Source organism: Lutjanus erythropterus, chromosome 16 (genome assembly GCF_056507025.1).
Source record: "Lutjanus erythropterus isolate fLutEry1 chromosome 16, fLutEry1.hap2, whole genome shotgun sequence".
Lineage (NCBI taxonomy): Eukaryota > Metazoa > Chordata > Actinopteri > Lutjaniformes > Lutjanidae > Lutjanus > Lutjanus erythropterus.
In genome coordinates this window covers 1,006,873-1,151,051 of record NC_139332.1, presented here as the reverse complement: position 1 = coordinate 1,151,051, position 144,179 = coordinate 1,006,873, and the positions used below count along the sequence as shown (strand labels likewise).

The 144,179-nt window shown below is 40.5% G+C and overlaps 5 protein-coding genes and 2 pseudogenes across 7 annotated transcripts in view; 4 read left to right on the top strand and 3 right to left on the bottom strand.

Moving 5' to 3' along the window:
- LOC146312559 (uncharacterized) overlaps positions 1 to 2,372 on the bottom strand; it is a 4,956-nt gene extending 2,584 nt beyond the window's left edge. Inside the window, exons 1-4 of the mRNA XM_084739437.1 lie at positions 1,995 to 2,372; positions 482 to 630; positions 241 to 337; positions 1 to 13 (exon numbers count right to left, since the gene is read on the bottom strand). The exon at positions 1 to 13 is cut by the window's left edge and continues 317 nt beyond it. Coding sequence (XP_084595563.1) covers positions 1 to 13; positions 241 to 337; positions 482 to 630; positions 1,995 to 2,327 — 592 coding nt within the window. The 5' untranslated portion in view covers positions 2,328 to 2,372. The remainder of the gene's footprint in view (positions 14 to 240; positions 338 to 481; positions 631 to 1,994) is intronic.
- A 23,236-nt stretch (positions 2,373 to 25,608) lies between these two features.
- Positions 25,609 to 31,513, bottom strand: LOC146312558 (uncharacterized). The gene is made up of 4 exons (XM_084739410.1): positions 31,508 to 31,513; positions 30,881 to 31,462; positions 30,632 to 30,762; positions 25,609 to 25,660 (listed from the first exon to the last, which is right to left on the bottom strand). The coding sequence occupies exons 1-4, from the start codon at positions 31,511 to 31,513 to the stop codon at positions 25,609 to 25,611; spliced, it is 771 nt and encodes a 256-aa protein (XP_084595536.1).
- Positions 31,514 to 31,831: 318 nt separating this feature from the next.
- Positions 31,832 to 33,382, top strand: LOC146312557 (uncharacterized). Of its 3 annotated transcripts, XM_084739099.1 has the most exons (5): positions 31,834 to 32,103; positions 32,519 to 32,556; positions 32,639 to 32,767; positions 32,857 to 32,964; positions 33,116 to 33,382. In XM_084739099.1, the coding sequence occupies exons 2-5, from the start codon at positions 32,527 to 32,529 to the stop codon at positions 33,194 to 33,196; spliced, it is 348 nt and encodes a 115-aa protein (XP_084595225.1). In that variant the 5' UTR covers positions 31,834 to 32,103; positions 32,519 to 32,526; the 3' UTR covers positions 33,197 to 33,382. The 3 variants fall into 3 exon arrangements, 1 of the variants encoding a protein (XP_084595225.1); XR_014772046.1 differs by lacking the exon at positions 32,519 to 32,556 and having other exon boundaries at positions 31,832 to 32,103; positions 32,639 to 32,964; XR_014772047.1 differs by lacking the exons at positions 32,519 to 32,556; positions 32,639 to 32,767 and having other exon boundaries at positions 31,836 to 32,103.
- Positions 33,383 to 42,838: 9,456 nt separating this feature from the next.
- On the top strand, positions 42,839 to 48,618 carry LOC146312556 (uncharacterized; annotated as a pseudogene).
- On the top strand, positions 47,882 to 105,188 carry LOC146312555 (syntaxin-12-like). Its single transcript, XM_084738875.1, has 10 exons — positions 47,882 to 48,009; positions 48,598 to 48,741; positions 59,140 to 59,209; positions 79,267 to 79,366; positions 92,232 to 92,369; positions 92,544 to 92,587; positions 93,620 to 93,725; positions 93,882 to 93,954; positions 104,135 to 104,217; positions 104,309 to 105,188. The coding sequence occupies exons 2-10, from the start codon at positions 48,642 to 48,644 to the stop codon at positions 104,399 to 104,401; spliced, it is 807 nt and encodes a 268-aa protein (XP_084595001.1). The 5' UTR covers positions 47,882 to 48,009; positions 48,598 to 48,641; the 3' UTR covers positions 104,402 to 105,188.
- A 539-nt stretch (positions 105,189 to 105,727) lies between these two features.
- LOC146312554 (uncharacterized) lies at positions 105,728 to 108,844 on the bottom strand (annotated as a pseudogene).
- Positions 108,845 to 113,509: 4,665 nt separating this feature from the next.
- On the top strand, positions 113,510 to 128,355 carry LOC146312553 (uncharacterized). The gene is made up of 5 exons (XM_084739408.1): positions 113,510 to 113,658; positions 114,813 to 114,840; positions 117,877 to 118,458; positions 118,577 to 118,707; positions 128,295 to 128,355. The coding sequence occupies exons 1-5, from the start codon at positions 113,510 to 113,512 to the stop codon at positions 128,353 to 128,355; spliced, it is 951 nt and encodes a 316-aa protein (XP_084595534.1).
- Positions 128,356 to 144,179: the final 15,824 nt, after the last annotated feature.

Here is a 144,179-nt window from a genome sequence, read left to right as displayed (position 1 = left end):
CATAGAAATGTTCCTACAAACAACATTTAAACATGAATGAGTACTTAGGGCTATCTACTTGTCGAATAGACTATTATTCCCTTGCGCACTGTATATATCACATTTCAACCAAACAAGAAATTCAAAATATTTGCAGAACAGTAAAAATGACTAACTACAAAGCAGAAAACCGACAGGACTGGTTGAATTAAGCTATGTGCCATCACAGCTCTTAGTGAAACAAAACAAGAAAACACTTACGAATCCATCACCCTCCCCAGAGACCATCACTTTCAGGGATGGAAAGAGTGTGGTTAACGATTTAGCCAAATGCAGTTTCTCTGCTGCAGGGGGATAACTGTAGAGCAAAACAAAATATAAAATGAAAATCCCTTGACCAGTTGACAATACATAACATATTTCAACTCTCACCTGAATCACTGAACAAAAACAGGAAACTAATCTGGAATTTAGATCAAAAGAATGAATATCTACAATTTACAATCCATGTTTCTCTACAAGGTCACTGACACTCAGTTTGACAAGTTTCTTTCTGCTGCTGGTGGACAGTGTGCCTGTCTGCTGATATTCAGTCAAGATGTCTGGAGCCTTCTTTTCCAGAAGAGATCTCAGCTGTTCACCTAGGTTCTTCTACAAAACACAAGAACAAATAAATCCCTTTATAACTTGCTGGCAAAACATCAATAGAATTTCATGACAGCCATTTTGACATGAAGTAGTTGGGTAAACACAGGTGTTACCAACAATACTAATACAGCTTTACAGCTGCAACTAACGACTATTTTCATCATCTATTAATCTGTTGATTATTTTCTTGATTAACTGATTTTTAGTTGGTCAATAAAATGTCAGAAAATGGTGAAATAAATCTGTATCAGTGTTTCCCAAACCTCAAGATGACACCCTCAATGTTTTGTTGACAACCTAAAAATAGTCAGTTTACAACCATAGAGTAGAGAAAACAGAAAAGATGCACATTTACTGAAATGGAAAGAATTTAGACTCTTTTCTTAAAAATAAATCAATTAATTAAAACCTGATAAGTTTTCAAGTCAAAATAGTTGACATTTAATAATCAATTAATTGTTACAGCTATATTAAGATTCCATTCTATTCAGGTCAAACAAACAATCACCTGTATTTACCCTATTTCATATCAACCTGGCCATAATAAGGGTCCATTCCTTTACAAAAGTAATGTCAGATGAATGGTGCCATAATAACTATTATTATTCTAAGTCATGATGAAGTGTCCAGACCGTCTCTCCCTCTTCATCTCTTCGGTGTGTGCATTTGCTGTCTGCTGTCTGACCACAGCAGACAGCAAATGCACACAATCTGACATTGATGTAAACGATTTTGTTGCCTTAATTCAAAAACATGAATATCATGCATCATTTCGTCATTATATAGACTGAGCTAAATAAAGGTGAAGATTTTTCTCCTCAGAGGATAATATTTTATTAAAGAAATAAACTATTAACAGAAATAAAGAAACAGATACATATAAATAGCAACCTTTTCCTAAAGTACTGCTGGTTCTGTGGTGTTGGAATTTTAAATCTAAAGCCTGCAGTGCGCCATAGAAACTTCAATTAACTTTTCTGTTGTAGCTTTTAGTGTGTTTTGGCCTTAATGTTAAATTGAGCAGGTCAATATGTTCATCTGTGCCTGGTGGGCTTGGGTTTGTCATGTTATTATTTGAGTATAATTTTTATGCCAAATGCAGTGCCTTTGAGGGTTTCTGGACAATATTTGTCATTGTTTTTGGTCAATGTATTTGATTTAATAGTTACATTTGCATAAAGAAAGCTTTTTTATTATTATTATTAATTGTTAAGCACTTACAAAATATCCCTTTAAGATATATTTTTAACAAATAAAAACTGATTAATCATGATTAAATATAGATGCTCATGATTAACTTAAATATTTTAATCGATCAACAGCCCTACATAGTTTTGTTGAGTTTTGAAATCATTCAAAGTGGTCACCTTTTCACTCGCAACACATGGAGCTTCAAACTCCACACACTCCAAATGGATCACTGTGGAGACCCTAACTTGGAACCTGTCATTGTCATTAACATCTATGCTTGTGTCACAGTCTATGTACTCTTTGAAGTCACTATTAAAGTGAAGAAACCTTTCTAACTCCACTGGATGTGAAAACTCTGAGTGACAGGCCTGCAAAATCTGTGAGGCACTGTTAACTCTAAAACGTTTCTTGCATGTTTCAGTGCCATCTTTATAGATGGATACTTGCACTGTCTTGACAGGTGGTCCAGGGTCCGGTGGTGGACGAGAGTTATTTTCAGAGAGCTCCATTTCGGGTACTGCAGAAGAAAAAGCAAAATGTGTCAATACAAAATTTAAGGACAAACTTGAGAGAAATCAATTTTCTATATATGATAAATGATATTTAGAAAATAATTGTATTTGTAACGTACAGGACATTTTGTGGTGCCCATTCTCACACTCTGTCACCGCAGAATAATTAGCAATATTATCAATTATGGTCCTGTTCTATTCAGGTGTGACACACCCATTCCAGTGAGACAACCATGCCTAACACCTGTGTCTTGGTCCTGGCACACCTAAATGTAATGACCATTATTAGTGTTATTATACCTACTGCCGATATGAATTAAATTGGTTACTGTTAAAAGGACCCATTAAAATGACCAACTTGTGGTGCTTTGGATTTAGTTTGCTAGAATGGAGTATTTCCTTGAATAAGATATTCTATTCAAGTCTGTAGTTCTGCAAAACTCAAAAGACATATTGGTAGATTTCTGAAAGATCTAACATTAGGGCTTACAGTAGGTCTCTCACTTTTCATTGCAGCTCAATCAGTTAAAAACTCCATGCAGCAGAATTATGTTAAGGATCTGAATACTTCTAATTTTGCTATTATTAATGACTAAACTTGCAGGTGTTTATATTCTATACATAATCATCACTGTTAAAATAATAATGACACATGGTCAAAGCAATAAATATTAATCAGTCCCATTTTACTTCAGGTAATTACTTCTTTAACTCATTTACTATATAGCACACAGCAATAATCTTGTCCGGTGAGTTTTTTTAATATTGCCTTATTAGAGTACGCCACAAAATGGCGACAATGTGCGCCTTAGCAAAACCAGACCAAACAGGCTGAAACCAGAACAGCGCCGCACTTGCTATTTCACTATTAACACTAGCAAAAGCCAAAAAGAGCTTCTTACACACGCACACACACGCTATAAAGTTTGAACGAAACATATGGTTTAGCCAGCAAGCTAGCTGAAGTACTGCGCCACCATTAAAACATCGTTTTGGCTTTTTGACGTGACTTGGCGTTAGCTACACACCTACATTAAGCTAGCTAACTCCCCGCCGCCATGCTCACCGCACTCAAGTCTGAGTGAAAGCAACAAGCGGGGTAAAGTCACCTGTCAAATAACAGTCAGAAATGTGGAGGCAAAATAGCAGTCACGCCAAGTCTAAATTTCGGTTGACTGTGCATTTTACTTACTTCCTAATGTCAAACGGCTGTACATGATTCATATTAAAGGCATAAAAACATCAATTTTACCTGTCCTTTCGCTCCGCTGGTCCTCTGGTTTCGCATCTGTGCTCCAAAAGAAGTGCGCGTTCGGTGGGGGCGGGGACATAATCCAACAGACCGCGGTTGATTGGCCAAGGTTGTTAACACAATTGTGTGTGTTGAAAACGATGAAGCAGGCAACACATTAAGTGCAGACACTGACACAAAACGTGTTATTTTGCAGTCTACACATTAATTGTGTCAGGAAACAACACATCTTTTTTAAGAGTGTATGTTCTTGAGAGTTGTCATCGGTGATCTTTGATAGACACTTTTGTAAGATTGTACCAATTTAACAAGTTTACATGTTAATGCTCATAAGACAATTTTACTGCAACATACTGACCTACTCACCTGGTGCTCGTATTTACCTGTTGTGTAATGTTAAATTTACAAGTTAATGGTAGATTTATACTTACCTGTGTTGTCATAGCTTTCTGTTGAGTATGTTTTGTATTTTCTTTTCTAGTTTCACTCCAAGTCAATGTGTCATCCTGACTTAACCTGCTGTGAAAGAAGTCATTAAAGAAGCAAGCCCGCTCATTTCCTGGCTCTTGAAAAGGAGTTTGGCTGGCTGTTTATTTATGTTAACACTTTGTAAGTAAAACACATAAAGAGAACAGTACAGTGAAAAGCCAGTGAATTAGAAGGATTCATCCACCACAGTTATGGAAGCACAGGTAACAGAAAAAGAGGAGAAAGCAGCATCGGTGGGCAGCTGCAAATCTTGCTCCGAGTCTTCAGTAGCTAGTGCTGCTGCATGCACCAGGGTCACATTTGCATAAAAGGAGCTAGAGCTGAAAAACACAGAGAGCCAAATTAGATTTGGAAAAAGCTACATTAGAAGCAGATTTGGAAGCACTAGAACTGGAAATGGCAGCTGCTGCTGCTGCCAATGCATAGGCTGAAGTTTTGGAAGCTGCAGCAGAAACAGAATATGAGTAGTGGCGTCTCACCCAAGATAATAAGACAACGTACAAAGGCATATTTGGAACATCAGGCTGAGATCAGTGATGGACCTGCCACACCCCCTCCAGATACAGCTTCTCCCCTTCCTACTGAGGCAACGCCACCAACAAGGCAGGAAGCCCCTGAGTTAACCCCTGCATACCCCTGTGAGGCCACACCCACAAGACATACACAGCAGAGTGAGTACTTACCAGCACCTGAGCATCAGATATATCCATCTAAGCACCCCAGCTTACACTCTCAACCACCCAGCTCACACCCCCAGAACCCCCAGTCTTCCTTTAATGCCTATCAGGAGCAGAGCGCTCCTTCATTCAAACATACAAGCTATCCAAACCCCTTTACAAGGAACAACCCATGGAATTCTTCTTCCTCTCCAGTTGCTCACATGATAGACTTTGCTAAGTACCTCACCCGCAGGGAGCTGGTAACCACAGGGCTCACTGAATTCAATGACCAGCCTGAGAACTACTGAGCATGGGAATCTTCTTTTATTAATGCCACTCAAGACTTAGAAGTAATAGCCAGTGAGGAGTTGGATCTACTTGTAAAATGGCTTGGAAGAGAGTCATGTGAGCATGTGAAAAGAATACGTGCTGTCCATATAACCAACCCTCAAGCTGCACTCAAGTTATCCTGGACAAGACTCCAAGAATGCTATGCTACCCCAGAAGTGATAGAGAGTGCTTTATTCAGGTGGTTGGACAGCTTTCCTCGTCTCACTTCGAAAGACAACATCAAGCTAAGAGAACTTAGCGACCTGCTTTTGTAGCTACTCTCAGCCAAAGAGGATGGCTACCTACCAGGACTGAGCTACCTTGTCACCCCTCGAGGAATTAATCCCATTGTTGAAAAGCTGCCATCAAGCTTACAAGAAAGTTGGTTGTCTGCTGGTTCACACTACAAGAACAATACGCAGTGTGCTTCCCTCCTTTTTGCTTTTTCACTGACTTTGTCAAAAGTCAGGCAAAAGCTAGAAATGACCCCAGTTCATCCTGACAAGCAGCAACCGCAGTCATTACCGCAGTGACTGGCCCACAACTAAGTATGATGGTGTGAAGACAGCTGTAACGGTGCATAAGACAGATGTGTCAGCGACAACAGACTCAAGCTCACTGCACAGAACATCAACAAACAAGAAAAATAATACCGAACCATCCCCTGGAGAAATGTAGAGCCTTCAAAATGAAGCCGCTGACAGAATGCAAGAAACTACTAAAAGAACACAGATGTTGTTTCAAGTGCTGTTCTGCTACTCATGTAGCTAGAGAATGTCCAGTGGAGCTGAAATGCTATGAGTGTGAGAGTAACACTGCACAGCCATGCACCCAGACACTACCATCTCATCTGCACTATCTCCTGTAATAGAGTCAGACTCAGAACAGCAAGACAGCTCTCCTCCAGAAGTAACTTCCAGGTGCACTGAGGTCTGCAGAGAAGGTCTCCCAACAAGATCTTGTGCAAAGATATGTTTGCTATGAGTTTTCCCACAAGGGCAGTGAGAACGCTCAGTGAAGATGTATGCCATCCTCGATGACCAGAGCAATCGCTTACTGGCCACATCAGAGTTTTTCAAGCTTTTTGACATCCATGGCAGCCTTGTACCTTATCTGATGAGGACCTGTGCTGGAACCACTGAAATGACTGGAAGAAAGGCAGTCGGTTTTCAGATCAAAGCAATGAATTGTGAGGTGTGTTTGGACTTAGGGTCCACTAATTGAATGGAATGAGATCATGAGCAACAGATCAGAAATCTCTTCACCAGAGATGGCTTGCTCCCATGCTCACTTGAGATTCGTGGTGCCTTACATCCCAGAGATTGACCCTGAAGCCCAGATCTTAATTCTACTGGGGAGAGACCTCATATGTGTTCACAAGGTGAGACAACAAATTAACGGGCCCCACAATGCCCCCTTTGCACAGCGTTTGGACTTAGGGTGGGTGATAGTAGGGGAGGTTTGTATCAACAGTGCCCACAAGCCCCCTGTATCTGTTTTCAAGACCAATGTCCTACAAAACAGACGTCCATCTTTTCTGATGCCCTGTCAGAATCACATCTATGTAAGACAGAGAGTAGGCTACAGTGGGGAGCACAGACACTGTACCTCCACACTTCTGTCCCATTATCCTGCTTCTGGTGCCCCTGTTGAAGACAAGCTTGGACGAGACGTGTTTGTGAGAATGGAGAATGATAACAAACCTGCCTTGTCTTTCGAGGATGAGACCTTTCTAAAGATCATGCAGGCAGAGTTCCAGAGAGACGAGCAAAACAGTTGGGTCACTCCTCAACCATTCAGGTCACCAAGACCACGCCTTCCAAATAACTGTGCTCAAGCCCTCTCCCGTCTCCAGTCCTTGCATTGCTCATTGAACAAAACTTCTACAATGAAAGACCAGTTAGTTGCCTTCATGGAGAAACTCTTTAACAACAAACACGCAGAGGAAGCACCCCCTCTCCTTGAAAATGAAGAGTGTTGGTACCTGCCCATTTTTGGGGTGTAACATCCCCAAAAACCGGGTGCAATACAAGTAGTGTTTGACTTAAGTGCTCAAGACGATGGCATCTCCCTCAACAGCATCCTGCTTTCAAGCCCTGACCTGAACAACTCCCTACTGGGAGTACTGCTTAGGTTCAGAAAGGAAGTTTCTGCACCAACAGCTGACATTCAACAAATGTTCTATGGTTTCCTGGTGAGAGAGGACCACGGAAACTTCTTAAGGTTCCTCTGGCACAAGAATAATGACTTGATTAAGGAGGTAGCAGAGTACCGAATGCAAGTGCATGAGTTTGGGAACAGCCCCTCCCCTGCAGTGGCTACATATGGCCTTCGAAGAGCAGCCCAAGCAGGTGAGCAGAAGTATGGATCTGACTCACGCCACTTCATCGTCAGGCACTTTTAAGTGGATGATGGGTTCATTGCCCTCCCGACAGAGGCTGAGGCAATTGATCGCTCAAGCGCAGTCAAGCTTCACTGGCAGAATCAAACCTTAAACTGCATAAGATCACCTCAAACAGCATCACAGTGATGCAAGCCTTCGCACCCAGTGATCTGGCTGCAGGCCTTAAAGACTTAGGCTTCAACGAAGAAGCTCTCCCTGTGCAAAAAAGCCTTGGCTTGTGCTGGAACATAGACTGTGACACCTTTACATTCCGAGTAGCAGTCAGTGACAAGCCGTTTACCCGGCCTGGGGTGTTATCCACAGTTAATACCCTTTTTGACCCTTTGGGCTTATTTGCACCAGTGACCATCTGGGGACAAGCTCTACTCAGAGAGCTTTCTGCTGACATTCATGACTGGGACACAGAACTTCCTGCAGACAAGTTTATCAAGTGGGAGGCATGGAAAAAAATCACTACACGATTTGAGCAGCCTCCACCTCCCTTGCTCATACATACACCAGTCCCCCTCCAGCGCCATATACACTGAGCTTGTCACGGTGTTAGATTTTGTTGGTTATTTCCTGTTTTATTTTGGTAGTTTCTGTTCCTCCCTCATGTGTTTTGGGTTTACTTCCTGTCTTTGTCTGTTTTCCCGCCCTTTGTGATCAGTAATTATTTTCACCTGTCTTTGACTGCCCTCACCTGTGTCTTGTTTTCCTCCCCCTCCCTAATGTATTTAATCCTGTGTCTTGTCCTCTTTACTTTGTTGGTTCATTCACTCGTCTGGTCCCGTCTTTGTCAGTGTTTCCTGGAGTTCAGTTTGCTTGTGCCTCTGATTCCTCCTGTGAATGGATTTTTGTTTTTTTCTCCCTGCCTGGATTTTGGATTCCCCTGCATCATTCATGTAAGCTTTTGTTGGTCTTTAGTTAATTAAATATCTTTTGAACTCTTCCCTCTGCCTCCTGTTGTCTGCATTTGGGTCCTCCTAGTTGAACTTGTAACAGAATGAACCAACCACAAATGGACCCAGCAGACAACTTCCAAGAGCAGAACTGTGGCAATGGAATGGAAAATATTCTCCAGCAGCATGCCACTTTAATGTCCACCCAGAAGCAGACACTTTCAGCGCTAACTGCCCGGATTCAGCAGCTAAGCATGGTCTTGGCCCAGGCTTTGTCTCAGACTTTTGGCCCCCTGCCAGCTCCAAATAAGGCTAGCCTTTGGCCTGCTAGCCCCCTGTCAGCTCCATCTCCGAAACTGCTAGCTGTCTGCCTGCTAGTCTCCTGCCAGCGCCAGATAGGGCTAGCCTTCGGCCTGCTAGCCCCCTGTCAGCTCCATCTCCAGGAACGGCTAGCTGTCTGCCTGCTACTTTCCTGCTAGCTCCTGAAAGAGCTAGCCTACAGCCTGCTATCCTCCTGTCAGCTGCCTCTCCGGTCCGGGTGGGCCAGCCATTTGCACTTCCTGTCCCGGTGAGGTCACCGCAGCCATCTCCTGTTCCGGCTGGCTTGCCGCCTCCATCCCCTCCTGTCCCGGTGGGGCCTCCGCAGCCATCTCCTGTTCCGGCTGGGTCGCCGCCATCGTCACTTCCTATCCCGGCTGGGTCGCAGCCATCACCTGTTCTGGCTGGGCCGCTGCCACTTCCTGTCCTGGTGAGACCTCCGCAGCCATCTCCTGTTCCGACTGGGTCGCTGTCACCATCACCTCCTGTCCCAGTGGGGCCACCGCAGCCATCTCCTGGTCTGACTGAGTCGTCGCCACTTCCTGTCCTGGCTTGGTTGCAGCCATCACCTGTTCCAGCTGGGCCTCATCCACTTCCTGTCCCAGTGAGGCCACCACAGCTAACTCCTGTTCCGGCTGGGTCGCCATCACCATCTCCTGTCCCGGTTGGGTTGCAGCCGTCTCCTGTTCTGGCTGGGCCGCAGCCACTTCCTGTCCTGGTGGGGCCACCGCTGCCGCTGCCACTGCAGCTATCTCCTGTTCCGGCTGGGTCACCGTCACCATCTCCTGTCCTGGTGGGGCCACCATTGCCGCCGCCACCACTTCCTGTCCCGGTGGGGCCACCGCAGCTTTCTCTTGTTCCGACTGGGTCGCCATCACCATCATCTCCTGTCCTGCTGGGGCAGCCAGCTTGAACGAACTTGTGGGAGCCAGCTCTGAACTGGGCATGGGACAAGATGATCCAAGTCAAGCCCCAATTCTGAAGTTCCTTCACAAGAATGGTTGGACATGTTGCTGCAAACCAGACATACTCACCTGACTCATGAAGTGCTTTGTACTTTAATGGCAGAGGTGTCTGCTGTCATCACTGCAAGACCTTTGGTCCCTGTCCCTATGCTCCTAACCCAAAAACCAGGTGTGTCTGCTCCAGCTGGCAGCTTCAATGAAAAGGACCTCTTCAAGTGTCAGTGGAAACAAGTGCAAGCACTAGCAAATGAGTTCTGGTCTCAATGGAGAAATGAGTATCTCCACATTCAGCCAAGGCACAAATGGCGCACAGCATGTCGGAACCTGCAAGTTGCAGATATAGTGCTGCTTAAACAGAGCCAAGCACATCGCAGTGAGTGGCCAATGGGTCTTATCACTTCCACTTTTCCCAAGCATTGATGGACAGGTCCGCAAAATTGAGATCAGGGTGACGTCACTCACCGTCTCTGATGTTTGTCTTGCATCTGCCAAATGAAAGTCATAGTTCGAGTACAGTCAGTCGAGTGGCATCAGTAAATGCCAGACAAGCAGTGTTCTGCCCCCTGAGTGTGTTTAATATGTTAAAAAAGACCAAGTTCACTGTTAAAAATGTGTTTGTATTGGTATTTTTTAGGAAAAGATTGTGGGGCTTTTATTTTGAAGGCTGTAAAATAGGGGAAACAGGTGACAGGAAGTAGGAAGTATTGAGATGCCCTGTATACAGAGGAAGAGCATGTCAGCAGTTGTATGGTTTCCCATGTTGAATCCAGCATAATCTTTGGTGTGAATCCCTCAGAAAGCAATGGCTGTGAGTATTATATGTTCTTTACATGCTTGAGAGTTGTCATCGGTGATCTTTGATAGACACTTTTGTAAGATTGTACCAATTTAACAAGTTTACATGTTAATGCTCATAAGACAATTTTACTGCAACATACTGACCTTCTACTCACCTGGTGCTCATATTTACCTGTTGTATAATGTTAAATTTACAAGTTAATGGTAGATTGTTTATACTTACCTGTGTTGTCATAGCTTTCCGTTGAGTATGTTTTGTATTTTCTTTTCTAGTTTCACTCCAATTCAATGTGTCATCCTGACTTAACCTGCTGTGAAAGAAGTCATTAAAGGAGCAAGCCCGCTCATTTCCTGGCTCTTGAAAAGGAGTTTGGCTGGCTTTTTATTTATGTTAACACTTTGTAAGTAAAACACATAAAGAGAACAGTACACCCTTTTATGGCGACTTTTCCTGCTGTAGTTTCCATCATTGATTCAGGGTCTCACCAAAGGAATGTGCATCTGCACCAGTAGGAGTAATCCCCCAGGTCCTAAAAGACCTGTGATTGGTTTAAGTCTACTGTCACAGGGCAGATTATCTAAATGCTGATAACAGACCCATCGAGGAGGTGCAGAAGTGTAGTTCTCTGTCAGAACTATCTCAGAGAAATTATTTCTCAATTATACCAAAACAATTTTGCCTACTGGATCTTTAAGTTCAACAGGATACAAGCAGGCATGGGTAGACAGGTTGGGTAGATCAGGTCTGGGATGAATGTTTGAATAGTGTACATGATTGTTTGGTTAATGCCAAGCAATTAATGCCTTATTCAGTTTGAAACTACATGGACTCAGTCATTCCAGAGAAAAAAACTTTTTTTCTGATGTTTCTCCTGTTTTTAACCAATGTAAACATAATGTATGGTTAGTAATCTAACACATTCACTCTGGTCATGAAGTAAACTTTACATATACTGGAAAGGTATCTCTCACTGTTTCTCTGAGGCCTTTGGGAAGCATTGGAAATCTGATTCACTTGTAGCCATTCTCAGAGCAACTAGCTCACTTGTTTCTTCCAGTAAGTACAAGAAAAAAGCTGTCTTGTTTGGGACTGTGGTTGTGAAGATGTTATTCTTGCAAATGTGGAGGGTGGTTATGGTGATGTGTTTGCTGATGTGTTTTTTTTCTAAGATCTGGGACCCTGTGCTGCAATTCCTGTGAGGAAAGGACTAATGTGTTATGTGAAAAATATAATACTTTGCTGTGTATTTGTTTTTTGTTTTTTTGTTTGTTTGTTTTTTGGTGCTGCTGCACTATTTAATTTTATGACTGTGGCTATTGTTATTTTGCCAGATGTGCTTTTTATTAGGGTGGGGTGGGGGGTCATTTCTTTAAATGTGCAGTGCGTTGACATTTATAGATGGCACTATGTGGCCCTGAGAGTTGACTGCACTGTGTATATTATAGATATGGAAAAAAAAAACTATAAGAAAGGAATCCAGTGAGGTCTAGAGCATTTTGTGCTCGTGTGTTGTGTGTCAAATGCTTGCTGCATGAAAGAGATCAAAACACACAGACACAGACACACACACACACACAGAATAGATAGAATGTTAGGTGGCTTTGACTGGAAATTGCCATGCTGAAGTGGCTGCAGTGTTTGGATCCGGACATTTGTAATGTTGTGAAATGGAACAGATTTTTCTTTGACAAGGATCAAATCTGTCTTAACTTTGAACACCTTGATCAAAGCCTGCGTGATTACTTACATGACTGAGATTACCAGGAACTTTCCATGACAAAGCTGAGACCAACTGATCATCAGCTAGCATCAAACCAAACAGTGTTATGGTTCTGAACTGTGAACAGCAGCCATTGAGAATCAAGTTGATTGACTTTGGCCTGGTGCTTCCAGTGTCAGTCTGCCAGCTGGTATTGGTGTGGGAACCACCTGGTACAATGCACCAGGAATATTGCTACCAGGCTACCATGGAACGAAAACAAGATACTTCAGACTCAGGTGTCTTGATGACCTTGAGCAACTGATAGTGATGGACACAAAGAACCAGAGTGATCAGAGTCTGTTGGTGTAACTGATTAAAAGGATATTGAACCTGAACCCTGACAAATGCGTTGAACCCCTAGAGGTTTTGCAGCATCCTTTCTTTGGTCAAAGCCTCCCACAGAGCTCCAGTGCTGACAACTTGGATGCAATAGACGTGGCGAAGATGAAACACCTGCACTCAGCCAGAAGTGTTCTGGGTATCAGGCAGCAGAACCAGAAAACAATCACTGCAGGGGTTAGAGCTCCCGTATAGATGTATGCCAGTCAAAAGTCATCCTCATATCAAACAGTTGGAATGAAGAATGTTCACTGCAGGTTTAAGAGCTCTCCTGCTGACACCCGTACTGAACACAGTCAGCGGTGTTTGAGAGTACCCAAGTTGATATGTGCATACATCAAAAAGAAAGACCACAACTCAGGCAGCGTTGTTCTGGCTGTATGACAACAGGGCCATAAAACAGTGACTGCAGGGTCGAGAACCCCCATGTACAGCCACTGGTCCTACTGCATCAGATATTAGGACCAGAGAACATTCACTGCATGGTCAAGAGCCCCCATCCTGATGTCTGCATAGAGATACTGGAAAGTGAAACACCAGAGCTCAGTCAGCCATACAACAGGACGAGACAACAGTAATTGCAGGGACGAGAAACCCCCGTGCACAGCCACTGGTCCTACCATATCAGATGGTAGGACCAGAGAATGTTCACTGTAGGATTGAGAGCCCACGTCCCAACATCTGCATAAAGATACTGGAAAGTAAAGAAACACCAGAGCTCAATGCAGCGCAGTGTTCTGGCTGTATGACAGCAGGACCAGAGAACAGTAACCACAGGGTCGAAAGACCCCATCCCGACATCTGAACCTGACACTGAGGAAATACTGGAACTCAGTGAACAGTCTCTGGTCCAGCCTGAGACCAACGCTAGGAATGACAGCTGCTTAAGGCATGTAGCACCCAATAATGTAATAATTTACTGAAAATGTAATAATGCCTGAAAATGTAATAAAAATTGCACTTAACTCAATCGAAATTGTAATAAAACCCAATAATGTAATAACTTGACCAATAATGTAATAAAATATTCTGACTGATATTGTAATAACATTTTTACCAATAATGTAATTCCTTATTACATTATTGGAGATTTATTACATTTTTTAGGTGGGTCTTTTTAAAAAAAAATATGATAATGTGAAACTTGACAGATAATGTAATATAGAGGTCTATATTTTGTGTTTTGAGAATCCAAGACTGTTATATAGCCTACACTGGATTTGAAACAACAGAATGACTGAATTGCAGTGATATACCATACAGCTATATGCACATGCAGATACTCAGGGACATCCTGGTCCTGCTGAGTGTGTGATGGACTTACCTCCTTTGGTGACCAGAATTTCTGGTATAGTTTTTGAGCAGCACTGGAGACCCCAGGTAACTTCCCTAAACGTACCTCTTCACTTCACAGTTTTCCAACATATCATTACCTCATGAAAACAAGTCAGTGACACTTCATTTGTAAAGATATAACATAAGCATTCCTAACACCCACATACACATTACGTGACACCTGACATAAATATAGGCCTCACTCATTAATGGTCTCATGAATGGTCTCACTTTTAATCAGTAAGATGTCAAGTGACAAGGTGGTCAGTCATAAAGTATATTATGAGATTTACCTGTAGGCTTTAAATAAAGATTAAATTATCTTGAAAACTGAGCGGGCACTGCTATATTAAGTGTAAAGTCAACAGGTGATTGCACAGGACAAACAATTCTAGAAATAGTCTAGTAACATACTAAGGTGAACAGATTTCTTAAGTGCCCTGCTCACAGACCCATAGTATAAAATTCCAAAAATCGAACCAAGATATCTTTTTTCAGGCAAACTCCATTTATTAACAAACACGTTAATGATGTAAACAACAGTGAATATAATAGTCTATAACATATAACATATAACCAATCCTGAAACAGTCATTTAACAGGGTGTTTCCATCAAAGGACCCAAGAAAAGATTAAAGTGCAGCTTCACAAAAAAAAAAAAAAAAAAAAACTGACCAGAGACAGAGAAAGAGATGGACGAAACATCACAACAGTCAAACAATGGGTTGCCATTGTCCTGACCACAGAGAGTATCTGACACAACAAGCCACAGGACAAATGATAGACTGGAGCAAGACCCATATTAATAGTCCTTTTGTGAACATTTAGTGTCCTTCTGTGTTTATTTTGTGTCCCTCTCTGGTCATATAGTTTTAATAATGTTATATAACAATATAATAATGTAATAATATGTGTATATATATATATATATATATATATATATATATATATATATATATATATATATATGACTTTTGGGTTTTAAGCAGGAGGTGTCAGAAAGGTTTCCACAGGGATAATTGGCTTGTGGCTGCCAAGCGTTCATATATGTATATATGTATATATACATATATATATATATATATATATGTGTATATATATGTATATATATATATGTGTGTGTATATACATATATACATACATATATACATATCGTGAGATATACACATATATGTATGTAAACCTCAAAAATATATATAAACCCCAAAAGTTAAAAAATAACCAAGTCAGTTGTCATTATGTTTTGTCATTTTTATGCTGACATTTTTATTAAACCTGTACTTATAGAGGTAAATCTCACGATATGTCAGCTGTCACACACTGATGACAGAAGAGCTGCCATGCAAGACGTTAATCACGACCCATCAGGAGCGGTTAGGGGTTCGGTGTCTTGCTCAGGGACACCTCAACATGAGCTCTGCAGGCCAGGATCGAACCAGCAACGGTTACAAGACGGCCACTCTACCCACTGAGCCATGCCGCCCCGTCATTCAAAGTGATATAATAACCATTTATGAGAGGATATATTTATGTCAAATTTTAAATAATGTGTTGGTGTTATGAATAATTATGCATACCCTCGTCAAATGAAGTGTTACTTAAATTTGTTTTGTTGGTTTGTGGTTGTTTTCACGAGGTAGTGATTCGTTGGAAAACTGTGGAGAGCGAAGTATGTTTAGGGAAGCAATAGTTATTCTCTTGTTTCAAAGTCAGTGTATTTAACAGTCTTAGATTCTCAAAACACAAAATATAGACCTCTTTATTACATTATCTGTCAAGTTTTACATTATCATTTTTTTTTAAAAAAGACCCACCTGAAAATGTAATAAATCTCCAATAATGTAATAAGGTATTATATTATCGGTAAAAATGCTATTACAATATCAGTCAGAATATTTTATTACATTATTGGTCAAGTTATTACATTATTGGGTTTTATTACATTTTCGATTGAGTTAAGTGCAAATTTTATTACATTTTCAGGCGTTATTACATTTTCAGTAAATTATTACATTATTGGGTGCTACATGGCCCTAGCCCCCCCATAAACATACTCAAAATTTAACCTCCTAGCTCAAAGCGTTTGAGCAGTATTAAAAAAAACCTGTTTAATGACGTCTCCTTTAATGTTTGGCTGAGGCAAAGGAAGCCATTTCTCACCCTTGCTGTCATTTCCTAAAGTACACAATATGTAACTGTAAATTTCAATTATATTACAATGAATTTCAACGGTACGATTCAGGTTACTGTAATCCCCAGAGCAGGCTACACAATATGTTACTGTGAATTTTTACAATACTATACTGGTTGCTGTCATTTCCTAAAAGTACATGTTATTGTACATTTTAATATATTACTGTGAATTTCTACAATACCATGCTGGTTGCTGTGATTTCCCAGAGTACACGATATTACTCTGAAATTTTTATTGATTGCTGTAATTTTCCACAGTACGTTACTGTGAATTTTTACAGTACTATACTGGTTGAGGTTTCTATAGCACACAATATGTAACTGTGAATTTCTACAGTACTGCAATGGTTACTGTGAACTTTTACAGTACTCTACAGATTACTGCCATTTCCTACCGTACACAATATATTACTGCAAATTTCAATTAATTATTGTGAATTTCTACAGTACTGTTATGGTTGCTGTGATTTCCTACAGTACACATGATGTTATTGTGAAATTTCACGCTACTGTAATGCTTGCTTTGTTTTTTACGGTATGATATTACTGTGACTTACTACAGTAGAACTTGGTCTGCTGTGAATTTATACAGTATTGTGTTTATTACTGTGATTTATACAATATTTTACCATTTACTGCTTATTATACAGTATTTTACTTTAAAAACATTCACAATAACTAACTTTACAGAAACACAGTAAATTACTGTGTATTTCACAGTCATTTTTTACCGTGCAGGTACATATCTGCATGACATTTGCAGTTCATTTATTGTATTGTTTTTTGCAGGCATTAATGTAAAATAAATTACTTACACATGAAGCTGTTTTAGAGACGTCCTGCTGTCTCCATATTTCGCATTTTCACTTCTCAAACCAGGAGATCTGTCTCCTCACTTTGTAAATCTTTTCTCTTTGTTTCCTCCTGGTAAATCCGCCGCCATGCTGCCTCCGCTTGCGCTGCTGGCGCACCTTCCTCTTAAAGGTGATGAGAGCTGACTTTCTGATTGGTTTATTGCATGTTCGGCCTAAACTCGCCTGTGAATTAATGAGGGCACTTGGGCACACTGATAGGTGCATCCCACTTTGCGCTGGTGGCGCAAAGGGCGGGGCAGGGCAAAATATCACTCCCGCCCCTGGCACAGGACGGCAAAGGTGGATTTGGACACGCCTTGAATAAATTAAATCCATTGCGCCTCACACTTGCCACTTGCGCTTTCGATCAGCGTAAGATAGGGCCCAGAGGATCTGATCTTATTCCTCAACTGCAGGCACAAATCCAATGCTTCATAAGCATCAGCCGGCAGATGCAACTGTGACTCCAGCATCAGAATGTTGCAGAGGTTGTAGATGTCTGTGTCGCATGGCACTGATGGTCGAAATGTGCAGTTACTCCAACACAGCTGCACATCAGCTCTGTCCACCTGAGAAATACAGTCTTCAGTTGTGAGTTCTGGGAAATGTACATGACTCTGGGCCGGCCACTGGGTACCCTGTCATTCTTTGATGGTCTGATGACATGTGAATCTCACACACGGATGGTCTCGTCTAGTTCATCCTGGAAAAACAGTGTATTTAATGTATAGATTAGTTCATGTTGTATGTCATCATTATTATTGCATTGCATTACAGTGCTATGGCAATACTGTATCTCATTATAGTCACGCTAATAAAGCCATTTGAATTTAATATTAGAAAGTAAGAAAACACATTAACTGATATTCTCAAGTGAGTCTTAGATGAGTTATCAGAGGGCTCAACTGAAACGTTAATTTATGATATAAGCAAAAAGGCCAACAATGTCAACAATGTTAACTGTATGGTGGGAGTAGAAGAAGAATTACTTTTTTCATTCAATTTATTACACACTACAAACATGCACACACACAGAGGTTTATAGACACGGTAATGTGAAGAGGAATGATGGAGTGATGGCTGCCAAGCAGGGCCATCAGGCCTGTCTTATATTTTCTACCATGATATAATGTAGTCTATATTCAACTTCATATGTTGGGATTGAGTGATAGATATACGTCTCAGTGTTCCACACACTGTATATGCTTCAGTATATGACTTGTAATGCTGCCAATGCCACGCAGACTGTCATTGACAACTTATTCTGTTGCATACCATTGTCATGACGACTGTTCTGTTTTTAGGCTACAGTAGTCGCCTGTCGATGACGTCACCGAGTGGTGACGGACATAAAAACATATCATGGTTGTGTTACTATCCTCCTCTACTATCCTCTAAATAAACACTGAGTTAAGATTAAATACCAGTGTATGGATTGATAGCATGACAACTACTGTATAAGTAATGTAAGTACTCATGTAAGTACGAGTTTATAAACATAGTAGAAATACTGTGAGTGTATTGGTTCAGTATAACATGCTTACATGTGTCAGGTGTTACCGGCCAGCCATGTCCCTTTAAGATGCTGGCTCGGCTTGTGGGTGTGACATGCCGTTCAGGGAAGTGTAAACAATGTGTATGTGTAAGAGAGAGACGCGCATGGAGTCAGTCGGACTGTGAGAGTAGGCCACGTTAATGCCAAGTACAGCTAGTTTTGCAGATGTGCCCAGAGTTAACCAGGCCCAGTGTTGTGTTCTGCCCCAGACAAAAGAAAAAGGGAACGGAATAAAAATGTGCGGTTGTGCACGAGTGACCCAGCTTCATGCTCCTTCCTTTGAACACTTTGGCCCGGACTCCTAGACGCCAGTTACCAGCAACGAGCCACGAGTACATGAAACCAGCTCCCAACTACGGTTCGGAGAGAGAAAAGGTTTAGGAGGTAACACTGGGGGCTCGTCCGGGATACAAAGTTTTGCTCGAGAAAAAAAAAAAAAAAAGAGAACGGCGGACGTGAGAAAAGAAGAAATGGCGGCACCTGCTAATGCTAAAGGTACTGTTGAAAGACACGGGAGGCTAACTAACCCAAACGTTAGCACTAACCCGTTCTTAACGGACATGAGAGAGACTGTTCGAGCCGAGAAGGATTCGGTCGGTCCTACGGGGGGCAGATACGTCGGAGACGGAGAGAGCACCAACCCATTCCTGGTTAGCATGGAGCTAACCGCCGGGGCGGCGGAGCTAGCCGCAGGCGGAGCAGCGGCCCGCTCAGGAACGGCGCAGCTCGGCGGGGCATGGCCAGCGACCTCACCACCTTCAGTACCGACGAATCCCTTCCTGGTGGCGACAAAGCAAGAGGGCACAGCGGGCAGTGAGTCTATGTTTTCCCCTCAATACTGTTATGATGGCCCCAGAAATATGGCTTCTACCCCAGCTTCAGCCTGGTGCTATAGTGTGAATAATGACATTAAACAGACTTTTGATAGCCGGCCAGGCAACCCCTTTTTCCCATGTGAATGATGTGTATTTCACCATAAATGCCCCATCCGCCCTGGCCCATACACCAGCCCCTCAGCCTGCTGTGTCCCCCTTCGCACCCTGCATGTCCCAGACTGAGAGGCGCAGTTATGCAGAACCAGCCCGTGATCATTACTCTGCCCCTCACCATGATACCCAAATCCCCTTGGGCAGAGAGTCTGATACAGGCGGTTATGGGCAGCCTAGCTGGAGAAGGGCTAAGCCTGCACCCCCACGTCCCTCCTCCCGCTGGGGGCATGGTGGTGATTGTGTGGAAAGCAGCGATGATGAACAGTATGAGCAGAGAGAGAGAATCTCCACTTTACAGCCAGGTCGTTTTGATGGCTCGGGCTCATGGAGAGACTTTCTTCACCTGTTTGAAAGCTGTGCCCAGGCTAATCACTGGTCAGAGAAAACCATGGCTGTGCAGCTCAGGTTCAGCCTGACTGGTGCCGCTGGTGCCATTGTCCATAAAAACCCCAGATCTACACGATGGAGTTACCAGCAGATTGTGGATGAAGTGGATGCTGCCTACGGGCCATGTTCAGAGCATGCAGCAGCCATTGGCACTGAACTGAGACAGGGAGTGAGAGGGCCGAGTGAAGCCCTGCACAGTTTGAGAGATGATATCTACGAGAAGGTTTCCATCGTGTATGCAGATCGTACAGAGCGGGAACAGGACGCCATCAGCGTGGAGATCTTCACTAATGCCTTGGCTGATGCTGAGGTGGTTCAGAGACTGCTGGAGGAGCAACCTCACACCCTGGCCAAAGCATACGAAGTAGCTCACAGGTACGAAACCACCCGCAGGGCTGCCAGAGCAGTCACCCAGCTGATGCAGCCAGGGCAACGGAGTTCTGCAGAGCGGAGAACCAGGGCAGCGACCATGCGTGAAAATACAGGTGCGATGCTGCATGATGAGCCAGTAGGGGTACCGTCAGGGTCCACCAAACCACCAGACGGAAAACCAAGATTTTACCAGTGGTGGCCACCAAACAGAAACAGAAATGTCGAAATTACCTTGGCAGAGACCATCTGTCACAACTGCTCTGGTGTGGGGCACCTATAGAGGAATTGCCCCTCTCCTCGCCAGCCCAAACAGCGCACGCCAAGTGTCAACCTGACCCCAGGTCCCTATCCAGGCACAGTGGTTACCTGTACCAGCAGTATCGAAGGTGAGATGAGTGTTAAAATACTGATACATGGACTGGAAATGTGTGCCCTACTAGCTGCTCAGAGAAATGTGCTGCCTCTCCACCACTTTGACTATATTCCTGTCGAGTCCAGACCTCAGATCCAGCCCTCCACCGCGCAGGTCTTACAAGGCATTGGACCTAAAGGCCTGACAGTCATGGGGGAAGTCACTCTGCCAGTGCATGCTGGGGGCAGGATCACCAGTGTGAACTTCATCATAGCTGACACAGCTGAGGGCACAGAGGTTATCCTGGGGCACCCTTTCCTGCGGCAGGCGCGTGCCCACCTGGACTATGGCCGCAGAGAGGTAACCCTTTTTGGTGACAGGGTTCCCCGTTTCAACCCGAACCACCAGCCCGAGGTGCACATTGTGAGAGTGGCCCGCACAACTGTTTTGGCGTCGGGTTGCGAATACGTCATGCCCGGCACCGCCCGCCTCCGTCATGCTGCTGATGGAGACCTGATGTTGAGCCCCACCAAAGGCTTCGTCGAGAGGCACCATGTGTTAGTGGCCCGCATTGTTGTGCAGATGCAGCAATCCACCAACATCCCCCTCAGGGTCTTCAACCCTGGCACCGCGCCCGTCACTCTAAAGAAAGGGGCTGTGGCTGGACTCCTTCAGCCAGCGAAAGTTATGGGAGAGGTGGAGCTTCAGCCGGGGGAGGCCTCAACAGTGTCTGGGCCTGTTAACTCTGACTTTGTTTCTGTTCCCAGTCACCTGCAAACCCTGTACGCTGAGAGCTGTGCCAGCCTGTCAGAGGATGACCGCTGCAGAGTGGCCCGCCTGCTCCAATCATACAGCAACGTCTTCTCCACGGGGCCCACCGACCTCGGCCGCACGAACCTCGTGCAGCACGACATCCTGACCACCCCGGGGCCACCTGTGAAGCAGCCCCCCCGCAGGATGGCCAGCGACAAACAGCGTGCAGTAAACCAATAGGTGCAGCAGAGCCTGGAGAGCGGTGTAGCACAACCCAGCAACAGCTGGTAAGTAATGGTAAGAAAGAAGGATGAGAGCCCAAGGTTTTGTGTGGATTATCGACCTTTAAATGAATGAACTATCAAAGACGCCTATCCCCTGCCACGCATCCAGGACACTCTAGATACACTCTCCACTGCCAAGTATTTCAGCACATTAGACTTAACATCAGGCTATTGGCAGGTGGAGATGACGCCAAGGGCCCGCAAAGCTGCCGCCTTCTGCACCCAGAAAGGACTTTTTGAATGGAACGTGATGCCATTCGGGCTTTGCAACGCACCGGCCACGTTCCAGCGACTAATGGATCGTGTCCTGGCCGGGCTGCAGTGGGAGACGTGCTTAGTGTATCTGGATGATATTATAGTTCTTGGGCAGGATGTTACTGAGTTGTTGGAGCGCCTGAGCCAGGTGTTCACCAGACTACGTGAGGCTAACCTCAAGCTGAAACCTTCAAAGTGCTGCCTGTTCCGGGAGCAAGTGGCCTATCTGGGGCACATAGTCTCCGCCAGAGGTGTCGCCACAGACCCCCAAAAGATCAAGAAAGTGGTCGAGTGGCCAACGCCCTGAAACATCTCAGAGGTATGCCAGTTTGTTGGCTTGGCTTCCTATTACAGACGCTTCGTGCAGGATTTCGCCACCCTGGCCAAGCCGCTTCATGAGCTCACAAGAAAATATGCACGCTTCAACTGGACAGATGAATGCCAGAGGGCATTTGAGGCGTTGAAAAGCCAGCTGACATCTGCGCCCGTGCTAGGCTACCCCCTCGACAGCGGCAGGTTGTTTCTCAATACTGACGCCAGTGATTGGGGAATCGGAGCAGTCCTCTCCCAGATACAAGAGGGGAAGGAGAGGGTTCTAGCTTATGGGAGCAGGCGGCTATCAGCTACAGAACAGAACTACTGCACCACCAGACGCGAGCTCCTGGCAGCGGTGGAGTTCACTTCCCACTTCAGACAATATCTGCTAGGAAGGCCGTTTACCCTCCGCACTGACCACAGCAGCCTGTGCTGGTTGACTAGACTGTGAGAGCCAGAGGGCCAGCTCGCCCGCTGGTTAGAAAAACTGGCAGAGTACGACTTCCAAGTGGTTCATCGCCCTGGGAGGCTCCACCAAAATGTAGACGCACTTTCCAGAAGGCCTTGCCGTGAGTCATGCCCATGTACGGTGCCAGAACCTAATCTGAATGATCAGTGTCAGCATAAGGCAGTGCAGTGCAGCCTAGGTGGCGACCCAGCTGGAGAAGCTGCCATGGAAACTTCCACAGAGCAACCTCTAGTGGGGGTAGAGAACACTCCCCAGCGATGACGGCTGTGGCCACATCACCACCCATCCAAACATCCACAGGGTGAGTGAGCCGCCTCACACCGACCTGTTCTGTGGCTGGACCCAGGGACAGTTGAACGATGCCCAACTAACCGACCCCGATATATCGCTGGTGAGAGAGTGGATGGATGTTGGAGTCTGACCATCGTGGACTGAGGTAGCGCCCTGCAGCCCAGCAACCAAAGCCTACTGGGCGCAATGGAAATGACTCTATCAAAAGGATGGAGTCTTACTGAGGAAATTCTACTGCGCAGAAGGCCAAGTGTTCTACCCCCAGATCCTGCTGCCTCACCTGTACCGTGCCTCTGTCATGCAACAAATGCATGATGGCCCCGTGGGTGGTCACTTTGGGGTGGAGAGGACTCTGGCACGTCTCAAGACCAGGTACTTCTGGTATAATATGAAGGATGATGTCACGCTCTGGTGCCGCACCTGCACCAGCTGTGCTGCAAAGGCCCGCCCAAAGAAAACCCCTCAGGCTGCTATGGGCACAGTGCGGGTTGGCGCTCCCATGGAGAGGATCGCGGTTGATTTGATGGGACCCCTAAATGAAACAGAGAGGCATAACCACTACATACTGGTAGTACAAGACTACTTCAGCAAATGGGTGGAGGCCTACCCTGTCCCCAACGAGCAAGCAGTGACAGTGGCTGAAAAGGTTGCCGCCGAGTGGGTGTGTAGATATGGAGCCCCACAGTGCCTGCACAGTGACCAGGGCACCAATTTCGAATCAGCCGTGTTCCAGGAGATGTGTGCTCTGTTGGGGATCGACAAAACACGAACAACTCCATTTCATCCCCAATCCGAAGGCCAAGTGGAGCGCTTTAATGCCACTTTGCAGAAAATACTGGCCACCACTGCTGAGCGTTGCCACTGGGACTGGGATATCATGGTTCCGTATACAGTGATGGCTTATTGGGCAACCCAACACAGCTCCACAGGCATGACACCTAACATGATGCTCTTCGGAAGAGAGATCACAGAACCGATTGACCTGGTTGCTGGTCTGCCCCCGGATACTGACAACTCAAGCACACCTCCTCTGTATGTGCAGCAGCTCAGGGAACGGCTGGAGCTCTCACACCAGCTGGCGCGGGAGGTGCTGGGGAAGTCTGTTGAACGGGCCAAACGACAGTACGATAAGAACATCTGTCAGGTTCAGTACAAAGTTGGTGATGCAGTTTGGTACCTAATAAAAGGCACCAAGAGGGTGAAGAACAGGGTATGGAAGTTCTTACCTGCCTATGAGGGCCCCTACTTCGTTGTGGACTGCTGGATGACCTAGTCTACCGGGTCAAAAAGAGCCCGAGAGCTAAGACTAAAGTAGTCCACCACGACAGGCTCAAGCCCTACAACTCTAGGGCCCCGTTGGACACCAGCTGGGTCTTCCAAGATGCTGGCACTTGGGCGCCAGTAGAAGCATCACCGCCTTCGCCTGATTCCTGCTTCCTCATCCCTGATGTCGACAGCCGTAGCCAGGTCAACACTTCATCGGACACCGAGGATGCAGCTCTGGAGGCCCTTCCGGGTCTCTACTCCTCACCTCCAGACCAGCCCAACGACAGCTGCCTTCCTGCTCTTCCTGCTCAGTCCCAACTGGATGGGGCTGAGGTCCATTCTCCTGCCAGAGGACAGCGTCATCGTCCCCTGTTGAACTTCATGCCTCTGCAGAGACCTCAGAGGAGTCGCAGACCTTCAGATGTGTTTGGTGACTGGGTTGGTCACTGAACCAAGTTTAAAGGAACTAGAAGAACTTGTTTGACCTGAGGTTCGGTGTAGGCAGATCACTGCCCTCCTCAGAGTAAAAAAAAAAAAAAAAAGAAAGAAAAAAAAAGTAAAAAAGTAAATGTTCTGTAAAGTTTGTACCTTTTTACATATTTTATGGGCCTATAGTTAGTTAGCTGACTAAGTTGAATGATTCTGACACTGTTTAGCTGCATTATTTTGGTTTTAATACCCTGTGCCTTTAAGTCGACCTGAGAATGTAGCAGAGATTTGCGCATACTAAAGAGAATTTAATCTGTTTGCACTTAAGGGGTCACCCCGATTTACTTCCCTTGTAATGTGAAGAGTAATGTCACGGAAGATTCTATCCAAGAAGTTTAATAGACAGTATTACTTTCTTTGAGCATTTGTGAGCTGTGAATGTTATTTTTGCTGTTTGGTTACATGAGGAAGGTATGCTGTGTGCCTCTGTGAACATTATATTAACATTGTCCTTCACCTGAAATTGTTCTGCCACAGGAGGAAGCCTCATTCAAAAACTGTGGGAAACAAGGGTTGTTATGGGAAATGTTTAGATTTATAATGTCTCATGTTTGCTTTCTATAGATGTAACATGCTGGAGTGATGTTAAGGTTTTAATCATCATCCAGAGTGGGGGTAGTGTTACCGGCCAGCCCTGTCCCTTTAAGATGCTGGCTCGGCTTGTGGGTGTGACATGCCGTTCAGGGAAGTGTAAACAATGTGTATGTGTAAGAGAGAGACGCGCATGGAGTCGGTCGGACTGTGAGAGTAGGCCACGTTAATGCCAAGTACAGCTAGTTTTGCAGATGTGCCCAGAGTTAACCAGGCCCAGTGTTGTGTTCTGCCCCAGATAAAAGAAAAAGGGAACGGAATAAAAATGTGCGGTTGTGCACAAGTGACCCAGCTTCATGCTCCTTCCTTTGAACACTTTGGCCCGGACTCCTAGACGCCAGTTACCAGCAACGAGCCACGAGTACATGAAACCAGCTCCCAACTACGGTTCAGAGAGAGAAAAGGTTTAGGAGGTAACACAGGGTTCGTAATGTCTGTTTTGTAAGATTATGGTAAACATGGCACGTACACTGCCCTTGTGGTTTAATTAGATGTTATATATGCTAGAAAAACATCTGAAGAATGTAACCTGAACACCATGTGATTTGTGATGCTGTGCTACACTTTAAGGTAGTAGAATTAAGGTCAAGGTCAAGGTTTTATTGTTATTTTCAAAGTGCATTTACATACACAAGAGAACGAAATTTCGTTTCTTGATCAATGACTGCAGTGCAATAGAAATATCAATAAAATAGTAAACATAATAAAATATACCATCATAATAGGAAAAATAAATAGGAAATAAATAGGAAAAATAACACTACAATATGATGCATTTAATAGTTTACCTGGATGATCCCCATGAAGCAGAAATGAATCAGACAAACAAACCACGGTCCTACAGATCAACAAACAGAGCAATCTGTTAGTCCATTGTTTCCTTCCGGAGGAATCCCCACCAACTTTCTATCCTCTGGTTTGTTGTGCTTGCCCCTTTAATGTAGCTGTCAACAGAAGAGCCATCATGTATATTGTGGTGGAGAAAACGCTGAAAGTCTCTGACTTTAACATTTTCTTTGCCCCAGTCGCCTCAAGCAATCCCTGGACAACCATCAAGTTTCTCTACTGCCTCCATGTAGTAGCCTCCAAAGATTTATGGGTCAATGCTTGTAGTAAATGCATTCATCCAGATGATTTTCTGAGAAAACCCATCAATGCAGCCACTGATCCAGATACCAAATGGCTTGAGTTTGTCATAGGAGTCCAAGCCCCAAATGTAATTAGGCCCTTTTGCAAAATAGGTTCAGCGCTGCAGACGCCTGGATGCTCTGAGTTGAACACCTTGTGGGTCTAGTTCTTGTAGAATTAAACGCATGTCTTCTTTCCAGACATGTAATCCATTTTTCTCACATTTTGCGTACATCCACCTATACCGATGTAGTCAGATGTTTGTAATTGTTCATAAGTGAAAGTAATTATCCGATCATAACTGGCATAACTCTTCCACCGAAACAGGCCACACAACTTCAATATTTGTTTTAAATGTTGTTCAGAGACAATACAACGGTGGCGACTTGGACTGTATATATATATATATATGTATATATATATATATATATATATATGCATATATATATATATATACACATACATATCTCTCTCTCTCTATATATATATATGTATATATTTAAGTGCCCAACATATGAACATGCATTGTGAGTTACGGAAATGTTACCGGAAAGAGTTACAAGCAGGTTGATGTACTTTTTCAGTAATAAAATGTCCAAATAATGGCATGATGTACTTTATCAGTGTTGGGAAAGTTCACTTTCTACATGAACTAGTTCAAAGTTCAGTTCACAAATTTTAAAATGAACTTGTTCAGTTCATAGTTCATAATTCAAAATTTTTGAACTAAATTCGCAGTTCCAAAAATGAACTAGTTCATAGTTCTTTTTTTTTTTCAATATGTTGCTGCGAGCTATTATTTTTCAAAATTATTGCCACAGCCCAAATAGAACCACAGACAGCAATTATTTTATCAGTTTTAACGTTGGAGTATCTTTTGATTACCTTGAAAGGCTACCCGGGTGCTTGAGTTCAATGTGCCGTTTCAGGTTTGTTGTTGATGTAACTCGGGTGTCAAACTCAATCACAGAAGGGGCCAAAATTTAACACACAGTCTAAGTTGCGGGCCAAACATGATTAACATTCATTAAACTGTCTAAAACTGACTATGTTTTATTCAGAAATATGAATTTGAACAGCCAGACTGCAACAACTTTGTCCTCAATAAAATAAATAAGATTTAATTTTTTTTTTCTTCAACAATAACAAAGGAAAACAAGAATATTTCAGCTCATAATATTTAAGCTCACGTATCCAGGTGGGGGTTACATTTGAAAATGTTTGCTTTTTGTCTGCACACAAGATATCACACACTTTAATCATGCAAACCCTCAATAGCACTGCATTATAAATATGATCATATAATAATATTACAAACCCATTAGCCCATCAGGTACAGATGAACACATTGACCTGCTCAATTTAACATTTAACACACCAAAACGCACTGAAAGCTTCAATAGAAAAGTCAACTGTAGCTTCTATGGTGCACTGCAGGCTTCAGATTTAAAATGTAACACCACAGAACCAGCAGTATTTTAGGAAAAGTAAACTGCACACTGACACACACTGAGGAGATGAAGAGGAGAGACGGAGTCTGGACTCTTCATCATGACTTACAATAATGCAGTAATTAATCATTTAAAAGTACACAAATCAGACTTGGAGTAAAAAAATCGCGCACCACATAAGTGTACATTAATATTATGATTCATGATCATAAAAAGTTTTTTCAGGGTTTCTGCAGGTATCAGCAAATCTCATTTAATGCTTTTTCATGCCACTTTAAACTAATTTCATGCCCATGTCCAACTGCAGATACTTTCACACACATAAATTGTAAGCGTTAAACAATGCTTATTTTTAATATTTGAAAATCCAAATGTAACTTAAACGCAACAAAGTGCTTCACAAAATAAGTAACCAAAGGAAATTTGGTCATTTGGTCAGGACATTTAACAAACTTTTCACAGAGCAGCTCGTGTCTCTGCCCTGCGGATCACAAAACAACATGCATCTATAATTCAAAGTAATGAACATACTGCATAAATGGCAGTTGGCAAATTCGCCAAAACGTTGAACTATCCCTTTAAATATATTCAATATACAGTAGTTCACATATATTCATGTCAACCAGACAAACTTCAAGTAAGCACCACCATCTAAACTGAATGATGCTTAGATCTGGTATTGAAACAGGGTGTAGCCAGACTTTGGTTTCTAAGGGTGAATACCCTCTGTCCTCCCCACAACACCCACCCACACCCACACACTCATACACAACACATGCATCTTGATGCAACTTCTGTGATCACCCAGTGAGAACACAAGGCTCAGGAAGGCCATGCACGCATGGAGGAGAGCCAGGAGAGGAACACTAGCAGCCTTGTGGGTATTGACCTCTGGCCTACAATGAGTGACAAGAGTAGCTACAAAAGAGGGATTCCTGGGCTTTAGATAACATAACTCTCCTCTGAGAAGCAAAACTGAGAAGCATAAACACCCACACTCTCACACAAACTCATCCAGATCACAGGAATGAAAAATGAGGGTATAATCATAAAAAAAACTACACGTCTTCATTATTTCTAAATGTCAAAACCCTCCTCCTCCTCCTCACACACACACACACACGATCCAGGTGAGGAAAATCCACCCAAGGGGAGACTTAGTGCATATGCCTTAGTTCCTCTCCTTTTTGCTCCAACTCTGTCTCAACGCTTTTCAGTTCGAGGCATTTGTCCTTGTGTCTCCTCCTTAGAGTATTTGACTTGGTGATCATTTGAGCCATGAGTGACCCTGCTTTGCTTTCGGCTTTCTCAGCAAGGTCATCAGCATCCCTCTGAAGTCTGGCGCACACCTCGGTCAACACAGCCTTTTTCTTTTTCAGTGCTTCCAGCTCGTCCTCCAGTGCTTTTCTTTTAAGTCCACGCTATTGCACCCTCTCGCTCCCTCCTTTCTTCATCGAGGTACATCCTGTATTTTGTTCTGGCCGTGGCTACAGAAGCCAGTAGTTCTTTTGTGAGGGACACTTTGAGAACACCCCCACAAGCTCTAACGTGGTCACAGACTAGTCTCTGGGCCTCAACATTTTTTTCAGTTGTGTTGCAGGTCTCCACCTCCCTGTTAACAGAGAAACCTCTCTCCACTGTAGATTGCCCATGTGATAAGAGCAGCAGGCGTTGAAAAAAACTCTGCAGCTCAGGGTAATCCTGGTTGAGAGTTTGATGAAGGAAAACATCAAGTCGCTGATCCATGGGTTTGAAGGAGTGAACCTCCTGACTTTTGCCATGCTGAGAAAGAAAGCTGTCAAACTGTTGCACAAGAGCATCACCTGCGATGGATAAACAAAAATAATTAATTAAATCACAATATAAAAAAAATATATTGTTCACCTCACAGCATGTTTGCTTGTAAAAAAAAAAGAACGTGAAAATAAAATCTACTAGCTCTTCATTTCAGACAACATTACATCTTTTTGACTCAGAGGGTCCGTATTCCCTCCTTATTTGGCTATAACTAGAACTGTGTAAGCTGCTTTTTTTGAAACAAGCCTTACTTTTACAAAAATTGTTAATTATGGGATATCATATTATGAGATTTACCCATGTAGTAGTTTTGATCAGAACTGAGATTGATCAGACAGCCTAAACAATTTGGAAAATAATATTGATATGTGTTTTTACTGCAGTTTAATTTAAAGTTAAACTATTGTACCTATATTAAGATCAAGTGTAGTGAGAGTACAATTTATGCACACAAACACAAAACATAGCTAAACCTTGATTTTGGAGCTATCCTTAACATTCCTACCAGCTAAGACACCGCCTGACAGCTGCCTGTCCTGCAGGAATCTTTGCACGAGTGACTTCATCTTTCTCTTGCACCATTCTGGGTCTCTTGTCATGTTGGAGGGGTCCGAGAATGCAATCTCCCTAACAGAAGGATATTTCAAAGGGCTCTTTTCTTGGATTTTCTTCATGATTCTGGAGAGGACTGTTATGCAGTCCCTTCTGAACTCCAGGGCTGAGAGTTCTCCTACACTGTTACTTGGCCTGCTCTGCAGAGCCTATGAAAGGGGGACAGCAATCAGCATTTGCAATATGGGGAATAAATACAGTTAGTTAGTTAAATTTTTTGTGTAATGAATAAAATCCTTATTGTTACTGTTAATATTGTTGCCAACATTCAACTGAGAAAATCTAATTTGCAGCTCTCTACATGGCAACAAAAGACACAAAAATAAATTAAACAACACATTAAAATAAGTAACTTAAGGACAGACTCAGTCCCCAAGCCAATGTCAGCATGGCATGCACTGACACGGTTCTTCTGGTCATCAGGATCAAGTTTTGTCAGTTTAAAGGGAGTAATGTCCTGGAGTAACTCCCTTTTGATGAAACGTCTCGCCAGACTCTGTAAAATGATAAACAGATTTGTCTAATTATTCAACATTCTCTTAATCAGTTTTGAAAAATGTGGTGGACACAGTTAAAAATAACCATGTAAATGAAAGAATAATTAAGACTATTACCTTCATCAGTTCGGTCAAGTCTTTGCACAAGAATGGCAGGACAGGCTCATCAGTTTGATACTTAGTCAGGAATGGGCAGAAAATTCTGGAGATTGCCATGAAAAAATGAAGTTTGGCTAAGATCAGGGGATCTTTGCTTGCTGCTTCGATGGTATCAAACGATGAGGTTCCAGGGTTTGGGAGTTCTTTTCTTTTGACTGCTGCTACATACTCTTTGAGCTTTGGCCATACCTCAATGGCTTTCTCTGCAACAGGCAGATTTTCCACCCATCTGTGTCCACAGAATGGGAGTGGAAACAGAGACGAACTGGTGAGTTTAATGTAGTCCTCTCTTCTTGCAGGGACATTATGAAAAACAAAGTGCAGTGCTCTCAACAGTTTGTCGACATTCCATGTGGAGAAGCCAGTCTTGAGTGAGTTGTGTAAAGTGTGTAGCCCACAGCTCCCAACAGAAATTAGCTGCCGTCCTCCATGTAGTTCAGCATGTTCTTGCTGGAAGTCATTCAGAAACTTCAAGTTTACATTTGGTCCATCCATGCCAATGGAAAGAAGATTTTTAAGGTCTAATCGGCGCACACTTTCCTATGAAAAGAATAAATATTTTATTCAAATGATTTGACACCATGCAGACATGTTGATATGGAGTTAGATTAGTCTCAATATTAATAAATGCACACAGAAGGATTCACAAATACATGTTAAGATTTATATATAAATGACTCTCTCCACACAATATTTTCAATGCACACACATATATTTGGCATTTTATATAAATGTAAAAAAAAAATCCACAAATAACCAAAAAGTTTCACAAATATATTTCTGATGCACACACAAATATTTATTGTTTTAAATATATGCAATAAAAATCCACGAATATATTTATTTTTATTTATTTATATATTGTATTTAAAAAGTATTTGCAATTTTCATCAAAACATAAGTGTTTTTAAGAAAGTGACTATCTTTTGTATTTGTGAAAATGCTTTCACATGCACTGTACAAGGATAACAGTTGGATAGTGTATGTGTTTAATTTCAAACATAAAATGTTAACGTCTTTTATGCCGTTAGATTGTTATACCCAGATGCTGCGTCTCTGGAATGGGTGCAGTGCCAAATGTGCAAGGTCTGGCTGCACAAAGATTGTGCCGGAAAGTGCCATAAACATCTCAATGATGACTCATTCAACTGTGGATGCACAGATATGAATGACAGACCAAGGTACTACTACTTAAATATCTGTATGTAGTGTCACACAAAAATAAAGATGAACACTGACATACTAAGCCTGCACTTTTCAAAGAAAGGCTTAATGAACCTTTATTTAAACCCTATGAGAAAATGCCAGCTTGGGGAGAATTATTAACCCCAAATATTAGCTGTTTTCACAGGTAGTGTTTAAAAAAGTCTGCTCTCTAAAACCATGTCCTGTAAAGACAACATAATGTTCCCAAAAGAATTTAAAGTTTTCTAAAGAAGATAACAGTTTTGACCCACAAGCATTACAATATTTTTATCACAAAATGTCAGGTGAACTTCAGGTGGAGGTATCTTCCTGTCTACAATCTGGAGATGCTTACTGATAAATGATTTTGCAGTAGCTGCTGGCAGTCCTCGTTTTTTTTCATCTTTGCAGGATAATGGATGCTGTTGAGCAAGGAGGGGGAGATCAAGGTAACTTTCAAATAGATTGTGTTCTTGGTAATTACATTCTCTATCAGTGATTACATGTTCACCCTTTACCCTTTGGTTTCAGAGCTTACACGATCATCTGATGAATGGAATGATCCGTTCCAATAGGATGTTCCTATGGCAGAACCCATCCACCTCAATTAATCTGAAACAGCACTTAAAACTGAGGACCCTGAACTTTAGTGACCAGCGGGTAAATGAAAATGTCATCAGTTGTGTGTTTTCTCATACATGTAACATATAAAAGATGAATTTATTGATTTGTACTTTTCTTTTCAATAGATCCTTGAGCTACTGAGGGTCATTGAGGAGGTCACAGGTGTAGGAGCGCAAATAAAGAGAGGGGAGATAAGACTCCTGGATTTTGTCTTCGATGTTATGCTCCCAGAGGTAAGATGGTCAATCTAGCTTGCTTGGGAAATGAAAGGGAAGTTTTGGGTTAATGTGGTCAATATTTTATTCCTTTGGAAAATACATAAACAAAACAGTGCACTCTCTAGAGCAACACAAGGTATGATTGGATCATTTAACTGTTTTTCAGAAGCTGATCAAAATCTTAGAAGAAGAAGGCATGACCCGACTGCAGGCAGAAATCATGATGGCCAGTGGGAGCTTGATTTAATTTTTGTTTTATTGTTCATTGTTTTGTCTTGTTTTTTCATTGTTTCATGTTCTGTTTCATTTGCTCATCTCCATTGTTGTTCGTACTTTTCCCCTGTTTTTGATTTTATTTCTTTGTATGTTTGTTTTTCTATTTTGGAAGATTTGGAGATGGAATGCAATAAAACTTTTATCACAAAAAAGAGAAGTCCAAGTCAAGTTCTTAATGTTGTCAGCATGATAATGTTATGTGTTTAACTGTATTTCAGAAATTAATTATAAATTATTAATAGAATTAATAGAATACTGACAATCTGACAATAGGAAAATCTAATTATTGCATTCATTTAATAGTTAAACCTGGAAATGAACACATCTCCAGACCCAGGAACTCCCTGTTCTGTTGCAGTCACACTTGTTTGGGGCCACTGTGTTGCTCATGATGCCCCTCTCTCATCCTGGAAGATCCCTAGTGGGTGAGGAAACGACCAGCAGGATTGAAATCGTTTAGCTAAGCTTTTCTCCTATGCTTTTGAGCAAAGAATGTGTGGGGAGTGTGTCCTGTGTTTAATGAAGGAATCTTCTGGTGGGCAGGCTGGGCCATATACAGGAAAGGTAGGGAGTGCATGCCAGCTTCCTGCAAACAAGATCCTGCATAATATCTGGGGAATACAGTCTTTACACTGTATTACCACTAATGATTTACAGTGCTGGCCTCCTTTTTAACACTCAGCATAAATAACAATTACATTAACTATGCTAATGTGAAGGTGATTATTGTTCAGCTCTAGTGTGAATGATGTGAGAACCCCCCCCCCCCCCCCCACACACACACACACACATTGTATTCACGTTGTTTAATAACGTCTTAATATTAATTGTAAATCAATGAAACATTAATATTATCACTTAGTTATTATTTTAAGCTTCTACTTGCTAACATCTCAGTTTTACATACTGTATAAAGACTGTAATATTTCCACCACTGACGCTTGATTTTTAAGTTAAATTGTTGTGTGAACAATCCTTGTCTTGTTTTATATACGTAATTTTTTTTTTTTTTTTTTTTTTAAAGACCGACTTCCTGTATGGAGTAGAGCTTTTACGTTGAATTGTTGTGTGAACAATCCCTTATCTCGTTTTATATATGTTAAATAACTTTTCTTTTTAAAAGGGGTTCCGGCAAGATGGCGGACTGTGTGGACGCGCTGTGAACAGCTCAGAGTAGCAAAACCTCAAAAAATGTAATTATGGACTCAACGCTCATGTAATATAGATTCATACTTCGCAAAACAGCTCCCGATTGATGTAATTATTGAAGCTAAAGACATTCAGCCTCAGTAAGTAACGCTAACCCCCGAATTCTTAGCAACTCGTCAAGCCAAAAACTACATGGCTAACGCAAAAGCTAAAGCTAGTCCTAACGCCTGTGCTCTCCTACAACACGACTACTGCGACTCAGCAAGCATGGAGACAAACGCCAAAGGCACCAAAAACTCTCTGACATCATCTGCTAAACCACCAGCCTCGCAGAAAAGACAGAAAGTGGAAGAGAACACGCCCGCTGGTCCACATACTGGAGCTGCCTCAAATGATGCCATCTTGAGTGCAATCGGGTCACTTAAAAACATGATGGAGGAATTTAAAGAGGATCTGAAACAAAATACAATCACTATAAACAGCATCACAAAGTTGGTTGAATACAACTCAGCTGAAATAAAGGAATGCAAGGAAAAAAACAAAGAAGTGGGGAAAGAAATGAAACAACTCAAGGAGAAGAACACTGAGCTGGAAAAGAGAGCTGCAGAGTTGGAAAGATACAAAAAAAAGATGGAACTTGAGACTCAACAGCCTGAAGGAGAAGAAAGAAGAAAACACATGCCAGATCGTCAGGAAAATTGTGCCACACTGGAAGGAGAATATGGATTTCATCATAGACTCTGTGCATCGTCTTGGCCCATACAACGCCGTCCGTCCACGTCAGATCATCATGCAGTTCACTGCAAGGCACTTCAGGGATGAACTCTGGCATACCACCAAGAATCATTCCATCTGCAAGGAGCTCAACATCTGCTTCGCTGAAGATCTCACCAAAGAAGACAGAGAGGCACGAAAAGCTGTTTGGCCTAAGATCGAGCAAGCAAGGAAAGCAGGACTCAAGACTATGTTCCGAGGCCCACATGCCTTCATTAATGGACAAAGAGTCTTACCTTAATTCAGGTAACACATGAGTCTTGTAATCCCAAAAATATATGAGTTTTGAGAAAAAAAAAAGTTTCACACTCAGGTTTTGCTACCTAATGGTTCGTATGCTTAGATAAAACCTATTCCTGTTTTGTTAAAAAAGAGAGTGAAAGTTCAGTTAATTCATCTCTTTTTTGTTCTGTATTAAATGTTACAGTTTAAAAATGACATTTCTCTATTATCTGTTAATGCAAGGGGTCTAAGAGACATAACTAAAAGAAAGAGCTTTTTTTTATTTTGCAAAGGGAAAAGCGTTAATATAGTTTTTCTTCAAGAAACACACTCAAAGATAGATGATATTACTTTCTGGTCTAAGCAATGGGGAGATGACATTTACTTCAGCCATGGCACTTCAAGATCAGCGGGGGTCACTATTTTACTTAAAAACTTTAGAGGTCAAGTTATCTCTCAGGTGGCAGATGCCAATGGTCACTGGTTGTTTCTTATAGTAACCCTTGATGATCTCAAACTCATTCTAGTCAACATATATGGATACAACGGGAACACTGAAAATAAAAACCTACTGGAACAAATTTCTCTACAATTAGATAATATCAAATTAACTCACTCTACGGATAATGTTATTATAGGTGGTGATCTCAATCTTGTCCATGATGAATTCTATTATAAGTTCCCTACCAGATTCTCGGCCAGTCACCTAAACAACGTATTTACCAATTTCTGCAATGAGCAAAACCTAACTGATGTTTGGAGACACCTTAATCCAGGAATATTTAAATTCTCATGGTTCAATTCCAATTATAAATCCAGAATGGATCACTGGTTAATTGCAAATCACTTACTCTGTTATGATCTCAGCTCTGATATTTCTGCTGCTCCACTAACTGATCACAGTGTTATCTACTTGTATGTAAAACCAAACAACAGAAGAACCTGTTCAAATAAATACTGGAAGTTTAATTCCAGTCTAATTAAAAATGATGATTACTGTCAAATGATTAAAATACTAATTAAAGAAATTATAAATTCAGAGGATATAACAACTCCTGTTAAAAAATGGGAATTTATGAAATATAAAATTCGTCAAATTACCATTTCATTCAGTAAACAAATTAAAAAAGACCTTGAGAAAAAGGAACTAGACATGATCAAACAATTAAATTTATACAGCAACAAATTCAACCCTACTGAAGACGATAAACAGAAAATACTTGATCTTCAACCTAAATTAGACAAAATTTATATTCAAAGAGCACGAGGGGCCTTTGTCAGATCCCGTGCTAGGTGGGTAGAGGAAGGGGAAAAAAACTCATCTTATTTCTGTGGGCTAGAAAAAAGAAGACAAGGGAAAAATGACATCAAATCCTTGATAATAAATGATGTAGAAATTACTGATCCCCAACTAATTTTCTCAGAAATGCTTAAATTCTATAAGCAGCTATACAGCTCTAAATTCTCTAATGAGGACTGTCATGCCTTTTTGAATGATATAAGAAAATATACTCCCCAGGTTGAGGAAAATTTTAGACAAATATGTGACGGCCAAATAACAATGACTGAACTGGACAAAGTAATTGGTCGCCTCTGTCTTAACAAGGCACCTGGATCAGACGGCCTCACAGGAGACTTCTATAGGCATTTCTGGGAAGATATTAAGAAAATGTTACTTCAAGTCTTCCAAGAAATATTCGAAACTTGCACACTTCCACCTACATTGAGGCATGGACTTATCATTTCCATTCCTAAGCCTGGCAAAGATCCCAGACTCATTGAAAACAGAAGGCCGATTACTCTCAGAAACTCCGACTATAAACTACTTACCTACATCTTTACCACCCGTCTTCAGCTAGGAATCTCAGATCTTATAGTAGATAGATCAATTCACAATAACATAAGGTTGGTTATGGACATTATTGAATATGGAAATCATATTGAACAAGATGGATTTCTCCTCTTTTTAGATTTCTACAAAGCGTTTGACTCTGTAGAGCACGAATTTATATTCCGAGTGCTTGAACACTTAGGGTTTGGTGCCAAATTCAGGAATTTAGTTGGTGGATTATATCAAAATGTCAATAGCAGTATCATCCTACCCAGTGGAACCACCCGCAGTTTTAATATTAATGTAGGGATTCCACAAGGTTGTCCCATTTCACCATATTTATTCATATTAGTAACAGAAATGTTATCGATTTACATAAGAAATTGTAATGATATTAAAAAACTTAACGTCTTAGGCACCGAGGTTGTCATCAGCCAACTAGCTGATGACACAACATTGTTTTTGCAAGATAAAGACCAAATTTCAATAGCAATTGAAAAAAATCAAAATATTCTCCAAAGCTTCAGGTCTAAATCTAAATTTAAATAAATGTGAATTATTCTCAATCCATGAGACATCTCAAAAAGAAATCTATAATATCCTCATTAAATCAGAAATTAAGTATCTTGGAGTCTATATCACAAAGGACCAAAAACAAAACCAACTCTTGAATATAGAAAAAAAATAAAAGCGAGTAAAGCCAAATTAAATTCATGGCTCCAGAGAGACCTCTCAATACTAGGCCGAATCTTTTTAACTAAGTAGTAGGCTGGGAATTCCATCTTTTTAACTAAGATGGAATTCCTATCAAGATGCATTTACCCAGCCTACTCAAATGCTATTCCAAGTAAATTGATCAAATCCATTAACCAAATAAACTTAAATTTTATATGGAGAAACAGGCCACACTATATGAAAAAAAGTAATATGGTGAAAGAATTCAAAGACGGTGGGTTAAAAGTTATTGACTTTGACTGTCTCAATGGAACTTTAAAAATAAATTGGTTAAAATCTTGGATCAGAAATAGCAATTCATTTTGGTACTGTGTTCCCAATACTCTATTTAATAAAATCGGTGGTTTGAAATGTCTTCTCATAGCAGACTTCAGTATAGATAAATTACCCATCTCATTATCAGAGTTCCACAAACAAATACTCTTATATTGGAAAATGTTATTTGTTAATAATTTTTCACCCCACACTACCATGCTATGGAACAATAGATACATTCTACACCAAAATAAATCACTATACTATCAGGATTGGAATGAGAGAAATATATGGTCTGTTGTTGACTTAATGGATATCGATGGCAATCTTTTGGACTATCAACAATTTTGCCTTACACATAATTTCAATCCCTCTAAATCAGACTTTACTAAACTCCATAAAGCACTTCCTAAGGAATTTGTATTTTTAACAAAAAATATATTGGTCCACCAACTGATAACACCACAACTAGGGTCATTAGTAATAAAAGGAATGCTAATCATGGATAAGAAATGCAATAATCATTTCATAAGAAGTTGCCTCACGGAAAATTTATTCCCTGGCAGACAAAACAGAAATGATATATTACTTAAATTTGATCAAAAATCAACTAACAAATTATGAACAATGTTTCTAAAATTCAATGCTACAATGTATTTCTCTACACTGTAACCAATTTCTGTAATTTCTACAGTAAAAAACTACAGTATCTACTTGTTTTATCATTTTACAAGGTATAACTGTATATTGCAATGCATTATGGGTCAAAAATAATTACAGTAACTTAAAGCAGAAGTTTACAATAGCACATTGTACAATTACAGGATGGTTTTGTTTTCACTTGGTTCTGACTGTAAAGGATACATATTACAGTTAAATACTGTTAGTATTAAGGCGGTTTGAAAGAGGACATGTTATGGCGGTCGCAGGAGAGACAACCTCCACATCTACTCAATAAACTGTAAGTAAGACGTTTTTGCCCTGCAAAATTAAAATGTGACTCAAGTACCAAGCCTAACTTCATACAGTTTAGTTACTCAGTAACGCATGTCCTGTCGCGTCATGTTGCTGACAGGAACGAAGAAAGTAACGTGAGAGGAGGGGGGGAGAAAACTGCAAAACCAGCATTTCGGTAAGAATGATGTTTATTTCTTTGGGTGAGTGACTGTATTTGACATTATTTTGTTCATCTTGCTCGTGTTTTATACGGAATATACGGGCTGTGGGACTCAGACTGCACATGTGTAGCGAAAAATACTTTAAGTTAAGCTAGCGCGAACTTCGTGCATTAGCCTCGTCACCAGCATGCGAGGAAATTAGTGGGTGGTCGGGTGGAGGGCTCCAACTGTTTTGGGATAGTCAGACCAACAGAGGGAGAGAGAGAGAGTGAGAGAGAGAGAGAGAGAGAGAGAGAGAGAGTGTGTGTGTGTGTGAGAGAGAGAGAGAGAGAGAGAGAGAGGGAGAGAGAGACGAGGGGGAGCACCACCCGTCACAGAGATGAGGAGAAATGTAGCCTAATAAATGTAATGAAACGATAGCGGGGGGGGGCATGTATGTTTTACTGTTGAACTGATGAATCCTCTCGCTACAGGTGCAGAGGAAAACCACAGGCAGTGAGCTCTACTGGGCACAGTGATTGTCACGATTTTCAGGTAAAAAAAATGTCAGTAACATTTAGATTGCTGGCCGTGTTATCCTTTCCTGTGAGATTTTAAAATTTCACATAGTGGAGATTCAGCACAACCTTTGTGCTACCTAAGCAGTTTTGCTTCCTCATGTAAGCTAAGGTTTTCTATTCTTGCTGCATTAAGTGGATAGCGAAATACTGGTCTTTACATTATGACACCAATGATGGCACAGTCAAATATGGTTAGTTGAAGCTGTGGTTACTTAAAGCTGTGCCTGTTGTATTTGTGTTGTTGTTTTTGGACAAACTTTTTTTCTGTTTTCTCTTTTTTGTTCTTCCTATTCCAGAGATGTACCAGTGCAAACAGTGTGCCCATGAGAGTAAAACTACAGTAGGATTTACTCGTCATATGAAACTTCACAGTAATGCTCCAAACTGCTCTTTTGCCTGTGGTGTCCCTGAATGTTCTCGTTCATTTAAAAAATTTGCAGCCTTCAAGTCTCATCTATACAGAGATCACAAGGGATATAAGTCTCACAGGAGTGAAGAAATTGACACAACACTGATTTGTCAGTTTGAATTTTGTCAGGCTACATTCATAACTCTGAAGGATTTACTTAGTCATTTAAAAACCCATATACAAGAGGGCAGGAAAATAGCATGTCCTTTTCGGGGTTGTGACAAAACATTCAGTGTTGAATCCACTTTTGCATCTCATATTTCGAGAGTACACAAAAACTGGTCTGCTGCACATTTACATGGGGTGGTGCCTAAACAACCAACCCGAGAAGTGCAGATTGAAAACCCTTCCCAACCTACAAGTCAGCCTTCTACCTCTGTCATTGAGAATGATGAACAGCTGGAGACAGGTGAAAGTTACGAGAGCGTGAAGGAAGAACTCTTTTTGAAGAACTTATCTATGTTTTATTTGAAGCTTCAGGCTAAGTTGCTTTTACCAGCCTCAGTCATTCAGACCATCATTGAAGAGGTCCAAGAAGTTCATGATGTCGCTCAATCACATCTATTTTTAAAACTCAAAGAGAAGTTGTCCACACTTGGAGTGCCTGACACGACTGTAACAAAAGTAATCGAGGAACTCACAAAAGACGATATATTGAAAAAGGGTAACCACATTTTACGAACAGATCAGCGACGCAAGTCAGTTTTTAAAAACAACTTCAATTATGTTGAACCTCTGCCTTTGTATCTGGGCACAAATTACTCAGGAAAACAGTGCTTTGCACAGTATGTGCCAATAAAGGAAACTCTTACCTCTCTCTTTGAATCCGAGGCTTTCAAAAAACAATATGAAAAGGCCCATTCTCGCATCCCCAAGCATGATGTGTTTGAGGATATATGGGATGGACAGAATACCACTGACAATGTCCTACTGAAAAGTGAAACGTCATCAGTAGCCTTGATTCTTTATCAAGATGCTTTTGAAGTGGTGAATCCGCTAGGATCAGGCCGGAAAAAACATAAGATACTGGCAGTGTATCTGACACTTGGTGACATACTGCCCCACAACAGGTCAAACATCGACCACATGCAGCTTGTTCTTCTATGCAGAGAGCAAGACTTCAAGTTTTTTGGACAGGAAACTGTTTTCAGTCCACTGATACGAGATCTAAAGGATCTAGAGGACAGTGGTATTGTTTTGAGAGATGGAAAAGTTATTCGAGGTTCTGTCTGTGCTATAGCTGGAGATAATCTTGGTTCTCATAGTAACGGTGGCTTTGTGGAAAACTTCAGCAGGAGTGCTTTTTTTTGTAGGTATTGTAATATAGACAGACAGACATTTGAGTCGAGTCCGTTGTCCACCGGTTCAAAGAGAACAAAACAGTCATATCAGCAGAATGTACAAGAAAAAGAAGCAGGACATGCAGACACAGTGTGTGGCATAAAATTTGACTCCATATTCAATCAGCTTCATTACTTTCATGTTTGCCTGCCTGGCCTCCCACCATGTCTCGGACACGACCTTTTTGAAGGCATAGTTTCTGTTGACATAGCTTTGTGCATCAACTACTTGGTAAACCAGGACAAACAGTTCACTTTCCTAGATTTGAACAGATGTTTAAGTCAGTTTACCTATCTTGGAAACGAAGCACATGACAAACCTCCTGAGTTCACACCAGGCAGTGAGAAGTTAAATGGTCATGTCGTCCAGAATTGGTGCCTGTTGAGAGTTCTGCCTCTGATCATCGGGAACAAGATCAAGAATCCTTGTGAAAATGGTGTTTGGAAGTTAATTTTGCTCATGAGGGAGATACTTGCTTACATATGTGCACCAACAATTACTGCCGATCAGATTGCCTACTTGAATGTCCTGATTGAGGAATACATCCAGTCTAGGGTCGAGCTGTTTCCACAAAATCCCCTTAAACCAAAACACCATTATCTTTGTCATTATCCTGAGCTCATTCTACGATTTGGACCTATGATCCGTCTTTGGACGCTCAGATTCGAAAGCAAGCATACTTTCTTTAAACAGTGTTCCCGAAAACTCCACAACTTCAAGAACCTGTGTGCTACTTTAGCAGAGCGTCACCAGCTCCTTCAAGCATACTTAGGTGCTGGTAGTCTTTTCCCTCCTGATGTCCACATTGAAAAGGGAACTGAATTTTATGCAAGTGACTATAATGAGAGCATCAAGGTGGCAACTGCTTCACTTAACTTCACTCATGACACTACTGTTGCCACTAATGCTGTCACTGTCAAAGGAACAAAGTACAAAGTTCTAGGACGAAATGATGAGGGCCTTCAAATGGGTGAGATTAAGTTGATTTTGATCCATCAGAGCGATTTTGTCTACTTTGTTGTGGAGAAGCAGCTGGCTGTGGAGCTTGTTGATTTGGGTATTCACAGTCTAACAGATGAAGTCCATGAGTCAAACTACTCATGTATTAAGCAAGAAGACCTCCTTGATTACTATCCATTAATGAGGTATGAGCTGAATGGCACACCAGTTTTAATATTTCATCACACTCTTCCAGACATATACTGAAATGTCATCGCTGATGGAGGGCATAAGAGAAGCTGTGTTGGTGGTATTACCCAGCCTACCAGAGGATAAAGTCCAGTCGCTCCTGAACAAGTTGGCAAGCATTGGTGTAGAGTCCAAATCCGACCTGCAATTCATTAAAGAGGAGGATCTCCCTGACAACATCACACCTATTCAGTGCCGGAGGCTTCTCAGTGCCTGGCAAACACAAGGTATGTGTTAGATAATGTTTGTAAAGCACATAAAAATTAAAAGATCATTTCATAGCATTGATGTGTATTGAGTGTGATATACTGAACATGTTCTCATGTATAATTCATGCTTGAATTTTGTAGATATTGAACAGCACTATAACAATATTGTGTTGTTGTTGTTTTTTTCTAATAGACCAAACGGCATATGTGACACTGACTCCCATGGACCACTCTGACATAGTCCTCAGTCCCACTACAGAGTATCCTCCGTCTACTGAATCCGACAGCACTTCAATGTCAAGCAGTACTACGTCCAGCATGACTGTTAATTTAAGTGTCTGGCATGAAAACTTCAGGGTTCCTTGGAACAGAATGCCTCCTGGTATCACAACTGCAATTGCACTGGAGAAACGTCCATCTGCTAAACACCGCAGGGAAATGGTACGAATCATAGTTGATGAAATGAGGCTGAATGAACTAAATCCATCAAGGTCTCAGTGCCTGACAATAGCCAAGATGATTGTAAAGCAACATCCTCAGAGCTTTGCTGATATTATGAGAGATGGCACTGTGATCGGCACTGGCTATGGATCTCTTTTGACTCAACTAAAAACACGGGTAGAACATGTGAATCGTGGAAATACTCTCTCCAGACGAAGGAAGCAGACAAGGGTCTCAAATGCATCTGAAGCCACAGCCAGAGGACCAGCTGACCAATATGGCTGCGTGAGATGGCAACCCGACTGTCCACCAGGTGAGACTGTAGAGGGTCTCAAAGAGAAAAAGAATGAAATGAAAGACCTACATGACACTGAGGGACCAGCTGGTGCAGAGAGAGGATTTGTGATTCAGTCAATGAAAACAACCTACTACCTACAAAGAAAAAACATTCATGCCAGCCCACCGCCTTCAATTGCTGAGCTGAAGACTGAGTGGCCATATCTTTTCATTCCGAGAGAGATGTACAGCCATTTCAATTTACTCACAGACATTAACATTCTGGAAAAAATGGAGTCGGCTATGGAAGAAAAGGGGAAGCTGATCCTTAGGTTCTTCCAGCACAAAACAGGAGGGACCCAATGCAGATGAAGTTGAGCGCATCCTGGTCAAGTACAACGAAGAAGAAAAGTGTGATCCATGCCCATGTGTGATTCTGCTGCTGATGGCCCATTTCAAGGAGAAATCTGAGGGGCTCATTTTACAGGTCGATGTAAGTGTAAAATTATTATACTGTATGTTGAAGCTTCTGAAAATTATATCAGTTTGATCATGTTACCCTCAACAGTTGAGCTGAGGGTGATGATAATGCCTTCAGTTCAAAATGGTGATAAAGTTTTTTGTTTATTTTTTCTTTGTCTTACAGGTGTTCTCAACAGCAGCTGACATTGAGAGAACAATGCTGCTTCCTAATTCTCCAAGACTCATCATCTCAGGTAGTGTATTATTTTAGTCTGTTGCAATAGACCGCTCGTATATAAATGACACATTAATTTAAAGGTTGAGGAGGGGAGAGGAGAGGAGAGGAGGGGAAGGGTGGGGTGGGAAAGGAGAGGATGGGATGGGAGAGGAGAGGAGAGGAGAGGAGGGGAGGGGAGAGGATGGGAGAGGAGGGGAAGGGAGAGGATGGGAGGGGAGAGGATGGGAGAGGAGAGGAGAGGGCTCCATGTAACCAGATATACATGTTATCTGTCATAAACAAGAGATTACAGGTTACGGGGTGTGTTTGTGTCATGGACTTGCGGTGCCACCAAGATGAGAGCTTTTATTTATTTTTTTTTTTTTGATGAGAGCTGTGACACCGGGACAGAGGCTCTGATCATGCAGGTTTGGTTTTCAGCAGTGGTGTGGAAGGAGAGGAGCCTCCACTCTCCCTGTAGCAAGCTACAAGGCAAAACTCACAATTAGTCCAAAGTTGTTTAATGATTCTTCTCTGGGCTACTCTGATCAGAACAGCATCCCTAGCAACGGTGTGTTGCACTTAGCAACTGCCTGGCAACCAACTGCAGGAATTATTTTTCTGTTGTTGTTGTTGCCTATCTTGATCAATAGATGGTGGTATTCTGGTAATTCTCCATGTTCAACCTTTTACCTGTGGGTATGTTCCTGTGGAAGGCAACAGAAAGAACATGCATCTAAAAATGTCAGAAGAACAATAATAAACCATATGTGTACAAAAAAGTGCTGTGTACCAAAAGACACAAAGCAGACTCAGGTCCTTCAACATATGTAATATAATGGTGCACATGTTGCCATCAAAATGCACTGTGCCATTTGTGGTTAAGTGGAGGATGGGGTGTAAGCTGAAGGCATTTATATCATATCATATCATTATACTTGACATTTATATAATTTTAGGTTATGTAAGCTACTGGATGATTTGAATTAACCTCCAGGGATGAATAAAGTATTTTTCTTCCTTTCCTTCTTTCTTAGGTGATGTTCTCACGGCAACAAGTTGGATGCTGAGCATTGAGGGGCAAGTGGTTGTGGGTCCACACCTGAATGTTGTGGCTGGATTGGCAGCACTTTTCGCATGCTACTACATTTTCAACCTGGTGTACCAAACAGAGGCTGCAAGCACGCTGGAATTCATCCAAAGGTATGTGCTTGAAGTGCTCGAGTGTTATTTTGTTACATTTTCCATTATGAATAACATATGGTCGGTGTTCTTTTTATTCAACTCCCTGCATTTCCATTGTATTGCATTGCAAAGCCACTTTCTGCTTCAGTTTCATCAGCCCCTACTAACATTTCTATGTTTCCATATTCTGTCTTATAAATTGTTTTGTCTGTATACAACATTTATTGCACTTCTGCCCGTCCTGGGTGAGGGATCCCTCCTTTTTTCCCTGGTAAAAAGGTTTCCGGGAGTTTTTCCTCAGTCAATGTGAGGGTCTAAGGGCAGAGGATGATGTTATGATGCTATGTAAAGCCCTTTGAGAAAACTGTTTGTAAAAATGGGCTGTACTAATAAATTGCCTTGCCTTGCACATCTGCAATCAAAGCAAATGTTGGTTTTGCAGTTTTACATATTTGGAAAAATGATGAGCTTGTCTCCACAACTTGATGGGTTCTACTGTCTCTTGTAAACAATGTATTTCATTAAGTGTCCTTTTCTCTGATTTTGTGACTTCAGATGCTTCATTGGGATCAACCCAACCTCTGGCACCAAGACAATCAAGTGGATCGATCCGAGAAGCAGGAAGGTAAACGAGAAGAGGAACAACGGGGTCAGCCCTCATGTTTCTGCACTTCTCAAAAGATTAATGGACTTTGAATGGCTTTGAGCCTGTCACAAAAGAAAGGGCAATTGCACACTGTATTTCATTACCAAAAGTAGTTCCAAAATATGGTTAGTTTTTACATGTTACACATGTTTGACTGTGTTACATTACAGTAGTATAAGTTACTGTACAACGAGTGGCTGCAATAGTCTTGTGCAGTCTGTCTCATCTTTATGCCTTCTATGCCTATTTAAGGTTGTTTAAAATATAGATGTGTTGAGGTCACCTCTTTACTTTAATACATTTCATACACATCTACTGTATAAAAATTTAATAAAAGGTTTTGTTTTTGTTTTATTTAACAGCAGAAGATAATCTAATGTAGTGTTGATACATTTTGGATTATCAGCAATCACAGTGCTTAATTTGCTAAACAAAGATCAACTGTAAAAACATTCTACAATAAAATATTGTATTATGAAAACACAGCTATTTACTGGCAAATTTAATTGCCAGGTAACACATGTAATTTGAATGGAATACAAGATAATGTTGTAAACTAAAAATACAATTAATGGTTGTTTCTAATATAAAATAACAATACATTACTGTAATTTATATACGGCAAAAACCTGTAAACAGTATCCAATAATATACTGTAATTATTTTTTACAGTAATTGACAACAATTTTACAGCACTTTATTGGCAACTTTTTTGCCTGTTATTTACTGTAAATTCTACAGGAAATTCGTTACAGTGTAGATAATGTTACTTTTGGAATGATACTACCAGATAAAAACGATGAACTCTGTTGCAATGTTATTTTATGTCTTGCCAAATTTTTCATCCATAAGAATAAAGTTATAAGATCATCCCCTAGATTTGTTGTTTTCATAAACGAATTTAAATTGTATTTAACATCTCTTAAAACATTAACTGGTTTGAAGGAACAAAAGTTATATGATAACTTAAAGAATTTTCCCACTGATATTACTGTTTAAAATTCTTTTTTCTTTTTTTTTCTTTTTAAAAAAAAAACCCTTGTAAATTTTTGCATTGCATAATTTATTTAATTATTGAGTTATTTTATGTCTCTGTTTGTTGTTGTTCTTCCCTGTTTTATTTTATTACCTTGATTTCAAATATTGAATTTTGTATTGAACTGTTTTTACGATGTTTGGTATTGTAATTTTGCCAACTATAAATAAAGCAAAAAAAAAAAAAAAAAAGTTTTCTTTTTAAAAAAAAGACCAACTTCCGGTTTGGACTTCCGGTATGGAGTAGAGCTATGGCGGCGCCCTTGTCCGCCATCTTCCCTGCAGGCGGTACTCTTGGGGCTTTTTTTTACTCAATTAGGAATGCTTCGGAATTGAAGTTAATCCTTAAAACGTTGCTGATTATAGGTGTGTCCCAAAAAGAGAGCGCCAGGGAAATAATGCACTGTCTTGAAACCACACGTTTATATCAGTGGATATGGATCTCAGAGGTTACATGCCGTAGTGACGTACTGACATCAGTGTGGGGCTGCAATGCATATAATAGTGCCTAGTCTGCAGAAGAAGAAGAAGAAGAAGGAGAAGAAGAAGAAGGAGGAGGAGGAGGAGGAGGAGGAAGAAGCAGCAGCAAGAAGCAGCAGCAGCAGCAGCAGCAGCTCCTCCTCTTACCGCGTGCGTCACGTTGCGTGGTAACGTCACAGATACGGAAGGGCAACATTTTGACGGAAGAACTAACACGCCTATGTGTTAATTGTAAACAGCCAAATACGCAAGTATGTCTTAATATGAAACACTTCTATTGTTGGCAATATGTCGTTATCCCAATTTCTTTATTGGCGACGAATGCGCTTAGCTATCTCACAATAGCCCATTTACGCTAAACAACTGAAATCTGAGAGGTTAGCTTCAGTTAGCTGGAAAGCTAACAACTGAGCATAATTGATTTAATATGTAGATTACTGCTGTGTATACAAACCATGTTATCAATAAATTCAGTTTATGATTTACTAAATAACTTTTGTCTTATATGATCTTGTATATAGATTAGCTTGACTGATTCGATATTAGCTTGCTAGCTTGTTAGCTAGCTAACAGTTGTTATTTGGACCAAGTTAGGTAAGATAACGTTACGCTTAATCCCGCCTGTCAATAAAACAATGAAATCCTCATTCTTCCGGACCTGAAAGCGGACTGTGACATGTAGCAAGAGTGATTAAACTAGTTTGCCACACTGTACGGGCGGATATTCCGTTTCACTTTTTTGTGGAAAACAAAATTCTCAAGAACAGTTAGTCTACGCCGCTCTGAGTACTACTTTAATCTACTTTTAATCTACTTTTTTTCTGTTTTCTGTTTATCAGCGGCTAAAGCTCAACGCCTAAGGCACAAGTACACTCTGGCAGACATGTCTTACGGCAAAACGGAGAACTACCGCCCTGTCCCACGGGACTTCAACACCCTCATACAGACATGCAGCTCCAATATCCAGAAGATCACACAGAACAGTAAGTGATTCACTGTTGTATCAGTAGTTCTTTTTGGCTTCAGTGTAAGCAAGACCTTGGTCATAAGCTAATGATCGTTACTGACTCATGGTGACTGACTGATTCATGACCTGATTCAGTCTAATAGCAGCTGCTCATGCCTTCTTAACTCTGATGGCACTGGCATTGACTACCAGCTATCTTGCCTCACATACTACAGAACCACAAGGCCCAGGCCTCTATCACATCACATCTTCTGATTTGTACCTTCTCCCTGCCCACTCCTCCGTTCCTTTCCTTTTTTTTTTAGCATTTATAAAAATTATGCAGTGGGTGGGTGGGGGTGGCTCAGACCTGTGTGTGAATTTATGCCATAATTCAATTTGACAACAAAATAAAAATTCACCAAAATGTCTTAGGCTCATCGCCTCTAATTAGGTCGAAATAAACCCATTATTCTTGGAGCTGGGTGTGAAAATATCAGGAAATTGGCAGAGGGAGGTCAGACATTAGATGTGTGCAAGCATGCAGACCACTGGTTTACATACATTAATCAGCTATAATTGAGCAAATGATCAAATGTTAGACTAGCATGATGAATAGTTTCATCATATTGAAAATATATCAAGGCAGTCAGTTCACATGAGTGCTGTCTTCCTCTTTCTGTCTGCTGCGACTATAAGGCACTTTCCCTAACCTGGGGAAGTGACACATTCTTAGCACAGACCCGCAGCATAGCCAGGGTACCCGTATTAGCCCCCCTATGAAAATGTCATTTTTTAAAAAAAGTATTTCCCAAGTGCACAGCGGGATACACCTATCAGGCGTGCCCAAGTACCCTGATTAATTCACCGGCGAGTTTAGGCTGAACATGCAATCAGCCAACCAGAAAGTCAGCTCTCATCACCTTTAGGAAGCAGGTACCCCAGAAGTACAAACGATGGCAAATTTACCAGGAGGAAACAAAGAGAAAAGATTTTCAAAGCGAGGAGACAGATCTCCTGGTTGGAGGAGTGAAAGCGCGAGAGCATGCAATATATGGAGACAGTAGGATGTCTCCAAAACAGCTTCATGTGGAAATAGTTTATTTTACATGAACGCTTGCAAAAAGTAGTACAATAATTGAACCACAAATGTCATACAGATATGTAACTGGTTACATATGTTTTCAAGTTTTACACTGAAGCACCTTGAAAATGTATTTTACCTTACAATTCATTATCATTGTCATTATTATGCATCTCCGCTGGCTGAGGAGTCTGGGAGAGAGATGGTATGGTGGAGAGGAGAGGTGAACTGATCCAGCCATCTCAAGGAAGCAGAGTTACATGGCTGACGGTGCTGGGGGGTGCCTGGGCTGGAATGAGTGTGGTCCATCTTTGGGGTCCTTGCAGAACCCTCTCGTCAAAGGACCCCATTACCATGATTACGGAGCATTTGGACCTGAATAAACAGTTAACACTGATTTGTGATTACATTTTTTTATTTTAGCAGTGGAACACTGTTTTTATTTATTTATTCATTCATTTACTTATTTATGCATCTATCCATCCATCCATCAGGCGCAGCATTATGGGTGGGCCTAACGGGCCTGGGCCCACCCACTTATACAACTGGCCCATGTTAAATTACTGGGAGAACATATATTTTCTTAACTTTTATTTTTAACTATTAAAATCAGGGCTTTAATACACCCTTAAGACAAAAAAGTTTCCATTTGACAAAAAGACAACATTTTTTCGGCTATTATTACATATGAGGTCTGGACCAATCACAGTGGGCCGTAATTGATTGCACCAGATATGTTACGCTTGCGCACGCACGTCACACTATGGCAGTTGTTCATCAGAAGTGATGACCGGTGTACTAGGGCTGGGACGATCACCGATTAAATCATATATTGGCGATTGGAAGGTTGCCAGGCGATTTGCTGTTTATCAAGGCGATTTTGAAAAAAAAAAAAAAACGGCGCTCTACTGTGCATTAAGAGATGTTTCTGGAGGAAATACATGACTGTTAGAGAAGCCCCGTTTACAAACAGACGTACAATCCACATTCTCTCTTCTCTCCTCTCCTCTCCTCTCCTCTCCTCTCAGCGCAGGGTACACTGTCAGCCCTGTGACAGTGACAGGGCGCATCTCTTTGATTCGACCCGACACAGCCCGTTTGCTCATGCTTCGGGGTCGTTCAACAGAGTAGGCTAATTGCAAATAAATATTGTTTTAATGTGTAACTACTGAAATGTTCACACAAGGGCTTTCATAAATTCCTACAGTGTTGCGGCATTGCCGCCTTTGCAGGTTAAAAGTTAATGACAGCGACTTGAAGTGAGGAGGAGCAACACGTCTCCGGCTTGTCAGCGCAGCGGTGTCGCTCACTTTTGCATGTGATGCAAAACATTAAAAATAACGTCATTATAACAAAAAGTATACACCTGCAGTGCTTGAAGTGCTAGTTTGGGGGATCGGGAGTTTTGTGGCTTCAGCAGGATGATGAAGACGAAGGTGCGCAAATAAATTGGTTTTCTGAACATTTTTCACGGACACACATTTGTTGCATATTTTGCAGATAGGCTTTGTTGTGTCTGTCAGCTCACCTCTGGCATCTGGGATAAACCCAAAAAACTCCCAAATTGGAGATGTGGCGTTTTTCTTTGCCACCAAAGTGGCCAAAGTGTCAGTGTTGGCAGTGTTGCTGACCAGTGATGGGAATAACGGCGTTAAAATAAAACACCGTTACCAACACGCCATTACTGCGCGTTACTGAAGCTACTCACTGAAGCTGTCATCCGACTTGGCTCACACAGACACAGGAGCTGCAAATGTGTGTTTATTTTCCCCTTTGGTGAGGGGGGAGGGGAGGGGCAAGATAACCGCCTAAGTAATGATGATTGGCTAAGGTAGAGTAAGATTTCATGTTAAGCCAACCAGAGACATCAGGTGGGCGGGTGTTTACACACAAACCCAGCACATAGCAGCACGCACACACAAACTATCAGAGATAGCGAGTCCGGAGTCGCAGGGAAAGACGGCGTTTTCGAGGTGGAAATACAGGCACTACTTTGATCTCATCGAGGTAAAAGGTAAAAATGTACATGTTGAGTGTACATTATGTCCCAGAGCAAAGAGTTTGTCCACGTCCGGTGTAAGCAACTCCAATTTAATGAAGCACCTCTCGACGGCACACGCTTCTACTAAGCTAGTGGCCAAAAACACTGTTGACACCGGTAATGATGATAGCAGGCCAGGTGCTGTTAATGTGAGCTCCGCTAACAAAAAAGGACACAGAGCCATGCCGTCCAAGCAGCAAAAGCTGGATTTAAAAAAAAAAAAAAAAAAAAAGTAATGCAATAGTTACTTTCCCTGGTAACTAATTACTTTTATAGTGGAGTAACTCAGTTACTAAGTCAGTTACTTTTTGGGAGAAGTAACTAGTAACTATAACTAATTACTTTTTCAAAGTAACGTGCCCAACACTGTTGCTGACTGGTAGCGATCAACATAAGACACGTGCCAAGGACACGTGTTGCCCCTGCCCCCTTGCCAATTTAATCGTGTATTGGCAATCTAGAGCAATGACAATCTACAATTTGAAATTTAGAGGCAATCGCACAGCCCTACGGTGTACTGAGGAAAGCTTATCATTGTCTTATTTTATACCTGCAAATGCATTTTTCATCAAAACTAAAACGTCTATAAAATGTAGACAATACAGGAGGTAGAGCTGAATATTGCTGCCTGACGTGATTGTCTTCAGATTACCTTCACAGCATAGATAGTTACGTTTATGAATGAACAGCGCATTGCAGCGCGCTCTCTCTCCTGTTAAAAGTCATTGTAGCTCACCCATTATTCTGATTGCTTCATTTCTCCCTCTCCTTACAATCAATTTAAAGAGTAATCCAGCCAGATAAAATGAAAATGCATTAAAAGGAATAAAATGACAGTTTTCTTAATGAATTCATCCATCCATCTTCATTAATCAATTCACTCACCAGGTTCGCTCTTGTACAGCCATGCGGAGTATCTACAGCTGGATCAAAGCCAGACTGACGGTGATGACTCTGCAGCTTTTTACTGCGTGCTTCGGTGGGGGGGCTGAACAGGTGTGTTTGGGTCTAGTTGTGGCGACATTAACAGGGGCAGGAGATCGGCAAGCGCTGTGGTCAGGGCTGGGAGAGATGCTCTCATTTTGGCTAACACTGGCTGCAGAGCTACCTGTGCTTCCCACCTTGCTACGTACGGTTTGTTTAAAAAACGCCAATATTTTTGCTTGGCAGGGTGAACAGTTGGGGAACCATTTACAATTTTTGTTTGTTTGTTGTTTTTTACCGTCATGGTTGGAAACTCTCTCCTCCGCTCTCTGAGTGTGGGTGGGTGTGTCTGTACCGGTGTATGGGTGTGTGCTGTGAGAGAGGAGCGAGGGGGGAGACCCGCCCGTCACAGAGGAGAGGAGAAATGCATTGTAATGAATGTAATGAAACGATAGCAACGCATTTGACTCAGAAATTGCACAAATTAGAGTTAGCTTTTTTATTTGATAAAAAGAACACCTGTTATAGGCCCTTTGATTAAAATAAAAATTAAATAATGGAATTAAAAAAAAAAATCCACAACTTGAATTTCTGGGTGGGGGTCCTGTTGGCAGGGCGGGGGGCGCCCTCCCAGATAAACTATAAGAGAAACACTGCTGTTAATCCTCTCTTGCTCCAACCATCTACACATAGGGTAGTTTCCTCGCCTCCTTTACGATGTCTTTGAATTTCTGCTTTGACTTATCCATCTTAGCCCCAATAAGGTTATTGACTCTTGCAGCTATAGGTGTTTTGAATTTTGGTTTGAATGAAGTGCTGAACTTTTTGAAGGCAATTGGGTCACACAGTTGTGTAGACAACCCAGTCTGAATAAACATATTTACCAGTGCTTCTTCCCGCTTGTGGTGTTCCTGTGTATTTCCTAACCAGCAACTATTTGTTTGCTGGTGGAAGCAGTCCATTATGGATACGATTGTCTTGAGTTCCTTCCCCATGAGCAGGGCAAAGAGGCTATCTTGTCTAGATACCCTAGTTTAAGCCTTCTTGTGTGAGCTTTTCAAATGGACCAGATTCGTAGGGTTTTCCCCTTTGAGAAGTATTCGACATATTTTATCACCTGCTTCCACTACAAGACACTTGCTTCTATCACAGTCATATTCAAAGAAATCCCAAACAGGACTGCCGCTTTCTTTGAACTTTCACCACAGCCATTATGCTAGCCAGCGTGTGCAGGTTGTCAGCACGTGATGTCACAGACCATGAGGTGCCATATGGTGCATACAGCTGGCGTAAAACTGGGAGAACTAAATAAAAAGATTTCATATCGACCCTTACGTATTAAATTAATTGAGAAAGATGAAAATCAAGTATATTTTCACTATAATTTTAGTTAAAGTTGATTTTGTAAACACACAATACAGTTTTAGTTAGTTATCTTTTTTTAATTATCATATTTATTTTTATTTCAGGTAACAAAAATATTTTTTCAATCTTAGTTTTTGTTATTTTGTTCGTTTTCGTTAACTATGTTAATCTTGCTTTGTAGTATAGAAACCCAGAGTAATCCTGAAAGTTACCTTGATAACCTTGGTTACCTTTTCTAACTGAGACTCCTGACACTCAATCAAATCATTGATCAAACTGTCAACCTAAGCAGTGTTGCGGAGAAAGGGAGCGTGATGTCATTCTCTGCTCAGGAAGGCATTACTGGATGAATGCTGTATTGAATACCTTTAAATGTTCAATTTGTATTTTAGATTTAGATCATTTGGTCTGTTTGGCATTCATCCCACTGGACATTTTTGTCGTTTATTTGTTCATCTGCCAGGCAAGTACACGTGAGACCATAAAAAATCAAACAACAAACATATGCTGGCTAATGTAAATGCTCATTAATGAATAGGCACACACATTAGAGGAACACTGCACACTGTACAGAACATTTTGGCTGCTGATGTTTTAAAATGGGAGTGTAATGCTGTTCACCAGTTCAGCTGTGATAAGTCCATACTGCTGAAATTGTATGCTAGCTCCAACTGAACTTTATAATGTATTTTGCGTAGAATGGACTGTTGATTTTGTCCCCCATCACTTACATTGGAATCACTTTAGTAAAAGATGTCTTTGCAACTAATATGGAAAGAGGGAAAAATTACAGTTATTAGTAACTTTTTCAGTCTACCCTTGGACATGTTGGTATTGTATTAAGATGGACTTGTTGAAAATGTTGATATAACCTTTAAAATTATGGCCTAGTTATTGGGGGGTTCTAAGCCATGTCACATGCTCCACTACTATGAGCCATCCCATTATAGTATACTATAAAGTTTACTCACTCCTTTTTCAAAACTATAGTACACCTGAAGACCATTCTAACTACCTTATTTAATGTGATCTTCAGTCTACTCATATCTCTCTGAGCTACATTGCCCCACTCTACACAACAACCAACATCTTTTCCACAACCATATGATAAATCTTCCACCGTGATTGTTTAAGAAATGAGAAGCTACTCACTGCATTAGTTACAGTTAAATAATTTGTTGCAAGCTGAAACATATTAGTCACTGCAGTAATTATCCAGTGGAAGGCTCTTACCTTTTTTTGGCGAGGCAGTCTATTTTGAGCCATGTAACACCCAATAATGTAATAATTTACTGAAAATGTAATAACGCCTGAAAATGTAATAAAATTTGCACTTAACTCAATCGAAAATGTAATAAAACCCAATAATGTAATAACTTGACCAATAATGTAATAAAATATTCTGACTGATATTGTAATAACATTTTTACCGATAATGTAATACCTTATTACATTATTGGAGATTTATTACATTTTCAGGTGGGTCTTTTTTAAAAAAAAAATGATAATGTAACTTGACAGATAATGTAATATAGAGGTCTATATTTTGTGTTTTGAGACTCTAAGACTGTTAAATACACTGACTTTGAAACAAGAGAATAACTATTGCTTCCCTACACATACTTCGCTCTCCACAGTTTTCCAACGAATCACTACCTCGTGAAAACAACCACAAACCAACAAAACAAATTTAAGTAACACTTCATTTGACGAGGGTATGCATAATTATTCATAACACCAACACATTATTTAAAATTTGACATAAATATATCCTCTCATAAATGGTTATTATATCACTTTGAATGACGGGGCGGCATGGCTCAGTGGGTAGAGTGGCCGTCTTGTAACCGTTGCTGGTTCGATCCTGGCCTGCAGAGCTCATGTTGAGGTGTCCCTGAGCAAGACACCGAATCCCTAACCGCTCCTGATGGGTCGTGATTAACGTCTTGCATGGCAGCTCTTCCGCCATCAGTGTGTGACAGCTGACATATCGTGAGATTTACCTCTATAAGTACAGGTTTAATAAAAATGTCAGCATAAAAATGACAAAACATAATGACAACTGACTTGGTCATTTTTTAACCTTTGGGGTTTATATATATACAGTTGCACTCAAAATTATTCAACCCCCATTGCAAATCAGGTTTATTGGCAAAATGTACAAACCTTCAGCTGTTTTTGATAAACAACTCAAACAAGAACAACTTAAATAGCTCAACACAATCAGTATTACAGGTGGTTTCTCCAAATTCAACACAATATGGCACTTTTAATTACTACTGCTGTCTCAAAATTATTCAACCCCTTCTTAACAAGCATCTTTAGTACTTGGTAGAGCACCCTTTTGCTGCTATGACCTGCTGCAAACGTGATGCATAGCCAGACACCAGGTTCTGACAGCATTCCTGAGGAATCTTAGCCTATTCCTCATGGGCAATAGCCTCCAGCTCTTTAATAGTCTTGGGTCTGCATGCTGCAACTGCCTTCTTCAATTCCCACCAAAGATTTTCTATGGGATTCAAGTCAGGTGACTCTGATGGCCACTCTAGTATCTTCCAGGACTTTTTCTGAAGCCAAGCCTTGGTGGACTTTGAGGTATGCTTGGGATCATTGTCCTGTTGGAAAGTCCAATGATGCCCAAGCTTCAGCTTCCTCACAGATGGCATGACATTTTCTCCTAGGATTTGCTGATACTGGAATGAATCCATCTTGCCTTCCAAACGCTGCAGGTTTCCAGTGCCAGAAGATGCAAAGCAGCCCCAAAGCATCACCGAACCACCACCGTGCTTCACTGTAAGCAGGGTGTTCTTTTCAGCGTATGCCTTATTCTTCCTCCTCCAGACATACCGCTGATCCATAGGCCCAAAAAGTTCCAGTTTTGTTTCATCACTCCACAGAACAGAATCCCAAAACTTCTGTGACTTATATATATGGTTTCGGCCGTATTGGAGGCGACTTTTCTTGTGCTTTTGGGTCAGTAGTGGTGTACGTCTTGGAGTTCGGGCATGGAGACCTTCAGCGTTTAGTGTGTGCCTTACTGTAGACACTGAAACCTCAGTGCCTGCTGCCACCAAGTCTTGCTGCAGGTCTTTTGCAGTCACTCGAGGGTTTTTGGCCACCTGCCTCCTCAGACATCTGGAGGCAGCTGTTGACAGCTTCCTCTTTCTGCCACATGCAGGTAGTGTAGCCACTGTTCCTTTAACTTTGAACTTGCGAATTATGCTTCCAACAGTATCTCCAGGAACATTCAGTGCCTTTGCTATCTTTTTGTATCCTTTTCCTTGTTTGTGCAAGGCAATGATCTCCTCTTTAAACTTTTGGGACAATTCTCTTGACTTAACCATATTTCTAACATGCAATCAAACGTCACTATGAACAAACCCCAAGCCAGTCCAGATATTTGTGTTCTATCTCAAGCACATCTAATGCCACTGATGAAGCCCTTTATTATTGATGTCAGGTGTGCTTGAGACAACTCCTGATTTGCAAATGAGTGCTCCTACGTGGGATTCTATATAGGGGTTGAATAATTTTGAGACAGCAGTAGTCATTAAAAGTGACATTTTGTTTTGAATTTGGGGAAACCACATACATAATTAGTTGTGTAGAGCTATTTAAATTGTTATTGTTTGAGTTGTTTATGAAAAACAGCTGAAGGTTTGTACATTTTGCCAAACCTGATTTGCAATGGGGGTTGAATAATTTTGAGTGCAACTGTATATATGTATATGTATGTATGTATATATATATATATATATATATATATATATATATATATATATATATATATATGTGTGTATATATATATATGTGTGTATATATATATATATATATATATATATATATATATATATATATATATATATATACACACACATACATACATATGGTTATTATACATTATTATATAACATTATTAAAACTATATGACCAGAGAGGGACACAAAATAAACACAGAAGGACACTAAATGTTAATGATTATTAATATGGGTCTTGCTCCAGTCTATCATTTGTCCTGTGGCTTGTTGTGTCAGATACTCTCTGTGGTCAGGACAATGGCAACCCATTGTTTGACTGTTGTGATGTTTCGTCCGTCTCTTTCTCTGTCTCTGGTCAGTTTTTTGTTTTTTTTTTTTTTTTTTTGTGAAGCTGCACTTTAATCTTTTCTTGGGTCCTTTGATGGAAACACCCTGTTAAATGACTGTTTCAGGATTGGTTATATGTTATAGGCTATTATATTCACTGTTGTTTACATCATTAACGTGTTTAAATTAAAAATTGTAAATTAAAATTAAATGGAGATTGCCTGAAAAAAGATATCTTGGTTCGATTTTTGGAATTTTATACTATGGGTCTGTGAGCAGGGCACTTAAGAAATCTGTTCACCTTAGTATGTTACGAGACTATTTCTAGAATTGTTTGTCCTGTGCAATCACCTGTTGACTTTACACTTAATATAGCAGTGCCCGCTCAGTTTTCAAGATAATTTAATCTTTATTTAAAGCCTACAGGTAAATCTCATAATATACTTTATGACTGACCACTTTGTCACTTGACATCTTACTGATTAAAAGTGAGACCATTCATGAGACCATTAATGAGTGAGGCCTATATTTATGTCAGGTGTCACGTAATGTGTATGTGGGTGTTAGGAATGCTTATGTTATATCTTTACAAATGAAGTGTCACTGACTTGTTTTCATGAGGTAATGATATGTTGGAAAACTGTGAAGTGAAGAGGTACGTTTAGGGAAGTTACCTGGGGTCTCCAGTGCTGCTCAAAAACTATACCAGAATTCCAGCTCAGATATATCTGAGCTGGAATTTTATTACATTTTCAGGCGTTATTACATTTTCAGTAAATTATTACATTATTGGGTGCTACAAGCCATATTCAAATGGACAGCTGCGCTGTTGGCCAAGATGGGTGCTGCTCATTCTTCTATGGTGTGTTATGACATTGGTATATGCAGACAAGTTCTTCCATTGATTGAAACATTTTTATTTTGTTCCCATGACAGCTGCTCAGATCAAGAGCATGGTGAACCAACTGGGGACCAGACACGACACCAGTGAATTTCAGGATCGTCTGTATGTACCAACCTTATCTCCTTATTGCTTTTCTCTCTGTCAAAACTTGATATGTTATGGACAGTGTGTCTGGTCAAGAGCTGTTACACTTAATAGAATTTTTTTGACAGCCAATATGCCATTAATATTCCAGAATTCAGGCTATATAGAATAACTACCAAACATATATTGTAACAGCACTATAAGTAGAGGTGAAATGCTCTTTGTTTAAGTACCAAAGCACAGAATACAATGCATGTATGCAAGCCACACTACAGCTACTCGAAAATCAGAATCATGATTATTTTGATTGATATTGAAATTGCGATTGTAACACGATTGATTTGAGAATATCACATGCCTTTTTCCCCCAATATTTATATTGGCTTTTGTTTGTTATTACATCACAAAAAAAAAAAAAATGAACAATTGGACCACATCAACATAGGTCACAAATCAAGAAATGACCATTCACTCACACACACACACACACACACACACACACACACAGACACACACGCACGCATGAACACGGACACACACACAATAGACACACACAAATTATATACCAATGAAATGCAATATCTTAAAATGAAATACATAAATAAATGTGAATGTAAACATAATCCACGTTTTTACAGATGAGGCCTACTTTCCAGCTTCTATAATGTTCATATATGGTTCTCAGAGGTATAAAAATTCCTTTTGTTTTCCTTGTAATGTATGTTAGTCTTTCCAGACCAATACATTCTGAAAGTTCCTTTATCCACTGTTTCATAGAGGGAGCATCCATACTTTTCCAACGTAGTGCAATAACTCTCCTGGCTTGTAGAAGTCCAGTAGTTTGGTCTGTTTCTCTGTTGGTGTGAAACCCACTGGGTAAATTCCAAGCACACAAAGTTTAACAGAGGAATGTTGATATTAACCACCTCTGACAGACATTTAATGACATCTTTCCAGAATTTCTGAATCTTTGGACATTTTCATAGACAGTGAAGAATGGTTCCTTTTTCATTTAGACATTTAGTACATGCGTCTGGAATATTATCAGACATATGATGAAGTTTTTCACATCCTCATCAGCCACTTAGTTGTCTAAACCGTGTATTTATTGTTTGTTTTTGTGCCTTTAAACAAGCCTCATTCCTGGCTATTTCATCTATGTCTTCTTGGATGTTGCCTCTCCAGGCATTTAGTTTGTACATTGCTGAATCTTTAGAAGGAGACATTAGTAAATTATAATATGTGGAGAGTAAACCTTTCCCTTCCAAATGAGAGACTTCTTCTATTTTTGATAATGATGGGACTAGGGCTGAACGATTTGGGAAAATAATCTAATTGCAATTTTTTTCTCCAATATTGCGATTTCAATTTAACATGCAATTTTTATTATTATTATTTTATCCTCTTTTTTCCCCCAACAAAACGTCATGAATTATTTTAATATGGCCAACACAATATTAGATACATTTGGTATAAAATGTTCTTTCCCATAGGCTGGGTGTGTTTGTTAGAATTAAAAGATGTCACAATAAGATGCAAGAGTTAAAATAAATAACATTTTTATTTAATTGCTCATTACAGAAACATAAGAGCAACAAATCTTTGGCTTTGCCTCAATGTATGTATTAAAAAAAAACTCAGTTCTGATTGTATCACGGTTTTGAGTCACGGATCGGATCATTTTTTGGATCAGCAAAAAAAAAAGTGGTGGGATTAGGGTTAAATTATTTTAAAAATGCACTTGTCTTGATCTTTGTCTTTCTGTAATTATCACCATAGTTATGTAATGTAATAATAATGATAACAGTAATGATAATGATAATAATTTTAAATACTTAAAACTTACACAGTGCTGTATGTACATATATTAGATCATTATACACTGTACAGTATAATACACAACTACACTCTGATTGGTTAGAAGTCATGATCAATCAGCAGACACACTGTGTCACAGACGGGGTGAGACAGAGCTGCACCGGTGAGCAGAGAGGAGCTGTGTAGAAGTTAAGACAGCTGATATCACCAAAGTTTCAATGAACATCACAGTTTTATGATCTGTTTCTTTGGTGATAGCATAGTTATATCAGTGAAAAAAGTTATGGTCTGGATTTCACTCAAGGCGATGTGATGGTTTTTAAATCAGAGATTCGCTGCACACAGCAGCATCTGTCTTTTCACTGCAACTCTGCATTGAAATTTCAGGTATTATAACTTATACAAAAATAACAGTGACAGTAAAACTATGATATATGTGGTCCGCGGATCACATGCGTGCCGCGGATCACATGCGTGCTGAACTGTAGAGGGAGATCCGTACGGGACACGGATCAACTGCGATCCGTGGCACCCCTATTTGTAGTGTTGCCCCGTGAAGTAGCAACAGTAGCATGGCATGTTCTGCACAACACCTGACGCTGCGCAGCATCTTCCTTTTTAAAGCCAAAATAATTCCACACCGCTGATGTGCTGTTCCTCTTCGAGACTAAAGTCTCAGTTGGGTCAGTTTCTGTCTGTTCCATCGAGCCAGAAGCCATTGCACAACAGGTTAAGGTGCAGCATAGAAAGTTGATGCAGTTGAGTGGTCTCTCTCTCTTGCTCGCGTCATGTGACCACTTTTTTTTTTTTTTTACATGGCCACATTGTAATCGCACAGGTTTTATCATATCGCGATATAATCACAAATGCAATTAATCATTCAGCCCTAGATGGGACACATATAATCTGTCCGGATCTGGATGACATTTAACTTTTTAGCTGTAAATTTTTAAAGAAGTGTTTTGGGGGAATTTGATATTTTTCACATAATTGATCGAAGGTAAGCAACTCCCCATCCATGTACAGATCTTTAACCTTCTGGATGCCCTTCACATTCCATAATCTAAACCCTCCATCTTTTTACTTGGTGTAAACTGTTCATTATCCCAAATAGGGGTGAACTGAGAGAATGTTGGAGGGTCCCCTACATGTTTGTGTGCAGTGTGCCACACTGGAATTGTATTTTAGTACGCTTTTTTAGTGTTTTTACATCTGAAGACTACAGATAACTATGTAAAGGCAACTCTGGAATGGATTCTTGTTCAATGTTTACCCAGGCTTTGGTTGTACAGAAATAATGTGTAGCTCATGTTAGCTGGGCAGCTATATGATACCATCTGAGATTGGGGTACTGAAGTCCTCCCCTCTCATAAGGCATATATAGTAACTTTAAATGAAGTCTTGCTCTCCTGTTATTCCAAATGAATTGACTGAACTACTTGTTTAATTTGTTATAAAACATAATAGCAGTTGAAGTGTTAAAAAATAGTACAAAAATGTAGGTAAAATTTTTATATTTATTCGTCCCATCATTGATACAGGCAAATTAGACCATTGGTTTAATGCTTCCATGACTTTGTCTACTAGGGGGTCTTAATTTGCTGTAATTATTTTGTTGAGTTCTGGAGTAATTTTGACACCTAAGTATTTAAAACCTTCAGTAGTTGTCGTAAATGGAATGTTTATAGTGGGATTTTTCCTCTCTTCCTCATTAAGAAACATTAATCCTGGTTAAGAATTATTAATTTTCTATCCAGAAAACTCACCAGTCTTCTATTAATCTTATCAGATTGGGAATACTATTTCTTAAATCTGTCAGGAAAAATATGATATGATCTGCAAATAAAGAAATGAGATTATCTCCAATTCTGATACCTGATATTCCTGTATGTGCTCTCACTGCTATGGCCAAAGGTTCTAAGTAGTGGCGACAGAGGACAACCCTGTCCAGTTGATCGCTGTAGACTGAAGGATTTTGAAATGTTGGTATTAGAGTTTGTGCAGGGGGATTTGTATACAATAATCGAATCCACTGGAGGAACATTTTACCTAATCCATATCTTGGAGGTAATTCCAAGAGGTAATTCCACTGTGTTCTGTCAAATGCTTTCATGCATCTAGTGCTAGCATTGTGGTGTCTTTTGTATTTTGTTAATATGTTTAGGACACATCTAATATAATGATAGCCCTGTCTTTTTTTTTTTTTTTAACAAAACCTCGCTGTTCATCAATTAGCAATTTGGGTATGTATTTGTCTAGTCTCCTAGACAGTGCCTTACACAATGTCTTTGTGTCACATCCCATGAGACTAATTCCCCTGTAGGAGGAGCATTTAGTTGGAGACTTATTTGGTTTTAATGTAAGTGTAACAGGGTCAATAATACAACAGTAATGTGTGTATAGCAGTCAGATGTACTTTTGTAATAAGTATTATAATTACACAAAATTTGTTCCAATTGTTATTACCTGACGCACTTACTCCTCCATAGTTGATTTGTGGAACATTTCATACTCGGCCTCTGTATCCCTGCGTTCACCTTTGGGGGTACCCCTCCTATAAAGGGGTGTCTCCCGCCTTGCCTCTCCCTTTTTGCTGTTGTGCTCTATGGGAGAGGTAAGCAAAATTGCTCTTGTTGGAATTTCGGTATTTTAGTGCTGTTAAGCTATGTTAATAAGTTCATTTTTCAGCCTAAACTTGTCATGTTATATGCTAACATGTACTTGTGTCACTTAATTTGTGTAGGGACTCGGGTTATATGGTCGTAATTGACGGAGGATTTTGTTTAATCTTCTTGCTGTCAGGTGTCAAAAATAAATAGAGACCGCCTTCAAAGATATCTGCAGTTTGGGCCTCTTCATCTCAACACAACACAGACAACACTAGATTCCACCGGTTACATAAGGGTTATTGTAGCTAATCTCAATGAGTCTGGGAGTATTCCCAATTCATATGATTCTTCATACATGTCGAGAAGTGGTTGTACTAACTGTCTTTTAAATACTTTATAAAATTCTACTGGCAGTCCATCCGGTCCGGTTGTTTTGCCACTATTCATATCTCCTATGGCTTGTCATTTATTGTTACTGGACCATCAAGTATTGATCTACCCTCTTCTGATAATGTCTGGAATTGTAACCAATAATTTACTTGCTTTTTCTCCCTGGTCATAAAAGGCTTTTTTAGTCCACATTAAACTCTTGGCCACTTTTTCAGTTATTAATTTATCGTATTTGACTCTCATGATAGTCAGATTATGTAGGGTTTTTTTTTTCTCAGCGGTTTTAATTTGTTTTTCTAATGACTGTATTTCTTGATTGTATTGTTTATTTTTGGTACTGGTGTAACTAAATTCCCCCCTTATATAAGCCTTAAAAGCTTCTAATACTGGCTGTGGTTCTGTGGGCTGTCAATCGCTTATTTAGTTCAAAATATTTGTCTATGCAGTTTTCTACAAATTTAACAAAAGTTGGATCCTTTAACAAAAATGTTTGCTCCATCTTTTTGGACAATGCTCAGCCTTACCCAATTGAATTTCCATAAAGACTACTGCCTGATGGGGCAGCCCTATAGCTCAGTTGGTAGAGCCCCATGCACAGAGGCTGTTCTCTTTCGCTGGTTCGACTCTGGCCTGCGGCCCTTTGCTGCGTGTCATCCTCCCTCTCTTCACTCTGTTTAAAAAATAGACTATGCGTGAATGTCTTTTGTATGAACTTGAGTAACAAGTTAGTTAGTTAGCGTTTTTTATCCTCCAGATATCATTGGGAGTACAAAGACAGGTGTGTCTTGCCTACAGTCAAGCATGGTGGTGGGAGTGTCATGGTCTGGGGCTGCATGAGTGCTGTCGGCACTGGGGAGCTACACTTCACTGAGGGAACCGTGAATGCAAACTACTGTGACATACTGAAGCAGATCATGATTCCCTCCCTTCGGAAGCTGGGCCGCGGGGCAGTATTCCAACATGTTAACAACCCCAAATGCACCTCCAAGATGACCACTGCCTTGCTAAAGAAGCTGAGGGTAAAGGTGATGGACTGGCCAAGCATGTCTCCAGACCTAAACCCTATTGAGCATCTGTAGGGCATCTTCAAACGGAAGGTGGAGGAGCGCAAGGTCTCTAACATCCACCAGCCCTGTGATGTCATCATGGAGGGGTGGAAGAGGATTCCAGTGGCAACCTGTGAAGCTCTGGTGAACTCCACACCCAAGAGGGTTAAGGCAGTGCTGGAAAATAATGAAGGCCACACAAAATATTGACACTTTGAGCCCAATCTGGCCATTTTCACCTAGGGGTGTACTCACTTTTGTTGTCAGCAGTTTAGACATTAATGGCTGTGTGTTGAGTTATTTTGAGGGGAGAGTAAATTTACACTGTTATATAGGGCTGGGCGGTATAACAAAATTTTCATATCACGCTTTTTTTTAAAAAATCATATCGGTTTCACGGTATTTTTTTTTTTCATGCAACAGTGTTCTTACTCACATTTTCTTCTAATGAGAACAGAATTACTGCAGTTGATTGTCTTTAAATAGCCCATTTTACTGTCATAAGGACGGTATCATGTTTTTTTTTTTTTGTTTTTTTTATGTCCAGACACAGGTAAAAGCATGACCCTTTCAAAGTATGGTTACCAATAGGGTGGCAGTAATTATGTTAAAGAATTAGAATTATAATGGTTGCAGTCAAAATAGGACAGTTTTATTGAACAAAGTTTGCATAATCAGTGCAGTTAACCATCATTATCATCATTAAACATTCTATGAGGTATTTCAACTGGTATTAGGTAAGGAAAGGAATCTTCCGTTCTTTTGTAAACCAACAAACATTGCACACATTGTTAATACTGAAAATTCCTGTTCCCTGAAACTTAAGACTTTTCAATTGACCCTCCAATCAATTAGGCCACACAATATCTTGTTAACTAACAAATTAACAATAAATAGTATTCAACTTCTAGGAATTATGTTGCTTAAAAAGGTACAATACACAACATTAAAGTATTTACAAAAATAAAAGTGCAACTGAAGTGCAACAACTGACCCTTCAATAACTTATTAATAATATTTAAACCACCAAAGAATAAATGGCTCTAGAATGGCAATTTTCATCAATAAACTAATATTGCACAATAGCCAGGAACATTTCAAAAAGTGTTCAAGTATCAATAAAGTGCAACTTGGCTCATACGATTCAGTAGTAACAGTTTTCACTCATCTGAACATGAAAGGCATAGGCACAGTGATTACAAGTTCCGAGCAAGGAAAATCAGACAGTCGACGGCATCTGGTTTTAGTGCTGCCCTGAGGCATGTGACAATGTTCCCACCAGTGCTAAAAACTCTCTCGGATGGCGTACTGGTGGCAGGGATGCATAAATATCGCTGCACTAATTTAGCAACGCGGGGGAAATTAGCTTCATGGGATTTCCACCATGCCAGGGGGTTGGTGTCGCTGTCCACCTCTAGAGTCTGCAGGTATGTTCTGAGCTCCGTCTCGATGCTGTCCTCCTCTGACTGTGTGTCACTGGAGCCCATTCTGCTCTTGCTCAGCCTCTTAAAAAAGCTAGACAAGGACTTTTTTCTCTTCTCCTCTGGAGGAGGCACAGGCCCTGCTGCTGCACCTGCTGCCGCCGACATGTCAGTGCTCACTTCACTTTCAGCCTGGATTGATATTATTTCTTTAACTGCTTTTGTTTGGATGTATTCCCCCTTTAATTGTTGATGTACCTGGTTCTGAATCGTGGATCCAGGAGAGATGCCATATCAAGAAGGTCATCTGTAACTGGATCAGCATACTTCTCATTCAAGTATGCCAAGATGTTTTTCTTTACATCCTTGGTGAGCTGAGTGTCGTTCTCCTCCTCTGTGAGAATGCTTGTATTCAACAGGTGGAGTACAGGCTTCAAGTAGGAGACACTTACACAGTGTTCTCTAGAGAGGGCATCAGTAAAATCTTGTAGTGGGCTCAACACTTTTAGTGATTCGAGGACCTCAACATCTTGCCAGGTCAACACCAAGTGCCTAGACTTTCTGTCGGCTTTCAGGACTTCAGCGATGGCTCTCTCCTGTTCAAGAATTCTTTCTATCATTTTCTGACGTGACCCCCACCTGGTAGGTGTCTCTGTCATCAGCACATGATTTGGAAGGCCCATTTCATTCTGAGCAATGGCTAGGTCCCTTTTTTTCCACGAATATGAGAAAACAGAGACAACCTTCTTGCACACACCATCTGCTCGTTTGATGCGTTCATCATCTTTTGTAGGTCCCTCTGTAAAAAGGGAAAACATTTCCATTAATTTAATAATCCAAACATTAATTGCAACTGCAGGAAATTCATTCAAATAAACAGTCCAAAAACGATAAAAACTAATTCCCATGTTGTAGTACAAGTTAAGAGATAATGATACTAGGGCTGGGCAATATAATTATATTATATAATATAATTTATTAAATTAATTAATAATTATATAATAAGATATTATATTCAGTGGTGGACAAAGTACTCAACCCCAGTACTTAAGTAAAAGTATAGATACTCCTGGTCAAATATTACTCAACTACAAGTGAAAGCTGCTCAGTCAAAAATTTACTTGAGTTAAAGTACTAGAGTACTTGGCTTTAAAAATACTTAAATATTCAAAAGTACAAATTACAAAGTAGATTTTCTAATATCAATACCTGCAGTATTGTTTTCACAGTGCATTTACAGAAGCTTGTAACTCTCTGAAACCACCTGATGATACACTGACCTGCTGGTAGAACCACTCTGATACACAAAGTCTATAGAAACACCTATAAAAACCTGAGCATAGAAATACAGTCAAAAACAAAAAGGACAGATATTGTCATTTTCTGATGTAAATGTATTAAAATCACTGCATAAAATCAGATTTAAGACAACTGTAAGGCTTTCTCCAAGTCTGTTAAATAACTGAGATTTCTTTCTGTCTTCAGAGGCAGTATATACATGAATTATGTGGTATTTTTCACCCCGATAAAAACAGTCCAACTTTAAAAGCTACCTGGAATAATTAATAATTATAATAATATCTTGAGATTTAATTTTGTCTTTCTCCTGCCGTCACCATTACTGCTTTTTTGTTTGAATGAAGGAGGGAGAGTTTGCTTGTGCTTGTTAGTGCACCTGGATGATGTATTTCTGCTTTTACATGAGTCCCATTTGAGAGGAGCTACTGTGATTGGTTTCTTTCTGTGAGGAACACAGCATGTGACCAGTTGCATTTTAGAAAAGATAAAACAGCAACAGCTGACTTCAACAATGTGCTTAGTTGAAAAGTAACAACAACCTTTTCCTTTCCTGGTTTTAAAGGTTGCATTAAAGTTAAGTGATGTAATTTTGAGAATTTACCAGACTGTCCCAGCTGATATTATATCTACATTACTGATGATTTTTTTTTTTTTTTGTAATTCAAGTTTTTATTTCATTTATCTTTGGTGTTTGGCAATACAGACTTATACATTGTGAGATGTTTCTTATTATGCACATTATATGCCATATCAATGGCGTGGCAAGACAAAGGTAATATGAAAATAAAATATAAATAAGACCATTTGTATAAAGAGTATGTTAATAATTACATAGCTGAGAAACATATCGTAAAACAGATTCTAATGTTGGATGCACTCATAGGCCGGTATTCATACTGCAAGTTCATCGGGAAGTGTGATGGAAGTCCAGAACAGGTCCCAGATTGATGCCTTGGTCTTATTTCTATTGTTCATCCTGTTGAGCATAAGTTCATATGAAGCTGTTTTTGTCATGATGTTTACCCACTCTTTCAGTTCAGGGGGTTTGGGTGTTTTCCACAACTTAAGAATTGTCCTGGCAGCTGTTGTAGTCCCTGCCATGATTACAGAAAATTCTTCGCTTGAAATATTGGGTATTTGGCTTCTGTCCCCTAATAGGCATATTCTGGGGGATAATGGTATATCACTACCCAGCCAGTTAATCAGATTATCCACAACTGTTTTCCAAAAAGGTTGTATAACAGGGCACTCACAGATGCAGTGTAACAAGGTACCTATGTCATTCTGACATTTCCAACACAAGTTATTGTTTATTATACCTGCTCTGTTGAGTCTTTGTGGTGTCCAATAATACCTGTGTGTAATTTTGTATTGTGTAAATTTCCCTTTAGCTTCCCTAATATATTTCCCATTGTTAGATATGATTCTCAGCCATTCCTCTTCATCCATCAGACATCCCAAGTCTCTCTCCCATATTGTTTTCAGGCTCTGACAGCCATCACTGAGCAGTTGATTGGTCATTCTATAAAATATAGAGGCTCGATGGCACTCTGCAGGTAACATAAAATAATCCAGGATGTGATTTCCATCCTTATACTGAATTGTGGATTTAATACAGTCCCTGATCTGCAGATATTTCCAAAAATGATATTTTCCCTTAAGATTATATTTTCTTTTTATGTCAGAGAATGACATGAACACCCCTTCCTTATATAGATCAGCAATATGACATAATCCATTAAGGTGCCATTCTTTCCAGTATACTGATGTCTTTCCAATGCAGATCATGGGGTTGTGCCATAAGGAAGAATATATTTGTTTACAGTGTGATAATTTATGCATTTTATGTATTCTGGTCCAGATCTCTTTAGAATGAGACATAATAGGGTTCAATGCATTACGTGAAGACTGGGATAGTCTGTCAATAGGAGTGAAGGGGGATGACAGCTTATTTTCAATAATAACCCACTCTAGCTGGTTATCTTGGTTCCAGTGTTTGGCTAATTTATCCATTTCAAAGGAGGCATGATATAATCTTGGGTCTGGCAACCCCAGACCTCCTTTATCCGTAGGAGAACACATTTTGCTGAATTTCAATCTAGGTCTTTTCCTGTCCCATAAAAAATCTTTAATTATTGTATCGTACTGTTTAAATTGTATTGTATTGTATTTTTGTATATAGTTCTAATCCATTTAATAATAGTTGTTCCAAATCCGAAATGTGATAAGGCTGCAAATAAGAATTCCCATTGAAATCGGTCGAATGCCTTCTCGGCATCAAGTGAGAGAGCAACGACTGGGTCTTTTTCTGTCCTGTTGAGCCAGATTAGGTGTAATAATCTTCTCATGTTGTCAGTCGAGGACCTGTTTTTCATGAATCCCACTTGGTCCGAGTGTATAATATTTGGCAAAACCTTCTCCAGGCGTGTAGCCAGGATCTTAGTTAGGATCTTACGATCCAGATTTATCAAACTTAGAGGTCGGTAGTTAGCGGGATCTGTGGTATCTCTATCCTTCTTAGGTATCACTGATATTAAGGCCTTGTTAAATGTTGTGGGGAGGGTTCCTAATTTAAAAGCTTCATTGTATGTCTCCTGCAGTATTGGTGCCAGGATATCTATATACTGCTTATAATATTCCACAGGGAATCCATCGAGGCCCGGTGATTTCCCTGATTTCATACGAGACCACATTCCTGATTTCGTTTTCTGTTATTAAATTATCCAATAATTCCACCTGTTCAGGTGCCAATCTAGGTAAATTTATCTTAGAGAAAAATTCTGTCAATTCTTCTGGTTTGGGATTGATATCTGATGTATATAGTTCTTTGTAGAACTGCTGTAAGACCTCATTTATTTCCTTCGTTGAAGAGACTACTTTATCCCCTTTCTTAATTGCTGGTATTACATTATAGGAATTTTGTTGTTTTAATTGTCTGGCAAGCAGCTTACCTGTCTTCTCTCCCCCTTCATAAAAATATGTCCCCAGCCTAAATAAAGCATATTCCACTTTTTTATTATAAATTTCTTGCAATTGAAACTTAAGCTTACATATATCTAGATATAATTTATTGGAGAATTTTTTTGACAGTTCTAATTCCTGATTTCTAATTTCAAATTCCAACTCCTTTATTCTCTTTATATCCTCTTTTTTCTTTTTACATGAATATGCTATCATTTTCCCCCTAATGTATGCTTTTGATGCTTCCCATTCCATCGCCTTTGAGGTTGCACTGCCAGCATTAATTTAAAAAAAAGATATAAGGTCGTCCTTCAACAACCGATTTAAGGATTCATCCTGTAATAATGATGTGTTCATTCTCCATCTACCTTTTTTCTCAGTGTCAGTATTTATGTCAATGCTAAGCTCAACTGCTGCATGGTCTGAGAGAGCCATTGCGTTAATTTTACAGTTGACAACTTGTTTTATTATAGTATTGGATATCAAAAACATGTCAATCCTGGAATAGGATCGGTGGCGGTGTGAATAAAAGGTATATTCGCTGTCACTGTGATTTATCAGTCGCCATATGTCAACCAATCCCATATCCTCACTGATCATATGTATTGCAGCTCTGTCCTTAGACATTATTGGGCCACTAAATTTGCTCCTATCCAAAAAGGGATCTAAAACTTGATTAAAGTCTCCTGCCAGTATTATGTGACCCTCCATTTCACCCAGTGTCTTATTTATTCCATGGAAGAAATTTGGATGTTCCTTGTTTGGTGCATAAATGTTGCACAGTGTCATCTTAGTCCCATTTATCTGTGCCTCTATACAGACCATTCTGCCCTCGTCATCTTTAGTCTCCTTAAGTAAAATAAAACTCAAGTTTTTGTTCACCAATATAATTACACCATTTCTTTTGCTAGAGAAAGAACTATGAAAAATATGTCCAACCCAGCCCTGCTTCAATTTGACTGCTTCTTCTTTTACAAAGTGTGTTTCTTGTATGAAAGCGATGTCAGCCTTGTTATGCTTAAGATAAGTCAATACCTTCCCTCTTTTTGTAGGGTTTCCACATCCATTGATGTTCCAACTTATGCATGTAACATAATTCCTAGCCATATTTTATGTGAGAAAAAGGAAAATTACCTTGTGAAATTCTATTTAAATCAATATTTGCTATGTCCCTTATTAATGTTACATATAGTCTCAACGTCTTACTTATATCGCTACCAGTTCTGTCTGCCATCACCAATAACAACTCTACAGAAATCAACTTATGAACAGCGGTGTAAACTCTAACACTTTTATAAAAGGAAAAGGAAAAATACAAAAACCTTAACTTAAACAAGCCCCACAAAACGTTAACTGATGCCCCTGGCTTTTCTACAGCCCTATTGAAAAAAAAGAAAATAAAAGCAAGAAAGCAAAAAAACGGATGTTAAGGTCTGTGGGATATTACACCTCTAGCCATCTCTCTGGCTTTTCGCTCAGGCAGTACAGGATCAAACTCAGACCCCCACCAATGTCTCTTACACATTGTCCCATTTTATATCAGTCTTTTTCTCATTGTCCATGTCACGTTTTATTATGCAGTGTTTCTGTTTTTAGACAGAGTTCATGCTTACCCATTGGCATTGCAGTTCATTCTGATGAATTTTTCAGCCTCCTTGGCGCTCGTGAAGCTCCGGTTTTTCCCCTTCCAAGTAAATCGCAGAATTGCCGGGTGGGCCAACGTGTATCTCACATTAAGCTGTTGCAGTGTTTTCCTCGCGGATGTGAAGGTTTTCCTCTTCTCGGCCAGTTCCTTCGACATGTCTGGAAACATGGAGAGTCTCAGTCCTTCCCACTCAAGCCCTCGTTTCTCTCTGATAGCTCTCAAAACTTTCTCCCTCGCCGATTGCCGTAGGAATCTGATCAGCACCGGTCTGGGCGGTTGGTCCTCGTTGGGAATGGGAGCTAGTGTTCGGTGTGCCCGCTCTATTTCAAATTCACCTTCAACATCAACTCCGAGCCCGTCGCTCAACATTTTCTTCACACATTACTCCATTGTGCCGTTCGTCCCGTAGGTTTCTTTCAGACCCAATAATCTCACGTTATTTCTCTCTTTTCAAGCATTTGAATGCGATCCCATAAAACTTCCAATCTTCTTTCAGCGTGTTCTCCGTTGCTCACAAGCCGGTCCGCCGTGTCCTCCAGGTGGGAGAGTCGCCCCTCCGCCTCCCCCAGCCTTTCTTGTATGCTGTTCACTGTGTTTTTTAACTCATGGGTTGTTTCTTTAATGGATAGTATGTCTGCTGCCACTCCCTGTAGCGTGATGCTCATCTTGGAGATTTCAGCAAACATATTTTCCAGGCTTGCCGTCTTTTCGGCAGGTTGCATCTCTAGCTGCATCGGAGGCGGAGAGTTGGAAGATACCTTCCCTTCAGTCGTCAGAGGGTTTTTTCTGGTGGCCATGCGGGTTGTGTCTTTAAAATATTTCGACGTAGTCGCCATTGGGGTCAAGAAAACACTCCGGACTACTCAGGTGCCAGTCATGGACGCCAAGGATTATTATTTTGCAAAAAGTTGTGGGTTTTCATGCAATAAAATATCGTAAATGTCAGAGGGTGAACGGAGCTCGTTGACTGTGCCGCCATCTTGCTCGGCGTACCCACGTGACGCTCCTCCATTACTGATGATTATTGATAATATAATCTCACATTTTGTGAAAGCACCAATAGTCATCCCTGTAACATTGTTGCAATATAATACAACAAACTTATTTTATCCCCTAAGCCACTTACTCCCTTTGGAGTACACACCATATCAGTCACAACTTACACAATCAATAATTAATTGATAGACAGATATGAAACTTCAATATCATGGTAGGTTTTTCAGCTATATTGCCAGGCAAAACGAGGTGAAATGTGATTGCGTTCGTTATCTCGACCCACCGCTTGCTTTTTTTCTCATATGCAGTCCCTTTGGCGAACACGTCTTGAATGCACGACTGACATGACTGTGGTTGTTCAGCAGATTTAGGTCTGGATGTTGAGGGTGCCGATCTTAGCTTAAGACATTCTTGGTACTCTAAAATGTGTTTTCGGCTGAGGTGGTGGAGCAAATTGCTAGTGTTGCCACCTCCGGCTACCACTTTTGCTCGACAGCATTTGCAATAGGTCGTTGTTTGGTACACGTCTGACCTTTTAAAGCCAAAGAACCTCCAAACGACAGACGTGGCTCCTCTTTTTGGTGTTAGTTCCTCTGGGTCATCTTCAACAACGTGAGTTGCTTCGCTTTCAGAACTCTCCCCGGCAGCCATTCTTATCTCCAAACTTTTCTGTGCACACGCTCAAGCCAGCACGTCTGTGGTGTTTGTGTGCAGCAGTGAAATGGGTCCCCGCTGAAACACTTTCCCGCTTCGCACGTTCCGGACGTTGTTTGGGCTATTCACCGGTATGACAGTATATGAAAAATTCATATCATAACGAAAATGAAGACCGGTTTTCGGTACAAACCGGTATACTGCCCAGCCCTACTGTTATAAAAGCTGTACACTGACTACTTTACATTGTATGAAAGCGTCATTTCTTCAGTGTTGTCACATGAAAAGATATAATTAAATATTTGCAGAAATGTGAGGGGTGTACTCACTTTTGTGAGATACTGTATATTTATAGTTTGGACCTTATATATTTATAGTTTGTTTTTTGTGACAGAATATTACCTTGCACAATAATGCACCTCCCATATACGTCTGTGATGAGTTTTGAGGTTTGAAATGGTATCGATTTGTGTATAAGAATAGCAACCCCTCTAGCATGACTCTAGCATCAAATACCTGGTCTGGCCATCTTTTGGTCAGCAATTGTATATCTGAAGCAGTCAAATTTGATTCTTGTCTGAAAGTGTATTTAATACTTGTTTCACTTTGGCTAGTTTCCTCATTCCCCTGACATTCCAGCTAATAATAATAGCATTTAAACTACTTTCCTGTTTTGTCCTCTCCATATATTATTATTACATTACTCCGATAAATTTGGGATTGTGAAAATAAAGATAAAGTAAACATTATGTTGAAGATGTAAGTCTACACATACATTCAAGCACTCACACACTCAACACAGAACCTCTTTTGAACAATCCCTCACTGAACATTGACATTTTCCTTGTGAAATGCATACCCCTCCCCTTGAAAGTGGATTTGGAGGACGCCGATCCACAGTATTTAGGGGTCAGCACGACCTCACCGATGGCACTAACCATATCCATCAACTGTATTATTAAAATCTGCATAATACTTTCACCCTTATCAAAAGAATAGTAACTTATCTTTTAAAGCTTAGCTGTCAACATATAAGGAAAATCAGCTCAAACTGAGCTTGAACGGTATAGACACCCTTAAAACAACACAATACATGTAAACAACTAAACATTGTGACTGCACTTTTAAATACTTCTATTAGCTGTACATTCTAGTTGCCACCTGTTGTTGAGTCCATTGTGCAGGTGCAGTCCTATAAAGTGTCTTTATATCTGTCTCCGCTGTGTCAGGAACATGTCCTTCATAACTCACTCATCACAGGTCCCTGCTGCTACATGTGGAATGTTTTTGTAAAAAGGGGTACCTGTGAGCTGTATTGTCTGGAGCCTAGTATTCTGGTAGCATGGCAAATTGATCTCAGGCTAGGGTCCAGACTAAGTATGGTCCAAACTCCCCATGAAAGAGCGAGGAAGGAGTACAGTGACCCTGCTCAGAGAAAGCCTGGGGCCCCCGTCTGGAGCCAGGCCTGGAAGGGGGGCCTGACAGCGAGCACCTGGTGGCTTACCCCCCCAGCAAGGTGACATTCCATGTCCCCACAGTTAGGTTCCATGTCCTGGGATTGGGTCGTCGGGGCCCTCGCCCACGACTGCCACCCAAACCACATTGCATCGGCCCCTTCTGAACCCTCCCGCGAGTGATGGGGAATGGGAAGCTGGGCCCACGTCGCTCTTTTGGGCTGAGCCCAGCCGGGACTTGTGGGCAGTGACCCGGCCACCAGGCGCTCACCTGCCAGCCCCAACCTTGGGCCTGGCTCCAGGGTAGGGCCCCGGTAAAGCCGATTCAGGCGACGTAGACTTCCTTGGTCTTAAAACATCCATTGGGGGCGTTGGAACGACTCTTAGTCTGACCCGTCACCTAGGACCTGTTTGCCTTGGGAAACCCTACCTGGGGCAACAAGCCCTGGACAACATAGCTAAGATCATTCACGTTCTCAAACCCCTCCACTACAATAAGGTAGCGGTTCAAGGAGGGCTCACTGAACCATAAAGCTCATTACCAAGTAATGAGTAAATTTAATATTATTCAAAAGAGTAATTACTTAAAGAAAAAAATCATTACACATTATGATTGACTTGTCAAGTATTGGTCTTCAGCAATAGCAACCTTATGCAAATACAAAATAAAAAACAATGTTACAAACCTAATACCTAATACATGTACATGACTAAGAAATGCAGGTTCATGGCCAATACTACTGAATATACATGGTAATAAAATTAGGAAAAGGAGAAGAGTTTAGGGTTAGTGAAGCCCCTGAATAATCTCAATAGCTTTAGACCAAGAAGTCACACCATGAACACTAGCACCGTTAAAAAAAAAAAGTGCCTGCCAGGTGTTCTTCATGACTATAGTGGGTTCAAACCAATTCTTAATTATAGTTTTCTTAGCTGCAGTTGAGGCAGCTAATACGATCCTTTTCTGCTGAAACATAAACAGAATACTAGGATTGTAACCCAAAAGACAGAGAGCAGGACAACTAGGAAGGTTTTTTATCAATGATGTTACCAACAATCATAATTACATAATCCCAAAAAGTCTTGATGGTGGAGCAATACCAAAACATATGTAAATTGTCTCCCCTAATTGATCCAGAACATTTAGTACATAATTGTACACTGTCCATCAATTTGAATTTAAATCTGCGCTCTGGTGTAAAATGAAATTTATGCACAAATTTATAGTGTATTAATTGATGAGCCATGTTTTTTGAAGAAGAAAAAATTGTGTTCCAAACTATAGATCAATTCCAAACAAGGTTGAGAGATTGAAATTCTTTTTCCCAACTCTGGTTTACTGGAAGGGGTTTGGTGTCACAAGAGGAGAGTTTGTTGTAGACCGCAGCCACCAATTTAGTTTTGGCAGTAATTAGTGAAACCAAAGGGTGTTGGGTAAAGGAGCATCCCAAGGTACACCGTATGAATTAAGTGCTGAGTGGAGTTTAAGGTAAAAAAAACAAAAAAAAAAACAAGAAGAGCCTGGCAGAGAATAATGTTCCTTTAGGAGCGAAGGCCCCAATGATTAAAAATGTCATCTAACACATATATGCCTTGTTTAGACCACTGTGGAAAAAATTAGAGTACATCCAGACAAAAATGCATTATTGTGCCAGATGGGTGATAATTCATCATATTTGCAATCAGTAGAGACATGTTTTAGTACACTGTGCCATATGGGTAATGTATTAGAAATAATAAGACCTGACATGATACCACAATTTTTTTTTAAATATGAGAGAGAGGCAGATCCTGAATCCTAACTGACACTTTCTAAAGAATGCCATGGAGTAACTGAAGATGTGTCCAGCCAGGTATTTATAGCTTTAAGTTGGAACGACCAAAAACAATTAAAATTTGGTAAGGAGATACCACCGGAAGATTTAGGACAAGAAAGCATAAAAAGCTAATCCTAGGGTGTTTCCCTTTCCAAATAAAAATCCACCAGATGGAGTCAATATCCTTAAAAAATGACACAGGGGAGAGAGAGGAATCAGAGAAAACAAGAAATTGATTCGAGGAAGTATATTTAGGGTCCAAGCACTGCCTGGTGCGAGGACCCTATCGTAATTGAAGGAATTATTAGGGCCTGAGCACTGAACGGTGCTTCACATGTTTATTATCAGTCCCGGTCTGAACATATGGTATGAGTTTCATCAATGTGTGTGGCCAAATGGCTTGGCTTGGCTACGCATACGCGAATGCAAACGCATGGTTAAACAGCAAGTATATCTCCGGCCTTAGACAACACACAGACATTTTCCTCAGAAATAGTGACTTGATATGCGCACAGTTTACTTAGCAAACTTTCAACAAAGAAGAAAATGGGTGAGGACTTCAACATAGAAGAGAAACATTGTTTCTTTGCTGCAGCCGTGCGGCTTGGGATAGAGCTGGGATAGAGCATTTGCAAAGTCTGCACAGAGACGGTTCACATGTCGGATGGCAACACGACAAACTTGTTCAATCACTTGAAGAGAAAGCACCCTAAACAGTATGCTGAGAGCCAAACAGCGAAGGGGACCGCCAGCAGCACCGCAGCCAGAGGCAGCAGCTAGACCCAAACAGACAACATTAACACTGGCATTTGATAAAGGCACTTCGTATGAGAAGACAAGCAAGCAGTGGAAAGAGGTAACAGAAGCAGTTACCTTTTTATCTTGCCAAAGATATGGTTCCGTTCAAAACTTTTGGGACTGTTGTACATACAGAAATGGTTTGGTTGCACTGACCAGAAACTTGCAAATTAGTCTCAAAAATACATGTAAGATCATGATAAAATCAAAATCATGATTTTATAATAAAAAAAAAAAAATGTTGGATTTCAGATAGTCAGTCCTTTAAATCAACAATAACTCTGGAAATATTGATTAGATGAGAGGATACAGAGGTATCCTCAGGTGCGGCAGGTTCTTTGTTTGGTAGCCGAGTGTCCATGCTGGAGGAGAGCGCAATGTTGGCATGGTCCAGTTCAGAGAGGGAGAACTTTGATTTCTTCTCATCTTGAATTGAGGAGGGAGATGGCTATGCAGGCTCCATCAAGTCACAGTTTCCTTTGATAGAGTTATCCATTAATTCAGAACTGGCAACACCATACAAAGGAACATTACAAGGCGAGAGCTACAAACTTGAGCAGCCATCTCACTCAGTGACCCAGAAGTCTTCCACTCACATTTAGTCTACATGACCAACCTCTCCCTCTGTATATATACTGTGTGACTGCAAGACTGCATGGCACTTTAATCATCAACTGGAAAAGACATTTCTCACTTGAGAAGACATGTTCAAGTGATGATTTAATTTTCAAGAGCCTAAAAAACAGAATTTTCTCTCATTCTCTCTCACCTCCACAGCAAATCATTTCTTTGTTCTGTCCTCATCCGGACACATTAGGGATGTGATCATATATAACAATACAAAAGGATAAATGCAAATATAATATGCCAGAATTCAGTCCTGCAGCACTCCGTTCAGCCCTGTGGATAGCAGCAGCCGGCCAGAGGTGCCAATTTTAATGTCATTCTTGCAAGTCACATCTAATTCAGTTTTATGCACAGTGAGTAGTAATTGACAATATTGAATAAAAATAATTACACTTAAATTTCATATGTACTGTCACTGTGTTCTTAATTGTGCAGGATGATGGGTGATCGAGGTAGTCTAGAGTGTTTGTTGAAGAGCAACTCACTTCTAGATTTGCTAGCAGCCTTAAGTCATTCTAAACTATTTTTTTTTTTCCACAGGCAGCAGATACAACACTATACCAACCAGCTGGCAAAAGAAACCAACAAGCACCTGAAAGAGTTGGGATCAATCCCTTTGCCCTTATCACCCTCAGAGCAAGTAAGTTTCAGACTACATAGGTGAATACATCACTAGTATACACTGACGCTACAAGCTGCCATTCCAGCCTCTGCAGTCAGCACTATTAATGATGTTACTGCCAAAGTTTATGACAGTGACATTCAGCTTAGTGTCCTCTCCAAAGAGTGAATCAAAAAAACTCTATTTGTCTAGAAAGAAATTGTTGAGATAGAAAGGAGAGCAACTAGGGATGGTTGGGCAATTGGACGAATATATTGTCTATCAACGATGGGCTGAATCCATCGCCGGTTGCTTTTATTAGGACGATTTTTGGGTGATATTTGTCATTTTATATTGCTAATGTAATGGTCTGCAGAGTGATAGCTGCAGCTCCGCACCACACTCTCATCCAGTGGCACAGTACACACCCACTCGCCAAACCATGATTGCACTGAGCAGGGTGGGGAGAGCAGCCTGCAGAATTGGACTCTCTGCACTCTTTTCAAAGAGAAATTAAAAGATTTAATTTGAAGCAGAGTTGGTGGTTGTTGGATGAGTGGGCAGATTAACACAGATGGCTTTGATGAGTTTTACAAGTTTTTCTGTCAAGTTTTAATGAAGTGAATTCCAAGGTTTTAACAAGACAGTTAAGCTTGTCTTATTTTGGTAAAAGAAAGAAACTTCAATTTAGAGTGTGTGGGGTTTATTTCCCACTCTTCATCCTCAATTATAATATTTAACTCCAGCTCCCATTTATTTTTGATATAAAAAGTACTGTCTGGTGTATCCAGTAACAGATTTCTGTATATATGGGAAACATGCTTTTTGTTGGGTAGCTGATGTTTAATTATATTAATAAAGTAAGTTTCTATGTTTGTTGGAGCATTTTTAATTGTATTCCAGTCTTTATGGCTTGTGATGTAATGCCTAATCTGAAAATACCGGAACATATCACTTTGAGGTAGAAGGAATTTGTCTTGGAGATATGAGAATGGCTGTAAAACATTGTGACAAAACAACTGGTCAATAACCCTTAGTTCTCTGTCTGCCCATCTCTTAAAAGTGATATCTGTTATTGAGGGGGGGAAATCTGGATTTCCATCAATCTGCATAGCCCGTGAAAGGGCAGCTGTCCCCCTAAATCTCTTTTGGACTGTTGACCATACTTGTAAGGTGTGTTTCACCCATACATTTTTGATTTCCAATTTCATCTGGGACTGCTTGCTCAAAAACACTAGAGCAGATAGAGGTATACCTGGCAATGAATTCTGCTCTATGTTTACCCAACCCGACTCTATATCATTATTAATCCAGGCTACCACTGCTGTTAGTTGCGCTGCCCAAAAATAATATTTTATATTGGGGAGGCTGAGTCCACCCTGATTCTTCCCAAGAGTGAGCATTTTCAGTCTCACCCTTGGTCTCTTATTTTGCCAAACGAATCTAGATATAAGCTTGTCCAGCATAATGAAGGCTGATGTCGGGACCCCGATTGGGAGTGACTGAAACAAGAACAAAAGTCTGGGAAGTAGATTCATTTTAACAGCCTCTACTCTACCCAAAAGGGATAATGGTAGCACATTCCATCTTGCCAATTCATTTTTAAATGTCTCAAATATTTTTTTATAATTCGCCCGGTATAGTTGTGTTACTTGAGGAGTAAGTGTGATCCCTAAATATCTGAAACCTTGTTTAGATCTGCGAAAGGACACTATATCCTCAAGCTGGCTAGGCCATGCCCCAGACACCATCATTGCTTCTGATTTGCTAGGATTAACTTTATACCCAGATACTAGGCCATATTCATTAAGATTTTGTAGGAGAGCTGGGATTGAGTGGACAGGGTTTTCAATAAATAATAATATGTCGTCGGCATATAAAGTTATTTTATGTTGGTTTCCACCCTCATCTCTTATTCCCTGTATAAGAGGGTTGCTTCTAATCAATTCTGCTAGGGGCTCAATGCTAAGAGCGAATAGGGCTGGTGAAAGTGCGTCCCCCTGCCTTGTCCCCCGTCCCAAATCGAAGAAATCGGAGCATTGGCCATTAACTCTGACTCTTGAGCGCGGGTTCATATAAAACACTCCAATCCAACTCAAAAAAGTTTCATTAAAGCCCATATAGGCCAGTGTTTGCTCCAGAAATGTCCAGTCCAATCTATCGAATGCTTTCTCAGCATCTAGGCTGAGAAGCATTGATGGAGTCTTTCTCTTCGAAGCAATAGATTGTAGATTTAGAGCTCGTCTAACATTATTGGTGCCCTGCCGTCCGGTGATGAACCCCGTTTGATCTGAGTTAACTAATTTCCGAATGTGTAATTGTAGTCTATTTGCCAAGATAGAGGTCAAGATTTTTAAATCCTGACAAAGCAAACGTATAGGCCTATATCCCATACACTGAGTGGGGTCCTTTCCGTATTTGTGTATGACTGTGATTATTGCCTCTGACCAAGTTTTTGGGGGGTCCCTTTCATCCAGTGCATAGTTATATACCCGACATAAAATTGGGGCTAGCTCATTAACAAAAACTTTATAGTATTCCCCAGAGTATCCATCGACACCCGGGGATTTACTATTCTTTAACTTACTAATACTATCTATTATTTCCTGTACTGTTATGGGAGCACACATACTATCAGCCTCAACCTGAGATAATCTGTTCAACTGGATCGAATCTAGTAGTTTTGTTATTTTCTCCTTCTTCCCTGATAATTCTTGGCCTTCATATAATTTTTTATAATATGCAGCAAACGCCTCAGCTATTTCCCTCAGTTGTGAAGTAATTCTATTCATGTCAGGGTGTTTAATTTTAGGTACCACACGGTTCGATTGAGCTTTCCGTAGCTGAAAAGCCAATAACCTACTTGCTTTATTACCCATTTCATAATATTTTCTTTTCACAAATCTGAGCATTCCCTCTGCTTTATATGTAAGTAGATCATCTAATTTTTGTCTCTCCTGTTTTAATAAGTCTAATATATTCCTACTTCTTGATATTTTATGTTCTTTTTCTAACCTCATAATTTTAGTCTCCAATTCAAGTCTCCTGGCTTCTCTTTGTTTTTTCATTCTTGACGTAATTTGAATGATATGTCCCCTCATAACAGCTTTGGCACCATCCCATAAAATAGATGGAGTAACATCTCCGCTGTCATTTATATCAAAATATTCTTTCAGCCTGTCACGTAATTCCTGTTGGATTAGGGGATCATTCAATATTGAGACGTTAAGTCTCCAGTATCTAAATTGTTTTTCTTGACCTAAATTTATTTTCATCTTAATGGGGCCATGATCCGACAAAGTTATGGGTTCTATCCTGCATTCTGTCACTCTATGTACATCAGCCTTTGAAACAAGAAACATATCTAATCTGGAGTAGCTCCCATGAATTTGGGACCTATATGTGTAATCTCTGTCTCTTGGATGATGATATCGCCATATATCGATCAAGCCCAATCCATCCATCATTCCCAGAACTGCGGCTGATTTTCTAGTTCGAGGTCCCTTCTCAGCAGGTAGTCGGTCCATACTTGAATTTAGTACACAGTTATAGTCCCCCCCAACCACTATGATTCCCTCCCCTTCATCTGCCAATTTGGAAGCTATTTTCTTAAAAAAATTTGGACAGTCCTCATTTGGTGCATACAAGTTCAAGAATGTAAATCTATTTTCCCCAATTGTACCTATCACCATTATATATCTGCCTTCCTTGTCTTTCAGTACTTTTTCGCTATTAAAAAAAACATTACTTCTCAATAAAATAGCAACCCCTCTTTTCCTCCCTCCTACATGAGATGCACTGTATACTTGTTCCACCCAATCCCTCCTTAATTTCAGGTGTTCTGCCTCGGACAAATGTGTCTCTTGTAACATTGCAACTGAACAATGTAAAGCTTTAAGTTGATTGAGTATTTTCTTTCTTTTAATTGGACTTCCCAGACCCTTTATGTTGTAGCTAAGCACAGTCAAACCATCCATGTAACACTACTTTTAATCCTTGCTGTCATAATGCTTTGTAGTTAGCTTATACATGCTAGATGCACCGTCACCTGCTGTTAAAATCCTCTCAGTTGTCAAGGAAGTAACACAAAACAGAACAGAAACTATGTACAATTTCCAGTAGGGAACATCAGAAATCAAACACATCAACCTGGCTTCCAAGTCCTCAACTGGCCTATCTTCAATAGTGACCAGTCCCCGTGTGAAATCGGGCAGAGGGTGGCGGAATCCCTCCGGGATAATGTCACATTGTGCAGCAGTCCCACTCCGTCGGGTAAACTGCTGCAGCCCTATGATGGCTGAGTGTAAAAAAAAAAAGATTAGGATTAACATATTGAACAGTCTAAAACTGACTATGTTTTATTCAGAAATATGAAAAGCCAGACTGCAACAACTTTTTCCTCAATAAAATAAATAAGATTTTTTTCTTTTTTTCTTCAACAATAACAAAGGAAAACGAGAATACTTAAGCTCACATATTTAAGCTCACATATCCAGGTGAGGGTTACATTTGAAAATGCTTGCTTTTTGTCTGTACACAAGATATCACACACTTTAATCATGCAAACCCCTGAATGGCATTGCAATTGGCATAAAAATCTGCTCATATAATAATATTACAAACCCATCAGCCCATCAGGTACAGATTAACACATTGACCTGCTCAATTTAACATTAAGGCCAAAACGCACTGAGAACTTCAATAGAAAAGTCAACTGTAGCTTCTATGGTGCAACGCAGGCTTCAGATTTAAAATGTAACACCACAGAACCAGCAGTATTTTAGGAAAAGGTTAAACTGCACACTGACACACACTGAGGCATCTCCTCAGTGTGTGTCAGGACAGACAGAGTCTGGACTCTTCATCATGACTTACAATGATGCAGCAATTAAGTATTTAAAAGTACACAAATCAGACTTGGAGTAAAAAAAATCGCACACCAACACCACAGAAGTGTACATTAATATTATGATTCATGATCATAAAAAGTTTTTTTAATATCAAGTCGACACATCTGTCCATATTGACTCTCTCTCTCTCTCTCTCTCTCTCTCGCTCTCTCTCTCTCTCTCTCTCTCCCTCCCTCCCTCCCTCTCTCTCTCTCTCTCTCTCTCTCTCTCTCTCTCTCTCTCTCTCTCCCTGCTGTGGGTCAGACATTTTTATTTTTACCTGGTTTCAAGTGGAGCTGCAGCTCCATCAGCACTCGCTCATCTCCTTCCTCATATACTTGTGTTTCTTTGCACTGATTCAGTTGCCTAAATAGACAAACCTGTTTACATTGTCTCATGTTGACAGAAGCTCGCATCTTCGCGCCTGCAAGCTGATTTATTTCTTTAGTTGCGCGGCAGCTGACGCAATGCATTGTGGGACTTGTAGTATGAGTGCTGGGAGTGCTATTTACCGACGGGCCATTCATAATAGACACATGAAATTATCTCGCGGGCTGTATATAATTGAATCGGGCCTTGAGTTTGACACGTGATGTAACTGATGTGCGGAGTTGCCTTTTGAAACCCGGCGGGCAAAGTTTGCACAAAAATTTAACATTTTTCCCATTGGAATCCTCACCGACCTCATAAAACTGTTTTCAATGATCATATGAAGAGTCTTAGCTATTGCTGCTGCTACATGTTGCTGTTGTTGTCGCCTCCATGCTGCTTTGTGTTTTGATGATGCATGCGGCGGTGCGACACTGTGGTGGCTGGTGTTGCCAGATTGGGTGTTTTTTTCAGTTACATATTAAGGCCTGTTTACGGTGTGTTTTAGCCGGGTTTTTGCCTGGAAGGCTCTATGGAATGAACATCAGAATTAACGCGTTCACAGTAACGTTCATCAGGCACAAATACTGTACGTTCAGTTCACATTCGCCCAAAATATGAACGAGTTCATGAACTATCGTTCATTGAACGCGTTCAGGCACAACACTGTATGCTGTAAGGTATTTTTCCAGGTGTCTTCTGCTGTAACTTCTCCAACTTCTCCTTCCCATGCTGCTCTGGCTCTTATCCCATGTATGAGGACAGCTATTCAGAATTAATGCATATATTTTTGATATTGCTCCTTTATTTAGTGAATTTACATTAAGGACTGAATACAAATAGTCTTTAGAGGGTGGAGATAGATACCCTGGAAAGTATTTAGAAGCAAAACTTCAAACCTGAGGATACCTGAAGTAATGAGACTTTGGTAAGTTATGGTCTTCACACAGGAATTTAAATGATGCAAAGCTGTCATCGGTAAAAAGATCTTGAAAGTAGACCAGGCCACTTCTGTACCAAACTGCAAATGCCTGATCTATTTGAGATGGTGGAAAAAGGTGATTAAATATTATTGGAGAGAAGCTACATATATTTGTCAGATTAAAATGTTTTCTGAACTGGACCCAGATCTTAATCGAATTTTGGACCACCAAATTTGAGTGCAGTTCAGGTACTTTGATATTTAGTGGAAGAGGGGCAGTTAAGATTGAAATCGGATAAATTGGGAGTGTAGCTCTCAGTTCCATATCGGGCCAAACTGGACCTTCCTTATCGGCAAACATGGTGATCCAATATGTCAATTGAACGATATTGGCTGCCCAATAATAAAGTAAAAAGTTAAGCAAACCCAAGCCACCCTCAGATTTAACTCTCTCCAGGCTTGCCTTCTTTATACATGCAGGTTTTTTATTCCATATGAACGAAGAGATAAAGCGATCCAGCCTGGCAAAATAGGATTTTGGGAGAAAAATAGGAATCATTTGAAATAAAGAAACTTTGGCATTAAAATCATCTTTACTGTATTTACCCGTCCGGCTAGGGAGAGTGGAAATTTTGACCATCTATCCAAATCAGTTTTGGTGCGGTCTAACATAGATCTGTAGTTGTGTTGAAAAATAGCCTTAATTGAACCTGCTATTTCTATTCCCACATGAGTAAATTTGTCATTTTCAATTTTAAAGGGCGGATGTTCATAAGTAATCTGTCCTGCCAGATTATTCAATGGAAATAATAAAGATTTTAATAGATTGACTTTATATCCTGATATGCTACTGAATCTTTGCAATATGCAGAGAAGGTGGGGCATGCTCACAATTGGGTCTGATATTTGTAAAAGCAGATAATTAGCGTAAGTTTTATGATTTATTTCACCCCTGGATATACTTTTAGTCCTGTCATCTGATCTAATAGTGATTGCTAATGGTTCAATCGCAGTGTCAAACAAGAAGAGTGACAGACAGAAACCCTGCCTTGTACCTCTGTGAAGCGGAAAGTATTTGGAAATCAGTCCATTCGTTCTGACCGCAGCCATAGGTGTTGAATATAGAACTTTGATCCACCTACAGAAAACGGGCCCCAGTCCAAATTTTTCTAAAGCTGCGAAAGGATAGGTCCATTCAATTCTATCAAATGCCTTTTCTGCATCAAGGCTTAGGATAACTTCAGGTTGTACTGTTGAATGTGAGGAAAATAACACATTAAATAATCTTAAATTAGAAAATGATTGCCGTCCAGGAATAAAGCCTGTTTGGTCTTCATTAATAATGGTGAGAATAATAGGATCTAATCGCTGTGCAAGGGCTTTAGTTAGGGGTGTGCGATATGACAATATTAGATCGTGAAGGATTAGAACGTGTAGACGTTCTGCCAAAGTGAGGAGATCGTATGGATCATTCAGGGGTCCCTAACGGCGGACCCACACACCGTCCTATACGGACCCGGACCTATAACCAATAAATGATTAATAGATTTTAAATTTTGACGGGATGCTTCTATTTTAACTGGCGCAACTTTTCTAGTCTTTCCGGCGCTGGTTTAGCTGATCAGGAAACGCACAGACCAACTGCAGAGAAGCTGCGTGTGGAGGAGACTGTTGTTAATGACGGAGTTTATTACAACAGTCGAAACTAACATGATGGTTAATGACATCGACATCAACCAGATGCTCTTCTAAAATTAAACAATTGTCTATACGTAAAACAGGAGAGTCTGTGTTTCTCTGTGAGAAACTTTCAGACCTTCTCACAGCAGAGTGAACAGGTGAGGGAGGAGAGGAGGGCAGACTGATCACTAATCAATCACGGATGCCGTCGTCCTCTCGGACTGATTAAAAAACATAAAAATGTCAAAGTTGGTGACAAACCAAACCTGGATGTCCACACAAATAAAGTCTTTGTGTGAAACACTGCAGAGTGTAACACTGTGCTGTTTAAAGACAGTCTGCTGTCATTAGTTTGACAGAGACAGAGGGTCGTGTCTAGAAGGGAACCCTAGACCTGCGAAAGATTGTGCGAGTTTGATTACTTTAGTAGAAATAATGGACACAAATCTCGCCAGACTTGCGCAAATAAAGACTTACCTTCTAGACACGAGCAAAAAAGGTGCGCAGCTCCAAAAATAGAAAATCATATCATGGTGCCGATGTTTTTAATGTGGCGGGCCGCCATAAATAAAACTATTCACTGATCCACAGAGAGTCACTAAAACACTGATCACTGACCTGCTGTGATGAAAAAAATACTCAGATTCTTTACTTAGGTATTTTTACATTGTGGTATTAGTGTTTTTACTTAATTACAATTTAAAAACCTTGCATGTTATTGTTTCCTTTTTTGAAAAATCAACATTTTTATTGCTGTTGTTGTACTTTAATGGTATTCTTGTTGGTATTTTTTGATGACTAAATACAGACCCGCAAACTCATAAGAGGAGAAAAAGGTGGAATGTTGGTAAACCAGTCCCCTGTTGGGGGTCTGGCAGCGTCTGTCCTGCTCCAGAAGAAAAATGTTGTTTTTTTAACATGTTAACAAAACATTCTGGTGACTGTTTCAGTTAAAAGAGTTAGTAACATCTTCTGTTTGTGGTTTTTGCAGACATTACTACCTTTACTTTTACCTTTGTGCTTGAAAAAAAAGTAGAAAGTAAAGTAAAAACAGTAAATGTAAATCTAAATACATAGTATAATACATAATATAAATACATGTAAGATTGTGATAAAATCGAAATCGTGATTTTCTAATAAAAAAATCGTGATATAATATTTTTGCCATATCGCCCACCCCTAGCTTTAGTTAAAATTTCATAGTCACAGCACAGAAGACTGATTGGCCTGTAGGAGCTACACTGTACAGGATCCTTACCTTTTTTAGTAGTATTGAGATTGTGGCCTGGGTAAGCGTTGGCGGTAATTTACCACTGGCCAATGATTCATCATAGACTGATTTTAGGACTGACTTTAGTTTCAAAGATAACTCCCCGTAAAACTCTATGGGGAATCCGTCCGGACCCGGCGCCCTTCCCATTTGAGACAACTTGATGGCATTTGCTATTTCCTCAAGCGACAATGGCTGCTCTAAAAGTGACTGGGCAACCCGGAGAAATTTTTGGGATATCTAGAGAATTGAAAAACGAATAGATTTCTGACAAGTTAATATCTGCCTCTGATTGATATAAGGTTGAATAATATTGTTTAAATTGGTCATTAATAATTCGGGGGCTGCGTGATACTGAGCCAGCACCTGTATCAGTTCCTGAGATCATTTGCTCAGCTGACTGCTGTCTAAGCTGAAGTGCAAGAAGTCTCCCTGCTTTTTCTCCATGCTCATAATAGACCTGTCTGGATTTAAAAATATTTTTTCTGCTTTCCATGTCATAAGTGTATTGAATTCGGTTTGCAACTGTAACTTCTCCTTGAAAAGATCTGGCCTAGGCAAAATAGCATAGCCTCTGTCAATGTCTGCAATTTTGTCAGCCAGCTCTTTGAGTCGTTTGGAACGCTCTTTGTTTATGTAGGCTTTCATAGACTCCCACAAAGTATTCCTCAACACATCCTGAGTGTCATTAATTTCTAGAAAGAAGTCGATCTGATTATTGCAAAATGTCCTAAAATGTTTACATGACAGTAATTGGAAGTCTGGATGCCGAGTTAATTGGGGTGCTACATTAGCTGTAAAAATTAGATCCATTTGCACTAGGCTGTGGTCTGATAGCACTATACTGTGATATTTACTACTAGAAATTAAGGAAGGTAGCTGATTGTCAACAATAAAATAATCGATCCTGGAGTAGCTATGATTGATGGGGGAGAAGAAGGAGAATTGCTTCATAGCTGGGTTTTTTATTCGCCAAAGGTCTGATAGGCCATAAGAGCGAAGGAACGAGAGAGTATTATTTGCCCTTAGGCTTGACCTGTCTAGCTGGGCTTGTAGAATGCGGTTGAAGTCCCCGCCCAGTATCAGTTTGTAGGAATTAAATAAATGTTTGCCAATATTAATGGTGTATTAAATAGCTTGCCCGCTACAACAATATATCTGCCTTTGCCATCTGATTTTACTTCAGATTGTTCAAATGGAATTCCCTTCCTAATTAGAATTGCTGTTGCCCTGGCTTTGTAATTTAAACTTGAATGATATATTTGTTCAATCTACTTACATCTTAGTCTTTTTTGGGAATTATTGTCTCCTGTAGCAATATTATGTCTGGTTTTAATGATTTCAGGTGACTAAATATTTTGCTTCGTTTAACCATATTGTTGAGCCCTTTGACATTCCAGCTAATGAATGAAATTGCTCCTTATTGTTTATTTACATTATCTGTAATCATAATGCAATGATTTGTAATGCTCTGGTCCTACATGTTGGCTGCATCTGAGTACTTCTGTGCATGTTTGAGTCAAAACACAAACCACAAACAAACCCCAAAAGGAATTGACAGAGACAAACAGACAGACATAGATAAATCCTTACTATCCTGGACTCTTGGGCTGGCCTTCTTTAAACCTGAGACTGCCCTAAAAACTCTCCTCTCTCTCCTAGGCATATAACACATCTACACTAACCTGAATTCTTACATGAACTGTGCAAGGGCAGAACAGAATGTAACAGGGCTTTCCTCTCAATATTACCATTGCTGCATGTGTGCTGGGACTTATTTAGTCATAGATTGATGGGTTTCTTAACACCTACAGTTGGAAGAAATCACCACAGGAAAAGAGTAAAATAAAATTGGTTATGGGGGACTTAACAAAACAAAACAAGCAAAAACTAAATAAATAAAAGTAAAGAGAAAAAAAGTGCTATTAAGGTTATAGTGTCACGTTGTGACCTTAACTGAAACATTTTTTTTTCATACTAACATGGCACGGAAAAAGGAAAACATAGTAAGGTATTAACATTTCTAAGAAAAGTATTCTCCAAGACATTCTTGGGTGTTTACAAAAACCCTTAATATCTGCACCTTGTGATGACTTGTCCCCAACCATCAGTCACGCATTGTTGCAAATTATACATAATTGTCCATCATTAAGCCTCAGTCCAAAGATTTATTTATTTTTTTTTTTTAATTTATATTCCTTAGATGACTGAAAAATGTCACTTAACCTTGTCCATAAGTCCAAACATAAAGTGCATCCAACTGCAGTGTAGAAGCGTTAACCAGTCAAATTTTTAACTACTCAGCATATGCCAACCACTGCAATATTAACCCACAGCATACATGGTACCTGTTATGGCCATGTCTGTTGACTTGTCACTCTCCCCCCATCTCCCGTGGGCATCTCCCAGGTTGGTTCCAAAGTAGTGCTTCACCTTGGTCGAGTCTTCGAAAGATACCTGCTCGCCAGCTGGGGCCGTGATCTTTAGTGTGGCTGGTTACAGGAGACCGTATTTCACGACGGGACACAGGCAAAGTCATGTTCTCACCTCGGTGAAGGCTGCTCTCTTTTTTCTGACGGCGGCTGAATAATCTGGGTAGATGAAGAAACGTTTACCACTGTGGAGGATTGGACCGGCACCTGTGTGCCCGATCGAGTGTCGGCGTATAGTCGAGGTCTAGCGCTTCCTCCAGCAATTCAGCTACGGCTCTCTCCGGTCGTATGTTTCCAAATCCTTCTTCCATGCCAACTAGTCTGCAGTTGTCTCGCCGCTGTCGGGTTTACAAATCTTCAGCCTTATCTGCCAACTGGGTTACCTGTGTAGACAACAAGTTAACTTTAGCTTCAGGTGCTATGACCCGGTTAGCATGGTCATTAGCTTCCTCCTCAAGATCGTCAATGCGGGTTGGAAATTTGTCTTTTTCCTTCTGCACTTCTTCAATTATCTTCTTCAACTCTGCACACACATTGAGAATTTCTGTCCTGAGATCACTTGCCAAGTTGTCTATTTTCTTGTGGAGTGCAGCCTCCAGCACAGACGAGTCAATTTTGGTTAGCACACACTGCTCCGTGTGCTTTATGGCAGCCATGATTACGTCAAGATCTGACCCTGACCCCGCTTTGGTGGTCGGGTCCACATCAGGCGAGTCTGGGGCATCGTGGCCTGACCTTAGCTTCTGAGATTTCAGCATTTTGAGCAGCTTTCAACTTCAACTTGGACCAAAAACACAGTTAATTTGAGGGATTTGACAGAGACACGTTTGCTCCAGGGAGAACGAGAAGGAAAGGAGGAATAGTAAATAAATATTAATTCCAAGCAGAGCTCACACAGCGTCGTCTTCACATGTCGCTGCCACCACGCCTCCCTCTCGTTTGGAAATTTTAAGATATCACCCAACTCTAATAGCAATGCTTGCTGCCACTCAGAATGGCACCAGGACCAGGAGTCAAACAACAAAATTATGAAAAAAAAGTATCAAAAGTGGGTTAAATTAATGTGGTTTATATTTTGTTACAAAAACAAAATTGCCATTACGGGGACCCTGAAGAGTTGTTAGTCTACCTTTAGACTCACAGAATACATTTTTTTTTTCAACTTCCTGTTTAATTTGAATTGTTTTCATAATGGGTTATAACTTGACAAAAACTGGCAAAAGGGAAAATATGTCAGTGGTCAATTGTTATTGGTAAATTTGTTTTTTTGTTTTTTTGGGCATTGAAAAGAAATCTGAAATGTTACCATTCCATCTTTCTCCCCCTGCTTGGTGGTGCCCAGAGACAGCAAAAGATCCAGAGGGATCGGCTGATGAATGATTTCTCAGCAGCTCTCAACAACTTCCAAGCAGTCCAACGGCGTGCAGCAGAGAAGGAGAAGGAGTCAGTAGCCAGAGCAAGAGCTGGTTCCCGTCTGTCAGTAAGTAGGATTCAGTGCAGTGGTTAACACCACTTGATGTCAGATAAAGACTTCATACAACCACATCCATGAGAGGACACAACAGTGAAAGACTTCAAATTAATGTTTTGTTTTGATAAAATGTGCTTTGTTGTCTTGACTTTGGCAATATTGTTTTTTTTCCTTCTCCCACAGACTGAAGACAATTCTCGGGATGAAAAGCTTGTTTCCTTTGATAAGTAAGTTACATCATGAAATAATCATAACAATCATGAGAAATACAATTATATAACCATATATAGCCTCACATACTTTATCGATCTGATCAATAGTGACCACATTTAAATGCACTACACTCTTCACTTTGCTAAAAGTATAGCTCACCCCGAAATGAAAATTCGGTCATTATCTACTCACCTTCATGCAGACCGAGGGTCAGGTTTATTTTGTTAGTCCACCAAATACTGCTGGAATTTTGCAGGAAAACAGTGGTGCAGAATCTCCCAAACAATGCAAGTGAATGGTGACCATTTTTCGAACACAAAAAACAACTGGAAAGAAACCATAAAATGCCTCCCTACTGCTTGTCTGGCAAAATCCAAATCTGCTTAAGTCTCGACATTCCATTTGCACACTGTCATACTACGCACACCCAGTTCAGACAGTGTGCATGTGGATGTAGCTAAGGATCTACAGTGGAGATTCATGCTAAAAATATGGTGTAAATAAATTGTTTTGTTTTTTTTAGCTTGGCATGTTGGGGCTTTACGAGACTTGGATTACACCAGACGAGCATTTTGTTGATTTTGGTACATATGAAAACTATGAAATTAAATTGTCCTTTTTATGAAGTCTTTCATAAAATAATGATATTACATGCATACATATAATGTAATTATATAATTTCACTTTTTCTTTGTTTGATTTGTCTTAATTAAGGCATTTTAAATCTTCCATACAAACAGTTATTTAACTCATAGATTGACTCAGGAACACATTGTATGTGTTGAGAGCTTGAAGAATAATAAGGCATTCATTGCAAAATATTCACTTTGCAGTTATGTAATACTATTTTTGTTGTTTTAGAAGTTGTTCCATGAATTCATACAGACTATTAAGTGCAGAAAGAAGAACAATACTGAAAACATTGTACAATAAACACATAATTCATTTATTAATATAACATTTTGGAGCTGTGTTAAGTATTCTTTTTATAACAGTTAAAGGCGTTCCCTTATTTTTATGTTAAATATTGTCCTGTTTGTGTAAAGCCAAGAGGACTGGGGTCAGATAACCACCCAGACAGAAGAAGTGGCCATCACAGAGGAGGACCTGGAGCTCATCAAGGAAAGAGAAACCAACATTAGACAGCTGGAGGTTAGCAGTTGCTTGTCATTTCAAATTTAATACATACTGGGACACAGTGAAAGATTATCAGCCGCCAACCATGACTACTGGCCTATCTATCTACTATCATGTCCTGGCACTGCACAAACACTGCCACTACTGATTCAAGCTTTTTGCCTGTTTCAGTCCGACATCATGGATGTAAATCAGATCTTCAAGGACCTGGCAGTGATGATCCACGACCAGGGAGAGATGATTGGTGAGTTGTACTGGGGTTGCTATTCCCAGGACTCTATGGAACAGTAGTCTAAAACATACCACAGGTGGACAACGTACAGAGATGGCCACAAATGCATCAAAAAGTATCATGTTAAATATTACAAATACTTGCTCATCAAATGTATTTGGTCAAATTCAAAATACTGCAGTGAGAAATTTGTTAAAGTAAAAGGAATTTCAACAAAATGTGAAGAAATCACTGTTTTGACAGTAGCCCAAAAACATTTATGTTTTGTGTTGCAGAGATGTTTACTGAAGTTAGCATATGTATGAGACAGCCCCAGCCCATCCTACCTTGTAATACCACTTTGTACCTCAAAAGGCAATAGTGTTGTGAGAACAGCATGGATTTGTCTGCCAATTTTATTTTTCTTGTAATGCAGTTAGCACCCCAACACAAAACGTCCTCTAATAAGCTGGCCTCTTCAGAAAGTGTGGGGCAACAATGGAAGCTGAGATACAACAACAAGTCACCAGTTCATCACAGGGCTGACACAGAGAGACAAAAAAATGTTCACGCTCACATTCACACCTATGGAAAATTTAGAGTTATCAGTTTACCTAGTACAAGAGTTCATGCACCAGCAATTAAAATTATCGCAGGAATCGGAATCTGACGTTTCCTTTTTGAGGGTCCTTAGGCTGGCAAAGAAGGGGTAGGATAAAACTACTGACGTTTCGAGGCAAAGCTTGTAAGGCCACAGACTTTTGGATGAATGGTCAATTCCCAGCGGAGAGAAATGATAGACAGTGACAACTAACTCCCATCCTGAGGGAGCACAGGATCAAAAACTGCAAAGTCTCCATAGTTGCGGACGGGTTATATATTGCAGCTGTGCAGAGATTCAGAAATCACTCCATGGCTGTTTTTAAAGTTTGAATGTTGTGTCTGTCTTGGTACAAAGGTAAGTGGTGAACTGCCAGAGGTTAAAAAAAAGGTAAGGCTACCCAAAACTGAAACATAATGTACATTTCAGAATTATACAAAAAGGCCGTTTTCAGGGAACGAGAAATGGGTTAACAACCGGCGATGTTATTCCCGTGTAGCGGAGAGACAACAGCGTCTCTCTGGAGTAGATAAGTGGCAGCCCACCCTGCACATGTGAAAAAGTTTGGCACATCCTCAGAAGCTCCCAAACAATCAGTGCCAGTAATACTCCTTGTGCAAATAATGCCATTGTGCTCCTTGGGAACCCTTGTACACACTCACACAATTAGTAAAAACCACCATAAAAACGAGTAAAAAAAAAAAAGAACAAATGAAGGACACAGGCAGCAGCAGCACCAGTCTGGGTCCCCAGCAGAGCAGCGCCACCGGAAGTGAATGGGGTTACATGCAGAGAATGTTGACTATATGGAAACTTTGAAACCCATCATCTACACTAACAAAGAAACAACTTCCAGCCCAGTGTTCTAACATCTGCAAGCAGCTGCTATCCGAGCCTCTGGGCCACTATCCAGGATGAAACAACCAAGATCCACGAATATATCAGGAAGATGGCCCCCAAAGATGAAATGCTAAGTGAATACCTCAGGCAGCAAAAACCCATTAATGCGGAGGAGGATGATGAACCATCATGGAGGGACAAGCCCCTACACAGCATGTATGACCATCAGATAGAAGAAGTGGCTGATGTCAAGAATTCATACCAGTGGCTGGAAAAGGCTGGATTGAAAGACAGCACAGAAACACTAATCATGGCAGCATAAGAGAACGTAGTACAAGATCAATAGAGGCAGGGGTCTACCACACCAGACAGGACCCGAGGTCCAGGCTGTGCAAAGACACTTCTGAGACGGTCCATCACATAATAGCAGGATATAAGATGCAGGCAGAAACAGCGTACATGGGACGCCATAACCAAGTGGCTGGCATAGTGTACAGGAACATCTGCACTGAGTATTGGCTGGAGGTCCCTCAGTCAGAATGGACAAGACCTCCTAAGGTGGTTGAGAATGACTGAGCCAAGATCCTGTGAGACTTTCAGAGCCAGACTGACAAACTAGTGATGGCTAACCAACCAGACATTGTGTTGATTGACAAACAACAGTAGAAGGCAGTGGTGATAGATGTCGCAATTCCAAGCAACAGCAACATCAGGAAGAAGAAACACGTGAACACGTGAAGCTTGAAAAATACCAAGGGCTGAAAGGAGTTGGAGAAGATGTGGGGAGTAAAGGCAACAGTAGTTCCAGCAGTGATCAGTGTTCTGGGGGCTGTGACCCACAAACAAGGAGAGTGGTTCCAGCAGATTCCAGGTACACCATCAGAGGTCTCTGTCCAGAAGAGCGCAATCCTAGGAACAGCTATGATGCTGCGCAGAACTGTCCAACTCCCAGGCCTCTGGTAGAGGACCCAAGCTTGAGGTAGACACACCAACCCCCCCAAGGGGAGGAGGAGTTGAGAGAGGGAATTTTATATACAAAAGTTTTAGGCAGGTGTGAAGAAATGCTGTAAAGTGAGAATGCTTTCAAAAATATAAAATTTACTTGTTTATTTGTATCAATTTGCAAAATGCAATCTATCATCAATTCTTGTAGGTAAACTTGCACAAAGTCAGGGATTTTGTGGAATCATAGTCAAGTATATGATTAACCAATTACACCAAACAGGTGGAAATGATCATCAATTTCATATGTACGTTCAAACACATAATAATTGAAATGATAATGAAATGATAATTGAAATGGAAAAAGCTGTGTGTGTATGTGTGTGTATTAGTTCTGTCAGTCGATTAAAATTTTTAAATGCATGAATGTCTAGTTAATCACGATTAATCGCACATTTTTTTATTTGGTCAAACTGTACCTCAAAGGGATATTAACCATTAACAATTTCAAATATTGTCCAGAAACCCTCAAAGTCACTGCATTTGGCATAAAAAAATATGTTCAACTGATAACATGACAAACCCAAGTCCATCAGGCACAGATGAGCATACTGACCTGCTCAGTTTAACATTAAAGTCAAAATGCACTAGAAACTTCAATAGAAAAGTCAATTGTGCCTTTTATGGAGCATTGTAGGCTTCATATTTAAAATTCAAAACACTACAGAAGTTGCTATTTATATGTATCTGTTTATTTAGTATTATTATTGTTAATAATAGTTTATTTCTTTAATAAAATATTGTCCTCTGAGGAGTAAAGATCCTCATTTTTATTCAGCTCAGTCTACAAAATGACAAAAAACGGTGTTCAATATTCATGTTTTTGTATTAACGCAGCAGGATCATTTACATCGGTGTCACTCAGACAGTTTACATCAGTGAGGATGTTTTAGACCACAGCAGACAGCAAACTGCACACCGACACACACCGAGGAGATGAAGAGGAGAGACAGTGTCTGGACTCTTAATTGTTACTTACAAAAGTGCAGCACAGTGATAAACGTTTTGTGGAGGAGACGAGTGTCTGGCAGTTTGGTCTTTACAGAGACAGATATTTTAATCTGCACCGTTTAAACCATGGAAGTGTACAGTAACATCAGGATTGTCACTTAAGTTTTTATATCAGTCAGCACTTCACACACGCCCCTCCTCCCTTGCATCTCTCTGCACTCCATCTCTCCTCCCTCGCAGTTATGATCAATCAGCATGAAATAACTGAGTGTTTAAAAGTACACAAATCTGACTTGGAATAAAGAAGTCATGCACCACAGAACAGTAACATTATGATTCATAATCATAAAAAGTTTTTATATCAAGTCAACCCATATGTCCATATTCACACAGTCTCTCTCTCTCTCTGCTGTGGCTCAGCCTTTTTTTTTTTTTTTTTAAACTTATCCCTGGTTTCAGGTGGGGCTGCAGCTCAATCAGCACTCGTTCATCTCCCTTCTCCTATACATCTGTTTCTTTGTGTTGAGTCAGTGGCCTAAACAGACAAGCCTGTTTACATTGTCGTTTGCGTCTTTGAAACTGCAAGCTGATTTACTTCCAGCTGCTGATTCTAACTATGGGTCAGGCCAATATAACAGAATGTGCGTTAATTGCACATCAAAAAACATCAGTGGCGATAAAATGGATTTGCATTCACGCATTATTAACGTGTTAACTTTGACAGCCCTAATGTATATGTATACACACACACACACACACACACGTGTGTGTTTCTGTACCGCACTGGAGCACCTGCTGTTCAAACTGCGGGATGATCTATGTGTGAATGGACTGGAAATCCTGTGGATTCAAATTCACCTTCCTTTTCAACAATCAGCGTTAATTGGATGTATTTATAGGCCCCCAAAATCTGATACTTTATACCTAGATAAGATATGTGAAAGTATTGATCTTGCTGTGGATGAAAGGACGACATTGTTGAGCCCCATGTTCCTATAAGAAAATGCACAATTAAAGCCAAACCATCCCCCTAGATTGACCAAGAACTGAGAGAGGCAATATCTCAGAGGGAGGCAAAAGTTATAGCATCTAGGTCAAGATTACACTTGGATATTATGATATATAGAAAATGCAGAAATTTTGTTGTAAATGAATGTGAATCACCAGAAAAGGACCCAGTATTATAATACAGCTATTGAAGAATGCAGAAACAATTCAAAAGTGATGTATTACTAATTGAATGGTTTGCTTGGGATGATAAATAGTATTAGTCCTGTTAATGCTGAGGTTGATGGGAAGATTAGTACAAAACTAGCAGATTTTACAAATCTTTTTGCTGACTATTTTGAATCAAAGGTAAATGATGTCTCAAATGAATTATTGGTGGGTGAAAGAAACAGTATGAAAGGGAAAAATTGCAATTTTGTGTTACCTGATACATCATTAGATGAAATTGAGAAAAAATTTAGTTCACTTCCTGATAATAAATCCCCAAGGTATAATCTTATTGACAATAAACTGTTGAAATCTACAACCCCACATATTGCGAGACCTGTAAAAGATCTATTTAATCTTTCTTTGTAATAAGGAACATTTCTCATAGAATGGAAAAACAAAAATCTGCCCCATTTCTAAAGATGCTAAAATGGCTTTTACTGCATACAACAGTTGCCCAATGAGCTTACTCTCCTCCTTAAGTAATACATTTTAGAAAGAGTAGTAAGTGACAACATTTGGAAATATATGGAATATAATAACCTTTTAACCCATGCTCAGCATGCGTATTGCAAAAATCATTCTCCTGAAATGGTGTTCATAGATACGATGGATGGGTAGTTAAATGCCCTGGATCAAGGTAAACTTGAGTCCCTATTACTTGTTGATTTCACTGCAGGATTTGATTCGATAGATCACATAAGTCTACTTAAAAAGTGGACTAATAATGGTTTCAGTGAGAATACTGTCAACTGGATGAGTTTCTGCTTAAATGGTAGAAAGCAATCAATCTATGTTAATGGCTCCTTTTCCCCACATACACTTAAATGTGGTATTCCACAAGGGAGTTGCCCGGGACCATTATTGTTTATTATATACACAAATGATCTTCCCTTAGATCTGATCTTCTTGTTAGCCAACTCAAATGCACATTTTTTGCAGACAGTACAATCATCACTGCAGTAGCAGACTGACAAACTCAGCTGTATGAATATTTGTCAAATGATTCTGCTATCAAATGGGTGAAAAACAATACATTGGTATTAAGTGTAAATAAAACAAAAACATCTGATTATATGTACTACACAAAAGAGGAGGAAATTGAAGCCATGGCACTTAACATATGGCTCTGTTCAAATCAAAGAGGTTACAGAAGCTGGATTATTGGTGGGTCAAAATACAAAACAGTCTCTCTGAGACATCTTTTTTTCCCACAAGTTCTGTTTTTGGGCTTTTCTTGCTTTCATTAGATAGGATAGCCGAAGAGTAGACAGGAAAGGGGGGTGAAGAGAGAGGGGATGAGACGCAGCAAAGGGCCACAGGTGGGAGTCCAACCAGCAGCAACTGAAGAGGACTGACAGCCTCCATACATGCTCAAGACGCTCCACCAACTGAGCTAAACAGCCACCCCTAGACTGGTCATTTTACAGATCTTTCTAAAAAAGATTGAAAATGGTAGGAAAAATTGGATGATTTGCCAAGTTTTTATCTAAAGACATTCTTAAAGTAATTTGTCATTGTCTAATCTACAGTCACATTAGTTGTTGTGTAGTGTGGGGCAGTGCAGCTCAGAGAGATATGAGTAGACTGCAGATCACATGAAATAAGGCTGTTAGAATGGTCTTCAGGTGTACTATAGGTTTGAAAATGGAGTGAGTGAACTTCATACTATAATGGGATGGCCCATAGTAGTGAAGCATGTGAGACAACAAACAAATTGATTTTAGTGCATGAAAAACATCAAGTCAACATAAGAATACGAGTTGAAAATCATTATGTAATACCAAAAATGAAAACTGAAATGGGAAGGTGGATTTTCATTTTCAGAACCATTAAATTATGGAATTCATTACGATAACTCACTCGAGACCAGCATGGCGGTTGGATTGTTTAATGCAAGATTTTCAATTTTAAATGTTAATATAATCACAGTTTTGCATTGTCAGTAGGTTTGTACAATATTGGTATCTATGTGAATGACTATTTCATTTGGATTAATATGTGTATATGTAGGCACAGATGGTATTCAGTATGTGCCAATGTATGTAAGCTGTGTGTATATCTACATGTATATGATTATATGTTTAAGTATTATGAATTACTGTATGGTTAATTGTTTTTAATTTTAATGTAAACTCTTGGAAGATTAGTCAGTGACTAACAGATCAAAATAAAATAAAAACAGATTATTATTTTTCAAGAGTGATAAATATAATTCCAACTTTACAAGAAAAGTATAAATATCAAAAAAGGGGTCAACCATAAAGAGATCCCAGTGTCATGTAGTCTCTCCTATCTAACTAACATAATATAGAATTACTTTAGTTACACTTGTACAGTACACTGCCTGGCCAAAAAAAAGTCACCTCCTGGACTAATTAAGCAGGGCCCCATTTCCCAGAGCCTTCGTAGCACTACATGTGTCGTAAGTTGTATTTTAAGGTCTCCCTTAAGGTTACGGGCTGTTTCCCAGAGTTGGGACAACCTTAAGGGAGACCTTAAAATACAACTTAAGATTAGACTTGCACCGATTAATCGGCAATGCTCGGAATCGGGCCGGTTTTCACGTGACTGGCCTTGACCGGTGACCGGCTGGTCAGCGTCACAAATCCGGTTCTGTGCCCGTCATTGTCACACACATGGTGTGGTCACGTCATGCGCGCAGCAGACAAACTGACCATGACGTCAACACAGCGCTGATAACAGCTACACACTCTGACACACGTCTGCTTCCAAGAACAGGATAAAGAGAAGACAGTCTACAACGAGACAGAGCAGCTGACAATGTCGCAAAACAGCCGTAAACTTTCTCGCACTTCAGGCTAATGCTAGCAAGCTAGCAGCAGACTGCTGTTCACAGACGGACAGTTAAAATCTCACCTCCTGTTCTGGCTGAAGAATAAACAACCTGTGTTGATGTGTCTCCTCAAACATTTTCTCATCCAGACTCCTTTAACTTCTGTGTTTGTTTTTCTCACGGCAAAGTTTTACTCCAAACTGTTGCACCGCGTTAGTCTCCGGTTTGTTTACATCCGCTTCCACAAAAGATCACGTGAAATCGCGTCCCACGAAATCCCACGAGATGATCTCGCGAGATCACATTCACCCAATTCATAATCTCAATATAAAATTATAATAAGGCCTGGTTGTAATCTGGATGATTTTGGAGAAAGTATTAAATGAATATTTAATAGTCAGTGTCTTATTATGAACATATTTACAAGAAAAGTTGCAAAAATGTTTGTGAATGCTGTCAATTACAGTTCTTAGACTGAAAATCGGAACCGGCCAAAATCAGAATCGGTAGGTCAGACCCCTCAAAAATCGGAAATCGGAATCGGCTAAGAAAGTTGAAATCGGTGCAAGTCTACTTACGATGCACATAGTGCTACGAAGGGTCTGGGAAATGGGGCCCAGATAGTTAAGAGCATTCCATTGGATAATTACTGTAGTGATTAATATGTATCAGCTGGCAACAAGTTATTTAACCATAACTGACGAAGTGAGCAGCTTCTCATTTCTTAAACAACCGTGTCAGAAGACATACCTGTTGTTGTGGAAAAGATGTTACTCTCTTTCAGAAAGGGAAAATTATTGGACTGCATCAGGCAAAGAAAACAACTAAGGAGATTGATGAAGCTACTAAAACTGAATTAAGTTAACTTTCTAACACATTATTAAAACCGAGAAAGACAGTGGTGAACCATCATCTTTGAGGAGGAGATGTGGCTGGAAACAAATCTTGAATGATCACTTAAACGTTTGGTGAAATCTAATTGTGAAAAATCAACAGTACAACACGGCTGTGTTAAGAGCATTTCCACACACAATGTGAAGAGAACTCAAGGGATTGGGACTAAGCAGCTGTGTAGCCTTAAGAAAACCACATATCAGTGAGGCTAATTGGGACAAAAAGGCTTCAGTTTGCATAAAGATTGAACCCTGGAGCAGTGGAAAAAGGTCATGTGGTCTGATGAGTCCAGATTTACCCTGTTCCAGAGGGATGGGTGCATCAGGGTAAGAAGAGAGGTGGATGAAGTGATGCTCCCATCATGCCTAGTACCTACTGTACAAGCTTGTGGGGGCAGTGTTATGATCTGGGGTTGCTTCAGTTGCTCAGGTTGAGGTTCAGCAACGTTATGTACCCAAAAAATGAGGTCAGTTCACTTCCTGAATATACTGAATGAGCAGGTTTTTCCATCAATGTATTTTCTCTTCCCTGATGGCACGAGCATATTCCAAGACGATAATGTCAGGATTCTCTTGGCTCAAATTGTGAAAATGTGGTTCAGAGAGCATGAGACATCATTTTCACACATGGATTGGCCACCAGAGTCCAGATCTTAACCCTTAACCCCTCTGAGAATCTTTGAGATGTGCTGGAGAAGACTTAATGCAGTCTAACTCAATACAAGATCTTGGTGAAAAATTAATGCAACTCTGGACAGAAATATATGTTGTGACAATACATAAACAAAATGATGCCATGGTGAATGCATGCTGTAATCAAAGCTAAAGGTGTGTCCAACTAAATATTTCTGTGACTTTTTTTCAGCCAGGGAGTGTATATTTGGCAGTTCTAGAGCCAATGCTTGCTTATGCTTTTTTCTTAAATTCCCATGTCATTCAGTAAACTTTCTTTAGGATCCAATTATATTTTGATTAGGATCTTTTATCTGAGGGGGAATTTGTACCAAATACGAAAGTAGCTTCTTTCTTCAAGCTACTCTTCACGAGGAGCATATAGAGTTTTGATAGTTCTCAACAAATGTGTTGTTGGACTCAAGAGGATGTGACACAATCTTGAATTTAGCCAAGCACTGTGCTTGGGCTAATTGCTGTACTTTAAACAGGGTATTTCAAATACACAAATGCAAGCTCTTAGTGTAATTTGTCACATTTTTTCTGCTTAGCTAAATACAAGTAACAAAATACTCAAGTCTGTTTTTGAAACGCATCAAAAACGGTCCTGTTGTTTTCGATTCAGTGCACACCAGCAACAGTAGGACTAAAATCACCATTACAGTGTGTAAAATTCAAGATGGATTTATTTGTCATTATACAGCACATGCTTGTATAGGGAGATTAAGATGTAGTTCCCTTTTTGCTACTCATAAATAACAACATTTAAAATTATATATATGGTCAATTGGTTGAATAGATAAAGAATCAAACAGGTATTTACAGGGTGGACTGCTGAGGATGAATTAAGCAGTCTCAGCCTGAGGGAAGAATTTGCTTTATAGTCTTGTGGTACATCAGCTTATACTTCTGTATCTCTTGTCAGATGGCAAGAGGGTGAACAGGCTGTGGTGGGTATTGTCTTTTAGCATCCTTTGGGCGCTGCGTAGGCACCTCAGTATTAATAAAGGAGAACAGAATTGAAGTTTAAAGGAACTGCCAGCTGCCGCATCTTAAATTGTGCAGCTGTTGTCAGAGGAATGCATACATATATAGATAAAGATCATCCTACATCAGCCTTGCTTGGGACAGGCAACAGTTCCTACGCACATTGACACATGAGGGGCACAAGTGAACTTGAACAGTTTCCTGTAACTTCATGAGTTCATTTCCAACTGACATTGCTGTATTTTTGCCCTGTAGATAGCATTGAGGCCAATGTGGAGAATGCTGAAGTTCATGTAGAACGAGGAACGGAGCAGCTCCAGAGAGCTGCCTACTACCAGGTGAGTCTGCAGCAGTGTCCGTAAGTGCTTTCAGAGTCTTGCCAAGAACTTTCTGTCAATAACCCTCTTGTTTCTGCTTTCTTTATTACAGCAAAAGTCCCGGAAGAAGATGTGTATCCTTGCTATGGTTTGTTCCATTGTGCTTGTCATACTTGGCATCATTATCTGGCAAGCTGCTAAGTGAGTTGACTGCCCAACCAATATGTCACTACTATATTTTACTCTGCCTGCTCCCACCTGCAAGTACCTGCTTGGAATCACAAGAAGAACAAGAAGAGGCTGATCTCTTCACTGCACACAGCGGAGTAGATCTATGCAGAGGGGATAGTAAATGTGGAAAACATATTCAAATAAACTGATGAAGCCTGATTTTGTAAAATAGCTGTAAAACACCTTATTTACACTGAGATGAAGGAGCGGATGGAGGACTGAGGTGGCACTGGGGAGTGATTTAAGATATAAGATTCCTTAATTTGCTTCATACATTTCTTATAATTTACTGCACTAACACTAGCTGTCACTGTATTTTAGATGTAAGAATGTTATTGGCAATGATTTCAGGACAGGCAGAATTAAAAAAAACACTGCTTGTAAGTAAATTAATCTGTGGTTTTTAGGGGCTGTAAATTATCTTTTGTTGTGGCATCTTCTGATGTAGTATGTGGAGCACCAGAGGCCTTCTGTGGCTCCTGGCCATCACATTTATGTAAGATGGAAATTACATGACACCTGTTGATGATGGCAGCTGTGGCTGTAATATACTTGTTGTAAAATGAAAACTTTATCAGATTACCAATATGAATTTAATCCATGTCTGTAAATATTACAAAATGCTGCATTATATTCTAAGAACATTCTGGAGGATAAATGACAGTATCTCAAAAATGAAACCCTAGTCTTCAATCAAAACATTTTTAAATATATTTCTATGACTCCTGGCAGTATGCATATTAAATGTCGTAAACACCTTTGCTGTGTGTCATCAGTTTCGTTTTACCCTTTACATGCAAATTACTGGTGGAATATACTACTGCTCAGAGTAAAACTTTGTTCTTAAAGGTAATTATTATCTGTTTAGTGCATTACTGCCTGGTGGACATTCTAGGCAGTGTTTTTGTGAAGTTTCACTTTCAATTCTCATTCAGAGAGCAGCCTACAGTGTGCATGCAAAACAAGTTCTCTCCTTTTGTTTGAGCCTGGGGTTATATGTGTCTTTTTGCAGAAACAAACATCAGTATAGCCAAACCTTTTTCAAGACACATTTTTATTGAGTTTTTGTTCACTGTCTAGAAATTTTCCTTCTTAAGTTTCCTTACAACTTTTTCTGAGTTTTCTTTACTGGAATCAATAAATAAACTATGGTTTACTACAATTTATGCTCTATTTTTGTAATTTCTGGCCATAATTTCTGTCCATTATAAAGTTGAACTAACCAAAATAATTGCCAAGTAGTGAGTTAGGATTAGTGATCAGTAGGTCACTAACATACAACCTGTATGCTATGACACAATTTAAGCTATGAAAAAAAAAACGTGTAAATGTATTTCAATAACTTGATTAAATATGGAAGTGCCATCACACAACATAAAAAAATAAATTACCCAATACATTAATTATTTGCATGAATACAATGAAATGCATATGTGTTGGTGTGATTGAAATGATAGTACATTGGCTGTGTATAAAAAAAAAAAACTGGTAAATTTGTGACCTTAAAACTCAGTTGGTATAGTTTGCAGCTCATATACACAGGCTGAGTCTTCTGCAGTAGCCTGGAAAAAGAGAACAATTTCACAGGGTGTTTTTAAAAAATGATGATGCTGTCACACACCCTTGTGTTTGTCATTGTCATCATCAGTCCTGAAATGAAGTGAAAGTAATACATACCCCTGTGCAACTCTCCCTGGTCTCATTTTTCTTCATTAGTTGTAATACCAAAGAGTATAGTTTGTATACAACAGGCTTCAGAGTTCCTTAAACAGGAGAAATATTTTCCAGACACTGAATGACAGTAAATTAGTGAAAGACTGACCATGCTGAGATAATGTTTTGTGGTCCATCTCATTAGAGATAAGCTCACATAATGATATAAATAATCAACCTAAATTTATATCTCACTTTTATTAGGTTGGAGTGTGGTCTTGGCAACATGCTGTGGGAACTTGAGTTGCCTGCCAACGTCCACTGTCAGTTCTGTGCTGTGTTGAGAAGCCCTGATGTTGCCTTTGGTGTTGTTCTTGGTTTCTCTCCTGCTCTGATGGTTTCCTGCTCCATGGGTTTGGACCTCCGGCAGCTGGTGATGGCTCTGCAGATGCTCTCTGCAGTGGTTTTGAGCACCTGGTTGTCCTGCCAGTGGTATCAGCCTCCCCCCAAAGCTTTCAGGCAGCTGCTCAAAATGTGCTCCAGGATCCCCTTCCCCTGGTAAATGGGGCATGAGGGTGTGTCAACCAGGCCCCAGTGCACAGTGCAGGTTTGATGGGCTGGGGAGGACATCATAGACAGCCTGGACCAAGAACTTGATGCAGTGTCATTCTGCTGCTGCTTTCCCTGTGCCTTGTAGTAACTGGGGGTGGTGTTGGTTCCTAGCCCAGTCCTTCCTGTGGCCACTGCTCCCACGAGGACTCCATGGTGTAGCCGTTGCTGTGTGTGCTCCACTACAGCCTCTGGTCTTCACTTCCTGCTAGTCTTGACTGCTACCCCTGCCCCAGAGACTTTAGGGTTGCTGGACTCTCAGAACCACAGCACCTCCCATGCATGCAGGACCTTGAACTCCTCCTCAATAGATTTTAAGGGGAGCCTCACTTTGCAGGTTTTGCCATACAGGGTGATGCTGCTCAAGCTCCTCAGTAGACCTAGCAATTTCCTCAGATGACGGCTGACTCTCCTTTCCAGGTCTGAGATGGTGGACATCAGGAACTCATAGAGGAGCAGTGGCCAAAGAATCCTTGGCAGAAACCTGTCCTGGTAGATCCACACCTTGAATTGCTTCGACTGCTATTGAAGATCTTTTCACAGGTTTCTCAAAGATGATAGGATTTGGTGTTCCTGAGTTTGTGAAATGAAACCTGTCCACCACTTCTTCAACACCAAAGACCTTGATTTTGCTAGCTTGAACAACATCCTGGCCCATCCCATCAGCCTTTCTAACCCCTTCAGGCTCAGTACTTACTGTTGGGTCATCCATGGAGGTGTTGTTTGGTGCTTGGCAGATCCCAGACTTGGATTTAGGGCCTCTGCACTCCGGTTCAGCCAATTTCACCAGCATGTTGATTGCCAGTGCAAATAAGATCACCGAGACAGTGCACTGTGATGATTCCCACCTCTAGTCCGTCTCTTAGATGTTGTTGACCCTACTAAGACTCTCATGCTGTCCATCCATCCATCCATCCATCTATTGTCTTCTGCTCATCCGGGGCCTGATCACAGGGGCAGCAGTCTAAGCAGGGATGCCCAGACTACTCTCTCCCTGGACACTTCCTCCGGGTCTTCCGGGAAGATCCCAAGGCATTCCCAGGCCAACTGAGTGACATAGTCACTCCAGCATGTCCTGGGTCTTCCCCGGGGCCTCCTCCCAGTGGGGCATGGGAGGCGCCCAGGAGGCATCTGATACAGATGTCCGGCCACCTCAGCTGACTCCTCTTGACGTGGAGGAGCATCGGCTCTACTCCAAGCTCCTCCCGGGTGACAGAGCTCCTCACCCTATCTCTAAGGGAGTGCCCCACCACCCTGCGGAGGAAACTCATTTCAGCCGCTTGTATTCGAGATCTTGTTCTTTTGGTCATGACCCAAAGTTCATGACCATAGGTGAGGGTAGGAACGTAGATTGACCGGAAAATCAAGAGCTTCGCATTTCAGCTCAGCTCCTTCTTTCCCATGGCAGACCGGTGCAACGACCGCATTACTGCTGCCACTGCACCAATCCATCTCAATCCCTTACTGAGACTCTCATGCTGTAGTAATGTGTAATAGTTCTGGATGAGGTCTCTTACTGAGGCTGAAACGGTGTCACCCTTGTTCTCCTTGGCTTCTCTGAGGAGCTGTGTGACCATGCCTGTGTGCTCTAGACAACCTGGCATCCTAGGGGTGCCACTTTTCTGCACTGAAGTGTTGATGTAACTGTTCTTGAATGAGAAATCAGCCGGTCACTTGGTTACAATGCTGAAGAAAATCTTTCCCTCAACACTGAACAAAGATGATCCTCAACTGGCCGATGTTCTTGGAGTCCTCCTCTTTAGGAATCCACGCTCCTTCCGCAGATCACCACTGCTGTGCTGTTTTGCCTCTTCTCTGGATGACTTGGGTATTGGGTGATCCCCAATATCCGGCGTAGTGGCTTTGGGCAGTGCTTGTAGACCTTGTAGGATGTTCCACTTGGTCATGGTGCTGACCTGGACATTCCTTTCCTCACCACCTCCTGGACTTCCTTCAGGAGTGACTCCCTCAGCTTGAATGCCTCCATGGGCTCTGGTGGTCTGATTACTCTCTCACACTGCTCTAGGTCTTGGTCCCTGGTAGGGTCACTGAAGGTACTGTGAAAGTGTTGATCGACTTCCTCCTTTGAGCACGCTAGGTGTCCACTACGTTTTTGCCCAAGCAGCTGCCTGGTAAAACCAAACAGGTTGTTAATGAAAGCAGTCAATTAATTCAATAGAGATGCTCTTAAATAGCATACACCATATCTTAATAGACAGTAAATTCTGTTGAATCTACTGTCCATCATATGTCCATTATCACTAGGAGTGCACCTTTCACCCTTTTTTGGGATCAACCAATTACACCTTTTAAATGAATGCATCATACCCAACAACAGGTCAATCATACCTTCTCAGTAAGATAACAGTTAATGTCCCTTTCTTGCATAGAGTTACTGAGAGTTTTCCTAGATCATCCTAAGCTAGGCCTTACTAGAAGTTTTTAGGCTCAGTTTGGAGCTCTCTTACACTATGTTTTTGAGTACAGACCCAAAGCAAACTGTTAAAATGTTTTATTTATTTACTTTTTCTTTTTATTTTATATAAATTTTAAAAGTAAAAAGTATTGCTCCTGTCTGATATAGTATTCTTGACAGGCAAAATGATTTCTAACTGTGAATGTTGGGTTAAGAGAGGGCTGTTCACATTTATGCTATATTAATGAATAATATACAATATATGTGTATAGATATAATACTAGTACTCAACTTTAACAATGTTGAAGCTACACTGTTGAAATTGAGTACAGGTGAATTTAACACATGGCTTTGTATACTCAATTGTCAATTCTGATTGGTCAATTACAGCATTCTAAGGTCTGGTATTTCTGTATAGCAGACCATTGATATGGACATTGATCATAGACTGGAGGAGCAAAAAATCATTGTTAAATCATTGAAATAATTTTAAAATTAATATTTTGTGTCAAATTACGTTTTTGTTTTTTTTTTTACATAAGCATGTAACAAACAGCTCTGATGTACAGTGAGCAGGTCACTATTGTGAAATAAAGACATAAAATCATTTCAAAATTAATACTGTGTCATGACTGTATATTATCAGCAGGATAATATACAGTGAGCAGGTCGCTCCGTGTCAGGGTCCTGCATTATTCTGTTGGGATTTATTTCACAACAATGACCTGCTAACTGTACAATATCCCTTACTTAGAAGATGGAGATAAACAACAATCTGGACTTTGCTTTGTAGGTTTTCAAGACCGAAAATGTTACAATTTAGACACACATGGGGTCACTGTTCTGTCAGGCATGGTTCTGTCTGGTTCGGGGCATTGTGCAATAGGTGTGTTCAAAATGAGCCAGGCCTGCAGAGAATCGATCACCTGGGATCACTGCACAATGCATGCCCATTAGGCAGGGGTTGAAGTAGTTAATTACAAATACTCAAATTACTGTAATTAAGTAGTTTTTTGGGGTACTTGTACTTTTACTTGTACTTAAGTATTCATTATGCCATGTAATCTACTTAGTTACTTTTAAAATACAATTTAAATTAATATCCAGAGTTTTTATCTGCATTTTTGTAGCCAAAGAAGTGATTTGATAGGAAAAAAGCCAATGAAAACCAGGACATATGGACAAAAAACAAAACAAAACAAAGTATATTTAATGACTGATCTTTAGTTTATTTTTAATTAAGAATTTAACCAGTTAAAAATGTATTCATGGATATTTAATCAATCGTCATGGCAGTAACTGCACCTTATCTAGTTTTTGTTTTATCTGCTGGAGACATTTGATGAATAAGGAAACAAAAACTTGAAATGAGAGAAAAAAAGACAGCCATGAGGGGAAAAACACTTGTTTTGTATCAAATCAATTATGAATGATTAATTGATTGTTAGTGTTTTAACTATTGGTAAAGCAAAATACAGACAATTTAGAGAGGTGATGGTGACATCATCGGTTAAAAGTAACTAATACTCTGAGTTTTTTTGACAAATACTTTGTACTTTTACTTAAGTATTTTTCTAACACTAGTACTTTTACTTGTAATTGAGTAATATTTTAGCAATGTAATAGTACTTGTACTTGAGTACAGATTTTCAGTACTCTTTCCATCACTGCCATTAGGTTTGTGTCTGACATGATCCTGAATTGCCCTGATGCCAGGTGCACGTGAGAAACAATAAACTTATGAGATCAAGGCAGCCACAGTTTTTAGAGCCAGGTGCCACAGTTGCTCTCTCTTCCTGTACATTGTCTGATAGCTGCTTGAAACTGTCGAGCTTGATGGCAGCTTTTCTTCAGGAAGAGACACTAACATCCCGTTAGATCGTCTATAGGCCAAATATAGTTTACACACCACACTCATAGCTGAAGAAATAAAGTGTATTCTTGATTGCTGATTGAAGTTGAAATACTGTGGAGGAGATCCCCTACTGTCATATGATCCATTATGGTCCATTTATCTGTCATGTATCTGTCTTGAGGCAAGGTAAGGCAAAGCAATTTTATTTATATAGCACCATTCATACACAAGGCAATTCAAGGTGCTTTACAGAACTTGAAAATGCATTAAAATATAAACATTAAAAGAACATTAAAATTGTGTTTGAGATACTTAAAAACAAAAGCTTAAAGCAGGACAATAAATAGTTTAAAATATTACAGAAAATGCATTTAAAGAAAGAAGCAAACATAAAACAAAAGCGGCAGCAGACAAATATAAAAACAATAGCTACAGATTATCCTAAAAATATGTAACATATCCACTTCACTGGTACGCTGCAGTAAACAGAAAATGTTTTAAGACCTGATTTAAATAAGCCGACAGTTTCAGCTGACCTCAGGTGTTCTGGAAGTTTGTTCCACAGGTGGGGAGCATAGAAACTAAAGGCTGCTTCACCTTGTTTGGTTCCTCCTGGGAACACTGAGTAAACCTGTTCCAGATGATCTGAGGGGTCTTGGTGCATCGTAAGGTACAAGCAAATCAGAGATATATTTAGGCCAAAGACCATTTAGTGCTTTGTAGACAAGTAACACGATTTTAAAGTCTATCCTTTGACACACGGGAAGCCAGTGCAGTGATTTAAGCACTGGTGTAATGTGCTCCACTCTCTTGGTGTTGGTGAGGACTCTGGCAGCAGCGTTCTGGACGAGCTGCAGTTGTCTGATTAATTTTTTACTCAGACCTGTGAAGACACCGTTACAATAGTCCAGCCTGCTAAAAAATGAAAGCATGAACAAGTTTTTCTGTATCTTCTCCAGACAGAAATCCTTTAATTCTTGCTGTGTTTTTAAGGTGGTAGTAGGCTGATTTAGTAATTGTCTTTATGTGACTGTTGAAATTTAGGTCTGAGTCCAGAATGACACCAAGATTTCTGGCTTGATTTGTAGGTTTTAGTGTCATGGATTCAAGGTGAGCACTCACTTTTGATCTTTGTTCTTTAGGGCCAAAAACAACTATCTCAGTTTTGTCTGTGTTTATTTGTAGGAAATTCTGGCACATCCACGTATTGATTTCATCAATGCACTTATTTAACAGATATAGGGGACTGTAGTCATCTGGTGACACTGTTATATAAAGTTGTGTATCATCTGCATAAGTATGGTAGGAGATGTTGTGATATTCCATAATCTGAGCAAGAGGGAGCATGTAGATGTTGAACAGAAGAGGCCCAAGAATGGACCCTTGAGGAACTCCACGTCATTTTTGTTCGCACAGATTCATAATTGCCAAGAGACACAAAGAAATCCCTGTCTTGTAAATAAGATTTAAACCAATTTAGCACAGTGCCAGAAAGTCCCACCCACTTTTCTAGTCTGTCGAGCAGTATCTTATGGTCGACTGTGTCGAATGCAGCACTGAGGTCCAGTAATACCAGAACTGAAATCTTTGATGCATCACTGCTCAGATGAATGTCATTCAAAACTTTTACAAGTGCGGTCTCAGTGCTGTGATGTGCTCGAAATCCAGACTGAAAGACATTAAAGAAATTGTTGTGCACCAAGAAGGCATTAAGTTGCTGAAGCACAACCTTTTCAATGATCTTTGCTAAAATAGGTAGGTTTGATATGGGCCTGTAGTTGTTTATTACTGAGGCAGCCAGGTTAGGCTTTTTTAAAAGAGGTTTAATGACTGCGGTCTTCAGGGCCGTTGGAAAAAGGCCTGACTGAAGAGAACAGTTGACTATCTGAAGTATATCTGATGCTATGCAGTTAAAAACATCTTTAAAAAAGCTTGTAGGCAGAGTGTCGAGGCAGCAGGTAGTGGACCTAAGATTTCTGACTATGTCAAAGTTGCACAATCTAAGGGGTGAAAAAGTGCTAAATTAAGTGGAGCAGTGTTATGAGGCACAGGTGAAATAGCCACTGTGTGTGTTGGAGTTACAGACTGTCTGTCTTATCTTTAAAATCTTGTCTGTAAGAAAAGAGGCATAGTCATTGCATGCCTTGGTGGACAGCAGTTCAGGAGGGAGTGACGCTGAGGTGTTTGTCAGTCTGTCAACAACAGTGAATAAGGTCCGTCCATTGTTGTTATTTTTGTTGATAATCTCAGAGAAAAAGGATTGCCTTGCCCTTTTTAGCTCCAAGTTATAGATGTGCAAACTTTCCTTATAGATGTCATAATGAACCTGGAGTTTGATTTTTCGCCACCTGCGTTCTTGTAACTGTTAATACAACCCATATTATTATTCAGCCACAAAATATATGCTTTTTAGCAGATTAAAATTTCATCGCACATCACAAGACTATGTCCTGTATTAAATATTACAGTTGCACAGAAAATTTGTATTGTAAGGACATCTATTCACTGGAGTTCAGCTGGAACATCCAGCTAGTGTTATTGGCTACAGGATGCCACAATCGGCTTCCAGTGTACAGTGTACAGCACGTTTCTTCCCTCGGATCAAGACTTCTTCCACCAGTGTGAGGACACTGGGAGCTGCTCTTCAAACGCCAGCGGAAAAGTCATTCACCGGGATCTTCATGGCACCCAGCGTGAGGTATGTGTAGCGCTACAAGTTACAAATGGCCATCTTGGTTGTGTGCACACTTGTTGGGGTGTAAATCCGATGCATTGGTGGTCGAATATAAATGACAATAGACTTTGGTGACTTTGGATCAATTCTGAAATATAGATGCGCGTGAAGCTGCGGACAGGCTGCTTTTGCACAATCAGCTGATTCAAACATGTAAACACATAATTCAAAGTTGCAGAGTGACAGGAAAGCTAAGCTAAATAAGGATAGTAATATGAGAAAAAAGATGCAATAGCTTATTCAAAAGGGTGATAAAAAATCAGAGGTGCAATGTGCTCTTGATGAGCTTATCAATTTGTGTGATGAAGCAAAAGGTGTTCATGGTCCTTTGATGGGTTTGTGACCTGATGATGAAAAAGAAAAGCATGACATATGGTTCAAAGCAAAACTGATTGGTAATGATGAATTAATTTCTGATGTGACAAGGTGGGTAAAATGTTCTGAACAACATGCACTTAAGGGTAATGATGATGATGATAATAACGATGATGATGACAATGAGGACAGTGTTTCAAACATTGCAAGCAAATACACAAGCAAAAAAAAGTGCATGCCGTGGAAAATTCTCCAAGTGTTTCAAAAGCATCAAATGCAATGAATTCATACCTGCAAAGGGAAATAAGAAAGGAAGCAACTGCAAACAAGCTAAATCCATTGGCAAAGGAGTACAAACCTGAAAATCAGAATAAACTTTAGCAAAGTAAGGACTGGACATTACCAACAACTTACCCAGCACCAACTGTTATGTAGCCTCAGGAGACTAGTCAGCAACCAATGGCTGAATCAAAGGAGAGGACTGACTCACAAATGCAGGGTTACCCTCTTGACATGCAAATGGATGCGCAGTCCGAAGTTTTGCAACCCTCTTTGCCTCATGTTCAGCCATTCGATGAAAGGCAACGTCCCCTGCTCACTGCTTAGCCTATGAATGAAATGCAGCCTCCACTTTTCATTACTCAGCCAGTGGATGAAAGACAGCTTGGAGATATTTGTACCATAATGCAAAAGCAAATTGAAATTACAGCAGCTCTTTTCCAACAACAACATTTAATGGTATTTCCAGCAAGAGACATTGCAATATTTGATGGGGATCCTCTTCAGTATATCTCCTTTAAAAGGGCATTCGAGCAAGGAGTGGAGAAAAAGGTAAGCAGTGCTGATTGCTTGCATTACCTGGAATGGTTCACGAAAGGACAGTCAAGGGAGGTGGTGCATAGTTGCCAGCACATGCAACCTGATCAAGGCTATGATCAAGCAAAAAAGCTGCTGCAGGAACACTTCGGCAATGAATATAAAATCGCCATTGCGTACATGGAAAAGACATTGGCTTGGCCCTCAATAAAACCAGAAGATGTGAACACTCTTCAAGCCTTCTCTCTTTTCCTGTGTTCATGTTGTAATGTCATGGAGAAGCTGCAGTATATGGAATAGCTGAACATGCCAAGCAACATGAGAGCAGTCGTGTCTAAGTTACCATTTAAGATGAGAGAGCAATGGAGAACTGTGGCACATGACATATTGGAGACATCCAAATGTAGAGCTTTGTTCAAGGATTTTGTTGCATTCATTGAAAAACGTGAGAATCCTATCAGATCCCTTGTTTGGTGACATTCGAGACCCATCATCTGGAACAACTGGTTCAAAGGTTGTCAACAGGTAGAAATCACAGTCAGGAAACAGAATTAAAGGAAACAGCTTTGCCACCACCATTGCTCCTGTGCAGTCAGTTGAGAACTTCAGAGACTCAAGGGCAGTCTCACATGCTCATGGCTCTACAGTGTCTGAGTGTACTTTTGTGTGTTGTAATCAAGGTCACTCATTGGAAGAATGTCAACAGTTCAAAAGGAAGAAGTACAGAGATAAAAATACGCTTTCTAAAGGAGAAAGAACTTTGTTTCGGCTGCTTATGCACAGGTCACATGAGTCGTGACTGCAATAAGCGTTTGACCTGCAGGAGTTGTGGTCAGAGCCATCCAAGTGTGCTTCATGTTGACAGGAGAGACGAAGTCAACACAGACACAGAACATGCCAAAGAGCCAGTATCATGCAACATCTAAGCATCTCATAAAACTTGTGGTCATACAGGGTGCCAGAAGAAACTGCAGTTTTATGAGGAGTACACAGCATACCTCAAGTAGATGATCAGTAGATAGAGCAAGTACCCACACAGCAGCTGGATGTGTGGTATATCCCTAGGGTTGCCACCTTTCAGAAATGAAAATAAGGGATGCCCACCACAGCTCCTCAGAGCCATGACCACCACGGGCCTGACCTCCATGGGGTGTTCTCCCTATAGTCGTTTTTTTTTTTTTTTTTCCACACTTTTTGAATCTGGTAGAATCTTTTGATTCAGTTTATGTGCACAGTCAGCATTGTTGTAGCTGAGGTTGTGTCTGACTGTGTGGTACACCTGTGTCACCTCAGCTGTGGTAACATAGAGGGGAGGAGTGGGATGACGAATTGTTAATTAAATGGGTATTTGTTTGCTGTCTGTCTTATGACTTGAAAGGAAGTCAGGTCATCCAAACAGTTAAAACACACTAATAAAAGAATTTATGTAATGATCACTAAACACTGTTTTCCTCAAAAATATAAGCATTTTGACACAGAATACACAGAAAGCTCTACAAACATTTTTAATCTAGGAAATTCTATATATATTTAAAAAATAAACGTTTTCTCTTAACTGTGGTGTCTGTCTGCCGATTATTCGAGTAATCAGATAAGAATTGTTGCGTGTTCTGCATTTTTTTATTACATTACTTTTGCTTTATTTAAGAAAAATGGTAATATACAAAATAGAAAATAAGACAAGTCTATTAAAGGACCAGTGTGTAATAATTACAGGAATTTATTTACATAAATGAGATATATTATATATAAGTATGTTATTTATTATTATCAATCAACGTAAACTCATAATCTATAGCCATTTATAGTTACATACTGTCGGGTCGACTTATGGAGATCATCATCCTGCGCCGTCTACGGCAGCGCAGAGCGGACAAACTGCACTAACAGTGAGTCTTGGGAAGCCCATGGCGACCTTATGTAGACGCCACAATGTAAACACGGAAGTAGACGGGCAGGATAGACACGGGTGATTGCTGGCAGACCATTTAGTGTTGTGAACCTTGACTGGCACAGTTTTGACAAATGGAGGATCATACATACACTGTACCAGAACAAAAAGCAGCGGACAGTGAATCCCCGTCATCCAAGAAGCGGAGACGCGAAGAAAGTAAACGCAAGCATGACAGGAAACGGCAAAAACACAAATCAACATCAGCATAGCGTTTACACGATGGAAATCGTTGATGGAGGACAAATGTTTTCACAGTGACGCCGAGGTTGCCTGTTTCCTGCTGGACAGGTAATTCATCCTACACACATAATTGTAGTTTGTTGTGAGCTAGCTTTCGCTCGCCATTTTGTCTGCTGACGGCCACCGTACTCTTGGTGAGAGAGGGGTGGTGTCGGGATAAATCCTCTTAGTTGCAATCTAAGGTTTGAATGCTAGATGCCACTGGAAATCACACACTTCTCCTTTAAATGAACAACTATTAACTATTAACTATCCACTATATGTGGATGTTGTGTGAATATTTTTGAGACTCCCCTGACGTGACCTGATCCACAAATGCATTTTTTCGACCAAGGGGATATAGGTAGCCAATCAGATTCTACCCCTCGGTAGAAAAAATGCATTTGTGGATCAGGTCACGTCAGGGGAGTCTCAAAAATATTCACACACAAATGTGCAGAGGTTCACAAAATAAAAGCATCTGTATATGAATGTATCAACATCCACATATGTTTTGATGAAAATTGCAAATACTTTTTAAATACAATATATAAATAAATAAAATAAAAAAAAATTCATATATTTGTGGATTTTTATTGCATATATTTAAAACAAATATTTGTGTGTGCATCAGAAATATATTTGTGAAACTTTTTTGGTTATTTGTGGATTTTTTTTTTTTACATTTATATAAAATGCCAAATATATGTGTGTGCATTGAAAATATTTGTGTGGAGAGAGTAATTTATATATAAATCTTAACATGTATTTGTGAATCCTTCTGTGTGCATTTATTAATATTGAGACTAATCTAACTCCATATCAACATGTCTGCATGGTGTCAAATCATTTGAATAAAATATTTATTCTTTTCATAGGAAAGTGTGCGCCGATTAGACCTTAAAAATCTTCTTTCCATTGGCATGGATGGACCAAATGTAAACTTGAAGTTTCTGAATGACTTCCAGCAAGAACATGCTGAACTACATGGAGGACGGCAGCTAATTTCTGTTGGGAGCTGTGGGCTACACACTTTACACAACTCACTCAAGACTGGCTTCTCCACATGGAATGTCGACAAACTGTTGAGAGCACTGCACTTTGTTTTTCATAATGTCCCTGCAAGAAGAGAGGACTACATTAAACTCACCAGTTCGTCTCTGTTTCCACTCCCATTCTGTGGACACAGATGGGTGGAAAATCTGCCTGTTGCAGAGAAAGCCATTGAGGTATGGCCAAAGCTCAAAGAGTATGTAGCAGCAGTCAAAAGAAAAGAACTCCCAAACCCTGGAACCTCATCGTTTGATACCATCGAAGCAGCAAGCAAAGATCCCCTGATCTTAGCCAAACTTCATTTTTTCATGGCAATCTCCAGAATTTTCTGCCCATTCCTGACTAAGTATCAAACTGATGAGCCTGTCCTGCCATTCTTGTGCAAAGACTTGACCGAACTGATGAAGGTAATAGTCTTAATTATTCTTTCATTTACATGGTTATTTTTAACTGTGTCCACCACATTTTTCAAAACTGATTAAGAGAATGTTGAATAATTAGACAAATCTGTTTATCATTTTACAGAGTCTGGCGAGACGTTTCATCAAAAGGGAGTTACTCCAGGACATTACTCCCTTTAAACTGACAAAACTTGATCCTGATGACCAGAAGAACCGTGTCAGTGCATGCCATGCTGACATTGGCTTGGGGACTGAGTCTGTCCTTAAGTTACTTATTTTAATGTGTTGTTTAATTTATTTTTGTGTCTTTTGTTGCCATGTAGAGAGCTGCAAATTAGATTTTCTCAGTTGAATGTTGGCAACAATATTAACAGTAACAATAAGGATTTTATTCATTACACAAAAAATTTAACTAACTAACTGTATTTATTCCCCATATTGCAAATGCTGATTGCTGTCCCCCTTTCATAGGCTCTGCAGAGCAGGCCAAGTAACAGTGTAGGAGAACTCTCAGCCCTGGAGTTCAGAAGGGACTGCATAACAGTCCTCTCCAGAATCATGAAGAAAATCCAAGAAAAGAGCCCTTTGAAATATCCTTCTGTTAGGGAGATTGCATTCTCGGACCCCTCCAACATGACAAGAGACCCAGAATGGTGCAAGAGAAAGATGAAGTCACTCGTGCAAAGATTCCTGCAGGACAGGCAGCTGTCAGGCGGTGTCTTAGCTGGTAGGAATGTTAAGGATAGCTCCAAAATCAAGGTTTAGCTATGTTTTGTGTTTGTGTGCATAAATTGTACTCTCACTACACTTGATCTTAATATAGGAACTGTTGTGGAATTTGCCTCACTTGCCTCACTAGCTCTTAGATTGTTCCCTGAGTCTCTCTTTATATGGGTGACAATGCAGTCGTGAAGGGTCCAGTCATAGGTCCTCTAACCTGAACAGGCACACTAGTAGTTGGTCACTCTGCACAACTACAGTCCACAGCTGCAAAAGTAGGAGAGTAGTGCATCCCCCAGATACTTTATCTTGAGGTCCCAAGGTTATGGCTTATCGGGCAGACAGACTGTCTCCACATTCTCTATCAGGGCACAATACATGAGCAAGGCCGACAGATACAGTGATTTAGAGCAAAGAGGTGCATAGTTTCTTGTTTTGCACTTATGCCCAATAGAATTTGTGTACACATAGATAGACACATCAGGCCCATACATGGTGGAGTGTCAAATTCCAGCAAATGTCAGGGGACAGTTAAATACCTTCACTTGAGAAGTAACCTTCAGAATTGAGTTGGCAGTCACAATATTCTCAGTGTATTGAATCTGAATTCTCCTCGATCGAGCTTCATTAAATACTCCTGTGTAAGTCATCTGGGACTCCCGAACTCTTCTTCAGTGTCTGAGTGAACCATTCTTCAGAATTTCCACTACAGGAACAATAGTTTAACTTTAAATTAAACTGCAGTAAAAACACATATCAATATTATTTTCCAAATTGTTTAGGCTATCTGATCAATCTCAGTTCTGATCAAAACTACTACATGGGTAAATCTCATAATATGATATCCCATAACAATTTTTGTAAAAGTAAGGCTTGTTTCAAAAAAAGCAGCTTACACATTTCTAGTTATAGCCAAATAAGGAGGAAATACAGACCCTCTCAGTCAAAAAGATGTAATGTTGTCTGAAATGAAGAGCTAGTAGATTTTATTTTCACGTTCTTTTTTTTTTTACAAGCAAACATAAGTATGCTGTGAGGTGAACAAGAATTTTTTTTATATTGTGATTTAATTATTTTTGTTTATCCATCGCAGGTGATGCTCTTGTGCAACAGTTTGACAGCTTTCTTTCTCAGCATGGCAAAAGTCAGGAGTTTCACTCCTTCAAACCCATGGATCAGCGACTTGATGTTTTCCTTCATCAAACTCTCAACCAGGATTACCCTGAGCTGCAGAGTTTTTTTCAACGCCTGCTGCTCTTATCACATGGGCAATCTACAGTGGAGAGAGGTTTCTCTGTTAACAGGGAGGTGGAGACCTGCAACACAACTGAAAAAATGTTGAGGCCCAGAGACTAGTCTGTGACCACGTTAGAGCTTGTGGGGGTGTTCTCAAAGTGTCCCTCACAAAAGAACTACTGGCTTCTGTAGCCTCGGCCAGAACAAAATACAGGATGTACCTCGATGAAGAAAGGAGGGAGCGAGAGGGTGCAATAGCGTGGACTTAAAAGAAAAGCACTGGAGGACGAGCTGGAAGCACTGAAAAAGAAAAAGGCTGTGTTGACCGAGGTGTGCGCCAGACTTCAGAAGGATGCTGATGACCTTGCTGAGAAAGCCGAAAGCAAAGCAGGGTCACTCATGGCTCAAATGATCACCAAGTCAAATACTCTAAGGAGGAGACACAAGGACAAATGCCTCAAACTGAAAAGCGTTGAGACAGAGTTGGAGCAAAAAGGAGAGGAACTAAGGCATATGCACTAAGTCTCCCCTTGGGTGGATTTTCCTCACCTGGATCGTGTGTGTGTGTGTGTGTGTGAGGAGGAGGAGGGTTTTGACATTTAGAAATAATTGAAGACGTGTAGTTTTTTTTATGATTATACCCTCATTTTTCATTCCTGTGATCTGGATGAGTTTGTGTGAGAGTGTGGGTGTTTATGCTTCTCAGTTTTGCTTCTCAGAGGAGAGTTATGTTATGTAAAGCCCAGGAATCCCTCTTTTGTAGCTACTCTTGTCACTCATTGTAGGCCAGAGGTCAATACCCACAAGGCTGCTCCTCCTGTTCCTCTCCTGGCTCTCCTCCATGCGTGCATGGCCTTCCTGAGCCTTGTGTTCTCACTGGGTGATCACAGAAGTTGCATCAAGATGCATGTGTTGTGTATGAGTGTGTGGGTGTGGGTGGGTGTTGTGGGGAGGACAGAGGGTATTCACCCTTAGAAACCAAAGTCTGGCTACACCCTGTTTCAATACCAGATCTAAGCATCATTCAGTTTAGATGGTGGTGCTTACTTGAAGTTTGTCTGGTTGACATGAATATATGTGAACTACTGTATATTGAATATATTTAAAGGGACAGTTCAACGTTTTGGCGAATTTGCCAACTGCCATTTATGCAGTATGTTCATTACTTTGAATTATAGGTGCATGTTGTTTTGTGATCCGCAGGGCAGAGACACGAGCTGCTCTGTGAAAAGTTTGTTAAATGTCCTGACCAAATGACCAAATTTCCTTTGGTTACTTATTTTGTGAAGCACTTTGTTGCGTTTAAGTTACATTTGGATTTTCAAATATTAAAATATAGAATAGTAATAGTAGTAAAATAGTATCTGCAGTTGGACATGGGCATGAAATTAGTTTAAAGTGGCATGAAAAAGCATTAAATGAGATTTGCTGATGCCTGCAGAAACCCTGCATTAGTATGAGCAATAGTTATAATGTGAAAACATTTAAAGGTTCAGTCACTGCTCCTTCTGTTTTGCTCTGACACTCAAGTGTTAAACAGAGATTTCTGTGATGTACATGTGCAAAACCACAGACTGTTATGGTATATGCCAACTGTCATATCCTTTTTTTATGTTTGTGTGCTTGTGTCCTTCATGAACAACAAACAGAAATCAAGGAGGGCTCCAGCAACATTTGACCGTGCTTTGCACAGCTAAGCCACACTGAGAGGCTACGATGAATACACCTGACAACTGCCTGACCTGTACCTCATATGCGACTGTGTTTTTCTGTCAGTCATAAACACTGTAGTGTTACAGCATGACTCTGAAAACTGTTGATTTCCAGACAACAAATAACTGTGGGTTGTTTGTGTTGGCTGTCTACATCATCAGTCTTATAGTGTCCTCTCCTCTCGTCACATAACCAGAGCCACATGGACCGAGGGACAGGAACAGGTAGTGCAGCTATATGTCTTGACCAAACGTGAAGTAGGACACATGTCAACGAAGCAGTGCGGTACCGACAGCAACACTTGAAGTGTGCTTTGCACAGCTAAGCCACACTGAGAGGCTACGACAAATATACCTGACCTGTACCTGGTATGTGACTGTGTTTTTCTGTCAGTCATGAACACTATAGTGTTACACCATGACTCTGAAAACTGCTGATTTCCAGACATGGCGCTAAAGTTTCCTCTCCTCTCCTCTCCTCTCCTCTCAGGGACAGGAAAAGGCAGTGCAGCTATGTGCTTTTTACTCAACATTCATTGCTAATCTTCAGATGGACCCAGACCATCTGTAAGTATCCTATATAGCAGGGGTCCCTAACAGGCACACTGCGGTCCGAGTCCGGACCCACACGCCGTCCTATATGGACCTGGACCTATAACCAATAAATTCTTAATAGATTTAAAATTTTGACGGGACGCTTCTATTTTAACTGGCACAACTATTCTAGTCTTTCCGGCGCTGGTTTAGCTGATCAGGAAACGCACAGACCAACTGCAGAGAAGCCGCGTGTGGAGGAGACTGTTGTTAATGACAAAGTTTATTACAACAGTCAAAACTAACGTGATGGTTAATGACATCGACACCAACCAGATGCACTTATAAAATTAAACAACCGTATAAGGAGGCCTATACGTAAAACAGGAGAGTCTGTGTTTCTCTGTGAGAAACTTTGAGATCTTCTCACAGCAGAGTGAACAGGTGAGGGAGGAGAGGGGGGCAGACTGATCACTAATCAATCACTGATACCGTCGTCATCTCGGACTGATTAAAAAATAAAAATGACAAAGTTGGTGACAAACCAAACGTGGGTGTCCACACAAATAAAGTCTTTGTGTGAAACACTGCAGAGTTTAACATTGTGCTGTTTACAGACAGTCTGTAGTCTGTCTGTAGTTTGACAGAGACAGAGAAGGTCGTGTCTAGAAGGGAACCCTAGACCTGCGAAAGATTGTGCGAGTTTGATTATTTTAGTAGAAATAACGAACACAAATCTTGCGAGAGTTGTGCAAATAAAGAGTTAGAGCTTCTAGACACGACTGAAAAAGGTGCACAGCACCAAAAATAGAAAATCATTTCGTGGTGTCGATGTTTTTAATGTGGCTGCCATTAATAAAACACTATTCACTGAAACACTGATCACTGACCTGCTGTGATGAAAAAAAAAATACTCAGATTCTTTACTTAGGTGTTTTTACATTGTGGTATTAGTGTTTTTACTTAATTACAATTTAAAAATTTTGCATGTTATTGTTTCCTTTTCTGAAAAATCAACATTTTTATTGCTGTTGTTGTAACTTTAATGGTATTCATATTGGTATTTTTGGATGACTAAATACAGACCTGCAAACTCATAAGAGGAGAAAAAGGTGGCATGTTGGAAAACCAGTCCCAAGTCACCTGGGGGTCTGGGAGCGTCCTGCTCCAGAAGAAAAATGTTGTGATTTTAACATGTGAACAAAACATTCTGGTGACTGTTTCAGTTAAAAGAGTTAGTTGCATCTTCTGTTTGTGGTTTCTGTAGACATTACTACCTTTACTTTTACCTTTGTACTTGAAAAAAAAAGTAGAAAGTAAAGTAAAAACAGTAAAAGCAAATCTACAGTAAAAGTAAAGTTACTTTACTGAGTATTTTTACTTTAGTAATTTATAGTTCATTTAATAGACCTGTCTTATCTTCTCTTTTGTATATTACCATTGTTCTTAAATAAAGCAAAAGTAATGTAATAGAAAAAAAATGCAGAACACGCAATATTTCTTATCTGATTACTCAATTAATCGCCAGAATAATTGATAGATTATGCTTTAATTTTACTGGTCCGGCCCACTTGAGATCAAATTGGTCTGTATGTGGCCCCTGAACTAAAATGAGTTTGACACCCCCCTGATATAGACGTTGATACCACTACTACACTACTTCAGTATATATCACTCTCATAACACAAGTTAGACATTATGATGTTCCGGACTTTTGCTTTAGGAAATTTTCTCTAACTGGACCTCTTTGAATTTTAGTTGAATACCCCTGCTATATAGGCTTGGTTTTGAATAGAGTTAATACTTGTTTACAGTTAAATGTGTACTTGTTTTCCAAATCTATTTGTAATGATGTGCTTCATGTTTTTTCTGTTTGCCCCATTATAACATTTATAATGAGATTTTTCTTGTCTAGAGCCAACGCTGCGTTGAGAGAGTCTGAGAGTCCTGAACGGCCAGCCGAGGTACGTCTTGTTTATCATCAAAGGAACCACTGACAATACTTCTGGTAATCATAGTTTGAATGTAGTAGTAGTTCTGTTAGAGCAGTGAAACTGAGTATTTTTATGTGTGTGGGAACCTGTAAATTTAGAAATGAGTTGATAAGAAATTCAGAGTAGAGACTCTGTTTAAGTATTAAAAATCTAGATCAATTAGGACATGCTGGCTATGACTATTCTCATTCATAACAGTCATTGTTTTTTAAATTCTTAAGCAACAGACAGTCAAATGTTGTACAAAATTCAAACATTATTATATCATAAAGGTAGCTATTGAGTGTTCATTATTGCACTAAATTAATGTTATACTGCTTTATAAAAACATTAGTGTGTGTGTTTCTGTTGTTTCAGAATGGCTCGACCAAATAAGCAGTTTGTAGCAGAAGCAGAATTCAAACATTGTGATATTATAAAGGCAGCTATTGAGTGTGGGGTCAGCTTTCTAACAAACATTCAAATATTCTACATAATTCAAATATTATATTTACATGGCAGGTATTCAGTGTTGCGTCAGGTTTTTAAGTAATATTCAAATATTCTACATAATTCAAAAATTATATTTTCAAGGCAGCTATCATGTGGCATCAGCTTTTTAACAAAAATCAACATTCAAAAATTCCATATAATTCAAACTTTATTATATTTTAAAGGTAGCTATTCAGTGTGGTGTCAGCCTTTCTAACTAATATTCAAATATTCTACATAATTCAAATATTACCTTAAAAAGGCAGTTATTCAGTGTGGTGTCAGTCATTCTACAAACATTCAAAAATTCCACGTAATTCAAACTTTATTATATTTTAAAGGTAGCTATTCAGTGTGGTGTCAGCCTTTCTAACTAATATTCAAATATTATACATAATTCACGTATTATTACATTATCATGGCAGCTATTCAGTGTGGCTTTAGCTTTTTAACTAAAATTCAAATATTATACATAATTCAAACCTTCTTATATCATTCACGCAGCTATTCAGTGTGGCGTCAGGCATATTGTGGCAGCAAGCCAATGCAGCATTGCAGCTTGGCTTCAGCTTGTTGCATTCATAGTCGTAATTTCTTTAGAAATTGCTTTTCTAGTTTTATATGGGTGTTTTCCACGTTTGACTATTCTTATTTTTCTTATTATTTTTAATAGTGATTTTGAGGACAGTTTTGCTCTAATTTTTGGTCTGAATGCCTTCCTTTCGATATTATTTCTGGTGTAAGTGAAAACCTGAGCCGGTGCAAGCTGCGTCCCCCAGCAAAGTCAATTGTTTGACTGTTCACTTGATAGGCTGTGCAGTGACTCTTTTTGTCCAGCAGATGGAGCCAAGCTATCAGTAACCAGTTATTTGACTTTTGCTGTTTGTCATCAAACAGCTACCCTGACACAGTAGGACGTGTTTTTCTATCCCCTTTTCCTTCTTTTTTCCCTTCTTTTATAAATTTTATTTAATACTGAAGGTTTTTTTCAATTAGGAATTAGTCTCCATTAGTTAATTTTTTGTTTTGTTTTTTTACACATTTATGTAATTTTTTTTAGTAATAATTTCTTTTATTTGCATTTATATTTTAGGGATTTATTTGTTTTTTTAAGAGGATAAAGTTTTTTTCTTCCATAATCCTTCTCATGTATTGTCAGGCACTAACTGGTTACTTGTCCTTGAACACACAGCTGTTCTCCCTTTGGAACAACAACTTCTGATAACACAATCACATCCTGACTCTCCCACTAAGCACTTCAGGTCCATCCTGACCCAACCTCCTTCATCTCCTAACCCTATAAGACAGATTTACATTCTTGACTCATTATCAGTTCCTTTTACACTTTCCGTGTGACTGTGTACTGGTCCTTTGCAAAGCTCTATTGAAACACCACATCAAACACAATAAACAACAATCTTGGTCATGGTGTCTGTCTTCATTTTCAGATTTTCCACCACAATTTGGTTTCAGAAGTGGGATTGCTTGTCTGACGGTTTCTGGACTCGGGGTCGATGGTGGTAGTGCACACCCTGAGGAGATATTCCCTTCAGCCTCAACCTCCCCACAAAGACAAGTGAGAAGGAGGGCCTTAGACCCGAGACCAGACTCACTCAGCGCTGCGATTCAACAATTCTGATTGGTGAGAATCTGAAAATTTATTTAATTGACTTTTAGAAAAGTAGAACAGGGGGGAAAATCAGGTGACTGAATGTAATTTTCTGAGCACAGAAAGTTTCAGTATAAGACCGAGGAATTGCATGAGAAAGAAAAAAAAAGATACCGAACATAAGAAGGGCAAGAGTAAGTTCAGAGCAGATTGGAGAGCATTTAGTTTATGGAAGAAAAAGCACAAAGGAGGGACAGAAAAATACAGGCGGGGACAGACAAAATCTCATCTGTGTCTCAGTGTGTCAAAAATGCAGGATTGCAACCTCGACTGTGTGCCGCTGCCGAGGAGACACTATAACACCAATGGCTGTCCAAGTCTGGTCTGAAGTTCAGAAAATCTTCAAATCCATTTGTCTCCCTGTCCCTGAGATCCAACATGGGGGAAATGTACTCAAAGTCCTGAATTTCCCTGTGATGGAGACAGCAGGGGCTGGCTCACCTCCCATCACCATCAGATGGAGGTGTAAAGTTTGCCACTGAACTGACTGTGTTTTGACATTTCACAAATGGTGAAACAAACATGTACAACATGGGACAAAAGGACATGCTGTGCATGCTGAAAACTCCTCAAAGCGGGAGAGGAAAAAAACAGAGAGAAAGATCTAAATATGACAGCATTGACTATGTTCTAAGGACGTTCTGTGGAGGTCTACGTACAGCTGATCCAGATGTTTGTTTCCATTGTGGCAAAAAGGGATATTGAGCCAAACACTACCCAAAACCTATCCAACTCAAAAGATGATTGACTCGCGACGGAATCATGAGACTCAATATCTGACCATAATGTTCAATATAATCCTGTTTTGAAGGTTTATCGACAAAAATTACCTTTGTTGTCTACATACTCAGATGTGTTCAACTGGTACCAGACACACAACACACATTTGCCTATTTACATAAAGCATGTGACATCATAAACACCCCAGCCTTTCAGAAGATCCCTAAAACTGATATTGGTCTAATCAGAGGCATGCAACCAATTGTGATCACACCAAAATCTAATTAAAGGCCCTGTCAACCATAACATCCACTCAACCAAAAAAAAAAAAAAAAAAAAAAAAAAAGAGAGAGAGGCCATCGACGGTATTACACCAGTCTTTAACACTTGATTAAGGGCAGGTGTAATCATTCCCTGTGAAAATTCTCCTGTACGCACACCAATTTTCTTAGTTACAACAAAACAAAAATCAGCTAAAAATTCAAAAGAAAGTTTGAGCTCATTAAATCTGTCACCAGGAAGTGCACGATTACAATATGTTGATGATTAAATGATTCGTGCTTTAACTCAAGTTCAGTGTGAAAAAGACATATTTGAAACATTTGGCTGAAGAAGGTCACAAAGCTAGCTCGTCAAAACTGCAGTTTGTCCTACAAGTGACATTTTTGGGTCATGTGATCATATCTGAGGCCAAATTCCTCTCCCAAAAAAGAGTAAAAACATTTCAAAACATTTTCAAATCCAATCATAAAGAAACAAGTTATGTCTTTTGTGTTCCTATTGCAGGCCCTTCATTCCTAATTATGCTGTCCTCGAGGCACCCCTGAGCGCAATCGCACATGAGTGAGGCCTAGAAGCACATAGTAAAGTGACATGGACTGCTGATACAGGATAAACATTTGTTGACTTAAAACATGTCCTTCAGAAGACTCTGATGACTCCAACTCTTGGGTCACCAGATCCAAACCGACCTTTTACTCAGACTGTAGACAAAGAGTGTTCAGTACTCTAGGATGGCAGAGGCAGACAGAGACCTGTAGCCTACTTTTCAGCTAAACTTGATGCTTTAGCTACAGGAATTCCTACTTTTTAAGGTTACTCTAAACTAACTCTGCTTGTTCCACATGTTGTTTCATTGATTTTGCTTTAGCAGAAAACATCTTATCTTTCAGCAGCAAGATTGCTCTTTTATAACACTGTTCTATTTGAAATCCCTGATATCACTGTGAAAAGATACAATGTAACTGAGGTATATTTCTGGTAAGATAACCATGGGTTCATGTGTAGTATAGGCCTACAGATCATACAGTCTCTAACCTTCTCTAACAATTCAGCGTTGAGGCCTGAGAGCCATGTATTTCCATTTTTGGGTATCATGAAGATACAGCTCTTTGCATCGGTCCATGTTAGGAGATGTGCGGAGAACACAACTATGTTCTTACAATAACTGAAGTTTGTTCCCCCAGACCAGATTTGCAAGGAACACCTTTGCAAAATCCAGATTTTGAACTGTTTGTGGATGGATCAGCATCACGCAACCCTGACACAGGAAAAGAAAAATATAATTAGTTTCGCTGTGGTAACCAGGGGTGAAACTAACTAATTGCAAATACTCCAATTACTGTAATTAAGTTTTTTTTTTTTTGTTTTGTTTTGTTTTGTTTTGTTTTTGTTTTTTTGGAGGGGATAATTGACTTTTATGAGTAGATTTTCAAGTCTGTACTTTTACTTGTACTTACGTATTCATTTCACCATGTAATCTACTTAATTACTTTCAAAATGACAGTTGAGTACTGAGTACAATTTGAATTTGAATTGATATCCAAACCTTTAATTTGCATTTTTGTAGCCAGTCACGTGATCTGATCACAAACGAGCCAATGAAAAGACAAACAACTGAAAAACAAAACAAAATGGTGCGGCAGCAACTGTTAAGGGTGTTAATGATTAATCATTAGTCAATTAATTGCCATTTAGAATTTACCTAATTAGAAATGTATTCATTAATGATTAATCAATAGCCAACTGCACCTCATTTGATATTGTTTTGTCTGTTTGTTGAATAAAGAAACTTAAACTTTTTGATTAATCAGTTAAAGCTTTCAACTATTGGTTCTGGAAAATACACAAAATTTACAACCCTAGTTTGGAGAGGTGACAGTGACATCAATGGTTGAAAGTAACTAATACTCTAGTAGTTTTTCAGACAAATACTTTGTACTTTTACTGAAATATATTTCTAATGCCAGTACTTTTACTTGTAATTGAGTAATGTTTTAGCAATGTAACAGATTTCTAGTACCCTTTTCACCATTGGTGGTAACTGCACATTATACAGTCAATGCCAAATCACTCTCATAGAAGCATGTAATCTAGCAACAGACAATTTGGAAACACAGAAATTTTCAAACACCATCTGGCAAACCTATAGCACATCACACTCTTGTTTTACAACTGCTAGATGCTGTTCTGCTCCCAAAACAGGTTGCTGTGTGTAGGATAGTTGGGGGCAACTGGAAGACACTGCCACATCTCTCACTTCATTGGTGCTATCACTGTCATTCCTGCTTCCACCTGTGACGTTTCTTTCTGTTTACTTGGCTGTTTTTCTTAACCTGTGTGTAAACTGTGACATATACGTTTAATTTTGTGTAAATGTACTGTCTGTGTGATTGTTAGATGTATTTAAAACAAGAAGAAAAGAAGTTTCCCTTTAAACTCTTAGGTCTATAATTAATTTGTAAAAAATAAATAAATAAAAAGAGAGAAATAGCAAGTGAAATATATATGTGGATAGGTAGGATACGCTAACAATGACCAAGTTTCACAGGAGAACACCAGAGGAGAAGCAGCTGCCAAGGCCATAGCATGCCCAGAATTAACTATGTCTGAATTCTTTCCATATGATGACTCTAAGACATCCTCCACTGCTATAGCTGTTTTATCTAACATTCATAAGCAGGTGAAGGAAGTGCTACCAGCTCCAGCCACAGGACCTCTTCTTGACCTGCAGCCTGGTGACTGGGTAGTAGTGAGAGACCTGAGACAAAAGACCTGGCACTCGAAGCAGTGGATGGGTCCATTCCACATGCTGCTGACAGCACAGACGGCAGTAAAGTTTGCCAAAAGAGTCACCCGGATCCATGCCAGCCACTGCAAAAGGGTTCCACCTCCACCAGAGACACCTATAACAAAATAGGTCATCACATCGCAAGGATGAGAAGAAGAGACAACAGTATTGGCATACTGTCCAACGAAAACTTGCACAGCTCCAACTAAGTGGCGTGCTGAATGAACCTCGGTGTCACCATCATGGGATCAGAGATGGAACTCCAACAACAGCCATGGCATGCATTCAGACACCCTGGATGGTGTGGCCTGTGAGGCTCAATGTGTTTTCTTGTGAGTTCATTCCCTACAGTTAAAAAAAATGTTTTCCATCAGTTGACACAGTTAACTACTCCTGATTGGCTCCCACCATGCAATGCTGAAGACATTCCTGATCCTGTTGACAACCCAGATTTTGACATTGTTATGTTAATATATATGGAACTTTCCTACCTAAGTTGCTTGCATTTGTTATACTAAATTCTCCCATCTGTAACAACAGCATCTTGCTTTTTCCAGGGGTAGTATTTTATGAAGTAATGTTTTAAAATTTTTCTTCACTCTCTTATACTTTACTATTATGTTATCATATGTAAGGACTATTATTTGTTGTATTATTTGTAGAGAAGGTGTGATCTTTTATGGTCTTTTATAATTTTCCTTTACTTTCCTTTTTATGTGAATCACGTATGATCAAAAGGGGGGATTATAGTGGGAAAATTATATGCTGAACTGGTCACTGTTGTTCCTCATAGTTACTTCTCATGTATTGTCAGGCACTAACTGGTTACTTGTCCTTGAACACACAGCTGTTCTCCCTTTGGAACAACAACTTCTGATAACACAATCACATCCTGACAATAAGCACTTCAGGTCCATCCTGACCCAACCTCCTTCATCTCTAAGACAGATTTACATTCTTGACTCATTATCAGTTCCTTTTACACTGTCTTTGTGACTGTGTACTGATGCTTTGCAAAGCTCTATTAAAGAAAATCTTGGTCATGGTGTCTGTCTTCATTTTCAGATTTTCCACCACAATGCTGTCCAATGTCAACTCTGTAAATTACTGTACATTGGGGAAACAGGCTGAACTCTGAAAACGAGAATACTGGAGCATGTTAATCATGTTAAGAAAGGTCATTTTAACATTCATGGTATCCACAATTTCAAGTATATTGGCTTGGAACAACTCTTTGGTCCAAAAATCAAAGGGTGGAACATGAGATCCAACTCATTAATAAGCTTGCCACAGTTTCACCAGACTGCTTAAATCAAAGGGTTTAAAGACTTTCAGTTTTCATTTAGGATCCAAATGAAACGAGTAAAGACTTTTATTGTGGCTGTTGTTCTTTTCTCGCGGTGTGGAATTAAAGATTCACATTTTGCAGATTATTCCTTTACAATTTAGGCTTTTTTAGGGGGCGCAAGCCCTGGTTAAAGATAAATAATTAATTAAATAATTTTTATGTCTAATTTATGAACTTCCCTAAATTTGCTTTCTGGGCATCTGATGCTCAGAAGCACCTTATTTCACCATATGCAGTCACATAGGCAGCCCCCAGAAACATGTGGCCGCTTACACTCAGAAGTGAAAAATCTGACAAAACAAGGCATAAGACCACACAAAACCACCTTTTCCATCAAGAAGATCAGGATTACGGCCACTTCTGCTATGAAACTGTGCTTTCTGGGCATCTGACACTCAGAAGCGCCTTAATTCATCATATACAGTCACAGGCATCCCACAGCAACGTATGATCACTCATGCTCAACATGCTCATGCTCAAAACAGGTCTGAAATCTACATAAAAATCGGAATTGGTAAGTCAAACCCCTCAAAAAGATCAGAAATCGGAATCGGCCAAGAACATTGAAATTGGTGCATCTCTCAATTGACATGAGTTTGAGTAGATAATGCATAAATTCTCATCTTTGGGTGAACTATCCTTTTACGTAATAATCAGCTAAAACTGTTTTATCTTCATACAGTATAATTGTCACCCATAATTTGTGCACTCTTGTGCCCTACAATTTGACCAGAAAGCCCCATTAAACTTGAATTCATCATAGGCCAAAGTGACTTCTCCTAAAAATGACTTCATTCCAGGCCTGAGTATATGTTGCCAATAGCCTGTTCTGACAAAGAAAGAACCAATATTTTTATAGTCATGCTCCTATAATGCTATATCACATGGAAGCAGCTTACCTTAATAGCGATAGTGTACTTGCCACTCTGTCTTTTACACCCAGCAGCATAGTCCTGTAACACAAGTATACACACTGAGTGTTAAAGTCAAAAACATGGTGACACAAAACATTGTGTGGCAAAAACATAATATAGGACAAGCAATTGTATAAAAACAAAAAACAAAAACACGATTCTAAAAACACAGAGAAATAACCTGATGCTTTAGTCCCGCTGACAAATTTGGCATGAATGTAACAAGTTCTGGCAAAGGACAAACCCATCCTTGCTTTGTGATCATCTCATGAAATCTTTGAATTGATACAGCAAAGTATATAGTAATTTGTGTGTTACTGTATCTTTTGTTTGTTCTGTTTTGTCTTTTATGTGATGCAGAACAGGAATTAGCTGTAAACCAGTTTTAAGTGAGTGAGTGATTTTATTGCGTTATTTTTAATCTTTTCCTGCACAATAATAAATGGAATGAAAGTGAAAAATGTGTTATTGTAAGTTTTAATGCTTTCACAAAGTAATAAAACTATGTGTGAAGCAACATGAATAATGTATATAAAATGAGATATTCCAGTTCAGGATATATTCAACCCCCTCTTAATTCAAGATATCTACATTGTATTTTTTTAGATATCTTAAATTGAGTTTTACCTAGTCAGAATAACACTGTAGATATCTTGAACTGGAATCACACCTAGTCAAAATTATGTTGTAGATATCTCTAACTGGAATTACAGACAGTTGTAATTTAGATGTACATATCTGCAATGTAAGTTGTGGATATCTGCAATTTAATTATGACTATCTGTAATGACGAACCCCATACACATGGATAGGGAAAGTGACGTTATTTCTCCGAGTGAGAACGTCGTTGTGGATATCTGAAATGACAGTTGTGTATAGGAAGAATGAGGCTGTGGATATCTGAAATGTTATTTTTGAATAGGAAGAACTGAATTACGGATATCTGCAATAGATATCCAGTAGGGGTGTGTATCTCACTGACTGAGACCGATTCGATAAGTATCTTGATACATGTTCAATGATAGATATGTCTTATAAATCTTTAAATGGCCAACGATTCGGTTCCATATGATTCAGCTCTGTCACGATACAATACGATATGATACAATACAAGACAATTCAGTGTCTTTACATTTTGATTCAATTAATGCTACATTTGTAGAGTGCTTTTAGTTGCAAAAAAAAAAAAAAATCCTGATAGTTTTACTAAATGTAGTAACAGTAGAGACAGAAAGGAGACATTACAGTGGTGTTAACATCTTATTATGAGTCTCATGTGTAAATGAGATCCCGTAGTCTAAATAAAAATCTGTGAACAAACTTTAAAACTGTTTAAAATATCAGTATTTCTGCAGTAAGATGATCTGCTGCTCTGTTTCATATGAAGAGTGCTGCGCTTTTGATTAGTGTGGAGGAACAGTGAAGTGTTATGTGCTCTCTCATGTTCTCTCTCCTCTCCCTCCCTCCTGTTCATATGCTCACTGTGCTGTGTCTGTAATCCCCCCCCTGCCCCTCCTGCTCATTGTGGACATACAGATGCTGCCACGCATTTAAAAAAAAAACAAATCGGCTCCCAGTCAGGGCGGCTCCCGTCAGTCACTTCAAACGTTCGCGACCGATCGCCGAAGAACTCTAGGTGAAAGGCTGCAGAATTAAATCAAGTTTAAAATTAAATGATCAATTAGTATTTGTGCTGGTAACTGGTATACTGTTAGCGAGCTAACAGTGATGTAGAGAAGAAAAATTATTTTGACACTTCAAGGGCAAATCTTGCCATTTTAGGCTGGATGAAACTCGGTAGCTAACGTTAGTATAAATGGTAATTTAACCGTGATCTGAAAACTATCAAATACATACAAAAGATAATACAACTTCAATTATTGCAACCACAATTCAGGAATACTCTATTTCACTCTTCAGTATAGATTCAAATCCAACAATGAATGTTTTTACTGTTAGCTTTGCTACAAATACTATAAACCTTGCCATAACATCAATATGTGGAAAAAGAACACACACACACACCATTGGCATAAAGCTGGTCTGCGCATTAGAGCCTCTGAACTGAGTGTAGTGTACAGTGTTATTCTGACTAGGTAAAACTCAATTTAAGATATCTAAAAAAAAAATACAATGTAGATAGCTTGAATTAAGAGGGGGTTGAAGATATCTTGAACTGGAATATCTCATCTTATATACAATATAATATACATATGCATGATGCTTCACACATAGTTTTATTACTTTGTGAAAGCATTAAAACTTACAATAACACATTTTTCAATTTCATTCCATTTAGTATTGTGCAGGTTTTATGCCCAATTTTTCACTTTTTTAGCATGAGTGACCACTCTGTGATTTTGGCCCTGTATGTGACTGCATATGGTGAAATAAGCGTTTTCAGAGCGTAAAACACTCAAAAAGCACACTTTCACAGCACAAGTGGCTGCAATCCTCATCTTCTTGATGGAAAAGGTGGTTTTGTGTGAATTTATGCCCTGTTTTGGCAGATTTTTCACTTTTTTAAACCCCTTCAATAGGCCCAGAGTTGAAGTCACAGATCACGAAAGGGGGACGCCTGCAGTCAGGACTATGAGTCGTCATCACCAAGCATGACATTTGGCCATCTGTTGTTGTCAGGGCCTAGAGTTACCATCACAGAGAATTGGATGCCTGGCTTCATAAATAGAAAATATGGACATGGGCTTGACTGGAATTGGATCAGGTAGAGGAGTAGTTGGACCAAGCAGAATGCTTCAACTAGTTTCAACTCATAAGACAAAAGTCATGGGTTCGAATCCCACATTTGGACATGTTCCAGGCTGGACACATAAGACCTGCATAAGGAAAAGGAGTATCTGGAGTGCGGGCAGGAGCAGGTGGAGCAAGCAGAATGGTGGTGTAGTGGTTAAGAGTTTTGCCACACAACAGGAAGGTCGTGGCTTCAAAACCCACTTTCAGTCGTGGGTCTGGCTGGACACATAGGACCTGAAGCAGGGAGCTGAGTTGCCAGGGTAATCAGGAGCATGGAGAACAGCAATTTGACTGAGCAGAATGGTGGCACAATGGTTTGGAGTTTGGCCTCAAAACAAAAAGATTGTGGGTTCAAATCCCACGTTCTGATGTAGGCCTGGATGGAGTAAATGGACCAGGATGCCACAGTGGTTGGGAATATTGACGCACAACAAGAAGGTCGAGGGTTTGAGTCCCATGTTTGGACATGAGCCTTGCTGGATATAGGAATTTGGCAGAGGAGTAGCTGTAACGAAGACAACAGCAGTTGTATCAAGCAGGATGGTGGCACAGTGGTTAGGAGTACAAACTCACAGCAAGAACTTCATGGGTTCAAATGGCACATTTGGAAAAATGCCTGGCTGGATCCATAGATCTTGATCAGGGAGGGAAATAGCTGGACCAGGAAAAAACAGTAGTTGGACCAAGCAGAATGGTGACGCAATGGTTAGGAGATTTTTCACAATTTGAAGGTCATGAGTTCAAATCCCACTTTCAGACATGGGCCTGGCTGGACACACAGGAATGGAGCCACGCAGAGGAGGACAGGAAAAAAGGAGAACAACAGTTGGACCTAGCAGAATGGTGGCACAATGATTAGGAGTTTTTCCACAGAAGATTGTGGTTGCAAATCCCACGTTTGGACATGTGTTTGGCTGGACTCATAGGAGTTGCAACAGAGGAGTAGCTGGACAAGGGAGAACAGCATTTGAATGTAGTAGTCATGGGCTCGAATCCCACGTTCAGATGTGGGCTTGGCTGGATTACATAGGACTCGGATATCAGAGAGGGGAGTAGCTGGATGAAGGAGGACAGAAGTTGGACCCAACCATTGCTTGGTTTTATACTGTATTGGCAGTGAGATTAAAAAATGTGGTTTTAATGGAAGTCAATGAGGTATTTTTTGGGTTACTTTTTCAGCGGGATTATCTGGCACTAATAAAAACTACTGATGCAAACAAATCAATTTTGTTGCTGATCTTTGACACATCCAAGACTCTAATCACCACCAAAGCCCCACCCCCCTACTATTTAAAAAAAAATAAAAATAATTTATTAATTAAAATAATTCATTTTTTGGTGATTTTTTTTGTAATAAATATTTAGTAATTCAAAAAATTAAACTGGTATTTAAAGGGTTAAAATCCTGAAAATGATTGAATGTTTTGTAGCTTTGAGCAAGTCTGAAGTTGTTTAAGTGATTTATGAAAAAAAAGCAGAAAAAAAATATTGACATATGATGATTTAATAGCAGTTTTTCTGTGCCCGTACATTTTTGCCACAAAGGTGTAGTATATTTGAGGAGGGCACAAGGGTTAACAGACCCCTACACTGGGAGTCACACGGACAAAGTAAGCTCAGTTAGATGTTAATCAATTATGTTAGTTGTTCACTGTTTAGTAGTTCATTCTCTGCCAGTTCTTGCAGGGAGGGGAAAGCACACAAGGTTTCTGAGTGAGATGGAGGGGGGAATCACATAGGTGCAAAACAGACCTTTAAAAATGTGTTGGTCTTTGGATTTTTACCTCCCTGCATCAGTGTAAGCCTTTGTTTCTTTTGTTTAATTTCATTAAACCTTTTTGAGCTGGTTTGCTTGTTGTCCGCATTTGGGTCCTCCACCTTGTTGAATTTGTAACAGTACGAATTGACCAAAATGGACCTAGCAGACTTTTCGGTGGTAGAGGAGCTTGTGATGGTTTTGGGTCCGTGTAGCTTGGAGTGAGACGACAGGCAGAAAACTCATGGCCACAGAAGTGCGGGATTTCACAAATGCTCGTCGTTTATTTTTACATCAACTTAAAAACACTCCAACCTTACCAAGCCCGGTTGTACGGCTACTATGTTTTCATACATGAACAAAATAGTTACCACACGAACATAATACCAACACGGTTGAGTCGAGAGGAGGAAGGAAAGTAGGAGTTCACAAAAAATACATCCGACCAGCTTTGGGTACACTCTCAACTAACTCAATTCATAACAGACGCTGCTTGATGACGTTGCTGCTAAGTGACACATCTTAAAGGCACATTTCATATATTCGACTGTTACATATTCCCCCCTGGTAAGACAAAGGCTGTCCCCAGCCATACGCACTGAGATACAGTCTGAACCAAGTATACCTGTCACACATGACGACGCAACTAAGCTGTCAGGACCAGAGTGACATACAGTGAATCATTTAGGAAACTGGCATAAATGTCAGTACCAAGCAGAATGAAAGGCCACAGTGCACAAAAAGAAATAAAATCAAAACTCAGGTTTACAGACGAGCACATTATGAAATTCCCTGTTTTTTTTTTTGTCTTTTTTTTTTGAAAGAACACAACAAAACAACGATTAACCCGTTAAGGTCCTATAACAACTCTCGTTGAGCAGAAAACAACAAACCTCTACCCACTGGAGGGCAGTATATAAAAATTCAAATCACTGCTAAACAACAGACATGGCAACATAGAAAACTGAGCTTAGTCAAAGTCAATTCTGGCAGTATGGTAAGGATTGGTCCATCTGTTGTCTGACCATCCTGAGGTGACTCTGGGGTTCCGCCTGGGCCTCAGGCTGTAGTGACTAGAAAGATCAGAGTCAGGGCCGGTCAGTGGTGGGTCAAGATCAGTGTTCATTACATCATTCTCAACTGTTTCATCAGGCTCTTGGGCAGAGCGCTGAGCAGGGTGGGTGGGTTCAGAATCAACATCGTGGACATGTCTGACATCAGGCTCGAGACTGCTCTCTGACAAGCCAGGGTTTTGCTCGTCAGAGTCCGTACTTCTCCTGTGCTTACTGGCTGAGGCTGAGGCCCAGGTGTGGAATGGCAGCAGGTTCACCACATGAAAAACTCCAGCCTCTTCTCCAGTGTCTGCTTTAGTGAGGCTGTAGTTCACGTCTGACAGTCTCTGGGAAATGCGGTATGGGCCAGCATACAGTGGGGCCAGTTTAGCCGTGAAATTAGTCAATGCATCTGACCTTGGGTGGGTCTTCACTCTGACAAGCTCTCCAATCCTGAAGGAGACCTGACGCCGTCGCAGGTCATAATAATGTTTCTGGCGATCATGACTCTCAGAAAGCGCCGCACGAGCATGATCGTGTGCTTCCTGGAGCGAGGCTCTCAAGCATTCTGGGTAAGGGACCCCGGGGTCATCCAGTCCGTCATGCGTGGGCTGGGTGACAAGGTCAAGTGGGGTTTCCAGCTCCCGTCCGTACAACATCATGGAGGGGCTGAGACCTGTGCTCTCATGAGGCGCGGTGTGCAATGCAAAACAGATCTGAGGAATGAATTTGTCCCATGATGTGTGTTTATCTCCCACATATGCCCGAATGGCAGTTTTTAGGGTACGATTGACACGTTCAGTTGCATTTGTCTGCGGGTGATAGGCAGTAGTAAGTCTGTGCTCAGTCCCGAGCGTTGACACAACATGTTCAAAGAGGTCGCTCACGAATGGTGTCCCTCTGTCGGATATGAGGTATGACGGAGCACCATGTCGGGCAAAAATGTCAGTGATGAACCTGTTAGCTGCGACCTGAGCATTTGCTTCTTTCACTGCACTCACCTCGATCCATTTTGAAAAGTAATCCACAAAGACGAGGATGTAAGCATCACCGCTTGGTGTGCGAGGCAGTGGGCCGACATAGTCCACGCCGGTGTACTCCCAGGGTCTTTGAGGGTGAATGGGGACCATGAGGCCGGCTGGCTTTCTCTGACTCGGCTTAGTGGTTTGACACACAGCACAAGAGACTACATAGTTCTTGACATCAGAGGCCATGTTCGGCCAATAGAACCTGAGGCGCAGACGTGCCAGTGTTTTAGCAACCCCCAAATGACCAGCTGTAGGGTGATCGTGGTAGTAGTTCAGGAGACATCCTCGTATGGCCGTAGGAGCATAAAGTTTCAGTTGTTTTAGTGGGTGTAGGCCACACTTTGTTTTTGGGTCCTGAAAGTAGAGGAGACCATCTTGCACTGCATACTGAAGAGACTCATGGCTGCTATCCACATTGTGATGGTCATCCTCCAGCTGACGGAGCAGCTCGCCAGTCACCGGGTCCTTTAGCTGTAGCTCTCGCACATGTGGGCGGTCTTGCGGCATCACCGGGGGCAGTGAGCGGAGGTCCAGGCTCCCTATTACAGCATATGCAGGCAATAGATCCATGGGAGAGTCATTTGCAGGAAGAGGGTTCCGTGACAGGGCATCTGGTACTTTGTTACGCTCACCAGGTTTATGGACTATCGTGAAGTCGAAGTCCTGGAGACGGAGAGACCATCGGGCCAGCCTGCCAGAAGGATTTGGACGAGACATCAACCATTTAAGGCTGCTGTGGTCTGTGAATATTGTCACATGGAGTCCCTCGACGTACGGCCTGAAGTGCTCCAAAGCCCATATGACGGCCAAACACTCTTTCTCTGGAGTTGAATATGGTTTCTCCGACTTGTGCACAGCACGGCTGGCATATGCCACAGCAACATCTTTGCCCTCATCATCTCTCTGCATGAGAGCTGCCCCAAGGCCTGCATCACATGCATCCGCATGTATGAAGAAAGGACGAGAAAAGTCTGGGAACCTGAGGACAGGTGCTGAGGTTATGCTGCTTTTCAGGAGATCCATGGCGGTTTTGCAGTTGTTGTCCCAGTTGAACAGGGCGTCTTTCTTTGTGAGGGCAAAAAGTGGTTCAGCATGTTTGGCATAGTCCTGTACAAAGCGACGGTAATAACCTGTCAGGCCAAGAAACTGCCGCACCTGCTTCACAGTAGACGGTACCTTGAACTCCGTCACTGCTCTCACTTTGTCCGGGTCAGGGTGGATGCCTGAGGGGGTGACACGGTAGCCAAGGAAAGTCAGGTCACTGAGGCAGAACTGACACTTGCTCAGTTTTAGGGTGAGGCCGGCTGATTTCAGTCTGGCGAACACCTCATTTAGGTCCGCCAGATGTTGTTTGAAGGTGGGAGAGGCTACGACAATGTCGTCAAGATAGACAGCACAGGACTTGTATATGAGACCGGAAAGGACAGAGTTCATCAGCCTCTGAAAAGTGGCTGGTGCATTACAAAGGCCGAAGGGGAGGACCTTGAATTGGAACAGTCCACAGTGTGTGATGAACGCAGTTTTTGTCTTGGACTCCTCGGCAACAGCCACCTGCCAATAACCTCGAGCAAGGTCCAGAGTGGTGAGAAATTTTCCCCTAGACAGGAAGTCAAGAGACTCATCAACTCGAGGAAGGGGATAGGAGTCTTTCACAGTCAGTTGATTGAGGCCTCGAAAGTCTACACAGAACCGTGGGTCCCGAGGGGGCCTGTTCACAATGACCACCGGGGCAGCCCAGGGTCCTGATGCTGGTTCGATGATGTCATCCTGCAGCATTTTTTCTATCTGCTCCTCTATTATTTGTTTCTTAACAGGAGATGTGCGATAAGGGGGAAGGTTGACAGGCTTTGCATCTCCAGTGACAATGGCATGTTCAGCGAGGGAGGTGCGACCAAGATTCCCGCTGAACAGATCACTGTAGCCTTCAAGCAGCTGTAACAGCTCCATTTTTTCATCATCCACCAAGTTTGCCTGCTCTATTTTGTCATGAAGGGCAGACGGTGAAACACTGAGAGGCATTATGGTTTCCCCTGACAGGTAAGTTGCATCCAGGCTGTCTTCCTCAAGTTCATCAAAGTAGGGCGGGTTATCATCCATGAGCACAGTTCTTGTGGGTACATGTATGGTGATAGATGCACGTTTCATGAAGTCCATTCCCATAACCAGGGGAGAAGAAAGGTCAGGGATAATGGCAAATTTTTGATAGAAACGTCTATTCATAAATCCAATAGTCAACCACGCGGTTCCTGATGGGGTGCAGGGTGCATTATTTGCAAGCCGGAGTGGTGGGCCTGACCATGTGGTGGCTGGGGATCGGATTTGGACATTTTCAGGGACTAAGTCTGCTCTCACGGCAGAGAGTGTGGCACCTGTATCGAAAGTGGCATCTATTGCAGCACCTCTAAAGTTCACTTTTGCTTTGAGTGGGGTGTTCCAGGATGACTCTGAAGTCTCATCTTCCACGTGACCAAGTACATGCTGATCATCTGGGGTGGATGAAAGAGAGGGAGGCAGATCTAGTGACCGGGGGGAGGGTTGCCTCTGCGAAATGTCCTCCCCCCTGGGAAGTTTCCCTGCCTTCTACTGAAGGGCCTTGTCTCTGCCACAGCATATTTATTTTCAGCCCCCGCGGCATCAGTGTCAGGACTTTGGTTAGGAGGTGGGGCTTGTGGTGGCTCAAAGGTGGACTTAGAGGGATGAGGGGGTCCTCGGGGGGTTGTAGAGCAGTTAGGGCAGGTGCGGGAAGTGAAGCCTGGCATGGAGCACTTGAAACAATAAGTCTCTCTGTCTGGCTTACTGTTTGTATGAACACGAGGTGGTTGCAGGGAGTTGGGGCCAAGGACAGAGTGAAGTTCATGTGCTTGGAGCATCAGGTCAATGATCGATTTGACAGGTGTGCCATAAAGTGCAACTCTATACTTTTCAAGAGCATGTTTACAGATGAGCTCAATTTGTTCCTGCTCTGAGGGCGGACTTTTCAGTTTCTTGAATTCGCTGAGCATGTGAGCAACGAATGTAGGGAGGGGCTCCTCAGGTCTCTGGATGCGGTCTAAGATGCCTCTCATGATACGCTCTTGATTATCAGCAGGTAGGAAAACCACTCTGAATAGTTCACAGAAGTTAGTCCAAGTGACAACATGAGTGTTGAGTACTCCAAACCACTTTCTTGGTTCTTTGGCTAGGAAACGTGGCAGCTCCCTGATGATCTGGGCATCTGTTAAGTCTAAGGAAGATCTGTATGTATTAACAGAGTTCAACCAGTCTTCTGGATGCATCGTGCCATCTCCAGCAAACACAGGGGGCTCCAGTTTAGCTTGGTGTAGTGCAGCTGCAAGGACTCTGGAGGTATTGCTCAGGTCGAGAGAATCTGGCTGAAGACGAGACACAGCTTTAATAGTTGGAGCGTGATCAGGTGTCACCGTATCAGAATAATGAGGCGTCTTGCCGGGGAGGTTAGGTGCATAAGGTGTCGAAGCAGCCACTGGAGCAGGAGTGGTAGGTGGAGCTATGGGGTCTGCCCTGCTGGATCTGTCCCAGTGCTGCAAGATACGTTTTTGTAAATCCAGAGAGTCACGTAAACACATCTGAAGCATCTCCACTTCGGCTTCCAAGGTTTCCACTTTCAGTTCAAGGCCAGCAGTGGGCTGACTTGGTGCGGCTCGAGGTGGAAGGGGCATGAAGTCGGTGTCAATGTCAAGGTCTGATAAGTCAGGATGAGTTGCCATTATACACTTTTTCTTTTAGAGGTTCAAATAATGGCTATCTTATAGTGTAATCCAGCTACTAACAACTATAACTAGTGTTTGCATAAACACATAGTCTGGTAGCATAATGTGAGGAGGCATACACATTAAACAGTACTCCCTTAAAAATAATCCTATGCTAAAGGAGAAAACTGTAATTGAAAGCACCCACTAGAGTTAGTGCAAGAAGAAAATGAAAGATAGCATTAGCATCAAAATAACACTTCTCTTGCAAATGAATGAATAGTGCTACTCAGTACATAGGAGATGGATAAAGTTACAAAATAAGTGTAATTCACGAACGCATTATGCCACTCACAGTCCGTATGGATATTTTCTCACAGATGTAACCATAAAGTGTATTTTTTTTTTTTTTTTTTTTTTTTTTTTTTTTAATATAGTCATTAAATGTCACAGTCCGTGCACTTTAACCTACTTCCGCAAAGACGGTCCAGGCAGGAACAGAAATCCGCGGGCGGAGGCGCTGGAGAGCAGCAGGTGATCGGGAAGGAGGAGCGGAAAGTTTTTATGGAGATCTGAAGAGCCGTCACGCACAGTCTATGGGAGCCAGCCGTTATCGCTGACCAGGAGCTGCAGTCATTCCAACCGTAACATCCGCATTAGTATCTTGAGGGAAACTCCGCGGCCCGTCGCTTCAACCGGTCCAGGAATGATGAAAAGTTCAGCTGCAAGCGGTGTCTCTCCTGCCGTCTGCGCTGCGACACTGCCATGCCTGCACGTCTGTACCTTTGATGTCGCCGCCGGCAACGTGGTTAAGTCCAAATCAGTCCAAAAAAGGTAGAAGAAGCCGATGAAAATCGCTCTGCTTTAAATGTTAACACTGGTCGTCGATGAAAGGTCCAAGGAAGTTGTTCGGGCGCCACTTGTGATGGTTTTGGGTCCGTGTAGCTTGGAGTGAGACGACAGGCAGAAAACTCATGGCCACAGAAGTGCGGGATTTCACAAATGCTCGTCGTTTATTTTTACATCAACTTAAAAACACTCC

Coding starts and splice junctions, on each gene's coding strand:
- LOC146312557 (XM_084739099.1), top strand. CDS start 32,527: ATGCTGTTGAGCAAGGAGGGGGAGATCAAG. Junction 32,557..32,638: donor GCAAGGAGGGGGAGATCAAG/GTAACTTTCAAA, acceptor CTTTGGTTTCAG/AGCTTACACGATCATCTGAT. Junction 32,768..32,856: donor TGAACTTTAGTGACCAGCGG/GTAAATGAAAAT, acceptor TCTTTTCAATAG/ATCCTTGAGCTACTGAGGGT.
- LOC146312555 (XM_084738875.1), top strand. CDS start 48,642: ATGTCTTACGGCAAAACGGAGAACTACCGCCCTGTCCCACGGGACTTC. Junction 92,370..92,543: donor GAGCTGGTTCCCGTCTGTCA/GTAAGTAGGATT, acceptor CTTCTCCCACAG/ACTGAAGACAATTCTCGGGA. Junction 93,955..104,134: donor CGACCAGGGAGAGATGATTG/GTGAGTTGTACT, acceptor TTTGCCCTGTAG/ATAGCATTGAGGCCAATGTG.
- LOC146312558 (XM_084739410.1), bottom strand. Junction 30,763..30,880: donor ACTTGACCGAACTGATGAAG/GTAATAGTCTTA, acceptor ATCATTTTACAG/AGTCTGGCGAGACGTTTCAT. Junction 25,661..30,631: donor GACATTGGCTTGGGGACTGA/GTCTGTCCTTAA, acceptor TCTGAACCGTAG/TTGGGAGCTGGTTTCATGTA.
- LOC146312553 (XM_084739408.1), top strand. CDS start 113,510: ATGCCACAATCGGCTTCCAGTGTACAGTGTACAGCACGTTTCTTCCCT. Junction 113,659..114,812: donor TTCATGGCACCCAGCGTGAG/GTATGTGTAGCG, acceptor CTCCTTTAAAAG/GGCATTCGAGCAAGGAGTGG. Junction 118,708..128,294: donor GACATTGGCTTGGGGACTGA/GTCTGTCCTTAA, acceptor TTCCTATTGCAG/GCCCTTCATTCCTAATTATG.